Raw genomic sequence first — 136,570 nt, forward strand, 5'->3', positions numbered from 1 at the left:
AGACAGCTCATCATCCTTTCTCTGGCAAGCTAATTCGTTAGCTACTTCAAACCGTGCAAGCCAAGCTAGCCGGACACAGAACTATGTTGTCAGTAACTAGCTATCTAATTTAGTCAGTATCGTTACAAAATAACGCGTGAATAAAACGTAACGTGTTTGCAAATGCTGTTTGCAAATTTACGAGCTAGATATTGTAATGAAATAGGAATGTCATTGATTTGCTGCAAATAGCTAGCAAAACGACAATGCCACTGCATCTCTTCATTGTTTGTGTAGAAATTTTAGCTTGCAGGTTTTAAACCAAACGCTCCCTAATTAGATAACTAACTAGTGTGGGTTCCCTTTAACAATAATATTTCGTACAATTCCGATAAAATGACAATGAAAGCCAATTTATTTACGTATAAATTAGCACAGCTACCTAGCTAAACAATGACTACAGTAGGGTGTAACGCTAGCAGACTAGCTAGCTAGAAGTAATGTTAGCTATAAATTTAATAGGTGGTTACTTACATTATCAATTACCACAGGTTGATTAGCTATGATGTCATAGGACTCCATGATGACTTATAAATATTTTGTCTTTATCGCTATTATTTCTTTATTTTATCCAACCATGTAAATATCCCCGTGTCACTTCTAGATTCTAGCGGCCAGCAGTTCCTTTCCTTTCCTGTCAACCGAACTACTTGGTTCTGGGCGTAACCTATCCTCGACAGGCACTCAGATTGACCAATCGCCAATAGTTATAAGAACTGAATCTACAGAATGCGACTAGAACTAACCAATAAAATTAACAGTTTGCCGTATACAACCATGATTTTCATGGGTGTTCCCTGGTTACTGGGGTTTATGTTTTTGATCCGTGTACGCTGATTCACTGATTGTATTACATATGGATCGCCTATGCTGTAGTTCTGCGCAAAAAATCAGTCTTCACCAGAATTGTTATTGAATATCACTGGATTCGCTAGGACGTACCCAGCACTGATGGCAAAATTCACCAACATAATTAATCTAGGTGACTCATCATGTTCAATGAGCCAAAATATTAGCTTATCCATATGTAATTGAAGCAGTGGCTCTGAGATCTATTTTTTGAGAAGGCTCTTTCAGAATTTCAATTAACAGGGATTCCAGAAAAATGGTTCACAATGCAACTTGCGAAGTATGTCTGGTATAGTAATTTCTCTCGCGGTATTATGGCAGATAAGTGTTGTAATAATATGACTTGTATATGTATAGGCCTAGTTCCCACAGGCTTCCACTTAGCCATGTTGTAATAACAATTCAAAATACCAAAATGAATGTATTCGTTTCTACTAAACATCTAAACAAGGAACCTGCTGATGATGATTTTTTATGAAAAAATGAATAATGTGCAGGTATGACCATTGTCCAACTGTTAATTTGTGTGACATGAGGAATTTCCACTTGTTTAAAAGTCTGTACGTGTGTTTCTATGTGTAAATTGTCAAGTGTACCTGTTGTGTTGCAATATCTTTGTGTATCTGGACCATGTGACAGAATGGGGAAGCCCACACAAGGTAAAGATCAGACTGATCCTTCTAATTGTGCCCGTTGCACTCAGTGTATAAGATCTGAGAGCAGAGCAACTGTGCTGGTGATGTGAGGTGCCCCAAGTGTTTTGTATTCCCCACAGTATTTTAAAAAAAATGTAAAAACAACTCTGGATACTCTGTTCATTTATTTTATAAAAGGTTTAACCCTTTGATCATGGTAAAATGGGCAATACAATACAAAATGTATCTCATTTTCAACCTCATTCAGATCACACAATAGACATTTTCTATCCTCCTCTGGGACACCATAAAACCGGCCCGATTTCAGGGCCATGTGCAAGGTGCCACACCCTACATATATGTACTCTACTTATACCACTCCTGTTGAGGTTAGGAGGTATGTTTGAGGTGGAGGTGGGGAGATGACTCACAGAAATTATAATTTATTACAGTCAGAGAGATACAGTGGGGGTTACTCAGAAATAGCTTTGCACAGGCTTGTGCAAATGTTTATTATAGATATTTTAATACTAGAGAGATGAATATTGATTGCAAAAAATGCATTGTGAGCCAGCTTCATAGGGGAAGCTAATATCTACCTCTTCATTTCTCTCTGTGCCTGTGTTGTGGCAAGACCAGAGCATGTTGTAGAATGGCCAGAGAGGTGGTGGGCACTAATAAATGGTCTGCAGTCCCTAATGGGGAAGGTCTGGTTATTCAAGAACACAGTGGGTATACTGTGTGCATAATGATAATTCACAGAGGTCATAGATATGTGTTGGGAAGAGACACTGTGGCTTGGCGCTGGGCAAAAACAACAACATTGTAAGTGTGTAGAAACATGCAAGTAATCCAGTATGTCATTGGACATATCCAGTATCTAAGTCAGGGGTGGGCAGTTCCAGTCCTGGACAGCTGGTGTGTATACAGGCTTCCACCAATTACCCTGGCTAAGTGAACTAATTTGCTGTATACACTGGTTCACTCATAGGTTAGAGCACATTAACACGTTTCATATAGGGACACAATAACAATCTTGAGCTGTCATTCATGCACTTATCAGTAAATGTAGCTGAAATGTCAGATGGCATAAATGTTAGGGTTAATTAAATAATTAAGGCCAGACGTTGGCATGAAAACCAGAAAGCGATATGGCCCTCGTTGTCCATCCCTAGTCTAAGTGGATGTAGGAAGTATGAACAGGCAAGAAGAATGCACAAGGTCACCAGCTTTAAATCATGTCATTTGGGCTTGGAGGAAGAGAAGGTGGATGACAGCCGTATTATCAAATCAATGACTGAGGGGGAGAACATGAGATACCAGACATGCCATTACATCAATGTGACAAAGTGAAGCAGAGAGGATAACAGTGTTATATTATTTCATACAAACAGGTGCGAACAAAATGCATCATTTGAACAAGGGCACACATTTTCAAGAGTGAAATATGCTGACTTTTCTATTATACAAAAAAAGTTGAGCATCTGTTCGTGAGAGACTCAGCATTATTTAGTAGAGGGTCAAGGTATCATCAAGTGTGATTTCAGCTGGGCTTAGTGAAGAATTCCTATTCTCCCTTCTTTTCCAGGTGCTAGGGAATAAGAAGGGCCAAGATGTAGCAGAGCATGCAATCACTCTTTGTCATGTTATAGACTTGCCCATCATCCATGTCATACCAATGACTGAATGATAATCCACTGGAAATTTTTTTGTGATCCATCTGGCAACCAGCAGCTGCTTCAGTGTTATTAAAATAAAAAGGAAAATGAAACATAGCACTAATTGTGTTTGTTTTGTTTTATCCTTACAGTTAGGAAGGTATTTAAAAAGCAAAAAAAAATAAAATAAAAAAATGTTCAAATAAAATAGTTAATATAAAATGCACAGGGAACTAAAAATAACACTTCCGACATTTTGGGTTCCTCCGGTGTTGTGTAGTAAGTTCAATGACCACCAGAGGGCACTTTATGATGCCTTTAGATTTCATGAAACTTCAAGGTTTCACAACTGTACAGTGTCATTGGGGTCAGGATTATATTGCATATGCATGAGCAAGCCTACGTCATACTTCCTGATTGAATGGAGTTTACCTATGTGCTTCATTACAGCTGGGTAAAATTACAAACATGACTTGGTTGTCCTGTAAAAATGTTTTACTTTGTGGGAGGTTGTCAGCCTCACATGGGACAACTGATGAACTTGGTGAAATGAATAGTCAGTAAAGGCTGAGACATAAATTGGGGTTAGGGTTAGGAAATCCAGGGTCTCATGCATTTCTTATGTTGTGCACAACTGTCCTATTTCTCAGATAGACATGAATTAATCTTACAGATCTTTTCATTTTGTGACATGTAGGTACACAAGAACACATGGATTTACAACAAATTTTCAACGGATGAACAGGCTTGCACATAATATTCTATCATTAAATATTCTTTAGTACTAGCTCAAAATCATCAAGTAATATTCATTAACATGAAATATATAAGGCAAAAATAAATAAATAAAAAAAATAATAAAAAACCTATGCAACCAAATGCCTACATGTACAAATTTAGTCTATATAATATGCCAACTGTATCCCACAGCTAGAGTGTCAAAGGACAGCTGATACGGATATGATATGACATGGATTTGGACACATTTTTATTTGAACAGTCATTCAGCACCACAAGCTGCAGCTACTGTACCAGAACGATAGAAACGCACAAACACAGATAATCCGCATGAACAGATAAGTTACAAGAAATTATGTGTTTACCTCTACATGTGTTTGCTTTTACTTTAGCTTATTCAAACAAATTGAATGAAACTTAATCCAGCAGCTGCCATTCTGGAAAACTCAAAAGGAAATAATGCGACCTGATAACTTGCTGCAAGTTAAATTTGGCGAATGTTGTTGCTACGCTATTATCTCCTTTGAAAAGGGTATCTTTTCTGTGTATCTCTGCCCTGGTCAGACTACACAAACATCTAGAGCAGATAATTCATTTTTTAACATTATATTATTGGCAAAATGCAGCTGCCATACCCTGAACTTATCTCTGTCTCTGTGTACTGTGTTTTGGCATTGTGGACAAGGAAATAGCTGTTTGAAAATTTATCAGATAAGAGGCCAGCTACCACACTGTATCCATGTCTGTCGATCATCAGGTAAACAACAATACAATTGTGATTGTAACAGAATACACTGTTTTCTGATTACAACACAGACTCTGAAAGAAAGGGGTGAAATTAATGTTCTTCTGAAAGGTACACAGTCGCCTGTGCATCTCACATCTTTGTCATAAATGTATTCTCTGATCTCTCTTGCCTTTATATTGATTTGATTTAATGAATAATGGCAGCAAAAAACATTTTAGTGAGAGGGGGAGCAATTAATTTAACACAGCATCAGTAAATATTAAGTGGGATTGAAACATGCTGAGAGGAAACAGACCTGGCTGCTCTGTAGAGAGATACTCACTCTGTACACCACTGTTTTAAGCTCAGATGATGTCACCAGATTAGGAGCTTGTGGAAGGAGTCCAGAATTAGTCCAGTAGTACACTGTGGTTGAGGCAAAAAAAAAAAAGCCTACACTGTTTATGGGAATGTTGGTGATTTTGGAGAAGTGGCTTAAGGGAAAGTTCAGTAGTAAAACCCAGGGTGACATCAGAAATTCTGACAAAACCAAAATGGGTCCAGCTTTCATTACGCCATCCATAGCTCAAAAAACATGCTTAGTCCATGTGTTTTAGAGAGAAAACAATCATTTTATGCCCCTAAAATCAGTAGGCCCTTGTGGAATTACTTTAATTGGTCTCACTGAGACTGATTGCACAACTGGTGTACTAAAATAAATGAAGGCAGGAATTGGCTGGGAAAATAGAGAAGACAGCCCAGACATATCCCAATATTCAAACTGGCTGAGAAAGCCAGAGTTTTCAGGCTCCACACATTAATATTGCATTTTACAAGACAACAATGTTCAGACCCAAGCCGAAATATTATGCTAGGACTGCAGTACCAGGCTGGGTGTATTTTAAGAAAGCTGCAATTTCTTCACCGCATTTCACCTCTTCCCCTTGCCATTTCTCCGAATAACTATTTCAGTGGATGGGGTCTGGCAGCCTGAGGAAGCGTGCTGTGTCTTTGTCAAACGCTGATGTAAACTGTCAGAGGGGAATGAAGCATGCTATAGGCTGTGTGTCGACATCATTGAAGGTGTGGGTCCACGGAGCACGCTTTGTATCTCAAGAAGAGAGCTGGCTGCATTTTTCGAGCGAGTGCACAAACAATCCACCATCGCATCAAGCATTGCAGCTTTCTTCAACACCTCTCTACATACCTGCTTGGTTCAGGTTAGCACATTAGCTCAGGGTGCTGGCAGTTTCAATGCGGCACCTCTTGTTCTGTGTTGTCTGTCACCATGAGTGTGACTCAGGGTTTAACAACAACTTGATGAAGTGGTCAAAAGAGGGCAATGGAGGTCATATCCTACCTACTGCCAGCCACTGTCTCTTGGACTTGAATTTCAATGTATTGAAAATGCAAGATCACACAACGAATGGATGGTGTTGAATTTATATAATGGATGAACTTATATAACCCATTGGATGTACAGAAATAACAACTCCCACTTTGTATGGCCTGCACCAACAAAACCATTCATCTGTGCTGGGGGGGAAAAAAATCAGTAATAGTTACATATTTTCAGAATGAGTTTCTGCTATCTAGGAAATGAGAAAGGAATGTGATTAATGGCTTTGTTTTCACAGATAGTGTTGGCATTGTTGAGACCCAACAGCTGGTAAGCTCCCAATGGTACTCAAATCTAGCTACTGTATATTACCTGCACCGATGCAGTAAACATCTACATTACAATACGTTAAGTTTTTTATAGTATGAACGCACACTGGATCTGGTTATTCAGTTGATTAAATAAAAGTTAAAAGCCTTAATGCTTCGAACAGGTGCTGTGTCTCCAAGTGCAGATGCACACTTCTGGGCTTGATGATGAAATACGATTCCCTGAATTTTCACGGAGTGCAGTCCCCACTGTTTATTATATTTCTTGCACATACTCCTGTAGCAAAGTGCATGCAAAAACACAATATTTGCTGCCCAGCAGTGCCTTTCAATGAAAATAATGACTTACCATGTAGGTTGCCACCTTTGCACTCCAAGTGAAAAGCACACAAGGTTGAGAGGTTCATTGACAAGACTGTATTCAGCCTGCCAACCTATGTGGCCTACTTGCCTGTTTGTATGTAAGTCCATCAATATTGTGAGCTGGTAGAGTGATCCATTCCCTCTCATTCAACCTGACTGACCTTGGCCGTTTGTCTGGGTTGGTTGTCAATGCTTCTCTAAATCACTGTCGAAGCTCACCTGGACTTACGTCTTCAGTCCCACTTCACTGTGCTATTGGGACCTGACCGTGGCCGCATCACTTTCAAAAACCTGTCTTCACGCTACAAATCTTCACATTTCTCTCTCTCTCTCTCTCTCTCTCTCTCTCTCACTCTCTCTCCCTCTCCCTCTCTCTCTCTCTCTCTCTCTCACACTCTCACTCTCTCTCTCTCTCTCTCTCTCTCTCTCTCACTCTCTCTCTCTCTCTCTCTCTCTCTCTCTCTCTCTCTCTCTTTGTCTTTATACATAAAGGGCTTTGATGGGCTTTGATGACTACTCCATACAGAAGTATCCTTCAGGTCCTTTGGTGTCCACATGTGGTCCACCCTCTTCAATTCGGTTCAGTTCAGTGAATGTCATGAACTTTGCACAGTAGCATTTTTGTGGTCAGTCAATCATTCTTAGCTGATTTTTTGGTACATTTGGAATGCTTTTATGCTGAAAGATTTGTTTGCTGGCAAGTTTGTGCTTCCTCAGGTGCTAAAAGTTGCTCATCATGTTTCTTAGGACAGCACTGGTCATGGTTTAATTGGTGCAAAATGTTTAATGGCAGTTCCCAGAAACTATTTCTTGTTATCTTGTATGAATGTATCAGACAGATGAATTCATCAAGGAGAGGAAATGGGACAGCTCTGGTCAAATTACAGAACATAATGATGTTGACTGATAGACTTTGTGAGTCAGTTTTTTGATATTGCAAAATTATGTTGATCAACTGAAATTTTTTTGCCCAGGGGAAATCTATGGTTACTCAGAAACACACATCATGATCTAGATTATCTTCTGAAGCGAATGTAAATACATTCAGTTCAAGGGGACATTTTGGTTTGTATTAACTGAGCGATCAATTCAACTGGTGGGTTTTTTGTTGACCATAATTCCCCATTTAATATAAAAGTCTGAGGTTGCAGCCTCCCTGTTGCTGTCATGTAAACACAGCTCTTGTACAAAAGCACACTGCCACACAAAAAGGCTTGGAAGTTCAGACAGGTGAATAATACCTTTAAGAATTTTTGGGCCTTTGAGTAACAAGAAAACAAATAGAGAAACTAGTAATTTTTCACAACACTGTGCCTGGCAAGAAACACTTTTCTCTGAAGTCTTGCTGCCCATAATCATTGATTTTCTTTCTCTTTTACACATGCCAATGCAAACCAAATGAGAGGGGCACCTACTTGTGTTAGTGTTCACACAGTCCAGAAACTTGGAATTGAGAGATTACCAGGCAACAAGGTTGATACCCCTCTGTTATCCCTCTCAGTCGTAGATAGTATAATATTAGTTCTTTTTGGATATGTCAGCCAAACAGAAGTTTAGTTTTAGAAAGCACAGCCGGACTTCACCAGCATGAACTACTGTAAATGGTGATTGGGTTTCATCCAATGTTTCCTCACAAAGAAAAGAACACGAGGTAATTAGCATGATTAATTTGTTGGAGATAAGATAAAATCATAAAGTGCAGTTTTGGGGAGGGAAAATGGGTAGGAAGCAGACATTTTAAAGGTTCATCCATCATCTTTCACGCCTCTTATTTTTTTGAGCAACAAGTTAATGAATGTCAGCTCTGAGCCAAAACAATGCAGAATCTTCCAACTTTTGAAGAGAGAGCTACACCAATCCAGAGGTGGAAAATCCAGTTTCAGAAAATAAAAGTTCTCTCCAGTATTTTGGTCCAATCATCTGGATTTAGTTTTTGGCACAATTCTTCAGCTGAAAGGTAGAATTAGTGAAATCAGCTGACTAAGTAGTGTTATACATTCATTTTAAGTAAAAAGTTAGATTGCATCAACCACATTAATTTAAGTCACTTTAAATAATCAATTATTTATAATCGCCAATTAATTCATATACATATTCTAAAAGTGCCACTCCAAAGACACAAAATAGATTTAAACTGAAGGCTAGCAAATTGGACTACAAAACACATTGGGCCTTATTCATGCACACCACAATTCTTTTTTCTGACCAGCATAATCTGAAGGGAGAAATTCAAGTTTCCCCATAAATTGTTTGTGAAACATTGTTTTTAAGGCAGCTTGCACAGCCACACATATCCAGGGCTGATTCCAATGATTCCGACTTGCAGCATCACTTGAAGGACGCACCCCATAAATAAATTAAATGGATGAAGGTTCTGATATATATATATATATTTTTGGAACACTTTGAAAAAAGGTGGATAGATAATAAATGTCACTCCCATGAACTGTACATTGAGAACCGAATCAGAGCCAAAACAAGGGAAGAACACAGTGCTGATCCATCTCTATGAGACCATATCAATCTGCGTATCAATTCGTCTATCCGCTCAGACATCTAATTGTCCTGCATCTGTCCATCATCAAAGTCTGACTTTTGAAAGATCAGTTACTTTTCAGTGTAGTTTAATGAACTGAATGATACAGTGTCATGTGGACCACATCCTTTTTGGATGAAGCAATGTTTATATGCAATATCTGGTTTAATTCACTCCTATTCTGGACAATAACAGACCTGTTGCTTATCTGCACTCCTGTATCCTGCCTCTGGTCTGGGGAGGGTTTGATTTTTCCCCTCCTTTTGATAATGGCAGCTGAGACAGCTCCCCCCCCTCATACATTGGCTTGTCCTTCTGCCAAGTTGTCCTCCGTGTTTTTAACAGAACTCTTGAGTAGAATTTCTGAGAATGACCAACCCTAGTGTCCTTGTGCAATGCTACTGCTTGCTTGAGCAGACAGTTGACTTAAGGTTACCACAATGAGTACCTCTTACCAAAAGCATTGACAAAAGCAAAACAAACCCAACATTGCATTAGTAAACATGTTACCTGTAAAAATCCATGAGACCAAAATGATTTCAGCTGCCAGATTTCAAACAATGCATATTGAAGAGTCAACAGGGGCACATTCAAACATACTCAGCAATGACACTATCAGAACAAAATAAAATGATAAAATGTCCAGACACTCACTTTAATTACTGGTGCGCTGAGGCCTCATTAGTCCAGTCTTGCCTACTAGCAGACCATTGTTTTCTCACTCTCTCTCTCAGGTACCTCAGTCTCTACCTGGTATAGACACAACCTGACAGAAGGAAAGAGATGCGTCAGGGCTGGGGAGCAAGGAAACAGCAGGGCAGGAGGCTGACTGAAATGCAGGCTTCAGAACTCACAAACGTTCTGATCTCCGCATGGCTGTCTGGGGTCCCCCTGAACTGTGGCCTTCTCCAAGGCCCAAACGCCCTTGCTGCTGATATACGCCGATGACAGCTGATGTATATTAAGTGACCGATTCAAGTAGCTCATTACTTACCATGCCAGGCAGAGCTGAGGTCTCTCTCCGCCAAGAAGAGAGTGCCACGGTCGCCCGCTCGCCCCCTCGCCCTCTTCAGATGTCTCGCGTCTTCGCAAGGTACACAGGCGCCCTCTTTGAAGCTCTGAAAGTAAGTGAAATGCTTTCACCACGCAATGCTACAAGGTGCCAGTCATAGACTTCTTTGCCTCAAACTTTAATTGAATTCCCAAACCCGAGAAGTCAGTACCGAACTTCCATAGTGTTTACTTCCGTCTTCCACCGAAGCCCAAAGTGACCACCAAATGCAATGCTGAATCTGAACTCACACAGTCATAGTCAGTTAGGTATGGATACAGTTTTATATGGTAATCATATTTAGTTTAATAGAGATGGTATCCTTTATTCAAAAATAAGCGAGGGCTGCAAGGTGGCTCATCCTGTTATTGACCCGTTCAAGTGCAGGGATGGGCCTCCCGGTCTGGTTTAGAATCCAGACTGTGCCAGTGCCAACTGCAACGAGCAGACCAGCAGGACATTTCACAATGGGCCCTAGTGCCATCCAAGAACATGGCCACGATGACAGCATCTCATCATGTACCAGGAAGCTCTACTGGCCAACTGGGCACCTGTAAGTCCACCTGTTGAGTTGGACGTGAAGCTTCTTCCGCCAACTCATGCCCGTTCAAGCCTGACTTACAAACTGTGGTGTGACAAGAAGTGGCAGCTGACATCATATGAGTCAGAGGAGGGCACATGCCCATCAGCAATCTCCCAAACCGATAGCAGAGGCTGTGGCGAGGAAAGCGGATAAATATGATTGGTATACCAAACTGGGAAGAAAAAGAGTAGGAAAGCAAGAAAAAAATATAATAAATCATGTTGATAAAATACTTTATAAAACAGGCATGTAATGGGGAAAATTATATTATTTCAGTTATTTAATCTCTCTTACAAATCCTCCCCAGCATGCAACCTGTTCAGGTTTCTTTCTTCCCTTCCACGATTGAGTTAGCATATTGCCTTGCAGACGATAAATGCTTTGCGGTACCAGCTGTTTGGTTAGTATTTACTGTAGAACTGATGGAATGTGACATATTCTGGAATTAGTCCATTGCTGGCATTTAGTGCCCCATAAATCCTCAGGTGCGCTAACCTTACATGGGGACTGGTTTAACAGGGATATAATGTGCAGCCTGTTCTTAACAGATTGTCTTTTTATTCCCATCTACATGATTAACTATACCATTTAAATGCAATTGTATTACAGTGCATGATAGCCTGTGGTTTCCATGGACTGAAACCAAGCAGTAGATCTGCAGACTTCCCTTCCTTCAAGTGTTTTGGCTTTATTTATGCTCTTTAGATGTAAATGTATTTTTTAAAATGATTTAAAGGAATGTGAATGTTTTAAAGAAAGTGTGGAAAATGTTTTTTTTTCAGTTCTAGAAATGTTTTCCTGTGACAGGCTCATATCTTAACTCAGTCAGCATGAAATAGTACAGACAAAAAATGTTTGATGAAACATTTAAATATTTATTGTATATTTTCCAGGAAAACATCTTTAGCAATCTTTGTCCTGTTCCTTTTGCTCACTTAAAACAATTCTTTGGACAGATAACTCAAGTTTGATGTGATGTAATTAATTCTGAGATGTTTTTCAGTGGTGGAATTTTGACTTGAGCTTATCTTAACAAAGGGAACATTAAATATGACAGAAAAAATGATAGATCAAGTACATTAGTGTTTATTGCGTGCCGCCAAGAAATAATGTTTGGAGACATTTTCCCAAAAAAATTTGGAGGGATTTTCTGGCCATAATCACATAGGTCATAATTTGTTTTGGGTGGGTTAATAGGTGCAACAGAATACAATGCAATACAATATGATTTTTCAAATCTCTGGGAAACCTTTGATGATGAACACATGAAGAGTTTTATATTGTAACAAAAGTCTTGAATGCACAGACACATGCTTCATGCTAATGGCTACAGATACAAAAAAATCTCATTGACACTACTACTTGTAGAAAATCTTACTTGTGGTATCTCTTGGCACAGTGTTTTTTGTAACCTAGTATTTGACAGGAACAAGGTAACTGGGTGCATTAAGGTGAATTCAGAAATAGGACCCAATCATAAATGCAACAGAAATGAAAGAAGACATTACTTAGAATGAAAAGATAGCATATTTAATAATAATATTTTTTTAAATATTTTTGAATTGTGCCACCCATGGGACAGAAATCTACATTAAATTATTTGTACACACAACATGAACCTTGTGGCACTGAAAAAGAGAATGTCTGCAATGACATCACAGCTTATAAGATTGGAATGAAGCCACTGGGATGTTTAAAAGACAGGTTCTGGGAAATGAAGAAGGGCAAACACTTACCAGACAGAGGTGTCAGTATAATGCAGACCCACTCCCTGTAAACGCAAGGTCTGAATCCCACAGCACCTCCCTACATGCGTAATGCGCGGTTCAAAATTCACGAGAGAGGCCCTCGCAGCTGATCCGACACGGAGGATAAATTTCAGGAGCCTCGAGAATGAGATGAAGCTTATCTAGCCAACAGGACTGCATTAATGCAGCACACGGGCGACAGTTACCTAATACAGAAACCGCTGGCTGCCTCAGAAAGAGGCCATTACTTATAATGGAACATAGGAGGAAGGGACTAGGCCAAGCAATGCATCAATATCGATTCATTTTTAATCGTTATTTATTTCTTAATTAAACAGCTAAGATTTCAATCACGGGTAGACTCTATGACACCTTGTACACAGGCTGTATTGGCCACATACGCCCTACATCAATTTAAATGACTTACGTTTCCATGAGCATAGGTGCCCCGCTTGTTTTTTTCAGACAGTTCTACTATTATAGGCCATTAAGCCACTTTAACACACATTGAACTCAACGGTTCCCATTCATTTTCATTTGCGCATCTTGACTGATTTGTTGGACTGCCATAATGATTTTTGCTTCACTTGAAATCTTTATCAGAGAATCTCCTCACATCCCTTTCATGCCTGAATTATAGGCACGAGATGCATGAGCTCAGTTATTTGGTCCATTTTCACAATGTAAATTTATAAGAAATTCATATAGATGTATCATTTATTTTGTTATTACTAATAAACCTAGGGTCCTACATGTCAGAACAATGTCATTTTTTAACCAATGTTCAAAAATATTTTTTATGCCTTGTTAAGCCCTTTCCACAAGAAGAATTTTAGTATATCCCAGGAGCACAATCAAGTTTTCATGAGGTATTTTAGTTTTCCAGATCCTCATAAAAAACTGGCAATGAGGTTGAAGTTCTTTATAAAAATCTAAAAAATGACCACCCATTTTTCTATCCAGTTATAATCCCCATATCACTGATATCATGCTGATTTCTTTTTTTCAGTCTTGCTGTTTGTGTCCAACGAGGCATGCTCAGACATTAAGCTAAACCAGTGTGATATTAAGATGTTTTTGTGTTCTTAGTGTAGAAAAATAAAACTGGATAAAACTGGATTTTTCCCCTGAGAGAGTGATTCTATATCAGAATTTTAGTCAAGTTGATATGGTGCAGGATAACGTTCAATATGTTTATGTTCAACCGCTTAACCCTATTGGTAAAACAGTCAGTAACTGACATTTTCAGAGCAAGATTATCTCGGAAAATTGGGATAATACTATCATACATTTTGTGATATATGAGTAAGGAATTATCACTGTATAAAACAAAACCCCTGGTTAGCAGAGCTGTTCTTATTCTTCTGTCAGGTGAGGGATTAAAGAGTTCATGCATGAGGGGGAAAGTAGCAGGAACTGAGAAAGCGAGAGAGATTTTTAAGAATACAGTGTTTTTTCGTATACCAACAAATGTTAGCAGTAGTTCGCAATGTAGTATTTTTAAGGAACATACCAGACTTGTTTCAGAATTTGACCTGCTTTTTGCCTCTTGAAAAGAGCTTGTTCAGAAGTGTGATTATTAGTGTTATTCACACATAATTTGGCTGCTTTTAAAATGTTATTTTCTTTCTGTACATCGACAAAAGTGGTAAGATTATTGAGTGTTAAGCAATTCACCATTTGCACATGCTTTTCCCTGTGGAAGACCCCCCCCCCCCCTTAAAAAAATAACTGCACCCCACCCCACATTCAGTAGAAGCCTCTACCCCAAAAAGGAATCTGACTAGAGTCTGGTTTCTGATTGGATAATATAGACTGAAAGATGGCAGTTGGCTGAAGAGCGTAAAAGTCTGCTAAATAATTTGATATCAGTGAAAATATGATTATAGATAGTAACCTGTGTGTTTTGTCTAGAAACCCAGAATTGAATGGGTTCTTTTAGGGATAACTGGTGAAAAAAAGCCTAAATAGAAATGCAAGCATATTTTTCATATCCATTCTATTTTAGCTATTTTAGTTTTATGTCAGGTTCATATTATCAGTTGTATTTTAGACCTAACAGTAGAATCATGTGTCAATTCAGACAGATTCAAGGAACGTTATTAAAATGTTGAAGTTTTGTTATGTGAAGTGTTGTTACATGAATATTTGAACATTTGTGAGGTTATAGGCTAATAGGCTAAACTAAGTAATTAACTTTTTAAATTAAGTTTTTATTGAAAGATTAGGCCAAAATGTCTGTGAATTTAAATGTATCCTATTGTTACATGATATTGATATTGATATCATTTGGGCTATTGATTTGTGCTGTTACGCTGGTCTGCGTGGTTATTTTCACCTGGAAATAGTGTGTGTTTTTAGATGGATCATCCTTTAGCCTTTGTTTGACAAAATTTAGGAAAGGATGTCTTCGCTCTCTGTTTATGAAAACAACGTTATTACTTTAACGTTACCAGTGTATTGCTCAGTTTAAACTAAATGAACGGCCCACTCACTATTACTTTGGCCCACACACAAATTTAATCCTGCCACCGCTACTGTATGTGATCCTGCTTATATTTTAATTTACTTATTTACTTCTTTGAGAAAAAAATCACTCTCTAGGGGGCTATTGAATCTGAAGTTCATAATAATTCATAACCTGCAGTCATGCAAGCCATAGTTGATCTCAATATTTAATGCACAAATGGGAAATTAAAAGTTCTCCAGTGTGAGACTTAACATCCCATAGAGAACGTGAAGGGTGCAGTGAATGGTAGCCTATGCCACAGCTCGAAAAGTAATATGTTGAAAAGTTATAAATAATAAATAATAATGGTGTAATAAACTTTTAACTGTGGTCACGGTGTCTCCCTTCTTATTCCAACACCCTAGGAGTTTGTTCTTGTATAATTACTTCAGGATTGTCGCCAAGCTTTATTGCTTTCTATGGATATAGCTGTATGAATATTTGATTTGCTTCAGGTTTCTAGGTCGGAATAATTAACTTAAGTTTAAGGATATTTGCCTGACAATGTTGATAGCCAGGTTGCTCACATAATTGAATTTGGATACACTTAGGTTTTGTTACATTGCAAGTCACTCTGGATACCAGCACCTGCTAAATGAATGCAATCTAATGTGATGTAATTAATTCAGTTATCATTATTTCTCTCCACACAGCCAAAATGAAAAAGGACAAAACAAACCCTGCAAAATGGTTTATGAAGAAATATACATTTCTGAAAAGAGAATGTGATTGTGGATTGCTACCTAAATGTGTAGTTATCACAGTAACCTCACTTCATAGGCAGCCCAGCCTAAACAATTCACAAAAAGAAGAATCAGAAATGTGCCAGGGTTTATATCTCATCTTGAAGGCTCACAGATATATTTTAGGTATATTCAGTTCAATGGTCATTCCGAAACCCTGAGGTGTTCTTTTTACTCAGTACAGTATTTACTGAGGTAATACTGTATTAAAATATTATGTAGTATAACTGGACTTTACTGGATGACCAAATATTCTAAAATCCAACATAAACAAAAATGTAGGCAAAAGTATTAATGAAGTAAGACTACAGAGTCATAGAGTCACGCATCATGGAAAAGATACACCACGTCAGTTTCATGACACATTTACAGTATATATTTAAGCACATTTACAGAAATGAACAAATCAGATGTTCAAGCTAAATGCAAACAAACAGGTTTTAAATGTGAGTTATGTCTATATTTTTACAATTATGAAACAAATTACAAAGTAAAAAAAAAAAAAACACAGCCAATAAAACAAAGACACATTCTTGATAAGCACTTCATAGGAGATGCTGGAGTATCTCTTAACATATCTTTGAGAGTGATGACTAGATATCAGAGTTCACCCGAAGAGAAAACTGGGTCTGTATTTTGAATTCTGATGTAATTTTGTAGGGTTTCAGTTTTACAGCATGCTAACCAAGAAATTAAAATAGAGCACAGCGCAGCATACATATTTTACACTTATGGATTCATACGACTACAAGGACAAACTATATATCTCCATAGGGAAAGCTGTGTGTTTAACACCAATCAGAAAAAAACGACCTGGTCATTTATGGCCAGTATGCTGGAATAACCAAGGGCAGGTGTAAACTTTAAGCATGAATTGAATGCATACATTTGTGTTTAACTTTGCCTGGCAAATAAATGAATGTGTTCTTTTATAATGAAAACATTTTTCATTATTGATTTTTTTTTTTCATGAACTGTGCTTGCGGAGAAAAAAGAAAACAAAAACCTTCATCTAATCGTTAAAGGGAAAATTATAGCCGAAATCTCACTTCAGTCAGTACACCTTGAAAGTTTTAAACCGGTACAGGCAGCCCCAGAGATAATTACCATCTGGACTTTTCTTTCGACACTGCTCTATCTGTTCCATCAATACCATCAATAACCTCCTGAATTCCCAGAGTCATCTGTCTCTCTTTAATCATTGATGGTTGTTAACTGATCCTTTAGGCCCTGTCACTCTTCTGGTGGTTTCTATGTACAAATTGCATCGATGTACTGCCCATTCTTTATTAATTTCTTCTTTTACTTCATTGAATTCATTGTAAATAGTGTTATATACAGCCCTGCTTATTAGTTTTTAATGCCTTGACACCATCAAGGGGCTTTAGACTTAATCCTCCAAACAGTTATTTGTGAAGCTGTAACACAGAAGAAAATCTGATTTGAAAGTATAATTAGTATTTGAATATATTTCCCAGAGTACTGGGAATGCCATTAATTTGATTAACCCTGCAGAGCAGCTGACCATCATGATGCCGTGGTTTGTGTAATAATCGGGCTATACTCATTAAATAAGCGATGGCAGTAAATAAGACAACATACAGGACACAAGCAACAGCACACATCTGCACAGAATTTGAAATGCATCACAACACAGTGACTCTCAACAAAGGACAAAACAAAAGCAAAAAAATTTCATGTTAATAGTAATAAAACACACACATACACGGTTTCTCTCTCTCTCCCTCTCTCTCTCTCTCTTGCTCACACACACACATAGACGCACACACAAACAATTGCATACATTTACTCTTAACCACTTGGTGACATTTGATTCATAATGGAAATTAAGGCAAGTTACTGGAGTGCAGACACTTGCTGACCAAGTGTCTTTAGCTTCAGAGTTAAAATAAATGACATTGACTCATAACTGTTTCAACAAGGAAGAAAAACACAAATAAGAACCATACAAAGAGTATGATATAGAAATTAAAGTGGATGATAACTAAACCAAAATTAAACTGAGTGACCGTGCGGCTATACTGTATGTGCACACTGAACATGTTCATATACGTAAAAATAAGGATGGTATTCATTCTCCTCCAGTCTATATGCCAGCGGGCCAAGAGGTAAAACCAAAAGGCATTTGACTTCCATGCATATTTCAATCAACCGGATGAACAGTCAATAAGGCCTCTGGGAGAAGACAGGGCCATAAGCTTCTCTGATGTATTTATACTGTGTAATCACCTCAGTTGGCTCCTTTGGATTTGGTTTCAACGTCTTTTTTTATCTGTGCCAGGTGAGATCCCTTCTGGTTTGTTAAATTCATCCGTACTTCTCTCGACCGTACAAAAGAAAAAAGTGACAAGCCTCCATGTAATGTGATTTCTGGGAAGCGCAGAACTAAAAACATGCCTTGAAGCAAATTCTAAGTGCAAAATATATAATAAACATCCAGCAGTGTTTGGAAAAAGCTGACATCTCTTTAAAAAAAACTCTCTTCAGAATTTTGGATATTTGTAAATGCTTTAAAAAAAATGGCTGGCAACCTTGACAATGGGTATAATTATAATAAATATTATCATAATTCAGGTGTGAAGTCAGATTTGCAGCTTGATGGCAGGAATGATTGAACAATTAACTACTGGTAATGATAATGGTTATTTTCAGACACGGTTGAAGATGAAAGAAATATATCATTTCAGAGTCTATATTTTCTCTCTGTGTTATGGAAAATTTTAAATGACCTTCAAGTATTAGAAATAATGGCTCTTTGGCTAAAGTGCCATTTTCTAAGGTGTACAAGAATTATACCATTATCTTTGGCTGTTTGAGAGAAAAGCAAGGCTCTCATTGGAATTACAATTCCATATTCTGTACCAGACGGCAAACCTAAAAGACATGCATATTAAAAATATTTTCAATACAAAGTGGCACATTGGAGATAACATATACATGTAACACTGCAAAATGGCACATTCTCTGGTGATTGTTAACATAATTTGATTGTTAATATCTAAGGGTCATTAGTACAATGTTGCTGATAAAAATAATAAGAAAGATGGTCTGTAATGGAATCATATCAAATAACAAAACTTTGAGATTAATAATACAGATGTAGTCTGTTCACCTTGAAAGTACCAGCGTGTTTTTTAAATTTCTTTTATTGAATGCATCACACATATTATACAAGCATTTCTCGTGTACAGCAGTGCTATACAAATCAACAGTGAGTGAAGATGTTTGTCAATAAATCAAGCATTTCACCAGGGCCAAACACAAGAAATGAAACAGCAATATCTCATGGATCATGATGTAATGTAACGGAGACAATTTCCAGAGGCAGTTAATCCATCAAAGGGGTGGCGCAACAAATCTGCAATTGTCCAACCTTCTTCCTTGCACACAGTAGTTACAAAGTCAGTTAGTTTCGACTGAACTGAGAGGCTCATCAACGTGATCAAGAATTCCCCAAAGAAACATTGCATCACAACAGTCCTCAGCTACCAGCCTAGATTTTCTTCAAATGAGCTACGGAAGATGGCCACTGATTGGGGAAATAGCAAAGACTAAGAGCGCACAGCCAAGTAGAATTCAGCACCCAGAAAGCCCTGCAAGGTGGGTGTGGTCTAATCTGCGGATGAGCACGTGACAGCTGTGGTTGTGCTGTGCCTTTTGGCGATGCTGCTTTTATTTTATGAAGGCCAGTCTCTTCATTGGTTGGTCTCTGAATCAACATTGGTGAGCGGTGGATGCATCAAGATGACACCATATCAGTGCCTAATAAGTGTCACAGCACAAAGCTGTTCAGTGCATGATGGTGCCGCATTGCCATAACGTTACCACTTTTCTCTCTCGCTCTTTCTCTTTCTCTCTCTCTATTTTTCTCTCTCTTAACTAGGTGTTGACACTGAAAGACCCATTGCTCAGTGATGACACCTTGGTGACCTCGGTGCTGACAACGGAGAGAGGGAAGCTTTCATAGCTCTCTGGCGCCCCCCAGCAGCGGCAGCGCTGCAGGGTGGCCTTCAGCTCCTTCTGGAAGTTGCTGTTGAGGAAGCCGTAGATAATGGGGTTGACGCAGGTGGAGGCCATGGCCGTGAGGTGGCAGGAGGAGAAGATGACGTCGTGCTGGCAGGTGGAGATGGCCTCGTGGTTCCAGTCGAACACCGTGTTGAAGACGTACAGCGGTAGCCAGCAGAGGGTAAAGACCACCACGATGGAGACTAGCATGGTGTTGACCCTCTGGGAGCCCTTGGCTCTCTTTCTGGCCTCTCGTGCCCGGTCCACCATGTCCCTCCGCCGGCGCAGTCGCAGGAAGATGCGCAGGTAGCAGAGGACGATGAGGATGACGGGCAGGCAGTACTGGAAGACCAGGAGGGAGGTGGTGTAGGCTAGTCGGTTTTCATTGGAGGGCCACCCCTCCATGCAGATTAAATGGTCGGTGAAGGGGTTGAAAGGAATGCTGAGGTTTTGGTAGGGGGCATTGGTGAGCACTTGGAAGGAGAGGAAGGGCAGGGAGATGAAGCAGGCCACCACCCAAATGACAGCCACCGCCAGGTAGGAGTGTCCCACCATGGGCTTCCAGCCTGTTGGGTGGAGAATGAGCTGGTGGCGCTCCAGGGCGATGAGCACCAGGGAGAAGATGGACACGGTAACGGACATGCACTGGACGAAGGGCGTGACCTTGCACAGAGCCTCGCCCAGGATCCATCGGTCCATAAGGGTGTAGATGATGGTGACGGGCAGGCACACGATGCCCATGAGGATGTCGGAACAGGAGAGGTTGGCGATGAAGATGTTGGTGACGTTCCTCATCTCCTTCTGTCGCGAGATGACGAAGACCAGGCAGGTGTTGCCGATGAGGCCCACGGCAATCACAGCGCTGTAGGCGATGATCAGGAAGGTGGTGCCACTCACGGAGGTTGGACACACGTCTAGACCCGCCCACGGCATCTCGCCCGACAAAGCACTGCTGCTGTTGTTCACGTAGGATGCATCCATGATGCCAGACTGATGTCAGAAGGTCGCTGACTTGTCTCTGAATGTAGTGAACACAGTTGTCTTGGAAAGTGTTTTTTTCTTCTTTGTTAGACGTACTAAGCAGAAAGTCTCATTGTTCCTTCGGTGCACAGACTGAAGATTTCAGGTTTTTCTTCCTATAAAAAATGAAAAACAAGAAAAGATTAGGCTACAATGAGGAAAAATGCAAACCATCCATGGATTATAGAAAATTATAGAAAAGTGAGACATTTGACGGACTTAATTTACATGTGACAGAGGAAATGTGAATCTGTCAATCAATTAATGTGACAAGACATGACAAGAATGACAATTTACTCCTCATTGGAATACAGTTCCAAATGATCCTGAGCCCATGACTGCTTTCCCTCTTTACCTACCTTTCAAAATGCACTACCAATCTCTTGAAGATCGCTCCTATCTGCTCAATTTCCATCTATTCTTAGGCCCTATTTTTAAATAATTCCCCAAAGGGAAAATCTATAAAGTAATCTTTCAACCCTCAAGGACTGTGTGTCTTAAATATCTCAAATGATTCTTCCATCAGAAAGTTAAGAAATAGCCGAGAAACTAACAGTATGTGATTTTTGCTGAAATTACTGAACAAATGCCTCTTTCTGCAGATGTAGTGATGAATTGTTCGTTAAATAATTAATTTTATATTATTAGAACTTGATAGCATAACCTTGAGTGAATTCACCTTTTAAATGCTATAGGGATAAAAAGAAGTGATATAAAACAATCCTAGTAATAACAAAGACATCATATTACATAAAATTTCTTTAATGATCCCAAATAATTTTCAGATTTTTTAGTACTTTTATCATTTGTATGGTATATACATCTGGACAGTGATTGGACACATTGTCATAGAAAAGTATGCCAAGTCAATTTAGACACAGTCATTCACAGAAACCGATAAAAGCAGAAATTAATAAAACTGATACTATATTACTGATATTATGTCAACAAAGCAGCATTGATGGGAAGATATAAAATGTTAAAGCCATTGGGATTATAAATCATGATTAAATCCAATGAAATGGTAGACAGAGCGAGATTGAGAACACACTGCAAAGCTAAAAAACTTAATACAAATATATTATCACAAGCAATCCATCACATTTTCAAAGAAAGCACACTTGAATAATATTAAATAATAATGGCTTGCATTCGTGTAATGCCTTTCATGACCTCAAAGTGCTTATTGATGACTCCCCTCAGCCACCACTAATGTGCAGTATCATTTTGCCAAAAGATACTGAACACACAGCTGACTCAGAGAAGGATGTATCTGTTAACTCATTTATATGCAATGGGATCAATTAATAATGACAGTGAGTCAGGAACTCACTTTAATTATTAACAGATTTAACAGAATTAAGGAATAATTATGCATACTTTCGGGTCTTAAATCAAATTAGTTACATGTATTACAGAATCAACAAAAATGGACCATATGACCCAATAGAAAAAGGTGGTGGTGGCTCTAAAAATGCCATATAAAAGACAGCACTGCTATCTTCTTTGCCACTGTAGTAGGAAATCCCTCCGACACACCAAACAGCGGAAGTATCTGAGTGGCGAAGGAAATACGTGTAGTCTTACCCGATGCTACTGCAACGAGATTCATTTAATATTTTCTGACTCCAAAATAGCATTTTAACCTTTCATCTGTGCTAACTGCTGTGCATAGAAGGAGACTGCAAGTGATCCACCAGTAGTGTGGCTACATATTGCTATCTATCGTATTAGATGCGGATGTGAAAAAAAAAAAAAAAAAAAAAAAAAAAAAAAAAAATTTGGCTCTGGCGTGTGTAGGCTGCGTAGATACAAGTGTATTTTGCTACTGCACTAGTGCATTGGCGAGTGACTACAGGGTGCAGATATCCTGAGTATGTACTCAAAGATCAAAACAAAACACCAAGTCATCAATTGAAGACACAAACATAAAAAACAGTTCATTAATGATTCAGCCTTTGCCATCTCTGTAAGCATATCACACTGGGTTAACCTTTGTATCTGGCTGGGCGTTGACCCATAGGTATCAAGATCTTTAGTCAGCACCCCACCACCAAAGACACCAACTTGTTTCCCATGACATCGGCTTGACCTGATCACACCGTATTTTGGAGAACCCAAGTTTTACATAATGCTGATCCAGTAGGATGTTCTGCAACTAAGCACACCCTGCTGACTCCCAGTCAGCACAGTACACAGTCTGTTCTCCTTTGGGGGTCTGATAAGGAGCACACTTCTGTAAACCGCCCTACACTGTAATAAGACAGAGCGATATGTCCTGTAAATATATACTGTTCAATTACAAATCGCAGTCCTGCGTTTTATAAGCATGTCTGCTTACTAGGGGACAGAGAAGGCTTATGTCGCAGGACTCTGTATCATCTCGAGATTAATCATTTATCTTGCTACATTGCATGCTTTGCGTTGCAAAACTGAATAAAACAGCAATGAATGTGAGGGTAGGCATGAAAACAGCCTTCCTTCAAGCATAACTAAGCCATCATCAGCCATATTTCTCAAAGGAGAAATGAAAATTGAGCACAGATAGTGGAGAACAAAATGAGCCTGTTGGGCAATTTATAATTTAAAGACCTGAAATATTTGGTGGAATGCTGCTCTACTTTTGAACAACAAATCATGGCCAAAATATGAAAGAATTTATGAACAGTGCAGCATTTCATGATTTATAGAGCTATTGGCTATGCCTCTTTCAGGTGAGTCAAGCCTCTTTGTCACTCTTAAGCCATCATTCACTCTACTATAGATTATCTGAAATGTCACAGGAAAAGCAGTCGATATTCTCCCTCAAGCTTTGCTTGTTTTCTGTCCTCCCTGAGTATTAAAAATAATTTCCTCTGTGGTGTGAATGAGCTTCTTCATTTAAACTATGGTTAATCTACATTGCTTCTTCCTCTGCTTTTAGCGCCTGACTTTTAAAAGGCATTATCAGTCACACTTGTCAAAGTCTAATGCATGTCATCTTGTCTTTGAAAACTAATGCATTTTGCTGAAATGAGATCTTGGCTGTTGAGTGATTTGGGCAGATTTGTTTCCAAGAACAGATGCAACACTTATGCAATACCTGTGGTACAACACGCTGTGTACCTGTGGGCTGACCACAATAAGTAAAGACAATACATATTTTTTATGATATCATATGACCACAGTATAGTGCAGCTGTATAACAGCAGTACTGTGCCACTTTATTATTTTATGATTAATCATAGGGAAAGACTGAAAATGATTCGCTGAGGGGTCAATCTATGAAGTATATGCATGAATATATTGCATGAAGTTGGAACTAAAATGGGGTCAGCCTCTAAATATCCATGCTAGAAACATAAGGCAATTTAAGACAAGATGTAAAAATGTGACATACAAGATTTTTCTATTCCATTTCCCCCATAAAATTGCTGTTATTAGCCCCACAATGCAATTCTCAGATATCAAATGTCAGATAGACAGAAAGGCCAACAGGTATAACATTTGCAATCTGTATTCTGTGAGAAAATGTCTGTAGCTGCACTAATAAAAAACCAACTACTGTAATAGAGAAAGAGGCCCACATTTTTCATGGGCCCACATGTAGTAATGATTCCCCTTACAGACTCACACATGTGCACAGACACATTCTCTATCTGTCTCATATATGTGTGTATATATATATATACACACATTCTCTCTCTCTGCATGTGTGTGTGTGCACATGTAGCTGTCTGTATTTCTACACTGTATTAGTGCTACCTATCACTAAAAACCCTTCCTCATTTCGACATTCCTGGCAGTTGGAAAATAACCAACCTTCCCTCAAAATATACTGAAGTAATTGGAAATGCAAATGCAAAGTATTGACCAAGGGTAGTCTTGTTTAACAGGATGCATTATAAAACGACGAAGTATTTTTTTGTTTCTTTTTTGTGTGCATACAGCATGCCTATTTTACTGATGGACACATCTCTCAAGCTGTAGAATCACCAAAAGATGACATATTATTCTACTTTCGACAGCAGCATTTCCTTTTTGAAATTCAGCTAATAAAAAACTTTTTTTTAAATGTCATATTTCTCACTGCATTTGTTTTGGTTAGAAAATATATTGACGTCTGTCCTTTTATTTCTCTCCATGTAGAGCTGATAAAGCCAAACCATTCTCCAAACCATTTCTCTTAAAAGGACTTTTTCCCCTTTTAAAATGTATGTGGAATGACCTACAGCTGCAATTAATCCTTGCTGAAACTGTACCAACTATTCATCCTAGTCTTGAGCAACCAGAGATTTATTCAAATTGAGAGCAACAGATTCAACAATAGTGAAAATAGCCTTTTCATTGATTTGCAGGTAAAAATGTTTTTTCCCCCCGTTTTGATGGAGCTACAGCTGTCTACCATAATTATGGAAGAAAAACAAACATAAAACACAATGCACTAAGCACCTCTAAAAGAGCAACATATGTGTATTAGCTGACTGATTCAAGGTCTGTAGGAGACAGATATTGATTAAACCATTTGAAATTTTCATTTAATGGACGAAAACGACCATAGAAAAAAAATTAAGACAATATACGGTATGAGGCCGTCTTAAAATCTTTCACCTGGAAAACATTTCTTCTCTTTCACTAGTGTTGCTTCATTAGTTTTATGATTTATTGTTGGAGTCTATGTCAGACCATTATGAAACCTGATAACATAAAGATCTTGTATTTTCTCATTAGCGTTGAGTCCACACATTCTTTTAAGAATCGGTCTCCCAGCAGGAGGCTGGCTGGTTGCTGTAGCTGATTAAAATAGACGGCTTTGTCTTTTTTAGATTTCAATTTTGAAAGCAGCAAGCTGAATTTGTACACCTTAAATGTGAAGAGATAATATCCGGAACATAGACCTCTAATGGGAAATACGACAACAGTTTTACATTGCTTGTGATGCAGAATAGCAGGATGTTAAAGAAGGTGACAATGTTAAAGAACAGAACACTAGATGACATTGAAATACACCATTTTGATAAATAGAGCAAATTAAAATTGTTTATTAAATTATCATTTGCATAGCTTTGAGAAATGATCAACACCAGGAACTTCTGGGCAATATTATGTATAACATTCTATAAAAAAGCTAATATTTATCTGAATTCTACACATTAATTCATGAATGTTGATTCTCAGACATCCACCCATGCTTTTTCAAGTGGAGAGGTATTAGGTAGAGGGACTGAATGATCACAATGTTTCCCTGTTTGGAAGGCTAGACATAACCCATTACCATCTTTGATTTCCAATGCTTGTGTATCTGCAATACACAAGCATGTCTGTAAATTATACATCTCAAGATGCAATTGCACTAAATGCTTTAACTGCATAATGAGAGTTTTAGATAAAGGACATATTACATCAATACCCATCGGCTTACATTCTGATTATTGGTACACATTATTCCTTATTGCCCCTGCAAAGCATTGTGGGACAAATTAAATGAAAACCAAGTTAAATTAAAATCAAGGTGTGGGGCAAGGCCATTCAAGAATGGTTTTGCATCTGAGATGCAATAAATGAACCTCCACAAGGTATTCTTTAAAGGTTTAGTGCATAGATTGCAAACCTATTACATCACAGACCCTGTCGATTTATCCTTTATTTTGAGAATTTAGCATACTCTCTTTTTCTGTGAGCTATGAAAATAAAAGCAAACAACTTTCCAATGGAAATGTAAACCCTGGCCTTCGCAAAGTCTGGAAGAGACTGCCAAGTGTCTTCAGAGCTCATTCCCAGGGTCATAAGCACCAGATCAATTGGAATCTACTTTGTGGGACTGCTGTGGTTTGTGGTGTCAAAGACACTTCAATCTTCGGACCAAAAGTGGTTAACACAACTCACTGCATGTAGTTTGTATTCTGATGGAAAAGGACCTTGACCCTTCGAGAGAAGGATGTAACCACCGCATACATTTGATGATAAAAGCTGGATGCCTTCAGAAGCTGTTGGTAGCATTGTGGGAATGCAAAAACAGATGCCTTGTCCACTTCCACATGAACGTGTGACAATTCCTTTGAGCCCTTTTCGTGTACTGTAAAACATCTACAAAATATGCGTACCCTGATGGAACAGGGAGTAGTCAGTCTAAGACAATGAAACCACCAGGGAGCCGACTGGTATGTCGTCTTCATCGCACCACAAAGAATGGTACTACTGTGGGCTTAGTGAACAGGACCCGAGGGCAGGAAGCTTCTCTGATTAACCCTAATGTTTTTCCGAACCCTCGAAACCTCTGTTTTTATTGCTGTCCCATTCTGGAATGCCAGATGCCTATTTTGTAGACCCATTCCATTGCTGCAATGTCCGCCATCAATTTCTGAAAGTGCTGGCTTGCATGTTTCTCCCCTCGCAGTGCTAGTGCCATCAGGCATTGGTGTTAGGAGCTCTATGCTTTTGGGGCCAGGGAGATTATAAACACCTGATGAGCGAGGGGAGGCAGGGATAACCATAGAAACTGAAAACCTTCCCTGGAAGGAGCTGAGACCAATTGCACATCAGCCCACAGGACTTCTGGCCACAGCCAACACTAGTAGGGTCAGGATTCGAGTCCAGCTTGAGAGACACTGCCCCAAGGACTGGTTGATTTTTTTGTTTTCGCCAGTCAATAAAAATGTAAAACAAAACTCTTCAGAATTAGAATATTAAATATGTGTGCAGAATTATGTAAAAAATAGTACGGACACACTTAAAAATTGCATACTATATTACATTAATTTTGCAGATGTTAAGTACATACAACAGTTATGTGAGAAACGGTGTCAAACCGGGTTAAAAATACTCCCAGACTAACAAGCACAAGTGCATCATCAATCAATACAGCACTACACTAAATGTAAGCTACCCTGTATACAAAAACAAAACCATAATACATGGTGGAGTGCAAAACAATCACATAACATATAAAATACACTGTTCAAATGGTGGTACTTTAGTCCTCCTTTGAGGGACTCCATGAAATAAACTTCCTTGTCTTAGTCTGACTCAGTTTCCAGAGTCTAGTCTGAGTCTTACACTATTGAATTCAAACACCCAAAGATTTCTTCAACTTGTGTAACCTACTGCTACCGATGACTCTACAATCATATAAAACTGTGACACTTTCACTCTCATGCACTCTGCTTCTACCTGCCAGCGTTCGGTATGCATATGAATTTTTGAGCGAAAAGCCTCAGGCATTCATATTTTAGTGAAGCAACACTTTGACATCTACCATATCCAGCACTGAACAGTCTGAAATGTAGACAGCTGTTACATACTATCCACATAAGTCCAGAGTCAGCAGCCAGGTGGCTCATTTGGAGCATGGATGAGCCCCACTGCCTCAGATCGCATCCAGACCGTTCCCTGCCAGTGCCAACTGTGGCCAGAAGCTCCATAGGACGACATGCGAACGGCCACTGCATCGCCCAGGGTATGGGAAGGTTCAGCTGGTTCCGTGTTTCATCGCTCTCTAGCTACCCCTGCTGGTCCATCAAGCGCCAGTGGGCTACATTTCATAGCCAAATCTGATAGGTCCGACTCCACTCTATGCGAGCTTGGCTGTAGTCAGTGATGTGACGGGAAAGCAGCTGGTGACACCACATGCTTCGGAGGGGACCCGCGGAGGTCTACACTCTCCTGAATTGGCAGAGGGGTTTGCACATGAACACAGGTGCCCCAAATTACTTTTTTTTTTAGTTATACAGAAAAATGTCCAGGGTCAGTTTGATTTATACTTAATCATCAAGGTCCAGTAGCAGACTGGAAAAAGGCCTGTAGTCCTTTTTGGTACATACAGTCTTACAAATATTGTAGAGTTTTCCCCGTTCATTCTCAGATCTTCCAAGCTAAATTTCAGACACATTCCATCCACGTATAAGCAACTGAGCAAGCATGACATTTGACTCTCTTATTACCAGCATAATGTACCTGATGATTAGTTTAAAAAAATGTAACATTTCGGAAGTGTGAATGAGAAAATACGTACTGGTACACTTCAGGCAGTAAAAAGAGATAGATAGTCTTTCCTGGTTATCTAATACTGAAAACCTGTTTTTTAATCAAATCCTTCACACGCTCTGTAATCATCTCCAGCTAAATTTCAAGGACAGTGTGTCGAGTTCAAGTGGAAACTGAAACGCAATAAAACTTTGTTCTTCGCTCCCACAATGCAGTATTATCTAGAGTTTTCTGGTCAACAGGCACCTATTATTTTCATTTAGTGTGAAAAATTAAAGTGACAATTCTTCATATCCTTGAATTTGGTGTGAAAGTGCCGGAAAACCACAATGTGTTTTCTTTTTTTTATCGATTTCCCCTGATGTGCTAAGTATATAGATTCTTTTAGGGCATATAAGGCTGGTAGCAATTATAACAAATGGTCAATAGCACAATGTGAACAACCTATACATCTCTCTACAGGCCCACTGCATGGCTCCCAGGGAAAACTGCTTAAATGGAGTGTCCTGTCTTCGGTGGATTAATGGTCTTCCTGTGAAAAATAACTTTTCCCCTTGCTATCTTATACTGCACACTGTATGGCCTGCTATTGATCAGGATCTCTGTTTCTTTCTGCCTGTCAGAGGTCTACTCTTTTATAGAAACAGCTAAAGCCCTGTAATAAGAAATCCATCACAACCCTGACCTGTTGACAGAATCAAGAATTCTCATTTTTATGAGAATTGTGGAGTTATTATGAGGTAGAATGAGCAGCAGTGCCAACCACACTTAAAAAAAAAAGGATGGACAGAAAATCAATGAGAAATGTATTTATTACTATAGTTGCTTGCTATACAGTATCTTAATAATGTGCCTCTGTATTTTTCTCCTTGGCGCTCTTGTGCAGTGCTTATTGCCAATTTTAGTTAATGGCATTCTGCCTACCATGGACAAACATGTCCCTGGGAACACATCTGCTTTACCATGGGTCCATCCTTTAAAATTTCCCACAGTACAATAACCATAGCAACAGTACCTCTGTATCCTGCTAAAATGTTGTGACAATTTTTTTGATGGACATGTCGTCTGTGATTCATAAACAGTGTTCCTTCAAAATGTTAAACAATATCTCTCACTTTTTTCATTTTGAATGATCATTTTCGACGGTTTAACCTCATCAAGGAAAGGCATTGACCATGCGCTGTGGGGGTAAGGGGTGATATAGCTTTGCAAAAGCTTGGAACCTTTTCATTAAATCAGTAGTGTATACCTTACCGTGCGTTAATAATGGATATATATGATTTATGCTGTAAAAATCACAACCACCATTCTTTCTGAGTATTTTAATAAATAATTATTAATTGTTGCTTAATTTTTAACAGCAAAACATTTGCTCTAATTTATTGTCAAATAAAGTGCCACCACAGCAGATTAAAACAACCGTCAAGTCAAACGCGAATACAAACATCAGGTACAATTAGAAGTGCCATTATCCCATCACTAGCTGATGTACCGCTGGATTAATATTTCATACTGACTTTAATCTTTTTCATTGTGCAATCGAGATCGATTAACATTATTAGCCTACAGTGCCGTATTTCCAATTAAACAGAGCCACAGGTTGTATATGTAACTGTATTACTTTTCAGACAGATTGTTAAAAAAAAAAAGTTATTATACTGTACAGCTTGAAAACAAGGTGTTCGATAAGTTTATCAAACAAACCATGCTAAATGTATAAACCCTACAAGAATCAGAGAAGCCAGGGGATCCGATGGAAAACTGTCAATCGCATTATTTTCTGATCATATGCCTGTAATCTGTTCAGAAATATTATTTTTTTTATAGATTTTAAGTTAATATAATCTCATAAGCACCTGTTATCTTTGCGACAGACTCGAAACATCAGAACTGTATCTGAAACAGCTTTGAAGTATAAGATTGAGGAGAAACAATTTTTCTTGTTTCTACGTTGCACCCTTCATATCAAACATCAAGCTTTTTGTTTAGTTAATATAGCAACGTACTGTAATTGCAGACGTTTAGCCTGTGGGCTGCCTATGACATAAAACGAATTATTACTGGTTGCAAGCAAATAATAATAAAAACAAACATTGCCACGCATCCCGCCGAAAAAACTGGGGATTTGATATAGAGTGTCAGCTGTAACTTACCTTTCACAAGATGTTTCCCCCAAAAAATGTGTCCGGGTACTGTTGAGTGCGTGTTCACACAGTCGTATCGGCAGACAGGGGCTCGTGTAACACGGCTGACAGGGGATCGTAGAATGAATGTTTTGAGCTTCGTGAATGTAAACGCGTCTTTTCAAGCAAGCCTTGCTTGAAACGCAGGTAGGTAGGGGGTGGCTTAGCGGCATGAAAAGCAGCGGTTGATTTCTCTTAAAGAGACACAGAGCCGTAACAATTCGATCATTTGTTCATTTCAGAAAGCAACAGATCCGTGCCTACCTAAAGTAACAGACGTGTTTCTTTCATTATACTTCCTCTTAAAACCCCTTATGATTTCTCATACAGTTGTTCCTTGCAAGCCATCAAAAACTGTAAACACTAAAAAAAAAAAAATTCAAAGAACTTGTTTCAAAAGTGTTAATATTCCCTTGATCAACATACAAATATTTTATTGGTTTACTGTCTATTCTATGTAATCTGTTCTTAAGTGGCGTCTTTATTGTCTTTATGTAATGTTGTGTGCACTATAATTCAAGCTCATCTTGTCATGCCAAATTGGAGAAAAACGATGAAGCGGCAACCCTTCCAAAACAGTTCTTTGATACAGAGGTGGCGTTTTATGGTTGCTTTTGAGACTTGGTGACCTCACAAGGCACCCAAACGCCTTGGTTCTTATGCTGTGATCCTTGGGTCCTTCTTTGCCTCCCTCACTACCTTCTTCCCTGTGTGTGGGGACAACATGTGCTTTCCAGTTCTTCCTGGCAAATTTGCAATTGTTCCAGATGTTTGAAACATTATGTATATTATTATTGATTATTGCCTTAATACTGCTTAGTGGTATTTTTAACCATTTATGTTTTTTTTGTTACACATTACCGGATGTGTGTAGGACAACCATCTTGTCTGATTCTCATTTGATTAGACTGTTATTTGGCTTTACCTATGGTGATAGGTGACCAAGGCATTTTACATGTTACCTGGAAGGCCACAATACTTGAGAAAGAGATTGTCTTAAATAAGAAAAATTATTACAGATTTAAATTGAACAGATTTTATTTTAAAGAATCTTTTGGGGGTGGTAGTAATTTTGACTCATGTTTTTGAGATAAAATAGTATTACTCAAGAAAATTAGTTTTTAATGTAAGAATTGTATTAGAATAAAAGTATATGGTTTTTCCATATGTTTGTACCTAAAGTATAACTCATTATCTGCATTTTTTATTTTTCCTAATTTTCATCACGTGTGCCAAAAATATGGACTTGACTGTATACTCGTATGTCTAAAGTGCTAGTCAGTTATCACATAATTATATTAGCTTTCCCCACAATAAAAACAACTTCTCTTAATGATTGAAAATAATTATTTAATGCATTTGCATGTTTTTATGAACAACTCCCTCTGTTGAGCAGAACAGTTTAAACAAATATGAATACTACTACAGCAAATACTTTCACTTATTTGAAGGCATTGACATTAATGCAAGATGGTTAAGATGGTAGACCTAACTTGTGATTCAACCAAGGTCTCCAAGGTTACTGGCATTTATATAGAGATTAAAAAGACACGTAATAAGTGTAATAATTTATTGGTGTTCATTAAACATCAGGCACTAATTTTCTGATGTAGTGGCTTGACCTTTAAAAAACATCAAAGGATAAAGATTATTAATTACACAATGAAAGAGCAGACATTCTTTGAATTTGTAGTCAAGTGTCTAATTATGTCTGCGTAAGTGCTATTTTTGAGGAAATGTGAAATGTCCTTTTGCAATTTATCTATTATCATCAGGCCCACACGTTTTACATTCCTTGGGCATTTTACAGTCATCCAGAATGAACATATTGGGCCCTAATGTTTACGGTGCAATAATGATGGTGCTTTTGTTTGTAGTCTTGATGTTTGTGAGGGCTGGTAATTTTAGAATTTCCAATTGTGCCTTTTAGGTTTTTAGTTATGCTACTTACACCTCAAGTGAATACGTTCTACAGTGTACAACAGGAGAGAGAATGCTGATTTGAGAAAAGGCACACCAATCACAGACGACAGTGAGTAATCTGTGGCCTCCTGGTCCTCAGGATGCCTATGACTAATACAGTTTTGAACCATAAGAACAGAATTCTATGAAAAATAAGGTGCAATATATGGGGCATGGAGTTTGTTCATTGGCTATGTAGAACTGCAATGTAGCCTCTCCACATTTCTGCAGTACACTATCCATGTGCCATCATGCCAGCACAAATGGAATCCAGTTTGGTCATTGACTAACATTGTGTTATTCTGCATTTGGTCAGTCTCTGTCATCATGCCATTTTGCTCTGGCATGTAGTTTTGGTCAGTGCTGATTACTTTGCAAATGTAGTTAATGTGCAAATTAGGTGGGACCCTTCATCTTTTAGCCAAGGTCTTACTGTATGTACTGTTTACATGCAGATATCTATGGCAGTTTGGAATAGAGACTGAAGAGGGACAACCCTCATATGGACATGCCTGGTACAGCTGCCATTTGTGGCATAAGTTGAACCCATCTGAATGGATCATGACCTTCGGTGTGAATCAGTGCAGGGTGTAATGTTTATATCGATGTCCTGTCCTCAGAACTCCAACAGCTTCTTCCATTCTAAGATTTGAGGTTTACCTATAAAAAGTTATGGCTTCCAGGACAGTCATATTTCTGACTGACAGTCACCAGTTCTGAAATGAGTAAAAATCAGGAAGATTACATCCACACTTATGCATCTGCATATCAGTTAACAGTACCATCCAGGGGAATAGTGGATCCACAATCATTTCAGTATGTAATAAATATTGACTTTGCTTTTTGATTTAGATTTTTCAAAATCAAATTTTAAAAAGTGAAGGCCGTGCAGAGAATACATCTGACATCACTGTGCCTCTAAGAAGCTCTAACTGTCAACATCGTGATGGGTTATTGTACTCTTTGATGTACAAGTCTCAGCTTTGTGGTTAGGATTTAATTCTGACTGATCTGTACTCAAGTGTTCTGTGGTACAGTGTGTTGATTATAGTGTGAAAAATAGTTATTAGCATGATGGCTAGTTTATCAGAGAAAAGGTAGCTCACTGAGTTTGATGAATGTCTGGTTTTGATATTAAAAAAACTTCAAAGCCAATAGCCAATGAACTACAATGACTATAATGGTCTTTCTTTCATTAAATTTCCTTTCAGCTAATCTCTTGGGTATAGTTGTGTAAAGATATATTACAAATTGTTTATACATTACACTTATTGAATATAAATGGACCTCTGTACCTTCTTGCCAATACCGTATTTTTGAGAGTAACCCTGATGTTCTGCACTACTGTTTGACGCTCTGGATAAGAGTGTCTGCCTGGTGACTGCAATGCAATATCATGCTGGTAAGCCACAGAAGAATTATCTGAAAGGACGAAACCTGACAGTGTTTAACAAAGACAACAATTGCTCGCCGTTAGGCGGAGAGAATCAATTTCGGAATGCTAACTCGGTGCACCTCCATTACAGCAGGTATGATGGCAGAACACACATGATGAATGAGTTTTTAATGGAGACCAGAAAAAGCAGCCCAGCTATGCTCCCTGGCTACCCTTTCTCTGTATCCTGTAATGTGATGGGAGTCATCGCTTTCCTGCCAACGCGGAGAGCAGCGTCAGCGGAGGAAGAAAAGCATCTATTACGACGGCCACTTCTCATTCTCTGTCTGTGCCGCATCTGTGGCACTATTCAGAGTCTTGTGCGGCATTCCTAAAGAACTCTGTTCAATCTCACTCTCCAGAAATGTCATATCCCATCACTGGGCAATGTTCCTCCTCCCCCACCACCTCCCCCCCCCCACCCCCCCCGCCCCCGCCCCCATCTGGACTTTTGATGTCGGTCTTGATGGGCTCAAAAAGTATAAAAAAATCCCCTGGTGTTCTGCCATTTGAATCTTCATCCGTCTGTGATTCTACTGTAAAAGCAGCACAGCCTATTATCTTCAGCTCCCTGTTGTTTTTTTTTTTTTTTTGTGTGTGTTTTTTTGTCATTTTGTCTGAGCCTATGGGGCCTGGGGTCATGCTGACATTTATGCTTCTGAGGAATAATAATTTCTTCCTGGCCATAATATCAGACAGCAGATATCATTCTTGGTACTCATTTATAATTTGTGAGAAACTGGTGGAGATGCAGAGATGAATCTTGCGCAGAGAGCAAACGGAAGCTCACCAGGGGTGACGATCTAAGGCGATTTGATTTCAGGGCATGCCCACTGAGCAGCATATTCTGAGCAGTGCTACAGTATGCTCTCTGCGCAGGGCAAGAAGCTACCTGGCCTGGCCCACCGAACTGTCCGTTTAATCCGGGTACTTGCGAACCACATTGCTAACAACCCCTGGTGAGAAAATCTTGCCTCCACCCATTAATTTGGCCAGACTGAGATGATCTATTGAAGCAGGATCTGCTTAAACTAAATGTCACAGCAGAATGCGGCTCCCATCTCATCCCACTTCTGCCCTTCTGGTGACTTCACACCATCGATGGTGAGTCCCACGTCACAGCTGATGCGGAGTCACAGGGACTGGTTTCCAAGGCAAAATAAATAAATAAATAAATAAAGAACTCATGATGCGAGACTGATCCCACAGCATGCGGAGGCTTTTGCCGGCTGCGTTATGAAACGCGACGAACGCGCCGCTCCGCCAGATTTGCACAAAAGCCCCGCGAGGAAACGACTTTCCGAGTGCACCCTCCGCGGGAGTCTTCCTCAGAAACGGTGAGACAGAGGCGAAGAGTGCGAAGAGGTGGAGTACAGACAAGTGGGCGCCGACCTTTGGGAAACTCCCGCGCCTCATTTAAACGCCGTGTGGCGTCTGGAGGAGCAGGAAAGTCTGCCATCTCAAGCGAGGGACTTGCATATTTTGCAATAACATTACAATGTCTTCATAACTTCTCATGAAAACTTTATGGAAGAATATTGTCTGTTAAATGGGCCTGAATTTCAAATAGGAAATAAGAAGTCCTTCACTCTGCTGTAAAATATTGAGATGAAAATTGCAAGAATACCGATTTTACTTTCAAAAATGCAATTTTGCCAACATATTTTATTTAATACTTCCCAAAAATATCACCGTTGGCAAAGAAGCCTTTTAGAATACTTTTTTAAAAGACTGCTTTCAACACTGAATTGCATGTGGAAATGCACCCACAAATACATGTGCATGTGTATGTGCATGCACAAAGGGAGGATGATTGATTTTCAATGTCGATGACTTTGTTCAGCCATTAGGATGGAACTGTAGTACTAAAGGTGAAGAAAAAATAAAGAAAAGGTAAAAAACTCTCAATATAGAAAAATACTTCCGGCTATCTGATGAACATTGACCATCAAAATTAACTTCAACATTGCAATAATGTTCTTAGCAAATAATGGAACTTCCAATGAAAACATGGTCAAAAATGTTTAAAGGGGTCAATAGTTAATAAATTGCTCTAAAGAACATAGAGCATGACAAAAGACTAATGGGAAAAACATTTGAGGCCTGCATGCAACACTGCCTTTGCTAAACAATCTCAAAGTATAAAGAATGTCAACTAAAGCGAGCGAGGTCGAATTAGGCAATGACTGATCACTACTTATTATCTGATCATGGGAAATTACATTCTGCATTCCACCGGGAAAAGCACTGCACCCATCAATCTCATTAGACCATAAAATGGAAATGACTGGGCTAAGAATGAATGGTTCTAGGATCCCCACCACTCCACCCCTCAGGACAAGTACCGCAGAATATTTAGACTTTTTACTTGATGCAAATGAAATTACACCACCAACTGTGTCAGTGCCTCGAATGCACAGAAGAAATATGAAAGCTTTCGGGCCTGTGAAACACACTGTGATTCTCTGTTCATGGTGAAAGACGTTAGATGAAGAAATCGTCATAAGAGAGAAAGCAAGGGTACTCTGACACACAAGGGCAGGACAAACGTCAGAAGACATGCACTGCTTATCATAAGAAAACGAGTGTGTGTGTGTGTGTGTATGATAAATATATTTTATTCTTCTTCTGATTTGTGTACTCACAGAACCCACAGAAACAAAGGTGGACCAATCATAGTGAAGCCAGAGCGTATTTATCTTAAGATGGGACATTATCACAGACAAGCTGTTTTTGGTGTCTTTCCCCAGGCTAAATAATGTCCACCAAAAAGGAGAAAGTGGGATTTACGCCTCCCAGTAGATCTAACTGCAGAAGTCTGGAATTAGATGGAAACATTTGTCCAGTTGCCAAGTACAAAATTGGCTCTGTTCGCTTTCATATAAATGTATCCTTGTCCCCAGATGAGGGACACTGATGAAACTAAAGGTCACAGATTTAAACTGACCACAGTGCTTTCATGATGCTTGTTCGCTTTCTGATCAAAAGGCAGTAACATTTTATTTATTTATGTATTTATTTATTTATATATTTATGTATTTATTTATTTGGCATTAGTATTAAATGCAGTACGATAAAACATGCATGCTAGACTAGGATAAGAACAGCGGGAGGGATGGCAGAGACAGAAATGAATGCCAACCACTTCAGTCAAGATCTTCCAAAATGGACCCAGTGGGGGGTGTTTGGAATGAAGGATTTGATTCAGCGGTATAAGTGATGGGCACTTTACAGTTCAAAATCAACTACAAAAAAGAAAACATCACAAAAAAATATACTCTATATTAGGATAGAATAAAATGAAAATATTTTCCATGTTGACATACTGTGCTCCCGTTTCAATAGTTTTTTTTCCGATAACCCTTATTGTTAGGCATCGATGAGATCATACAGATCTGCCCCAAATGTAACATGCATGGTACCTACAACACCGTCAACACCAAAACACACATGCATGCAAACACACACAAATGTGTACACACACTAGAATACACACATACAACCATGGAAAACCACCCAATTTTATTTTTATTTTTTTTAAGAAGAAGGGGTTACTCCACTAAATATTGTTTGCTGAGCCCTTCCTAAGCATCCACACGCACTCACGCACGCACACACATTCAAACATATGCTCAAACATGCGCAGAAGTATGTAGCAGCTGCAGTTCTCACAAGGGAGATATTTGCCTTCTGATTGCTGTGTAGCATGTGAGCATTTATAGTCAGCCTGCGTCTCGTCATGTTTCTCACAGACCACTAATCGCAGGGCAGGAGGGAGACCCTAAGCTTTTTCCCTGATGACTTATGGGGGCTGAGGATTTTCTGATAGGCATGAGCTGGTGCAAGTTAATTTTACACTGGCTGATTTTACTTCAGTGGGAGACCACCCTCAGGGACTTTAAAATGTTTCTACTGCTATTAGATCTGTTTAAACTGCTTGTCTTCATCACACGTGTACTTGTCTGCTTTTCAATTTTCAATTTCCAATTTTAATGATATGGTAACGTCAACAAAATTAACCTATTGCATGTACTGTATGAGCTAAATACTTCAACAACTTTATATTTGTTGATTGCATCAACAGTTGTGATCTCTGGACCATGATAGGAATGAACTGAACCAGGCCCCATAATCAAGGTCTATAAAAAAGATAATATATTAACAAATACATCACCAGGTTATGCTTTTCTTTTGGTTTGCTGCCCTTTACTCCCTGCTATGCAAAGCATAAAGGCCAAAGTTCTGGTTCCCAGTGACATATCTTCATCACTTATCATTTACATATTTTCTAGTAAATTAATTGATGGGCAGATCCATCCCACAGGGATGCCGTTTTATTCTTGGGTTGACAGTGTGCCCTCATCAAGTGAGCAGGCCATTGCATGGTTCTTCCCACCCAAAGATCACCCGAGAGCAAACAGGCAAGTTTGAGAACCCAAAAAGGCAGTGAAAGAACAAAAAAAATATTTAAAAAAAGATTCAGATGCAAGATGGATTTTGTGTCTCTGCTGGAGACAGCAAGACTGCTGGAAATGCTTTTCACTTGGTTCTCACAAAGCAGTTGAAACCGGCTGCAATGGCTGGATCTCAGAGGGAACTCAGAAAACACCTGCTGCAGACGCGTGAAGAGCCAGAGAGATGGAGGACTCCTCAGCATGCGCTCCATCTAAGCCTCTGTAAATAAACGCAGTCAATATTTTGCTGTGAAACCCAATTGTTCCGGTGCCACAGGGCAAGGCAGGACAGCTTCTGTGTGTGTGTGTGTGAGAGAGAGAGAGAGAGATAGAGTGAGTGTGTGCGTGTGTGTGTCCTTTGAGGTGATGGGACCAGTGTGCACAGACAGTAGGAACTGTCCTTTTGGTCTCTGTGAGCAGGCAATCAATACTTCTCTAATGATGAAGTGCAGAGGCCTGGCAGTGCTCTGGCACCTCACCCCCACACTCTCTCCTCACACATCTCTCAGCCCACCCACTCTCTCACTGAACTATTTATAACCGGCCTTGCCAGGCAGGGAGAGGATGAATGAGAGTCACCTTTTCTTCTCGGAGTGAAAGATGGAATAAAGAACGAGGAAATATCCAAGCCTTTCAATTTTATGAAGGCCATTTTCTGATAGGGAGAGGGCTGTAGCCTATAATGTTTCATTCTTTCCAGGAGACAGACGCTTTGAGAAAAAAGACAAAAGACTGGCAGTGTAGCTTGCTGGTACCGTCATTGCAACACAAAGTGAAAGCAGACTGAAAAGGGGTGTGCCGTGTCTTGGTGAGGAACCGTCTTTTCAGGATGTTGGCCTTGTTCACAGATTCAGTCCTGTGATGATGTCAGGAACAGAGTGCAGCTGCAGAGTGTGCGCTCCTCGACTACCTGGACTATATTATGCTGATCAAAGTAATGAGGTCAATGGATTAAGTGATAATCCATCTTCATCAGGATCTCAATTTTGACTTGAGTTACATGACACTGACACAGTATTACACTTAAAACCAGGTGGTTTCAAGACTGAACACTCAGCTAGATCTTGACAATTGAAACATAGGGTGCATCCCAATCACTTATCTTGTTGCTTACTTTCCGTGCATCCTTTCCTTGTATGGAAGAACAAAGGGATCAAAAATACATGACTGACATCTGGGACTCATTCCAAATACTTATTTTATATGTCCTTGTCTCCTAGGTCCTTGAAGAGTGCCCTCTGAATTACACCAGCTGAGGTTTCACAGTTAATGCCCCACAGTACTGCACCAAATGTGAAGGCAGATCATAGTCTTCCGACTGACCAGAGGAGGCACTGTTGAGTAACAAGGTGGGAACACCCTGTGGATTTGAACCCTTCCTCCCTGTGTGACGTACTGCGCCTCAGGATTCAGCATGGCTGTGTGGGTCGCAGTGGGATCACATTTCTGAGAAGAGCAGTAGAAACCTTGAGAATCTCATTTCAGGACCCGGCCTATTCTTTAAGAGCTCTCTAGCCTTGATGGGCTCAGCAGGCTACTGTAAAATTCATTTTCTCATTTTCTCACCAAAGCCTCTGATGCCATAGAGATAACTCTCTCACGATGCTTTACTCACAAGGAGCCATTACAGGCCATCACTCAGCCGAGAAGGGAGAAATGAGCTGAAGCAATTGGCAGAATTATTCCTTCACATAGCCTATCCCGAAAGAGATATGTCATACTATACGCGTGCAAAAACTGCTCTTATTCCAATCAGTCAAAGTCACTTAGTCCATTTATCCACTGCTTTGAAATGCTTATTCTACGATCTATTCTCAATAACTGGCTCAGCATCTAACACAGAAGCTGTATGAAGGATTATCTTGACATGAGGGAGGCTGTTACTGTGGTAGACCTGCGATAACAGAAGTTACATTCGGTCATCTTTTCTCAGCCGTGCATTCACAGGAAATGGCAGAACGTTTGCCAATTAAAAATGCGTCATTTATTAATGGATAAAGTTCTTATGATGAAGATCAACCATCAGTTCAAGCTGTGTATAGGTCTTCTAATTCCTGTTCTTTTTGTGTCACACAAATCGCTGCGACCAGAGATTACTTTTAATGTAACATGGCAAAGGGCTGGCCTCAAAATGGGGATTAAGCAAATTGAGTATTACCCAGAAGAGGGATAGATCTTCCCAGCTTGCATCCCCAGTGATATTCCTTTTGGTATGTGGTGAAATTTGAGGGAGTTTCCCATTACATAAGCTGGTCCCTGGTCATTGCTATTCGGTGGGAAAATTGTTGGGGCTCATGAAGTGTCAGTAGCTTTGTAAATCAATACATATCATGACCCTCCGGACTGCGAATTGCTTTCTTCTTGTAGTGCAGGATGCCATGATTTACACTTCTTGGTGAGGGACCCTGTGCACGGCAGTAATTTGTGCAGCCTGCCACTTTTTATCCCCGTCAGGTCTGTAAGACCATTTTGATCACCTCCTTGTGGTTTCACTGCGTTCAGTGTGCTGGCCCATGGGGTCTGTAATAATAAATAATAAAAAAACTCCCATTCCCTCAGCCACGTGGTCTGGCTCTGTAAAAAAATACTGCCCTTATAGGTCATTGGCCTGGACAAAGTCAGCATTTTAACTCAGAATTAAATGCAAATGTTGTGTTTTTCTTCATAAGTGCTAGCCATTTGGCAACTGGATTCGAGGAGAAAAATACTAACACCTTTTCTGTGTTAAAATTGGGGGCAAATGTTGATTGAACCCAGACCATTCTTTCCTTGCCTCCCCCCATGCAGTTTTGATTTGTGAGAAACTAAGAGAAGAAGCCATTTTGGCTGGCAGGCCCAATTACACAGTCTAAATTCAGAGACATGGCCAAATTCACTCTGTGGAATTGTGTGTTGTCTGCTAAACAAACACTTGAATATGTCTGATTCCTTGACGATGACGGTGAAACGAGGGAGTTTTAAACAACAAAGTAAACACTTAGGACAAAGCTTCAGGGCAAATTAAATGAAAAGTCAGGTTCCTTGAAAGAATTACTGCGCTGATTATTTTCTTCGGCTCTCCGGGACTCTTATAAAGATAAGTAGGCCAGCAGTATGGAAAAAAACCCATGGGATGAAAAAAGGTGAGTTGTATATAACAGACATGTATACAATGATATTCAGGGCACAAACACCTTCCAATTCCCAGACGGAAGACCAGGAGGGGGGTGTAAACCACTTGACACTCACCATAATACCACCTACGCAGACTGCGTGAGAGGTTGATCCCACTCATCTATACAACAAGACATCAGAGCCACTCACACACCCCTGGAAACAATTTCCCACATAGTATGGGAAAACCACCGCCCCCCCCCCCCCCCGCCCCCACTTCCGACAATGTCAGCTTCACACAGAAGAGGAGTGGTTCTTGGTATTATCAGCCTTTCCGGATCCTTCCCATGAATCCCACAAGGATCTTGGTCACTCCTCAATCTCAGAAACAGGGCTGGAATGCATTTGGAATTAGGGGTGGCAGATGTCCCCCCCTCTCATAACCTCAAAGCTCAGCGATAATCTTCTGTCTTTCTACTCTGATGTACAGCAGCTGTACAATCAGACCTTCGAGCACTTCACATGGCTAAAAAGTTTGTCATGCGAAGAAATAGCAAGACCTCCAACCTAGGACCTAGCGTCTAAGCGCTTGGTTAAAATGCTGCAGTGGTACAGGCAAATGACACCATACATAGCTCTCACTGGATATTGCTAGCATTTTTGTACACATTTTAAAATATTTTAGGACAGCGGTGTCCAAACTTGTCCATCAAGGGCAGATGTGAGTGCAGGTTTTTGTTCTAACCCAACAGTAATACACCTGAACTAATTAACTAAACATGGTCTTCAAACCAGACCTTGATAAGTAGAATCAGGTGAGTTAGTGCTGGCCAAAATCTACACCCACACCGGCCCTTTTCAGATAAGATTTTACACCCCTGACTCTGAATACTGCTTTATCCCGGGCCCCACATTCCGCAATTTTGATGTAACTAGCTAACATAGCGTAGCACAAAAATTCAGTAATAAAAGACAAAACAAACCCGTGGACATCCTGAGGCAACCAAAATGGCATTCTGTTGATGTTCTCTATCCTATGAGCGTGAATTTATGGCGTTGTTTTTCCATTCGTAGCCGTAATGAAGGGAGCTGTGCTGAGCCACTTAGGACATAGCCGCACTGCAGAGAGCACTTTGCACTAGGGCATTATTAGCCTTTAATTATATTAGGGGAACAAACCAAAGAATCCATCGACAATGCATTAGAGCAGCTATTTTTTCCGTCAGTAATTTGGATTAATTTTGCGCATCTCCTTCCTCCTTGTCTCGCTCTCGTTAAGTTGTCCCTGTATAATACCAGTGCACACACGGAAGTGCCACCCGTTCCAGATGGATTCATTCAATATGCAAGCAATCACATTATTTCAAGGAACTGACTGCGCAGTAGACTTGGAGAAAATGGCAATACATTTGCATTTTAATATAAACAGATGCAAAGCATATGAAGCATGTGGTATTTGTTCTGAAATAAATGCATAACTGCAGTGGCAGCCTGTATTCATATGTCATTTTGAAAAATGTGCGCATTTGAATAATTTCATCATTTGACACAATTCTATTAACATTTAATTTGCTTGTTCTGTATCAGTGGTCCTATAGGCATGTTTGTGTGTGTGTGCGCGCGCGTGTGGGTCTCTCTCTCGGTCTGTCTGTCTTATGTGCATATAGATATTTGTAATCTCAACCACCGCAAGGGTCATTGTGTTTTAAAAACATTTTTCTGTCCTTCCATCATAGGTGTTTCTCTGGCCAGTGTCAGGAGGCTCGGGTTTTTCTGCTTTCCTTTCTTCAGGTTGCAAAGTCAAAGATCAAGGATCACAAAAGTCACATTCGTCAGAGACAAATAAATATTTATCAGGTCATGAGATCAAAGGACAAGGGTACACGCCCATGCCAGTCAATAAAAAAATCATGAAGTTCATTTGCAACAGGTAACCATATTATGCTATGCACTCTCTCAGTGCCCATATTAATGTAGGCATTGTATTTACACTGCCCATTTCTAAGTTCTACATCAAAATAATATTAATTTGACTAGTGAAATTATGTGAGCCACTTCTTTGAGGATTTTGTTGATATTAATAGTCATAGACCTTTAACTATACATCTACAGGATTATATGTGATCACACATTCGGCAAAAGTTAAAGGAGTCTTTCACAGCTAAAGCAAAAGTAACATTAGGAGCAGTTACTGAAGTGATCGAATCTGTGGGCCAGATGGCAGTCGATTATAGACGGGGTGAGGAGAGGGAGTTAACATGGGTCTCCTGCCGCCCCGGACCAATTAGAGCGCAGTCTCACTGAGACTTAGCACGTCTCAGCAGCTGTGTTGGGATGCGATGCCCCTCTCTGTAACTGTGTTGTAAAGGCTAAATTGAATGCTTATTGAATTTTCACAGTCACAGCCCTACAATGCAACTCATCAAAATAGTCTCCCAATTTCCCTTTCTACAACAGGTGCCAGCATGAATTACACAATTGAAAGAACTTGATTGTAACTGAGCAATCATTATAATTATGCCTTAATGCCAGAAACATTTAAATAAATTGCTGGTGTCAATTAGTCTTTCACAATTCGTTATGCCCATTTTCTTGCCTCATTAATTCAAAACTAGATGCCCATCATATCAGACAATGTAATGTCTATCTCCAGAACCGTCTTTGTGGAATTATTAGCCCAAACACAAGCCGAGGTCCAACCACAGGCCCATCCGTTTCTCTTTTAAATATGGCTCATTTCCATTTGTGCCTCCTCCTGGAGCGAGATGCACCCCTTTCTCCACCATCCGCCCCCTGTGCCTGCTGCGTATCCGCAGTGACGCAGCCGCCTTGTAATTCACAACTCCAGCCTCCGCAGGGAACCTTCTGCTCCCTGTGGATGACTCAACATCTCTGGACCAGCTCTGTGCTGCACCGCCATATTCCACCAGTACAGCATAGAACCGAACCTGGGCAGGTCTGATGAAAACTTTGGGGGTTGAGGAGTAATTAAGACACACATTCAGTCCACTGCTGAAATAAAATTATGAACTGTGCCATGCCTATTCCTTCATAAGGGTGTTTCAGAACATTGTTCTGATGTCAGTGGGTTTCAATATGCAGACCACAGTGTCAGCTTCCCACAACTCAGAGTTGGGCAAAAAAATGAGTGTTTCTTTCGTTATTAAAAAAAAAAAAAAAAAAAAAAAAAAACACACTTAAAAACAAGCTAACAATGAAAGCACCTCAAACATAGTCCGGAAAATATAATACTTAACCGGTGTGTCAGTGAGAGAGTGGTGGTAAAAAAAAAAAAATTATTCAGCTCCTGGCTGAAGAATTATACCAATTAGCAAATCCAGATCAGTGTAACAAAATACTGGGGAGGAATTTTATTTTCCTGGAACCTGGATTTTCCACCATTGGAATGTAATGAATGATATAAAGAATAATATAATGAATTGTTAACCAGCATTGCTTGCTTGGTATGCAAGCGGTATGTTTATGCTTGCTGGAAGGCAGTAACTTATACACTTCAAATGCTTCATCTCAAAGAACCCGCTGTGCATTTTATTTCTAATACAGAATCTGACCAATCCTGGGGCCCCCTTCCCTTCTGCTTTTCCTGAGGCAGACACAGCCTCATTGCTCTTTCCACAAACTTTAAACTCACTAAAAAATGAAACATGTGCTTGAAGTCGTTAAATGTCAAATGTGTGGTTTTTACCATAAAGGTGTTCATTTGTTTTTTGATTAAAACCCACGATTGAAAACTGTAATTATTTTGTGTGAATCACATGCCACTGTACTTCATTTAGCAAAGAGCACCGGCATGCTCAGCTGCAGAAATTGATTATGGTGGATACTTGAACGAGCGCAACTGGTGATTTTTAAATGATTGATGATTATGATGCAGGTGCACCAGCATCTGTCCAGAACATGACTCATGCAGCACCGCAAAAAATATAAAATCTGGAAGCTTCCATTTGTCACAGTGTGGGAGAGAGTTATGAAGTGCTATGAAAATGCCGTACAAGACTGAAGGCTGGGCTTTATCAAACCGCAACCCTCCAAGTCGTTACTTTGGAGACTTTTTGGTCTAGAGTAGAATTGATCGTGCCATTGCAATCAGCTAGCCGGCCAGGCACAAATTGTGCTTGCCAGGGTCATACTTCAATCACAGCCAAACATTACCCATGATTTATTTACTGTGGTGCAGGCGGTATACCCACAGAGAAGAGCGGGGAGCGCATTAATGACATTCATGGCCTCATAATAATTCTCAAATGAACAAGCAAGTCAAATGCAAAGGCTACCTTCTGTATGTTACTCATGCTTACATCTCAGCTGTCAATGCAAGGAGACATCAGTGACAGTGCATTTGAATTATGCAGATCTGGATTCCAGTGCAATGTTAGCCAGACTTGTGCTTGCAGATGGAAATGAACAGATTAACCCCTATGAATCAAAAATGATATTTAGAGGAAGTAACCAAGTAACCTGAAATTACTAAATATGCCATAGAAGTGATTGCTACATTAAAACGCAATGATTTACATCATGTTTTTTGGATTTACCATGGACTTTCTTCATTCACCAGGTAGGATTTGAAAGCAAGACCATGAAAACTACAAACACCACATTGACATAAGCTAATTTATTTGTAGATCCAAATGAAATACTTAATAAACCACAGACAAGCAAAAGCAATCCTGGGCAAGCGTTGCTTTTTAGTATTTAATAGACAGGGTATTGGGATCGTGTGGAGTAAGATCTGTAAAAAAAGTTGACTGTACTGAGAGGTAGGTGTATTTCAGAGGGGCCAAAAATGGCTTTAGCACAGCACACTAGGCACACTAGTTGGCATGGAAACCATCTTCCCCCAGCAGGCAGTGATTAGCCTGGCGGCAGGAGCACACCTGCTCTGTTTTAATTACCCAGTATTGTCCACAAATTTACAGTGGCATATTCCACCTAATATTGTGGAAGACTGTTAGTTCACCTGCTAGGATCAATCTGCTCTCCACCAAAGCCCTCTATTTCCATTCACTATCTATTTTCTATTGTTATGCCAGCTGAGGAGAAGGAGCAATATCCAAATGAAACATATTGTTTAAGTGTTCCTGTATGGGCATATTTTAGACATTTTGAATGGCACATGCAGAAACAATTCGGTATCAAAGGTGCTATATGGCCTGTTTTTTTTGTTTTATTGTTGCTGTTGCTTAATTTATAATACAAAGACCGAAATAACTGATGCATGAACTGCACTTTAATTTTTTTTTATTTCAACTTTATTTACTTCCAAAAGCAAATTTGTTTATCAAAAGCAGCAGCTACAAAGCTGAAGTTAGCTAGGACAGCTGACCGTGTTACAGTATATTCTAAGCTATGAATTGTCACACATGTAAACTATATTCCAAAGAGGAGAATTCATTTGGACTTCTGAACATCTCACCTTTTGTATTGAAGAGGCACATTTTGACTATTACTGCAACCACAGCTGGGAATACATACTTCCAATACAATTTAATTCCATTCAGGCATTGTGGGCAGTAGTGGGCAATAGTCTACAAGTATCTGGTGAGTCATGGTAAGAAACGCATTAAGAACAATATGGGTGACCAACTGTCCGTGTATCGGCTATTTAAATTCTTTTTTTTTTTGCATCTTCAGTTCAATACATAGCCGAGCCTGCAACTCATGAATTCAGATAAAACTGAACTGAAACTGATTTTTTTTTTAAAAATCAAAAGCTTGGATATCATGCTTGTGAATGATTACTCTGAGGGAAAGATGAATGAATATTCTCCCATCTCCTAATACATGGAGATTTTCATAACTTCAGAAAACACTTCAAAAACCCTAACAAGACTGTTAAATATTTTGAAAATGGTATTTGTAATTAGTTTCCAAAGAATAATTTAATTCCAGTGGAACTCCAGATGGAACCCCAGAAAGATTTCAGTCAACATAACGCATAAATCGTACAAAACAAAGAAAGTACACACTATTTCTGTCACGTTGCCATTTTAGCCCTTTGCCACTAGAGCACAACTATATTGCATTTTGTAGACTACAATCCCTGCAGTACCCCCAAAAACCTTCGCAAAGTGCCATTATGTAACATGTGAGCCATTTGATGTTCTGTTATCACAGACTACGTACCTCTGATCTACCTCCAATAAGGAATCAAGCACAAAAAGGAAACAGCCTAACAGAAAGACTTGCTCACCGAGGCATTAATGGTTGAGGAGCTTTCTGACAAATCCACTGTTCAGCAATTCTCCAGACGGTTCCGGTCTGGCAGCCAAAATGAGAAAGATGAACACCAATGAGGCCAATTTCATTGGAACACGTATAGCGCCCCTCATAAGTCGTGTAGCCGTGTTTGGCCATGCCGCTAGACCAGGCGCACTGACCTCAGCTTGGCATACGAGAATGACCCCTGTGACCATGCCACGGGGCCTTTTGGATGCGATCTGGACTGATGGGAGAGGCTGAGCTTTTTCGTCACCTCTGACTCCTCGTCCTGCAACACCAGACAGAGTGACGCACAGTCCCTTGCTGAACGCCAGGAGACGACAGAAGACTGGAGGAGGCAGGGAGAGGGGAAGGGGGAGACAGACGGCGCTCCTCGCTGATCTTAACTGATGCAAATGAGACGGAGCAGTCTCGTGCGGTTTATGAACATGAAAGCTAATGCAGCTTTAAAAATGTGTGCGATAAAAGCATCATTTGGGGAAATGGCCAGTGACCATAAATGGTGGTCTCGTCTGAAATTATATCCTTGGCATGTTGTAGTATGAGATTTTGATGTGGGTACAGTATGCTAATATGGGCAATGGAAAACTACATCTCAGATGGCAAAAACAAAGCATTTGGATGTTAAAATTTAATACAATTCTGCTCAAATCAGGCGATATAAAAATAGTTTTTTTTCCCCCCCAGTCTCACAGGAATGAATATTTGTGGGAAGCATTCTTGGTAGATAAACTGAATGGAAAATTCCTGCTCACCACAATACGTTTAAGGCATGGTTCCCCATGAAGCCATCATGAATGCGTGCAAATATGGTCAACCTCCATGGAAAAGTGCCCTATAAACATAGCATGAATGTATATCACACTACGTTGTAGCAAGGCCATCACACTAGCAAATCAAAGAAAGAACAGAAGTAGTAAGAAGAACAGAGCTGGTGATGATTATTTTCAGCCTGGTTCTGAAACATCTGAGAGCCTGTGCATATATTCCCCTGAAGTACACTCATTGACATTAAGCTTCATTGTGTGCAGTACACAAATGAATTTGGTCCATAATCATAATGTTCTCACTGGGACTGTATAAGATTGCAATAATCATTTTCCCATGGTGCACTTAATTGGAGCTCCTACGTTCAGCTTACGATCATTCCCAGCTGTAGAATTACCCATTAAGAGATGACGGTGCTGATTAAAGACACCGAAAACCTAAATGAAAAACAAAAATTTCCATCATAGGGCTATGAGTTCTCACTGTTCATTAACTAATGCAAATGTCTGTACTTTAATTGTTCCCAACATTAACCAGAGGACTTGTATTTCATACACATTAGAGGCATATTTTGATACATGTACAAGCAAGCATACACTTTTTCCCCTAATTTTAATCAACAGATCTGAAAAATGCATTACTATTCTACAGATACAGCACTGTGGACCAACTGCGTGTTTCTCTATCATTTCTGTTCTGCAGTTAAGTTCTCCCCTTGGTGATGGTTCAGTGTGCAAGGTTTTTCTTATGCCAAATAAGGAAGCACCGCCACTCCCCCCCCCCCCCTTTAAGGAGAGACACAAGAAACCATTGGGAAAACAGGTATAATTTCTGATCGTCACAACTTTAGCTATTTTCAGGCTTTTAGGGCCCCAGATGGCTTATTAGAAAGGTTTTGATTAGCCATTTTGATGAGTGCACCTGGCAGCTGAGGACTTGGGGGTGGGGGTGTTATGGGGTTATCAACCAACCATAAAAGCAGCTCAGCACCAGCAGATACCACCAATGTTCCCTTCCTGACAAAACCTCCTTGTCTGCGGCATCACTGACCCATATCACTACACAGGTGGCAGGACACCGAAATGGAGATAATGTGCAAATTAAAATATAAAAGCGCTGCAGCTGCAGCTGCGGTCCAAATTGTGACAAGGTTAGTGTGCTTTTGATGGATTTATCTGATCTTGCGTATCGGTGTTCCTCTCCTATTTGCAATGGCTCACATCAATCTGTTTATTTAGGGCCTGTTCTCAGGACGCAACACATGTCTGGTAAAAATCAATGCCATGGGTCTAAAGAAGCGGTTAAGGACACGGCGTCCTGATAAATATGGGGTGCATAAATTACAGAGAGGGAGAAAAAGGAGATAAAACCGGATAATCGCTTATCGAAGATGTACACTGGGCTGTAATGGAGCCAAGGACGGGACCAAGTGCAGCCACTTGGACACCTAAAGATCCTTTGTCTACTCCTCTCACTGGCTCTGCGTGGAATGATAACAAAACAGTTAAGAAAAAAGAAAACAAGTGACCCTTCCGAAAGATGATGGAATCAGATTATTATTTTTTTACCTGACAATTTATAATGTGACAAATATTCTACATTGCCTTTCCTATAATGTGCTTGAGGCATCCGATTTGCTCTTCGCATTTGCGATCACAGCTAGTATAACTTTCCCCAGGTTCTTTGAACAGATTTCACAACATATTTTCAATGTCTCAGAAGTTTCCAAAGCTGCCATATAACTGCCAAAATAAAACCATATATAGCCCATTTTATTGTACATCGGTCGGTGTAAATTTACATGTCAGTACGTCCTAGACTGATACAAAGACTGGTACGAAGAAGTTATTTTACTATTCATATTCTGAGATAAAAGGGCACACATTTGTAAGTGTCTAGCAGAGCAAAGTTGAGGCTAGAAATTTGAATGTCTATTGCCATTAATAAAGTACAAAACTTTTGAAATTCTAAAGCTCCCCTCCTAGACTGAATTTGTTTCCAAGTCAGTCACACACTGTAACAGTGCCCTCTTTTGGTAATAATGAATATAGCCACTTTCTGGAAATCATTCCACAAGAAATGAACTGCAGGGGCCTGCTATGGCCTAATTTGACAAGATTGTGGTATGAATTGTGGGGGTAGTATAAATATAGCCAAAACTTTCAGGCTATCCCCTGTAATGTCATTTTCACACGAGGTGGCTTCAACAGGGAAGTGTACATCAAAGTGCCAATTCATTCTGAGCAGGACAGTGTCTATCAATACCTAACTCAGTGAATTGTCATCAAGCTTTTTCACAAAGTAGGTTTAAACCTCTATTGGACTTTTCACAACGTTGACATGTATAATATTGCAGACAACTTATTTTAGAAGTAGGCAAATACTAACTAAATTATGCATTTTGTATGGCAAACCTAGCACCATTACTACTGATTGTCATTTTTTTCTTAATTTTTAAAACTGTCTTCAAGATCCTATATGCAGACACCCGTTACAAAGACTTTCTTTCACCCTGTATTAACTTAGGACATGTAGATGCGAAGTGAGTGGCAGCTGACCTTTGATTTAACTGGAAGGAATTCAAGCTGAGGGACAACGCAATAAATGCTAGAAGATCTCTTACAGGCAAATTACACTTGAATGCAGCTGGCCAGAACATAAAACTGAAACAGAAAATGCACTTAATCTCTATGACACGCGTCTCAAACGTCTTTCCAGTAAGTCCACACATTCGAAAACTTGCTTCTTTTCTTGAATGTCCCCGGGGTGGAACCAGACAGCTTCATTAGAGGACGGAGTGTAGCACAGTGGGTAAGGAACTAGACTTGTAACCGAAAGGTCGCAGGTTCGATTCCCGGGTAAGGACACTGCCGTTGTACCCTTGAGCAAGGTACTTAACCGAAATTGCTTCAGTATATATCCAGCTGTATAAATGGATACAATGTAAAATGCTATGTAAAAAAGTTGTGTAAGTCGCTCTGGATAAGAGCGTCTGCTAAATGCCTGTAATGTAATGTAATTAGAGCTGCAGGAACGAACACCATCTTCCAGCACTGACTCAACTCAGCAATACGTACGTCAGCACCCGGATTGTCAAGTAGCATAATGAATCAGGTGTATGTTCAATGCACATGGTAAAAGCGTTTGGCATTGCTATACTTGTGGGCATAAACGTTTGATTTCCAATGCAATGTTTTAGTTTGGTGCTTTATCCATTTCTATGTTAAACATTTTATCACTTTTCAATGCCTTCGTATGACCCACCGTTCTCATAATATACGGCAAGAAATTAAATAAACTGAGAACATCTTTCACACTGATCGTTCTGTCCTACACATCCAAGTAATCAGATTGCGTTAAAAAAATATGGTTTATACCAGAGACTGTATAAAAAGGTTTATACTCATTTTAATAATTTAAAAACCCGTGTTGGTTGCAGCCTTAAACGAGCTCTATGATCACGTGAATGATACTCGTTACGTCACATACGTGCGACTCCTTCGTCGAACAACCTCAGTCGACTCCACTGAACTCTGCTCACCGGTTTCCCATTTTGTGATCGAAATTAAGAAGAATGGCCGCAAGGTTACTCATCAGATCGTCCATTCGTGCTGTTCTGACTCGCCGGGCAGCGCCGGTGGCAGCTATGTCTCGCGGAATGGCGGCTGGAGGTCAGTTAGTTTCAATGTTAGCTAATTTTCTGTAATATGGATAGCGGCGTCTCAGTAAATCTACATTTGTTTCCTTGTCAAGGACAGGATGCAAACGCATGGCTAGCTAGCTTGTAGTCTCAGTATTTTGTATCACAGCATATAGCTAACGTTTCCGGTATCGCCTTCAGCTTGTTACTTAGCGTATTAAACGGGCGAGCTACGCACATTCGGATTTAAATTTACATGAGCCTGGTAATTAACTACACTGGGCAGATTACTGTTAGCTATTAGCGGACGCTTGTTTTCACAACTTCGAGTGAATGTATGTACGTTCGACATCAAATACGTGGCTTGCTTATTGCTAACTGTACCCAGGACAGGCTAGCAAACCAGTCGGGTGTTCCTTCCGGACAGAAGAAATTAGGATGTGGTTGTGGGCAATTGCCGATATTTTGCATACAAATTGTAATTTGCTTTCTGTTTTGTTTGGATTCGTAAACGGTCGGTTACATAGTATTATGAAAAACAAGTCAATTTCAGCACCCTTACATAGCCTATAACTTATATTATAAGGTGTAGCTACGTTTACTTATTTTGGTAGAACGTCTTACCAATACGTAGTTATTGTCAAGTGCCCCAACTTCAACTTTGTTCTTTTTCTTCATCTTCTCAAATGATTACACCAAGTGGTTCTTATCCTCGCACGCTGGGGCTCCTCTGTGTATGCTGGTTTTCGTTCCAAGCACAGTTGAAATCCCAGAATTATTTCAAGGTGGTCATTGTCTTAATTATGTGCTCTTCATGTTTAGAGGGATTATTTACCCTCTTAAACGACATTGTCCAAAGTGGCTATACATGTCATGAAGAAAAACGTTTACACTGCTTGTTGTGCTATATTGAAAACAGTTGTATAAAAGAGGTAACGAGGTTATTTAACTGATTCAATTAAAGACTGAGGTGAATCAAATTGGTTAAGTGTGGGCCACTTAAACTAACCATTTGGTTAATGATGAAGAAAGCAAAGCAAATGATAGCAAGCCAAACATGCATCATATTAATAAGTTTAAGGATCCTTACCTAATTGTTGAAGAACTAGTTGGTGCACAGGTGTTTTTCCCCCATTTTTCTTCAACACATTGCAGGTTTGGCTCGTTATGTGCTTTGTCTTGAATTATTCATTATCTACCACATGGTTAGTTTTAGTGGCCATGTGTCCGCGCTTAACCAATTAGGAGCCGATTGATTAGTCTCAGTCTTTAATTCGATCGGCTAAATAATGCTGTTACCTCTTTATTCAGTTGTATGCAATATAATGGCACAATGTTTTTGGAATAGCAAAATGTTTTTTTTTTTTTTTAAGTATTGATACTCCATTTATGAGCCTATCGACCAAGGGCTCACATTCTGTAGCTAATATTTTGATTTACTTTTATACTGTTAAATTATTTAATTGGAATTTTGGGTTGTAAAAACCTATTCACCCAATGTAACTTTTGCTGTTGTTTTGCAGGCATTCCAACTGATGAGGAACAAGCCACTGGGATGGAAAAGACCGTTATGCATGCGTTGAGAAAGGGCGATGTGTGTATTTTTATGGCATATTGTATTATTACACTGTTATTGTTTATTTCCAGTGTGAGCTGTTTTTTTGGCAAGCTCTATTTAGCTACCTATGTCTGGACATTGATATTTTGGTTAACTGTAGCGCAATGCTGTAACTGTCTAGCTAGGAGCATTGGACAAGTTTGAATTGGCAAATGTAATATTGATATTTTCGGGCAGTTATAACTGCCCACCAAATTAGGTATTTAACTTCATGAATCAACTGACAACCTGATTTTGACATGCACCTACTATATAGAGGTAGCAGTTTGTGCTAAACACTAATCAATGAAAATGAAGACCATTTATGATCGACAATTGCTTGGTTGGGATGATTGTTTTGTAGTGTGCTAAAATGCATTTTTGTCACGCAGGACCCTTATAGCATGCTCAAACCCAAAGATTACGCTGGGTCCAAGGAAGATCCACACATTGTACCCTCCATCACCAACAAGAGGATTGTGGGTTGTGTCTGTAAGTTATTTATTTTATTTTTTTAAATTGCTTTAAAAGTTAAGACGGCAAAAGGGTTTCTTGGCTCCTTTTTGATTTTGCCAGCGTTGTCGCACAGATTGTGAAAGCATTCATTACTTTTAACGGTCTACATGATGCTCAGCACATCTTGACCGCAGATCTTCAGAACTGCATGGTCAGTAGCTCCATTTGTGGAAGCATGCTTGTTGACCGTTTACTGACCTTAACGGTGTTGGTGATGTTCTGCCTGTCTGACCTCACTCTGCCTCTCTAGGCGAGGAAGACAACACCGTGGTGGTGTGGTTCTGGCTGCATTCCGGGGAGCCCCAGAGATGCCCCTCCTGCGGGGCCCATTACAAACTGGTCCCCCACGAGCTGCCCCACTGAGCTGTTTACAGAGAAAGTTATTTATTTCAAACCATTTAACCTCCTGTCTGTTGTTACATGCACGTCAAATGCAAGCGTTACACTCCTTGTGGTTCGGGACACAAGACTTCAAAAATTCCAGTTCTCTGTTCATCTGTACTGTTATAATTTGGGCCAAACCTCTTAATAAAATGTATGGTACTCCTTTTTGAAGTGTCTTTTTGACTTTGTCTGCCAGGCTGTTTTCTTTTTAATAAGTAGATGCTCTGCCCACAGATCCAGGTTAAATCCCTTGAATTGATTCAATGCTGTTAAAGAGTAGCAAGAGCAAACCCAGGTGTACTGATGACTTAAAATGGGTGCAACTGTAGATACAGACCTGGGGCCTTCTTTCTGTGTGGTGACAGTGCTACCCACTGAGCCCTCCATCAGTTCCATTCCTTCCACTAACTAAACTTAGCATGGGTTTTAGCAGGAAACTCTTAAGAAATGGTACCTGTAATCTGACCTTCAAATTTTGTACTTAGTTCCCAAAGCTTGTCCTGCTATTGGGCTGCATATCTCTATCTGGTGAATAAAGCTGTTTGAGGGAGAGTGCATTTTTGCTTTTTTGTATGATGGATTTTATGCGCAGCACATCGAACTGCAATTGATTCAACTGGCTCAAATAATACACTTTACATTTTGATTATTACAAGAAAAAAAATATGTCTACAAAACGGCCAATAATAATATACAGTAAGATTCTTGGCATGGTACTTACCTTGATTGTAGGTACAATAATTAAACTATGGTCCATTGTGAGGAGTGAGCTTAGCAAATAAATGAATGGCAGTGGAATCTCAATGATTGGCATTATTAAATATGTGGTCATATCATGACTGGCCACAGAGAGGAGCCCTAACATAAATAATTCTTGTGCTTCCGCACAGAAAAGTAGATACAAAAGTAGAAGAATTTCCATGGTAAACAAACAATTAAATGAGTCACTTTTGATTTGAGTGATAACGGTGGCATTTTGAAGGCTCTGCCAAAATACTATTTCATTTTAGATCAACAATGGAATGTTCTTGCACGCCTTTGGGACTACTGAAATAAGACAATGTGTATGTTTTGCATGACTGACAAAGGGAACCAAGTATTAAACATTTTGGGTTTACTTTTCCAGAGAAGATACATTTTAAATCCCACACCAATCGCATAGGAACACTTACACTTTGTATGAGTGTTCATACAGGTATCTGTGCAGCTCCAGTAGAACATTAAAAACCATAACACGCAGGTGTAGAATTTTACAGACATTTGTGACTAATGGTTGATGCAACTGGAACGACTGATTCAATATTTATAATTAGCAAATGAGTAAAAAGCAAAGCCTTTTTTAATGCATAACTTTGAAAGAGGTTGTTTCATTCATTGAGGCCAGAGTAGTTCAGATTGCCAATCTCGCGACCTTTTTGTTCTGTTAATAAATATCTAAAAAACAATTGACAAATATAGCATATAACAATATGTAAAAAAATTACTGACAATATACATTACTGACGGAAATTATGGAAATGCGATGCTTGAAGTAGTTTAGTTCGCTTAAAACTTTTACCTGTGCCTTTTCTTCCGTTGTTTTTTCTGAGCCATTTTCGTATGTGAAAATGTATTTAAAATAGTTATCTTCTTGGCCACGAGTGGTAAGGACATCAGTAATTTGAAATAAAATTATAAAAGCCAAAAAGTGTTTTCATTTCATAATTATTATAATTTTATATAGAAAAATGTTCAACAAAGAAATACTATTGGAAATTGTATGATCAGCTGGAATATGTAAGATACATTAGACTGCTCAGTGTAATACGTATTACTTGTTTAACACAAATGCTAATTATTTATTCATTTTTGTTTAATGTTGATATTAGATTTATTACATATTACATTTATTATGCCAAAAAGAGAAACAGTTGCAAAATATTGCATGAATCATCAAGATCTGTTTATAAATGCGGTGTTTCCATAATTTGTGCCAGTACCGTATACATATTGCAAAGGAGAGGTGTGTGTTGGAAAAAAACCATGCTGTTTGTGTTTAGAGATGAGTGGATGGTGGATATGATTGTGCATATGACAGAAATAAAGGGTTATGTTAATTAAATTCAGCCATGTTTGTGTGGCCTAAATGCAACAACAAAAATAGTGTATTTGGGCAAGGTTCAAGGAAATATCAGTAGTTTTATTGCTTTTCTGAAACTACAGTTGTCAATTTTACTTGAGCACTTTTTGGTCTAACATTATATGGTCCACGATAGACAGCCCTTTCATTTCAAGTTTATACTGGCCATTTCAATCCATTCAAGTCTCAAAGTCTCACAACAAAGACTTCACCAATCAGAGAACAATACTGCCCTTTTCTGTGTAGAGAAAAAACTCAATGCTCTACGGAACACTCGCATGGAAGGCATTTCCACCACAAAATGGTTGAAAAATGTATTGGGCCCGATTCCAGTCACATAAATTATCCTCACATCAATGTATTTCACATTTGAGCTTCAACTTGTAATATGGGGGTCACAGTTTAGTGTTGGGATAATGTGGGTTGAGGCCCGCTATGGCGTATCCGGCTTGGGGGTGCCAGAACGGGATCTGATAAGGACGGGGACGGGGCAAAGTCTCGTAGGGGAAGGCGTAAGGAGTCCCCGTCATGACGTGGCGGTACATGGAGCCGGGCTGGGAAGGAACAGCCAGGTGGGCGGGGAGAAGCGGATGCAGGGACAGTCCTTTGAGCTGGTGGGCCGAGACCAATCTGGTCCTCTCATAAGCCGGGAGCAAGTAGGATATGGGAAGGCTGGCCTGAGGGTGGAGCAGAGAATGCTGGGTGGGCAGCGGCTTGGGCAAGCCCAGCTTGGATCTCTCCTTGGCTTCTCTGTGGTGCAGAGGGGGAACCATTTGCAGTTTCTTTGCGTACACCGACGCGTCCTCCGGCAGCAGCCTCTTATGGCTCTGGTGGTGTTTGTGGCCCGGCTGAAAGGAGCCATGTCCCAGATGCTCCCCGGATTTGGGCAGCACCTTGGTGAAGCTGGACTGAGGAGGTACCCAGCATGCTTTGGGGCCCATTTCGGCTGAGGTAGAGGAGGTGGGCGGGAGAGTTTTGAGCGCGGGGGGCACGTTCTCCCCTCTGCAGCCCGGGCTCCAGTCGGGGGTTTGTCCTTTACCCCCCACAAGTTCGGCGGAGGACGAGCCGAGCTGTCGGCTGTCTCTGTGGTGTTGGAGGTGGGCGGTAGAGTCCTTGACGCTGGTGGAACAGCTCTCTGGCTTGTAGACTTCACCATAGTAGGCGGTGGAGGTGAAATCATCCTGGTAAGGTGCCACTTTCTCCGGGCCTGGGGCGGGGGGGCAGTCTTCAGCGGAGGACAAGCCGAGCTGTCGGCTGTCTCTGTGGTGTTGGAGGTGGGCGGTAGAGTCCTTGACGCTGGTGGAACAGCTCTCTGGCTTGCAGACTTCACCATAGTAGGCGGCGGAGGTGAAATCATCCTGGTAAGGTGCCACTTTCTCCGGGCCTGGGGCGGGGGGGCAGTCTTCAGCGGAGGACAAGCCGAGCTGTTGGCTGTCTCTGTGGTGTTGGAGGTGGGCGGTAGAGTCCTTGACGCTGGTGGAACAGCTCTCTGGCTTGTAGACTTCACCATAGTAGGCGGCGGAGGTGAAATCATCCTGGTAAGGTGCCACTTTCTCCGGGCCTGGGGCGGGGGGGCAGTCTTCAGCGGAGGACAAGCCGAGCTGTTGGCTGTCTCTGTGGTGTTGGAGGTGGGCGGTAGAGTCCTTGACGCTGGTGGAACAGCTCTCTGGCTTGTAGACTTCACCATAGTAGGCGGCGGAGGTGAAATCATCCTGGTAAGGTGCCACTTTCTCCGGGCCTGGGGCGGGGGGGCAGTCTTCAGCGGAGGACAAGCCGAGCTGTTGGCTGTCTCTGTGGTGTTGGAGGTGGGCGGTAGAGTCCTTGACGCTGATGGAACAGTTGTTTGGCATGTAGATACCATAGTAGGCGGCGCAGCTGTAATCATCCTCGTAAGTTTCGTAAGGTGGCCTTTTCTCCGGGCAGTCTTCGGAGGAGACAGAGCAGGGGGAGGGGCTACGCGAGGAGGATGAGGAGTGAGGTATAGTGGAGCCTTCAGAAGACTCTCGGGACCTGCCAGAGCGGGGCAGCCCAGGGGACTGGGCACAGTGAATGACGGACGGCCTCCCTCTGCTGTCCTGGTCAGGGCTGGAGCCGGCCTGGGAGAGGGAGAGGCTGGCCTGGGCCACGCGCTTCTTCTTCTCCAGAGGGGAGATGACCTCCCCGCCCGAGGAATGGAGGCCGGCGAAGAGGCTCTTGGTCGGCTGGGAAACGGTGCAGGCCGAGGCGGGCTGGTCCTTCGCCTCGCAGGGGCTGGCCTCCCCCGGCTTCCCCTGGGCCTGCTGAAGAGACCAAACAGCAGCGCTTTACAAGCCAGGCATAGCTAGGCTTAGGTACCGAAACCCCATACCGCTATGGCACCAACTCCCATGTAACCAGTACCTACCAGGCTTTATTGCAACGCCAAAAAACATGGACAAATATAGCATTTAACAATATGTTAAGACTTCAGAGCCACACAACTTCACTGGCTAACATTACACTCGCTGTCAACTCAGTACTTTAATGTCGTCATTTGGTCTTTATTTTAAAGTTACGGGGTCAGGCACCATTTAGACATCGGTACCCTTTTAAGTATCGTTTTAGCATCTTTAGCTGAAAAATCAAAACGATACCCATCCCCAGTCACAGCTGTGGAGTTAGGGTTAGCTTTGGGCCAGGCTGTGTTCCTGCTGTGCCTTCCCCACAGAACAGGGGAGAACAGACTGTGCCGTACCTCAGAGCGCCCCTCGCCATCCCCCTCCAGCTGGCTCCTCTTCCTCTTGCCCTCGGTCTTCCCGCTCTTGCCCTCCATGCTCTTCTTATACTGCTTCCGGGGCTTGGCGGGAGGCAGGGGCTTGTCCTCCTCTCCTCTAATCTGCCTCTCAAAGGGCAGCACAAGCCTAGGGGAGCAGAGGAAAGAAATTAGCGGTCAGGAGAGAGAGAGAGAAAGACAGGACAGCTCAGGGAAGAACAGCAATGGGAGTGGTGCTCTCTCACCTCTCGTAATGCCTGCGGGTGCAGGTGGCAGCGCTGGTACTGCCCGGGCTGCCACCCAGCTCATCATACACGTTCTTCCACAGCCGCTGAGCTGTCACCTAGGAGCAGGAGAAGCCATTATTAATTCACAGGGGCACGCATATGGACACAAGCATGAAATCAGGGCATGCGCACACACACACACACACACGCACACAGACACACAAAAGTGTAGTCACAGAAATTACACAGTAAAGCAGTTGCGCCAAGAGACCCCATCGTCTCCCCACAGTCAACTGGCCAAGCTGGTCCCCACAGGCACAAACATTAACATACCCCCACCTCGTATATCTGCGGCGTCAGCCAATCCCCCGCTCACATGACTGCGCACCATTACTCTTACTGCACTGAGGCAACCTACATCTGCTACAAAGTACTGGGATTACTGCATGACTCCAGAGCTGGTCCTAAGTCCGCTGCATCAAACAGCAGCGTCCCCTGGGCCTTCTCTGGGCACACGCTGTACTCTACTGTCTCTACATCTGCATTTGAGGTATTTAAAGAACTATCTTTACTACGGTGAAATGAACTCGTTTCTCTTTCTGCCACCAACAATACACAGCATACGCTTAAGTGGAAATTGTGCAATAACTAGATATTCAACAAAATCAGCCCTAAAGAATGAAGTTTAAAAAGAGAAGTTGTAGAAGTGGAAAATTAAATTGTGGCCGTAGGTGGTTGTGTTTGAAACCCCTTACACAGGTTTGCAAGTGCGGTGGACCCCATTTTTAAGGTCACCTGAGCTATGCTGCAAACAGGCTGTCTACAAAGCAGAATGGAAACTTTACACGTGCTCAGAGAACAAAGCCGAAAGGCCTGGTTTCACGTAGGCAGCCAAAAGTGGACGTTGCTCTGACTGTTGTGGTGTGCGGCCAACGGTCACCGTCTTCCTGACTGCACCGTGCGGATGCCGTGCCAACGATAGTTTCCACTGACAAGGGATGGTGCAGCGAGCTCTCTGTCTGCAGAGACAACCCGCTAAAACACCTACCGCCCCCCAGCCCCCACCCCTCCACTCCCCGCCCAGTGTCTTTGTACATGTTAAGGCAGGTCACACCTTTCACATGTGGCCCTGGCCCATATAAAGAGTTTCTTCGCTCATATAGTCTCACCTACACAGGTCATACTGCCATGCACTCGATTTTCCATTCAAGTGCATCGGTATATTTAGAAACTGCCTTTCCTCTGTTGTAACAGCACAGTCCAGCAAGATATTTCTAACAAATCTCACTTTGAGCCTTCACATGCTCTAAAGAACTTAAAAATAGAAAGGTTTTTTGTTTGCTATAATTGCTGAATGTGTATTTGCTGCTAAAGTTATGACAAGTATCCATTTGACTAGCATATACTCCTATCTAGGCCAACCTGCAACTTTGCATTTTCCTTCACTATCTGCAACCAATTTATACAGCCAGATTTATTGCAGTTCAAGCCTTATGTGAAGTACATCGCTGAAGCAGATTTGCCTCTCTCGGGATTCAAACCGCATACTCTTATGTTCCAAGTTCAATGTTCTGACCATCCCACTGCATGCAGAATGTGTTTAAGCCATTTATGTAAGAATCTAGCCCAAAAAACTGCCCAAAAACCCAAAGGCATGAACATTGATTTAAAAATGATGTACGGGCCAACACTTGCATACATACAGCACGCACAATAGGGGACTAGTTTCAAATGTGCAATCATGTCATCCATTTGATGGGAAAACACACTGGAATACTGTACTTGCAGAGATATCTGAAGTGGTAGTGGGGCCACAGTGTTGATTTTTCCTTTATTCATTGATACAATAAATGTAGGAGTGTAACATGGATACTTACAGAGTCATATCCACCTAGTTTCTCCACGGCTTTGAAGATTCTCCAGAGGTTAACTGCAGAGGAGAACCATGTCCATGTGAGCTACATGGCATCATCACCAGAAATGGGTGTGGAATTTCATACAATTTGTTCAACCATACTATGACAAATCTATCTATAAACACCACATTTTTAAAAATGATTTAGTGGTGCATTTAATTACAGCAGATATTTACAAAGAAACTAAAAATTAATTTAGAAAATTTAAACTATTTGGCTAGCAGTCAGTGTGACCAATGTTGAGCAAGAAACGGGTAACTATTTTATCAGTCCTTGGACTCACTCTGCTTGAAGCCCAGGTGTGGTATCCTCTCAATGGGTGTACCCCTATCCTTCATGAAACTGTACAGGCTGGCCACAAAGCTCTTCTCCTCTTCCTCTGGTTGGCCAACCCTGCTTCCTTCTTCTCCAGCATTGGTGGAGTGGGAGAGCTCTATCTCATGGGTTTGCTGCAAGAAAAAAAAAAAAAAACGCAGGTGTCAAACTGCCGCTTTTACAAAGCTGTGTCAAATGCCTCAGGAGATGACACACAGAGCAAGTTAGAGCAAGACACTAGTTTTTAATATCAACAGCAACACATCGCTTGTCAGCATTTCATTTTTGAAAAATTCTGTGATGCTGCGCCATGTCACAAAAAATAATTTTCATTCAAATGGACAATGAATGGTTATCTTCTCAAATTCAACCTCAGAAATGTCTGGGTTTTTTCGTTAAACTTACAAATGCAAAACCCACATCAACAAGTGACCAGAAGTTACATGTACTGTTGTCTTAATTGTATTATTTTAACTTCCTATTGTTTCTGTGGGGAGCTCTGAGCACCAGCCAAGCTCTGCCAGCTTGTATAGCTCACAGGGTGAATTCCACCTCTGAGCAGAAATATCGACAGAAAATATAGGCTAGTGTAACTCATAGCAACCATGATGGCTGCTGAAATTTGTCATCGAAACCTCAATTTTAGTTTCACATCCAAATGAAATAGGAAAAAAATACACCCTCAGTTCACACCAAATCATTTTTCAACACGCACGCACACCCTACTCTCTTCCGGGCAATTCAGACTCATTCAAAGCACAACTGAACTGGCTTTCACCGCCACTTTCAATAAGTAACCATGCATCCTGTATAAAGGGAAACCAACAAACAAATGAGTTTTTTTTTTCGGAGTAGGATTGATCATCTTCTATTCTGCGCAAAGACGAACAACGCACACAAACACTATCACTTGGACTTTTTACATGAGAAAATGTCTATCAGGCTTAGGCACATAGATAACATGTAATTACTTAGCTTTTTATGACCTAAATAATAGGTCGTTTTATTTTAAAGGTCATTGTATGACCACTGTGGCCTTGGTACTAATAACACATTGATTCTGAATATTTAATGAATACCATATAACAGAAACACTTTTTTATTTATTTATGTTTCTTCCTAGTTTGGAATCAGCAATTTTGCCTCGTGTTAATCCTATGCTACCTGCAGCTGAACCTTTCCAATGGACTTGCATGCGAGCCAGTGAGTTTTTTTACACCAAACTTTCCACACATCAGGACAAGGCTAACGCCAATATCTGCCACTCATGACTAATAATGATAGTGCACTGTGACGCTGGCGTTATGGTTCACCGTTTATGTCCTGCCCCACTAAAGACAGAAAAACGGACCTTTGCACTGATTTAGTCACCCAATACATAATTCTTATACTAAATTATAAAGCACAAGCTAATTTCTTAGCACAAAATATTATGGCATGACATCATCACATAACCACTGAACTGATTTTCCTTTGTTTCCCATCAATAAAAAAAAAGAATACAAATTTTTTATTGTTGCTGGCACTTCATCATCAATATTATATTTTCATCTGACAGCAGACAAGTGCATCCTCCACTATAATATTTGAGTACTGAAATAGGAGTGCTAAATAAACTAATGGTTTAAATTCTGATGTCCTGTAATAGTGCACTATATTCTGTTTGATTTATATATCTGTATATTTCAAGAAAGTTTAGTTGATGTGTGTTTTCATGTTGGATATTTTAAAGCGTAATTTCCAGAAAGTTGCTGTCCATATTAATTTAATCTCATATTTACTCTAAAGTTCAAATTCGAGTTCAAGTTTTTGCCATTTGTCTGTATTTGGTAAAATACGTACACTGGAAATTAAGTACAGAGCTCCTAAAATGTAATTATGATCACATGATTAAAAAGGTGGATTAATCAGTATCGGTTGACTTGACTTAGTAAGTTTTGCTCCACCGTCCACAGAACAGCATGTAGGTTGTTTTAGGAATTAATTCTGCGGAACTGCATGTTTATTGTGAAAACAGCCGTGTAAGCAGAAACAATAGCGAGAGAGTGCTGCACGGGACGCAGGCACACAATAGGGCACAGTAAAAAAAAGACAGAAATGAAACAGAGAAGGAACGCAGAACAAAGCACCAGTCTTCTTAATACAGACCGCAAACCTATGGGAGAAATACTTCAGGGTGCACAACACAAACCATAATTAACACAACTGTCACTAAAAAACTAGCCCCACAGGCACCTGAGGGTTTCTACATGCGATGAATCAAGAATCAGCCCTCAATGTAGATGTGTGAACGACTAGCATGTCCAGACATAATCTATGAAACTGATTCCCACTGACAAACGCAGGAAACTGATAGTGTTAAAGTAGCTAACATAAAATGACAAGGCGTATAAACTACGCAGCTCCAAAACATAGACCACCCACTTATAACGGCTTGTGTACAGAGAGACATTCCCAACAACTATGGAGGAGCACAAATGATAAATGTGATGGCCTTCTGAAAGGCTTCAACTTCCCTCGAAAATTGTCAATGCATACAATTTTGTTTGATACCGTGACTTCACCGCAAATGAGAATATGAAAAATGACACGCAAGTCAAGTAGGGAAACCGATGTGAGAAAATGAGCAACGCCGAAGCAGAAGGAGCAGCGAGGCTCGTCTCACGAAGCCCTGCGCTCTGCATGTTTTTTTTGGTTTTTTTTGCGGCCGGGGCGCTATTCCGTTAGCACGTCTGGCTGCCGCGAGTGCGTCTGTCCGCATGCGCTCTCTCGCCGGCGCAGTTTCGCACTGAATGGCGTTCCTCTCCGCGGCTGCGGTTCCGAGAAACGGGCGCCTCCGCTGAATCATAACGAAGCCGGCGGCCTCTATCTGGGATAGCCCTGACTGAGTCACGGCCGAGCGCGCTGGCCCGGTGACCTTCCTCAGCGCCGCGCGGCTCCGCCCGAGTCTGCATCTCCACCGGCCAGCTGCCAAACTGCGCCCGCACCGTCCACGCTCGCTTCCTGCCCCCTTCCTCCTGCCTCTCCTCACGCTCTCTCTCCCCCTTCGTTTCCCCCCCCCCCCCCCCCCCCCCCCCCCCCCCTTTCTCTCAGCATAACTCAGAACACGGTGAACATCGCAGAAGTTCAGGCCGTAGGCCTCTACTGGGCCCAGGATTTCAAATTTTCTTGGGGTCCAGACCTTGGGGCTGGATTGAGCCACACAACTGTCCAATTTTTAGCCACAGACGTTGCAGATGTGGCAACTGCTGGCAGGCTAGGTCACTCTCGCTAAAAATAGGCTCAGAGGAAAATAAGGGCTGTCTGCAAATAGGCTTTCAGAATTATGTAGGCAGGGAAAAAATATATACTGTACATTGTGGACACAAAAGAGGTGATTAGGGACACGAATAGACAATAGAATGCTAGACAGCCTGAATTTATCTCTCCTCCCACAATGCATATATAGATGTTAATGACATATTTTATACATGCCTTGCCATTGCATATTTTCTCACAGGATTAAAAAGTTCACTTGCGGTCCATCATTTCCAAGAGTTTCTGCAACAACCGACTATGCCGTCGCAGACTCATTTCCAAACCTGATGTGACTTGCGTGGCGTCATTAGGTGACCTTCGGCCCTAGACAGTGAAATCCATCAGTAGCCTTGCCATCTATGAATCTGCATGCTCTATACGATTCCTGTAAGGAAGCAACAATCGCAGCTACCATAAATGCCAATGCTGCTCTTGTAATAATTTACAATTGTCAGTTGCTTTTCAAAATTTAAATAATGATGAGAGAATACATTGATTTTTCTACTCTCTTTTCATTGAATGAGCTATGATTTTTGATTTCTCTCTTTTGTATTTGCAACAAAAGCAAAACTTAGGGTCTTATTTTTATATTTGCCCTCCAGAAAAAGTATGTTCCTTTCTGATACCTTTGATACCTATCTTTCAACATAGAGTTCCTTTTTTATCATGGCCATCTTCGTGGGTGTAGAATTCAGCCTATTGAGGTGAGCAATGTCTAGAAACTGAGGACACAAGAGACGTGTTGAGTATGTGTGTTCAGCGGGTGCGTGGGTGGGGGGGGGGGGTCTGACTACAGATATGATTCTGAGAATGAGACGTGGCAACACCGCAGGCTGATTTCAACAGTGTGACCAAAAATAAAGTCCCAATTAACTAATACATCTCATCTGAGCAGTGGTCTCAGACTCTTTTGTGCAACGGAAACAGACAGAGCTAACCAACAGCACAGTGCAGACAGTGACCTCAGTGCAGTGTTTGCAGTCAATAAGACGCTTAGACAAAAACTGATCATGAAAAACGTGTTTTGTTTGTAAAAACAGAAAAAAATGGCTGCCACTAAAAACAGCGCTCAAGTGCTAAAGAATTTAAAACACACCATTTCATTGGAATCCTGGAAATGCTGGCTTCCGTATTTCATATCCTGCATTCTTTCCTTTAAAAAAATGTGATGACAGCACGGTCTCAGCAAATGTGAAAGTGTAATCAGAATTTTTGGCGATGATATAAATATGGATATCTTCGAAGAAAAAACTTGTTATAAAAAATAAACGAGTTACTTGTTACAATAAGTACAACAAAATCTAATTATTGTTTAATTTGTCTTTTGAGACAAAATTGGGCAAGAGTACTAATCACATAAAGATGCTGGCTTGCTGGCATGCTTTCCCAGCCAAGCTCTGAAAAAAAAGTGCACAAACTCTGTTGTGACACACTCGCAGTAAACACCCTGTGTAAATTTCCACCGCAGGCAAATTTCGGAAAAGTGCGTAGGAGCCGTTGATGTCAACATGTTGATAGAAGCGGGTGCAATATGATTGTCGGTGGCGGGCTGGGCTGATGCTATCGCCTGGCCAGCTCCCACCGCAGAAACCACCGGGCTTTCATCTCGCAACCTGGTCTTGGAAATTTGATGCGTCTTTTCTTCGCTATTCTTTCTTTTTCTCGACTTGAGTTACCAGAAGTACGCGAGGCCCTGGAACTCTGAGTTTCTATTTGTGTGAATGGTGCTAAGAGAGACTCTCTCTCACACACTAGCAGGACGGGCCACCTACAGCTCTCGCATCAAATCATTACACCTATTTCCTCTGCTAGTCATTTTAATAATAAAACTGAGACTGACAATTCTTGTTGGTAAACTTAGTAATATTGCAAAACACATGCAGGCATACGTTTGTTGACTGATCAGATAAATAGATAACCAAAAAAAACAGGAAAGCGGCTTACAGTAATACAAAAAGCAAAACTAAGTGTGTTTGCTTTTAACCTTTTCGTCTCACAACCGTTTTCCCTTCACAACGCAGGACGACAAATAAGTGTAAAATTTACAACTTTCTTACGTTAATGGCCTATTATTATAACTATACACATCATTAACCTTGTAGGTATAAATTTTACCAGATTCGATGTCTTACGTTATACAACAGAGGTGGTGTCCCACTAAAACGCACCATTTGGTTGCCTGAGACTAATATCAGAGTATGTAGTAAAAATATCTACGTAAAATGACTTTTGCAATTTTCTTTATTTTGTGATTTCACACCAAATTTGGTTTGTGCTGGAGGCTGAAGTAAGCACTCTTTGACGCATCTCTTAGTCTGGATTTGAATCGAGACTTAGTCATGCGGCGCACTGTCCATAGTGTTCACCTGAAAGAAATGGTGTCAGTTTGCAGGGTATTTCCTGCTTTTGCTTTGCGTGCACTACAGGTTTTTAGTCACAATTCTGCACTTCAGAAGATCTTAAGAAAATCCCCAGTCTTGGCGTGATCGCTGCACGTACCTGCCTCTGATGGCCGTTTAATTTGAGACGGTCAGAGACTCAATCACAGCTGTCACAACCCACTCTTAAGCTAGTCAGGGACTCTTCGGAGAATATTAAACTGATTTATCACAGGCCTTTAGGCATGGCTTGTGTAGTGTGTGACACCCTGTGACCGTGGCCTGTGACTATGCATGCGGTGTGAGTGTTCCTAGGATGGAAATACCATCATTTTTTTATAAAAGACGGTCATTAAATGTGAGACGCTCGCCACTGTTAGGATTTTGAAAGGCGTACATAAGGGGCAAGTCGCAGAAGCTTACGATGACTCCTTCAGTCAATCAGTGATTGCAACTCAGCTGAAGGAACTGAAGTCACAACTGGCTACATGCATTCCGGGGGGCACACAGACTACTGTACACTCTCCGAAACCCATGGTGTTTGCTACAGTATGAACGCTACACTGAACACTAACCAAATTCTACCTGCCTGCAACTACAACTTGGCATTCCACATTTGGAGAAAACGAAAACTAGTGGGATAAATAGATGATTAAATAGAACAGGCATCTGTTCAAAAAAGAGGTGTTCCTAGGCCGATTTACAGTACAACCATACCATTAATACTATAGCCATAAAACCTAAGGACCATACTGAATACCATTATCATTCAAGCATTTTTCTAATCTGTCAGAATAGACAAAAAAGATACTAAGATAATATTATTTGATTAATTCTTAAACCTTTCCTATATCATAGTTAAATCGTGTAAACTTCACGCGCACATCTAAACTTGTACATACGCGTAAACAAGAACACAGAATTCATAATACGGCAGCCTACATACATACAGTACATACATTCATACATACATACATACACACATTCACACATACAGGGTTCACAAGTTTCACCTGGACAGGAACAGAATCATTCTTTACAACAGTGGTTTCCGCTTCTGCGCAGGATTACCCGTTTAGCCTCTGCGCATTACTACTATTTAATAGCTGGAAACGGAACGGCAACAAACTGGACTATAGAAAAGGCGTCTGGGAAATCCCTTTAAACAGAATATGAGGAATGATGACCAACCGACAGCTACTGTAAAACTCGACCATAAATGCAGAACTGAAAGTGCTGGTACACAAAACAGTCACAAGAAACAATGTATCCATTCCACTGCTAACCTTTTTACTGGAAGTAGTTTTTTTTTTTTTTTTTTTGCATAAGCATTATATTAAACCGTTCTCCATTTTTGCCTCTCATTTAAGAAGAACATGTGACCTGCAGAAGCTGAAATGACTCAAGCCGCCCCGCAGTGGAAGCCTGCCAGGGGCTGGTGACGTGCAGGAGACACGGCTGGTCTAACCTGGTTCAGTAACGGTTCGCTGTCCGCCACCCTGCCCGCCTCGCCGGCTCCCCACTGCTCCATCGTCTTCTTCTGCCCGCTCTTGGGCTGTGACACTGGAAAGGGAAACGGCAACGCGCGCGTTATTACCACCAGGAGCGCGGCTGTGCTTCTTCTAGGATCCAGCTCCAAACCAAAAGAAACACTCAGTCCGCAGGTCTACCTGTAGCCTTTCCCATCCCACAGACCTTTACTTAATCAGTCAGTCAGTCAGTTAAATGCACACCCAAATCATTTTAGATTTAGGATGGTGGATGAAAACATTCACGGTAAAATCAAATGTTATGCCGTGATTCTCATCATCGCCTAATTTAACCTCCATGTCGCACGGAGTAGTGAGAATATATAGAAAAGGTACATCTGTATGACAAGATTTCCATGTAGCTCCTCTCACATAATTTGCATGGACACACCCACAGGGTAAAAATGCCTTTTTTGATGACGATAATAAAGAATTTACTGCAGTCATTTACCGTAGATAAACGCTGATGGATGCTTCCTATCTGAACATGAGATGAAGGGGGTATTTTCTTTTTGCCATTTCTGCTTGTTGCTTTTTATGTACACTGATAGCCAGAAACAACCCCTCCATTTAATTAAGCCAAATCTTCCTTGGAAACACAAGAACAAGAATGAGATTACGTGAAATATCGTGTCACAACCCCATGTGAAAGATATAATTCTAATATAAAACCACACGGTTGCAACACAACATCCTGTCTGCCATCCAAACCGCAGTTACGTGGTGACCTTCTCAGAAATGAGCAATAACAGGATTACAGTAAATTTGAGATGTGACTGCAAAGCACTGAAAAAGAAAAATTGCAATCTGCTCAATGTCTAGGTAGAGCGTTCAGCACAGAGTAGCCTGCTCCTTGATGTCATCATGTTGCTGAATTACACTTCCCCTTATAAATAGGTTTCCTGTCTAAGAGGATGTCATATGAATGGGTCACACAAGTCATGTACCTATGCACGCAGGGATCTCAGATCCAGTGCTTATTATGCCAAAGAAGTGCTCATTTCTAATCGGGTACACAACACACACACTATCTTTACAGCAAGTGAGGCATGTGTTATTACCACACTCTAACAGTCATCCTCTAACGACTGCAGATATCCACATGTTTTTCGCTGTTTATAAACATGTGACATCGGAAACCACATCTGCTTTGACACATAGCTCTGCCACTCCAACTGCGTAAAACAATGCTCTTCCCCTTATAGCCCTCTCACACCAAACTCATATCACAAGCAATGAGGTCACTTGACAATGAACCCAGGCTGCTCTGGTTTTGCAATGACCCATTTCCTGTAACGTGGTGGGCCTCTTTCCACACAAGTTCATTTTTAAACTCATTATTCCACGAGTGTAGTTTTCAATTAATTCTCTAACCTGGCCTTTTTTTAATTAACAATTAGTTCCCCAGGGTTGTATAATGTCTGACTTAACTAGTGGGAGGTGAGACAAAATGTGTTGCAGGTCATGATTTCATTCAGTTACATATGCAAATAAATGAAAATGATTTTGGGTGAACAGTTTTGGCCTACGTGTCTGAGAAAGACATGAGGCGTTTGATGCAAGTGTCATTGAACCATAGATCAACCATGCCATAGATCATTATGTTTACATTTTAATGTATGGGTAAGAATACTATTTTTACCCACTGTTGTATATTTTGTTTTAAAAATGTAATCTGGGTAACGTGTCAGCATAAATCAATTTGAATGTCAGCTACTGCATGCCTGCAGGCAATACAATTGCTAAATCGCATAACTGTCTGTTATCACCGAACAACAAACCTACCCTTCGAGTTCTACTACTCCGTATTTTACGTATTCATTTTTGACACATATTTTGAACATATTTTATTCTGATAATAGACCTTTATTTTCCACTAGCTAATGTTATTTTGAAATAGGTATGTTCTAATCCTCTGACGCACAAATAGTAAAAACTAGTACTACTACTGCTAATAGTAGTATAATAATAATAATAATAATAATAATAATAATAATAATAATAATAATAATAATAAATTATAATATACATTTATCCCAATAAATGTATGCACTGATGTATACTAAATGCAATCGTTTTATATTATTTGCAAACTTTTACCTTCACGGTTATTGCCTTATCTGTTTCGTTGCCCTGCGCAAGCTTTATCTGTGGCAGCTGCAATAATGTTACTCCTCAACTGCGACCGATGCGGTGACAATCCCTGCCGTTACAAATGTTCTTAACTCAAGGAATATCTAACCGAACACAATGTACAGCACCGCTCTCACCATCACCACTTCCTCTCAGCTTTGCACGAGAACAGAAGTCCCACCGCAATATCACTTCTGATGAAAAATACGTTGTTTCCCACATGCAATTTCGTTTTTTTCCCCTGGTAAAACACATTTGGTTCAGTAACAGAGCCACCTAGCACGTGGTAAATTCTCAAACAATTTCTAAGTTGCGAAAACAATTAAAGACGTAATTTGCGTTATATTACAGCGGTAAATTAACTATAATTAAATTCATCGACACAAAATAATAATTGAAAGCTCCTTGTCTTTTAGCTCTATCAGGATCATTGCAGATGTTAATAGGTTAGCTTATTGTGTATAGATTAAAGGATGCGTACAATCGTAAATACTGTACAAGAAAGCTATTATTCTGTGAACATGAACTCCTTATCCATTTGGGGGAATGTATAATGTATTTAAATTTGTATTCATACAGACAAATGCGCTAAAATAGTCGCAATTATGAACAAACAAACAAACGAAGGACATTGCATGGTGTACGGTAAATCCTATTAAGAAGATATTTGTCTACATTAGCATGACTCACATTCCAACAACAGACTCATTTTCATCATCAACATGCACTTAATAGTGAGTTATTGTACAAAGGAATTTGAACTCACCCATTACAAGTAAAGCTCTCAAAACCGTAGCTGTTATTATTTGTGTGTTATTATCTTGCTGCCTCCATAACTTCAGAACTCGCGTTTACTCCGTTCGAACGTCTGTTATCAAAGCTGTGAAGTGTCATTTTCGAAATCATAAGGCTTAGAAAAACTATAGTAGACAAAGTGCTTGTAATTGGCCCACAGACTTTATTATCCTGCCTCTTTGTGGCAGTGCATTCTGGGAGCTTGAGTTCTTTTTTTGAATAGCGTACTCCTGTCTGGCAAATAGTCCGTGCGTTTCCGCACCATTCATTTTTGAAAGTCGAAATTTAAGAATTAAATTTGACTTCCCTGACACCAACACGTGCGCACTACGAACCCAAAACAAAATGAGCCATGCAGTTATCCCGAGTAATCCCTACGGATAAATTTGGCTGTAGAGTTTAATTAGCCTACTCAAGGCTACTACTGCTTTGAAATGAATTACCTCTGAAGCTAGGCCAGTTACAAGGTTTATTTCAAAGTAAACAAGTTAAAATAGCATAACATGAGCAAATTAGGAAATAAGTCAGTGCCATATGAATTATTAGCCTTCGTATGGACAATATATTGGATCGAGGCCAGTAGTGATTCTTTTACATACATATAAGTTATGGTTCAAGTCGTTGTGATGAAAGAAAAGTAAAGGAGTTTTGGTTAAAATCCGATTGTCATTTGTAAATTAATTGAGAAGTACAGATTTATTTACAACTATTTTAATTTGTATTTGTGTCCTTATTTTAAATTACTTGTATATTTTAAATCAATCACTGACATTATCGTTAACGCTACTTCTCGCATCTGGAGGGAGAGGCCACCTGAATGTGACGTTGTTTTGTGCACATTATCACAAATATGTTTTGACCACTCAGGACATTGTCAGAAAAATTGATTTTTAAAACTCTAAATAAATATGCATATCATATCAAAATAAATAATGAAACAAAAATAAAATAAAGCGCATAGACATAAAGGTAACATGCATACAAACACATATATAATGCGCATATTGCATACTTTCGTTTGCTATTAATACCACACATACTATGTCCTGACATGCTGCAGTTGTGAAAAGTGCTATAAAAACTATATGTGCTATAAAAATAACTATAAAAACAGAGATACATATTCATCCTTATTGTTTTTTTGTACTCCCATTTTTGTACTTGTATAAACTTTGCTGAATTAACTTCAAGCATGTTAATGGCCACCCAGGGTTCCAAAAGAGAGGGAAATTAAAAATAACAAAGCAATGAATTTCAATGAATTTGGAAAAAAAAAACTGTGAATAACAACATGGTGATGAGAGATAAGAAGCCCCTGTAATGTTGGGGATGTGGGGAATTACCCCAAACCTATAAAACAGCGTTCATGTTTCGGCAATGACAGCCTGTTTTGCAATGGCTGGGAATTCCCAGGACCGTCAAGCCTATTAGAACATGTTTGTGATCTGAAGGTAATTCAAATATATGTGAGTCAACAAGCCCACACAATTGATGTAAATGGGTGAAATCATTACATTTTAAACATACATAGTTTCCTGTCCAACAGCTCTGGTGCGCTTAATTTTTCAAGATTAACATTGGCTGACTTAGTAATGACAACGAAATGGTAATGGCCTTTCTCACTCACCAAAAAAATAAAATAGAATAAAATTTAAAAGTAGTGACTGGACGCAGCAACCATTCACTGTATGCCAGCCAAAATATAGGTTGCTAAAATTATTTAAACAATGTTATACCATGTTCTGAGTTATGGTCTTTAAAACATGAAAAATGAATCGATGATTGTCGCAATTTTTTTTCAGTCCTGGGGCCTCATTTATAAAAACAGACTTACGATCAATTTTGATCTTAAGCATGATTTACGCAGAAAACCACATATAAGTAGTTATTTATAAAACCTTACTTTGACATAGAAATGATCTTATCTCTACGCAAAGACTAGACTTGACCCAAGTGATTTTCCTGCTGGTTATGTAGGGGTATTGCAGTTTGGGACGCATATGCGTCCAAGCCTGTGGTGAACTTTGCATTAGCTTTTTGCTGCCCCACCTCGTTCACTGCAGCGGCGACGCACTACCAAGCTACCTTTTTGGCTTTGTTTGTCAACCCACTATTTAGTCCACCGAATAATACGTGTTACCTGTCTTGTATCTCCTCTACCATCGCCTTGATCTCGTCTTCCAAAAAGTCTGCTTTTCTCTTTTGGTTCATGGTTATTCCTGACTAAACATTTGTGCTAGCATTATATAAGGGGAAATCGCTGATTGTAAGGCACGTTCATGTGCTGTCAATTTAAAGTGAATTTGAGATTTGTAGATCACAGGAGCGTAAGTTGCAAATGGGCTTCTTAGAACCTGCGTAAGCAAGGTTTTTTATGCTCAGTATCTTTTATGAATCGAACGTAAGCACACCGTCAGAAATGATCTTAAGACTAAGTTCAAGTATAAATCTAAGAACATTTTCATAAATGAGGCCCCTGAGAATAGGAACTCAGCATTTACTTAATTTATATTTTCCACTTATATTAGTTAGTTAGTTAGTTAGTTGCCATCAAGTGGTTTATGACTCATGGCGACCCTATGTGTAACACAGCGAAATGTTGCCCAGTCTTGCGCCATATGCCTGACCATTCCACTTATATTAACTGTAGTTAATTAACAGTTTCACATGTGCTGTTTCATCGTGTTTTGTTAAATTACATCATGATATTCCAGTCGCTGTCACTAGTGTTGTTTAATTACATTACATTACATTATAGGCATTTAGCAGACGCTCTTATCCAGAGCGACGTACAACAAGTGCATAGGTTCATGATGTAGAGGTGCAAAAGAAACACTAGTGAAGTAAGGATCGTAGTGCCAGAAGTGACCACATCGATCAGGACTCCAACCCTGTAGAGTAAGCTTGTTCAGCAAGCAAGAATCCTACCAAGTACGAACTAGCACTGGAATCACACCTAATCATACAAAAACAATCCTGCCAGATACACTAACAATCAAATTATCCTAGCTAGGTACAGTGAGCTGAACTATAGGCTAGGGAGGGGTGGGGAGAGGTGCAGCCTGAAGAGATGAGTCTTCAGTCTGTGTTTGAAAGTGGTGAGATTCTCTGCTGTTCTGACCATCACGGGGAGGTCATTCCACCAGCGAGGGGCCAGGACAGACAGCAGGCGGGAGCGGGAAGTGCAGACGCGAAGAGGGGGAGGTGCCAAGCGTCCAGAGGTGGCTGGTGTGTAGGGTCTGATGATCCTCTGAATGTACCCTGGTGCTGACCCCTTAGCTGCCTGGTATGCAAGCACCAAGGACTTAAATTTGATGCAAGCCATAACAGGCAGCCAGTGGAGGTCAGTGAGCAGGGGGGTGACATGGGAATGTCTGGGGAGGTTGTAGACCAGACGCGCTGCAGCATTCTGGATGAGCTGCAGGGGTCTGATGGCGGATGCTGGCAGACCAGCCAGTAGCGAGTTGCAGTAGTCCAGGTGGGACAGGACCATCGCTTGAACCAGGAGCTGGGTTGCGTAGGTGGTGAGGAAGGGGCGGATTCTCCGGATGTTGTACAGGAAGAACCTGCACGTTCGACTCACCGCCGTGATGTTCTGGGATAATTAGCATATCTCTGTGCTCAGATAGCCAATAAATCATGTCTTGAGACCAAAGAAAAAGATGTTTAAAAAATACGAACCTAAAAATCCAATCCTTTTTTTAAACTGCTTTGTTTAATAATCTCCCTGGAGTTTAGATTCATTCATTAGTTATGGTAAAATTTAAACGCGCTCTTGTTCACCTTGGGGGTGGCCGTGCATGGACTCTTCCCACTTCACCTTTCCCTGAGGGTCTCAGGAGTACTCTGGAAGGTGCAAAAACGGGGCAGCGGATTTACCAGAGGACATTCATGATTGGGGATGTTAGTGCCCTCGCAAATGAACTGATTGTGTCACTTCTTCAGTACCTCACACTCAATAACAGCAGTGTGTGGCACAGTCACAGGGGACTCCTTTTACAATTCAGCACATAGTTGTGGCTCTGCAGTGGAACACTTTCCAGAACAGAACAAAGATGTGTTTGCAGAGGGCACCACTTAGATGAAGGGAAGGGGGTGTTCATAAAATTAAGGTTACAGTTTGAGGAAGCTGACAGTCGGGAACCAGACCTCTTTGCATGTAGGAGGTAGGTGCGTATGTCATGGCAACGGGTAAAGGTGGAAAACTGGAAATGCTCTTCTGTCTCCTTTTGACACATGTTCTTATGACTAAGAATGAAAAGCGCAGTCGAGTACAAACTGGCACCCGCAGAAGTGGGTCGAAAATATTCAGCTCTCTGGTTTCAGACATTGCTTTGGTGGACATAACTCTTATCTAAAACTACAGAAATCCTGTTTTTCCCCCCATGCCATCATCATTCCACAAATTATATTTAAAAAATTTCATTTTGGACTTTTAGTTGCATCAGTGGTATGGTTTCACACAGATTTCTTGCTTTCACATGATATTTTCTCTCAGATTCAGCTTCTGTTAATACTTGGTCACTGCAATATTTATATTTAAGCAAAGTGGTGTGCCATGTAGATATTCTCTAATTGTCATGGCAAAAGTCCTTTTTGTGGCTTGTGGTAAAGTGATCGGCCTCTGAAACCTTGTGGGTCATGTTACTGGCAATAGGAGGGGCCTTGAGCCATCGTGCGTCACCAGAGCACACATACTTTCAGTATGCAAAAGTGACAAATTAGGATCCCAACACTGAAATACTGTGAACCGCACATGAATCACTCTGCCTAAGAGCTTTCAGGAAATGTTCGCTGAGGTTTTTTTTTTTTCATCTATCCTATTTCCTTTTATTCAATTGCATGGGACCATCAGGAGAAAGCTGTGTACATGCATACAATAATCAATCAATCAATAAATCAATCAATCAACCAACCAACCAACCAACTAACCAACCAACCTCTCTATCTATCTATCTACCCATCTATCTGTCTATCTGTCTGTTTGTCTGTTTATCTATCTATATATCTGAAAGAGTAAAGTGAATAAGTAAAGGTTCAACTGTGTTCCAGGCAGAGAAAACCTGACTGATATTCTCTTGATGTTGACGCGGGGATTCCCCTCACAGTCAGAGCGAACTCTTGGTTTGAGAGTGCAGTAGTGAAAGTTCTCTAGGCTTGCCAGCGGGCCAAAAGCCCACACATTACTGTCACAAACGAACACTTTCCAATCTTTTTGGAAACTCATGGGCTGGTAGCTCTGCTAGAGGAAGCCAATACCTATGATTTAAAAAAAAAAAAACATCTCAAGAATGGTTAGATCCAAAGATATTTCTCTTTTTTAAAAAAAGGTCATACCTGTGATATTGTGTCTTTAATTTTTTTTACATGAAGCAGCATGTTGACAGGATTGGAAAATTTACTATCCATTTAATTTCATTTCAATATTTGGCATTTATGGACTTGTAAAATTGGCATTCATTCCATTTGAGCCAAGATCATTTTAATCTAGTGCACTTAAAAAGTAGTCATGTGATGATATACATGGGAACTAATGTGACTGCACTATGGTATATTTTTACGGTAAATCATTTAATTGAACATGTCTATTGTTTGCAGCAACTACATAAAGGTTCTAAAAAATTAACTTGTGGTTTTTAAAACATATTTGGATGGCAGCAGCGCAAATGGACATGTGGATAAACACATATAGATCCCTTCTAAAACTTCGAATGTATGTCTGTTTCACATCATTGAAAGTTAGTTTTTGCTGTAGTGGTCTGATGTTAACACCATTGCCATACTCATATCCCATGTAGAAACCTATCCGAGTTTCAGAATTAATAAGCTGAAGGTATGTGGCGCAGTGGATGTAGTTCAATATAAAATATGCTTGTGTGTGATGAAGTTTAAAGCATTGTGACCTGTGAAGAACTAAAAACATACTTTTAAACATACTTTGAATATCCAGTCATATTTTAATGAGAAGTTAAGAATCAATATTTAGAGACTAGGCGTGAGAAAAATAAACTATGTACTTCATTAAGACTTTTTTTGTCACAAAACATTCATCATACTAATGGCAAAATCATTAACAAATGGATTTAACAAAAAAGGAATGTTTTGTTAAAGTTTGGAATTTTCCAAAAAAGATTTAAAACATTTGACAAGATAATGTACGTGCATGTGTGCATGATTGAAATCAGTGACCCATGTCTATCTTGGTCTGGTCATCATTCCAAAGCAGTAAACATGGAAAATATTATGATATAAATTATTTAGTATAAAAATGGGTGTTACAGTTACTAATATTATAAAATTCCTTAATCAAACCACATTTAGAGTTCTGTATCTGATTCTGGCAACCGTACAATTTTAAAATTAAAAGTACAAAATCTTTAAAAAAAAGGACAGAACGGCAACAGAACTAGACCCAGGAAAAAATTACAAAGAATTATATACAATGAATGAGTTTCCAGAGAACAAACATAATGCCAATATCTTAACTACATGCTATGGCAACTGGTTTAATATATTAAAATGTCAAACAATTTAATTAGAAACAAAGAAAATAAGGAACAAAAAGTATTCTAAATACATTAAGAATTAATTTCAGCATTTGAGATTAACTCTGTTTCAATCAAAGCCATTCATTTCTGTGTTCATGCGTGTGTGAGTGTGTGTGTGTGTGTCAAAAAGAGAGAGAGAGAGAGAGAGAGAGAGAGAGAGAGAGAGAGAGAGAGAGAGAGAAAGAGTGGTACAAAGATTAGGAGGGTGCAACTGGGTAATAGCTTGTTCTGAAACTATACATGCTTAATTCCTGGAACATGCCCTGTCTCAGAATTTGGTACAGATGAGTTGCGAACTCTTCAAAGCACCATTTAAGAACTTAAAAAACTGGCATATAAGTAAGTGGTGTAGAAACTCTGATTGCATTTGAGTAAATCAATTTAAAATGCAACATAGTTAAAAACCAAAAAAGGACCTCTTTTTTCAGTGCCTCCTCTCCTAAGATACTGCTCCATTATAGTGAATTCTACCTCAAATCATTGTTCTAGCAAAGTTGATGGCAGCTAATATGCTCTTTGTATCCTGCCTTTCAAAATTTTCTCGGAAACTGTTTGCAATTCTGACAACAAAGCTACTCTTGCAGTGCTATAATGCTGCAGTTTTTTTGTACAAGCAGCCACATGGTACAGTAACTGAACTGGAAACCCAGCACAGCACAGCACTTGAGAAACATAATAACTGTGGGTTGGTGATGTAAAAACGTAGTATCTTCTTACAAAAGAACAATCATACACATAGCTTTTTATTAAGATGTTTTGGTTTTCAATTTTTTTTTACTTTATAAAACAATTGAGATAAGCATTATGGATTCTAAAATCAGGATAAAATCATGTATCCAGACAGTATTGACACATTGATAATAATTCAATAAAAAATAACAGTGCAAATAAATATTGGTATTAATGAATGTCCCTCTCCCAGGTTGAGACAGCCCTATTCAATCACACTGTAGCTTGCATTTATCATATTTGTGCACTCTCAGAAAAATTCGCATGAAAAAAGCCATTTTTCCACCGCATGGTACTGGCTCAACTCGACTCAACGCTACTCGCTGTTGGTACCAGGTACTTCGTTTTCCACTGCAGATAGTACCCCTGTCAATGTAGCTGGTCGTCATAGCGACGCCGCATGAAACTGCAGTGACATCATCTTCAACGCGACACACACAGGAACAATGGAGGATATCGAAGGGATGGTGTTCTTGATTCTCTGTATGTGGCTGATTGTCACAGCAAGGAAACAAATTTTGTTTCAGAAGAGGCTGAAGGCAGCAAGACAAAAGACTGCTGAAAAAAACAGGTGAGTTTGGGAAATCCTACATCAGAGCTCAGACGACGAGACGACTCTGGTGGCTCAAAGGCCACAATTCTAGTGACGATTCTCTCTGACCAATCAGTGGTCTGCAGTGTTTTCACGTCACCTTTTGGTATCGCCTCAGCTCGCTTAGAACCTCGATGGAGGTGATACCAAAAAAAGTACCAGGTACCAGGTACTATCCTCAACTTTTGCCTGATGGAAAACCAAAAAAGTCGAGTAGAGACGAGTTGTCTATATAGGATACCACGGGGTGGTGTCCTATATAAATACATAAAATTGTACCACTAGCCATGGGTTTAATAATTCATTTGTTCCATTTTTCTGCTTGTAAAGTTACTTATTAATATCCACTTAGAACATTATTGTACCTGTCTGGGTACATTTGGTAAATTTGTTCCTCTAAGAACAAAAATGTACCTCCAATGTACCTTTGTTTCTGAGAGTCTATAATCATGCAGAAATCCCCAATAGTCAAATCAGGCAAATACTCGACACTCAAATGTGTTTACAGGTAGAGAAATGTCTGGACTGGATGTGCTATAACTACTTTGCCATTTTTAAAAGTATTTTGTACGGCTTTGCTGTAGAAGTTTCGGATCACTGTGATATGGAGGAGCTGGATGTTGTTGCTTGAAGCGGATAGTGACTGACATTTAAGTACAGTTAACCTTTAAATGTCAAAATAACGAACTGTCTGCTGGCCGCCCATCTTTCAGAGGTACTTTTTAAAGGTAAATTTCGACAAAACATTCACTTCCTCTCATTGGGGTTAATATTGTCCTGCCGCAAAAGAAGGTGGTTCTTGGAGGAGTTATCTTTAAAGCAGGTTAGATTGCAAATAGTGTGAAATCGTATATGTGTATGTAAAAATAGGGTAAGGGTTATGAAGTGGACAAAATTCCAGGTCATGGTGTGATCCCAATTATACCGATATTCATTTTGTGATTGAAGTGTTTTCAATTAAAGCATCATTCAATTGAAATGATGTATGCTACATTAAAAACCCACTATTTTTAAAATGGTCATTTATCATTCCACTATCCGCCTGTAAGGAAATTATTCCTTGCATGTCAGCAATTTTAAGACCATTATTCCAGTGCTGTAGATTTGTGATGATGGGTAACTCTTTAAAATGAAACTTGATGTCAACTGTAATTAACCCAGGCAGCAAACAAAATTAGCACAACTGTGGAAATGCTTAGGCTTCAACAGAAGTTCTTACTTCGACTTGTTCAAGGCAGGACATAGCTTCCAGACCTGAGACATCTCACCCTGAACCTGTGTACCAACTGAATGAGTCAATGTGTGTCTTTGCGGTTTGTCAAAAGATTCCACATACCACAGAACAAGAGTACAATATAGCAGCAGAGACCAGAGCCTCTTGTACTTGTAAAATGATCTGTTCATTTACTGAGAAAAAAAGGCAAGACAATATATAACAATAACTATAAAAACCACTTTTATACAATATAATATATGATCAGTGAAATTGGTTTCTTTTGTCTTAGTAATCATTTACATTTATCAAATTATATTTAATTTGTGTTTCTGTATGAGTACTTTCGCAAAGTCAATAAATATTTTCTCTGCAAAAGACCACAGGTTCGCTACAGAGGTGTCGATATACACATCCCTGTTTTCTCATTTTTGTCAACGGTACTGGATAAATTATTAGGTGAAACGGTCATGATTCTCCTGTATTATGTAACTAAGTTCTCACCATACTGTACCTTACTTGGGGGAGGGTCATTGTAAAACACTACTCTGACAAACAGAACAATGGGATTATTTCCAGATGTGTCACCGTAGTGACGTGACTGAGATACCGTCATTGGAATGTGTGAACAGACCAGGAGCTCGCTTTGCCTACGTTCTGGCTCTTCTGCTTCAAGCAGCCATTAGCCAGGGCAGCACCTCAGCCTCCAGTAATATCCCTCCATGCATCTGTGTGGGCAGAACGGCAGAGTGTCAGTATTAGTTTCTATAAAAATATTGATACTGTACATTCATTTCCACTGCTCTGTCCACACTCGGGGTGTCAAATGAAATACAGACATCGGTTTTGTGATATTATTGATAAATGCGTGTGTGGTGACATTAGAGAGGAGAGAAAAAAATCTATTTCCCAGCTATTCTTTACATGACCAGTAATTGTTATGTATTGCCATCTTAACAGTGAGTCACTTCCATTATTCATGAAGTCGTTACTCATCATGGTTTTATATATTTATTTAGGAAATCCCTTCGCTACAGTAACTGACAGAACATTAGAATAAATAGGTGAATTCGACTACTGTGAATTTCAGAGGACACCAAAGAAAAATTCATAAATGTTAAGTAACATTATCAATTTGTTAAGGGGAATGAAAGTAATTAATTAAGAAATTAATTAACATTTATTTTAACATTGAGTAACAAATGCATTTTCTTCTGTTTTTTCGGCTATTTCTAATAGCATTGCCAAACTATTGTTCTTCTTAAACGAGAACAGGCAGTCCACCCTAATACATTTTCTACACGTTTTATCAAGATATAATGGAGTACAAAATTATAATCAAACATTGAATACAGACAAAAATAAATGCAAAAGCATCCTGACTAATTGCATGCTTTAAAAAAATTATTTTCTAATAACTTTTCAAGCAATAGATTTATGTTTATAAAGATATGTATTCTACCAGTGGGACACCTGGGTGAAAAGGAAAATGTAATCTGAGAATAATCTCTAATATTAGTCACATGGCTGAACATGAAGAAATTGAATAATTTACTACTTTCACATCTGTAAAGGAAATACAACGTTTGTGGTGTCGTGCAAGAGACTGGCGGTGAGTCACTGCACTTGGGAAACCATAAGACAGGTGAAAGTCAGACGAGAAGCCTTTGAAATGGTGAGCAAGAAGGAGAGAGGAGTTGAAAGCAGAGATAGAGAGAAAAAATTCCCAGCTATTCATTTCACGCTCGCACTGAAGGGGGGCTGGTGAGTGTGCTTACAGACGTGAAAGAGTTAACCAGAAATGATGATCGCGTGTCATTCCGGCCAAACGGTTGCCTCTAGATTTGAGTCAGAGGCCTGGGAGCTGATCTGCTGCCGATTGGCACCTGTGTGGCATCCAGTAGTGTTCCTCACTGGTCACTGTGGGTGTGGTTTTTATTGCGCTTTATTACGTTTGTTGAGACTTACGTTAGAAAGTCTATTTCTGCCCCACCGTCCTCACTGCTCTAGTGTTCAATACAGATGGCAGGCCTGAAAAGTAGACCGAAGACAGCCAGCCAGCCACCGAACTGCTTCTTTTCCACTCCGCAGGCATACCAGCTAAACTGCTGTAGGCACTGAGCCAGAGAGCTATACAGCAAATGGAGGTGTACTGCTACTGTCCAATTCACCAGGGTAGTCAGTATTCCGCAAAAAAAAGGGGGGGGGGGGGGGTTCGGAAGGGGAACCCCTACTAAAACTCTCTATGGTCCATCTTACAGTCAATGCGGCCTTGCCCAGTCAGCCTATGCCAGTGTGGTTCAGATTTGATAAAGATCCACACTGCTTTGTGCCAGCCTGTTCCCACAGTGACTTTAAGTAACTTTTGGCTGTAACGTCATAAAATGACTGGAAACAAAACATAATATGTGCACATGTTTGCTTGAGTCATTTCAGACTCTGCTTGGGCATTGGTACATTCAGCCAGCTCACCACTTCATCTAACCCTTTGGATTTATGCATTTTCATTCTTTGTACAATGATGACGATGAATCATTGTTTTTGACCCATTATATAGAACTCCTTTGCACTTTAGCTGTCCAGTGCTTTATTCTGATATTATAACTTTTTAATCGCATACAATTAAAAAAAACTAGTTTTGTTATCCAGTATTACTTCATATTTTGAGATAAAAATTACAAATGTCACTCTCTGCTTCCAACTTGAAAGTTTGTTTCTACATTCATGTGATAATCAGATTACTTTAGCATGCATTTTCAGTACAAGTAATATAAAAATTAGACATGGGGGGGGGGGGGGGGGAATAGATTAAAAAAAAAAAAAAGCTAGTTTTGTCATGACTCAGTCCAAGGTCTTGCTTACCAGGAAAGAAGAACCTTTTCCTGTGGCATTCATCATCATTGTACAAAATTTCCATGACGTGGGAAATCTGCCATTGGTTAACAGAAGACCCTACCCCCTTTCTCAGCACTCATAAACAAACTCTTCTTATAATCAATTAATCACCTTCAATCTGTAATTTCCACGTATGTGAGTAAGTGGTCTAAGTAAGCAGTTGGGCTTGTATTTGAAAGCGCTCATTAATTATCGTGCCAAGGCAAATCCAGTGACCATATCAGACAATGGACAGCTTTAAAAAATGTTTCCACATTTTAGTTCCCTCTTCTGATTTTAATTCTGTGCAAATTGAAAAATTTGCTTTCATTTAGACTTTTTTAAAGTTCTGTAGCGAAGCGTTTGCCATAGAAGTTGCTTGGCTAATGATATCACAAACACGTGGTCTTACGATACAACTTAGCAAGCAGAGCTGCAGTTCACTGTAGCATCAATAAAATGCAGTCACTGCAATATGTACGATAAACAAGAAGTCTCACTGTTCCACCACCCACTTTTGCAGAACTGAAATAGCAATATATTCCGTCATCAATATAAACTTGGTTCTTCTTTCAAAATAACCCCCAATCTTGGTTACCAAATTGAAATTTCAGTGTCAACAATAGTGCGCCTCTTGCAACACTTTCAAGAAGTTCCCTTCATAGTTCCAGAGAATAACCAGAGGAAATTGTCTCATATCTTCACACATTCTAAAATAGCATACAAGCAGCCAAGCACAGCCAAGCGTAGAAAGGCACAATTGCATGCTGCTTTAAACTACAAGCCACAAAGGCACCTAACTCCATGCATGGAAAATATCTATTTATTGTCTGTTGTAAGTATGGCTGTTTGGAATGAAACCTCTTCACTTTCTCTGCAAAACTCCCAAATGTGCCATTTTCAACCAACTCTCTCCTCTTCTCACACAGAATGACCTTCACCGGTCTGGTTTGAAAGGTTGGAAACTCAACACAGAAGGCCCTGACTTTGGGGATCTGTGGCATAGTTCATGACTTATTTGCCTCCTACCTCACCACTTCCTAGCAATGCCTCCCCTCCCTTGACCTTTCAACTCACTCACCACCTACTTAACCCAGCTGTTGGTCCAGTTGCTGGTCATTTCCTGAAAGTCGGTCCTTCTTTGAAGACCGAGCTCTTGAGACTGCATCACAAGTCCCTACTGTGTAAAGATTAGCCGTGCTACAGGTTAGCCACGTAGTTGTATTTTTGTTTAGAATACCAATATTGTGTGGCAAACTTGTTGATCCTAAATGGGAGTTGTGTGACTGCATGTGGAGACCACACTTCTGTATTCCTGAGACTAAATCGGATATTCTCCACTTTATTAAGTTGCTTGGGATAAGCGCGTTAAGCGATGGCAATGTGGTGTGAAAACACGTAATAAGACGACACAGACTAAAAACATCCAAGCAAAGAAGAAAGGGTCACAAACCATTCTAATATGAAATGTGTAAGGACTTGCTAATTACATTGCAATATTTAATTGTTTGACTATGGAATTTAGAATTTTACAATTTACATTAAAATACAAGTGTGAAAAATGAAATTGGAGAGAATTATACAGAATGAAGAGGGAGGGGTACAAGGGAGAAACACAAATAATCTCACTTTTCTTTTGAAACTGAAACCTAGGTGAACACAACAAAAATCCCCAGCCGTTATCTCACTGACGTTCTTATTCCAGGAAACAGCCTGCTTATTGAGCGTGTACAAAACGGTCGAGGTTTGGGCAGAATTGAGACGAAAACTGATACTCATAACTGTAAAAATGTTCAAAACCGCCATCTTTCCCAGCTGTGTTCTCAGTAGTTTTAACCGATTTGGCATGTTTATATTTAGGGGGGGCCATTTTCAGACCGAACAGACGGCGGCAGAGGCAAAAACGTTTAGTCTTAAATATACAGTGTTGTCCGCGTTTCATTTAAAACCTACGTAAACCTAATGAAGCCTATGCAGTTTAATTAATTATTTCTCCAAGTACAAATTAAACAGTTTAGTACTTTGACTACCTGGATGGCTTGCATCACTTGACCAAATACGGTTTTGAATAGCAGACTAGCATGGCAAAAGTCCACAGTTCCACTCCTGGAGGGCTGCGCATTCTAGTTCTCGTTCAAAGCAATTATACAAACACCTGTAAACACAAATGCAAGTTCAGTTAACAGTACATCAGACCACAATAAAACATTTTCACCAACGATACATGCACAGCCTATAGCTGTAGCTCATGACTTTATCATTTTTTACAGGTTGAGTAATTAATTTAGCAAATAACAATAAAAGCAGAATCTGTCAAGTCATCTTGAAACATACTGGCCCTCGCTGTGTACTCTGTGGTCTGCTTAGTAATAATATTCAGTTATTTCAATTCAGTTGTCAAAAACCAGAAGGCATACTGCCCCCCTGTGTCTCATGTAATTAATTGCAGCCATGACCTCAAAATAATTAGAAGCACAATTTAAAACGAGCAAAATTAAGTCATTAATTTCTTCGATGGTGGGAAAATGAGGTTGGAAAAAAAAAGTATGAAATACTTTCCACGATTTTAAATTCCTTTATTATTAATTAAAGTGACAAATGTCCCACAGAATGATTATTCTTTCACAATGATTTTTTCATACAAGTTTAAAAAATAAAAAAAAAAACAAACAAAAAAACTAAACAAGACAAGGTCAGGTGAATGCAATTGGCAGAAAGACTGATTACAGGACTGTGGTTAGAACAAGTAAGTGAAAGCAAAGACATAATTTCACTCTGTGGCCCTTGCTTTGCCACCATCGAATGACACTTCCGCGTCCGTAGGCTCACAGCCGCAAAACCAGACAACCTGGAAATAAGGTTGCTAACAATAATTTGCAGTGAACCAAAAAGGGGAAGTTGAAGTTTCCAAATTATGTGGGCATGCAAGCAGGCCTGGAGGGCCGGGCATGGTGAACTTCGGTCACGAGGCACAGCCACGGAAAAGAAACGGACGTATAACCAGTTAACTGTGTGCCATGCACCTTCCCCTTGGTTCTGCAGGTTTGTTTGAGTCTTATAACATTAAACGCTCATTCCCAACACTACAGTAAAGTTCTGTTCCAATATCTAATCCGACTGCAATGCAAACTGTGGTCTCCGATTCACACAAGCTATCTGTTTTAGCAATCTCAATTTATATAACAGCTTCAAAGAAAAACAAAACAAAAAACTGGAATTTAAAATCTCCTTAAAGAGTAAAAGGCAACACAAGGCTAGTAACTTCAATGCGTGACTGGTAAAGAAGGCCCACGCACCTTCCCTGCAATGTCAAATCATGGGTACCTTCTGTGAGCCTTAAAACATCCTTTTGCTAGGATGTCCGTGAGGATTTCAAACTGACCAAAACACGGGGAAAATAACGGAATTGGTAAAATAATGGAAATGGTTTTTTTTAGAGGAATGTGATTTGCAAGTGCACTCAATTTTTCACAGAGGACTCCTAAGCTAAAACATGCACATCGGCTCATAACCTTTGGGGAAACTTCTCAGTTTATAAAATATCTGGTGTCGTGGAAGAACTGGTCTAATGTAATCACAATAGTAATAATAATAACAATAATAATAAAATCATAAGACCCCTTTCAGTTCAGCTTCCTTTGATGTGGGTATGTTTAAATTTCCCATGGTCCCTAGACTAGTTCTCAATATAGCTGGCCCATATGGAGTTTTTCTAATGATACACCAATCGAATGTAGAAGCCGGTTTTTTTTTTTGGTCCAATTGGTCCCCTGTGTAGCTAGCCGGAGTCCTAGTCAGGGCTGGGGGTGCAGCCCGGCTCTGATTTGCTGATCCAGTGAGTGGGCGGAGCCCAGGCTTAGATAACCTCCACGTAATTGGCTGGGAACATTCCGTAGCCCCCGTCGGGGCTGTAACCCCGCCACCAGCCCTCGTCGATCATCTCGATGCCCGTGATGATGTCGTCGGGATCGAAGGAGATCTCCGTGTCGTCGGCTGTGGAGGAAAAGGAAAGAGCGTAAAGGTAAATCATCGAATCCCATAGCAAGGGAAAAAATAAAACACCGCCGTCTGCATGGGAAACCGCCTAAAACTATTTGCTGGAATTGATGCTGGTGGACCAGAAGGGGGCAGTATTCTAAGCAAGCCTTAAGCAGTGCAGGAAAAATAAGGGACTTCAAAGCTGCTTTGCTGAACTATCAAGGGGCAGGGAATGGAAACCAGCGGGGGGGGGGGGGGGGGGGGGAAGACTCAAGCTACACTTGAAATAGACCAGTGCATTACTGCAGTGACCTTAATCAGGGGTGAAACGCCTGGTTTGAAACACAGGAACTTTCTTCTCCTCTCTACTTCAAGCGTAATCATCGGCAATGTGACAGAGAAGGCAGAACAACGGCGATGGCCCAAGTAAAAACCAAGGCAGACTGAACGCGCAGACACAATGACTAAAAAAAGCGTCTTAATGACAGGTCACGGAGAACAGGCGCTTTGACCGGGTAACAGGGATGAACGATTGAAAAAGCCACGCTGTAAACCGTTTGCACGCATCGCGCGGCGTCAAACGCGGGAAAAGGGCGACTCAGGATAGGCGTGTGGGGGACTCCGGTCGGTGGAGGGAGCGGGCCTCCATTACGGCTCAGACCCGGCGCTTACGCGAGCGGACGCCCACTCACCAGCCTGGTAGTCGTACAGGGCCCTGGCGCAGATGCCCCGGTTGGCGGTGCCATCCGCGGCGTTCTGCTCCTCCGCCTGAGGGACAGAAGGAGCCGGGTCAGAGAGCGCTGCCTTTTTTTACTCACCAAAGTAACTCACCACACGCTGCTGTTCGGAATAGACCGTTTTAAGGGGGGAAAAGATCACAGGCATCACCGAAGCAGGGATATTTTTGCAATTTTGCGGACAGATGGTCATTTAGAGCACACTAAAGGGGGTAAGCCAAGTTTCCATCCGAAACACCAGCTTCTAGGAAGAGTGACATTTGTCAGGGCTGTTAAACAGATTTAGACTTTTCACCATTTACGCACATCTCAGGTTTGTCTAATCCTGGGCTCAGGATTCATTTACAAGGAAACAGGAGCACACATTACTACAATAATATTTCTCTACAATGATGATTGATAAGTAAGCAATCCACACTAGCTCGGTTCGGTTGATAATGGTCATCTTCCTTCTCCATAAGTGGCTATACTACTGGCCTAAAGTAAAAGGGCAATCATATCTGCCTCTCAGAGAACAGCACCATGCTGATCGCCATTCCTTCCCCCTCTCATACTAGGCAAGAGCAGATTACTATGCACATATTAATAAATATTTTAATTATGCCACATGAAAAGAATTACTGGTTGCGAAAAATATTACTTGCAAGATATCTGAAGACATATGTGAAGACCCCAAAACTGATGATAATGTACCAGTTACCTCACAGCAAATAAATGCCACAGTACACAGTATTAGTCTCTTTCTCTATCATCCTAACAGTGGGGAGAGTGCTTTTATGTATACAATTGAAATTCCACACCATCAAACTCCATTGTCTGAAACGGATCAATCGCAGGGACTATACAATGAGATCAACACACCAAATGGTCAATACACCACAGCAGAATAATGAAATTCAGTAAGGCAGGTCACGCACCAGCGCAAACCCCCCAGAGAGCCCTTCCCATTGCATCTGGCCAGTTTAATTAGCGCGCAAACATCTGGATACAAGTCATTACCCTGGGGTAAGCGCTGCGCGTACAGATATTTACATCACATTCCGGGACGTTCCATCATTACTTCAGCCCTCAAAGGACGAGCTGAAGACAGGCTCGTGAAAAAGCACTCGACGTGCCGCTAAGGGCAGGCGCTCGGCGCAGCGCTGGTTCAGAGGGGGGGGCTGAGCTCACCGTGGAGGCCGGGGGCTCCGGCCCTACCTCGGGGGGCTCCTCGTAAATGCTGTCGGGCTCAGGGACGGCTTCGTAGAGCTCTTCGGCGGGGGCGGCGACCTGGTGGGAGTTATACTGCTTGCCCGCGGCTGGCTGCTCCTCCGGGACTGCCTGCACATCTGTGAGGCGAGAAAGCGCACCGTCACGCTCACTTCCACATGCTCGCCACCAGGTGGCAGCGGTAACAGCGCTCGCTACGCCCAAGTCCTGGAGAGTCACGGAGTCTGCGTTACAGTCGCTAAACACTAAACTGCGCAGTTACAGCAGCTGATTTCCAAAGGTAACTTGCCTCACCGGGTCTCTTAAGTCTGGACTGACTGCTTCTTTTTGTGTGAAAAGCAAAACTAGCAAACCCAGTGGCTCTCCATACATGTGGCTGTGACATGGGGGATGGACGGGACCAGCAGACTTTCGAGGTGCGGACGCGAACTTGCGTTTGAGGAAGTGGACCCCACCTTCGTAATCCTCCTGAGGCGCTTCTTCCTGTTCCTCCCACTCAGACCTGGACTGCTCTTCGACAGTGGGCTCTGATCGTCACAAACACACACGTACACACACTGACACAATGTATGGCATGCAACAGACAACACAGACACACTGGCCCGGACTCAAACCGGACAGAGTCCATGGAGACCCAACTCCGGGGGGAAGACTTGCTCCTCACCTTGCCGAGATGACTCTCATACAAACCTATGGCGGGTTCTCAGAGGCCGGCCTGTTATTTGACATGGATCTCTTCCGTGTTTGGCTCTCATTGTTATCTCCATGTGGATGGTTAGCTGAATGGTGTCCTGTAGCATTGATGGAGTGACTCATGCCGGCATGGACACAGCCTGAGGCCCTGACACTCAACAGACTGCTGCACTGATAGAGTGGAGGATGAGGGTGATGAAGACTCAGCTGGTTAGAACTAGTCTCAGTTCCAGCTGTAAGTCATAGTTATGGCAGATAGGCAGAGAGGCAGCTGTATGAAGCAGGTATGTTCAGACCATATGAAACAGAAGAACTAAAAGCGTAGTCACAAAGGGTTCCAGAGAGCGGGGGGATGTCATAAAATGGCCTTCAGGCTAACGTAATGCGCGTGTGCAGTGCTTACATGAATGTGCTTATAATAATCTCCGGTTATGGACACCACATTTCTGTCCGTTTAAAGCAGGCTTCCCGGCCGCGTGGGAGCAGCGAGCGTGGAGCGGAGCCAAGCGGCCGACTCCACGTCACCCCTCCCTGCTCCGTTCCTGGCGGAGATTCACGATCGCCGCCACAGAGCAGCTGGACCGCGAAATTACCGCGGACGTCGTTTTCAAAGCACGCGCAGGAGTTCAAAGACACCGCGCAAACGTCTCTGGTGCGAATACAGAACGCTCCACAGGGAATACACTATGTGACGTGGTTGCTTATCCGTTTTTTACATTGTAAAGGAGATCAAGAATATAGACTTTAAAGCAAATCAACAAAATCTAAATTATATTTGTAGATGTATAATACTAGAATTCTGGTAGGGATAATACAACTATTAAAGCAGGGCAGGAGAAAAAAAGAAACAAACTTGTATAATTGGAAGCAAGAGCGACGATAATATCAATATCGTCACAATTGCTAGCGTACCACGAGATTCTGGCATCAAACGAGACTGTCTGCATACAGATGTCTCTTAGGAAAAGCATCCTTATATTTAATCCTGTCTTCTACATCTCAATGTCAGTAAGCCCGTTACATCACAGATCCAAACACTCTTCTTTAGCTATCCTGTTTAAAGGTGTACAGCCAACATAAACACACAGGGGCAATAACGTAACCTGTGCTCAACCTTATCTATACAACTGGTTCAGCAACTGGTTCCTTTCAGCATCACTAGAAACAAATTAATTCCCTTTGCTTAATGTGTTTGAGTCTTCCAATATTACAACAGAATCCGGCAGCAACAGAAGGTATTTATCCCTGCGTGGCAACAGCTTTCGACTCCAACAAAAAAATAATGCATAATCTACACTATACTCACGGTATCTTTCTAAACGCTGGGCATGTTTACATAAAGTGGGGATATTTCCAGTGGCTCACATTAAGAGTGTATATTCCTGACTCTCTGCTTATTGGCCAGGTCGTGCTCGTGACAGTTATTATAAATCCCCCTGCTACAGAAGCGGACTCCAGCCTCATCCTAGCCCAGGGCTGAAGGGGATAATCTTTCATATAATTATAAGCTGGCCCCGAGCCCAGACTATGTAATGGGGGGTTTCTTGCTGAGGACAGAGTATTTGCTGCATATGTGATGAGTTTTATTGAGGGGGGGGGGGGGGGTGTGTGTGTGACTCAGACCTGCGGCGGGGACGGGCGAGGCAGGGGCGGCGGGTACGGGCGAGGCGGGGGCTGCGGGGACGGGCGAGGCGGGGGCGGCGGGCACGGGCGAGGCGGGCACAGGCGAGGCTTGGCGCAGGGGCGAGCTGGACCGCTCCGGCTCGCAGGGCTGCTTGGACAGAAAGGGGCTGTGCAGCCGCCCTGAGACAGACAGACAGACAGACAGACCCACAGACAGACAGACAGAGACAGACACCCACGCAGACACACAGAATGGAAGAGACAAGAGCAGCCAGGGGGACAGAGGGGTTACTCACAGAGCAAGAGACGGCGTAGGCCCCAGCGAGGCGGCGTAGGCCCCAGCGAGGCGGCATGGCAACGAGGCGGCACGGCGACGCGGCGGCGAATGAGACGGAAAGGTGAGGCGGGCTCCCTTCTCCCCAGACCGGCTGAGCGCCACCGCAATTAGTGCAGCACAAGCAATGGGCTGGAAGAGCAGGAATGTCCGCGCGCGTGTTCCCACACGCCACAGCATGCGCATTCCCGCACGCCACAACATGCGTGTTCCCGCACGCCACAGCGCGTTCCCACACGCCACAGCACGCGTGTTCCCACACGCCACAGCATGCGTGTTCCCGCACGCCACAGCGCGTTTCCACACGCCACAGCACGCGCGTTTCCGCACACGCACCTCATGCGTGCGCGTTTCCCCACACGCACCTCAGTGCACATTTGCACACACGCCAGAGCGCGTGTTCTCACACACACCATAGCGCACGTTTTCAGCGCGCTGCAGGTACCCAGAAGAGGGTGAGCTCCACTCCAATAATAACGAGGGGGGAGCAGGCTGTGCAGGACAGCGGTTTCATTTGACTCTCTAGAAATATCTTCTCTTTTTAACCACAAAAGGAAAAACACTGGAACTTTCCTTCTGTCTAAAGGCTTGATTTCTGCTGTAGTCACCCAACCCAACCCCCCCCCCCCCCTTCCCACCCCCCACTGAGGCAGAATTCCTGTGACCGGGAACTCAGACTGAAATGTGCTTTCTCCGTGGAAACGTATGGATTTGGAACATGCACACCAAGTCGCTTTTTTATTCGCTTTCCTTTCCGGCTCTCACCTGGCTGGGGGCTGGGCGGGGCCTCTCTGTTGTCGGGGGCCACGCCCCTCTCCCTCTGCTTGAACATCTCCCTGGGGTTCATCGAGCGCTGGGAGATGACGGAGGCCGCCTCCTGGAAAGACAGAGGGTCAGTCCCTGTGTAGAGTGGGAAAACCTAGTATGGCCCAGAGCCAGGGGACATGCAGCCTGCACAGAGCTCAATGACACTCCTGGAAGAAAAGAGGACAGAGGCTGCCCTGCTCTAATGGCAGAGGTCCAGAGCACACAGTCTCTCTCAGGAGAAAAAACCGCAAGCCTAGTTTTCACAGAGAAGCCACGACGGGTCGAGCCAAAGGGGTTTGGCTGCAGACAGACGGCAGAGGTATGAAGAAGGAGAAGGACAGAGAGAGAGAAGGAGAGAGGGAGAGAGACAGAGTGAGAGAGAGAGAGAAGGAGAGACGAAGAGAGAGAGAGAGAGAGCAGCCAGAGTGAACAGAGACCCAGCCTACGCGCTACAGAGAGAGGAGCGAGAGCAGTGTTCAGACTCTGAAGAGCGGAGCACAGGTCACTGCAAGGAAGAGCAGTGCGGCACCCCAGCCACTGAAGAGGAAGCAGGAGAGAGCCGTTCGCCGTTCTGAGGAGGAAAGGAAGAGAGGACGGCCGCCGGGTGGATGGACTCACTTGGGCTTTCTCCACCGATTCGCCGCGCTTGAACCCCTTCTTCTGCACGGCCTGGAAATCTTTCTCCTGCTCCGCCTGAGGAGAGCGCCACACACACACACGTACACACGTTCACCAGACACCCCGCACACCACACACAAAACACAAGGGGGCGCCAACACACACTTGCCCTGCTCTCTCAAAATGACGGGTCTTCTGTGAAACTAGCGTGGAAATTCTGTGTGTCAGTGCATAATTTCACATTAAAAACACACAGGAAACGATTTGTCTGTTAGCACTAAAAGGAGAAAAGCTCTTCCTCCACTTGTACTGGATTAGCCCCTGAATGTGACACTGTACCAGCGTCATTCTCTGTGGTCCTTGGAGGATATTCGGTAAGAGACGGCTTGAAAGAGGCTTAAGCTCTAATCTCAGAGTAACTGAGTCCCAAAGCCGACCCCAACAGGGAGATGGGACCGAAGCCCTTTAAAAGCTCTACAGGTAGGACAGGCTCACTCACCCACTGGTGCCTCTCCTGGTCTCTGTTTTCAGAGTCCTGCTGCTGCTGGAACTTCCTGTGAAAGACAACCAGCAAAACAAATGAGTCAAGCCACTTATGCCAGCGATACGACTAAACTTTTTTTTTTTTTTTTGCATTTACACTACGGATGCAGGAGTGTAAAAGAAACCTTAGGAACGGTTTTATCAGACCAAGGGACTGTTTGTAGAGCACCCCTCTAACCACACAACTCCTGTCGCTATAGTAGCTCCGAGCGGCTCACTTCTGCTGGTCGATCTGATTGGCTCTCTCCTTGTCCCTCTTGTCCCTCAGCGCCGCCTCCTTGGCCTCCCGGTCCTTGCGCTCGCGCTCCAGGTGCTGGCGCTCGTCCTCGGCCCTCCGCCTATCCTCCTGCCTCCGCTTCTCCTCGTCTTTCTGAGGGAGAGAGGGAAGGTGAGGAAGAGAGCGGGACAGAGAGAGAGAGGGAGAGAGGGAGAGGAAGAGGATGGGGGGGGGGGGGGGGGGTTCAGTCACAGGAGCACGTGCCCCCGCCCCCCCCCACCTCCCCAAAAGCCGGCGCTGGCTCACCTCAGCCTGTGCCCAGAACGTGTCCTTGTTGATCTTTTTGATTTCAGATATGGCGTTGGTCTTCTGATAGACAGAGCCCTGTGAAAGAAATGTCAAGTGAAATTAATTTGTGAAGCATATTTTCATTTATCTTAAACGCAATACTACAGCACTGTATGTACAATGCAAGGGCCTGTTGAACTAATGCACATTCCATATAGGTATGATAACAGCCTTCCATATTTACAATAGAGGAGGACAGAGCACCAAGTTCTCCGCACAAATGGTTTAGGACGACTTGAAAAATACCTGCTTAACAGGCATGTTAACTTCGTAAACAAATGCAGTCCGGGGGAATGCACGCACATACGAAATATTCCAACAGGTGCAGGATAAAAAAATATAGCGAGTAAGAAGACAGAGTATATCCACACACTGTTTTTTCTGCTCCCAAAGTGATTTAATAGTACAACGTTTTGACCTCAAAGGTCTTCATGAGGTACAACCAATGTACCTGACGAAGACTTCTGAGGTTGCAATGTTGTACTATTAAATCACTTTGGGAGCAGAAATAACAGTGTGCGGATATACTCTGTCTTCTTACTAACTTCATAAACGAAAGCATGTTTGCTAGAGGAAGTGGACAGTACAGCCCTTTCGCCAGGCACAGGCGCGCCCAGAAACGCACAGAAACCCCCTGGGACTGCCCCGCTCCAAACAACACCCCCACGCCTGCGCCCCTCACTGCTCCGTAAACAGCCCTTAGAGCGCCGCTGGCAGCGACCGCGCTAGCATGTGCCCACAGCGCCCCTGCCAGCCATCACGGGACGTTCCGGAAAAGCCTCTGGATTACTGCGGTAAAGCCCCAGTGAAGCGCTGGCTCCGCCCCCCCGCACCGAAACAACAGGAAAACACAACTGCAACGCAGGGAAGGAGTCCACAGTTTTCGCTTCCTCGTGCGGCCCGTCTTTCCAGCAGACGTCCCTCGCACACTTTCTTTCTGTACACAGCGCGAGGGCCGACTAATTTTCCTTTGACCCACTGGATTAAAAAACATTTAAAGGGTAGATTAAGACACACATTTTTCCAGTTGAAAACTACCTGCCCGCCTCCAATAACTGCTCTCGAACTATGCGGTCCTCCAGAGCACAAGAGCAGTTTACTGTAACCGTGTCTCGTTTATGTCCACCGTTTAAAAAAAAAAAATTAAAAAAAATCCCTGAAGGGATACTAAAGCGCTGTTCCTGCAAAGACGCGCACAAGAGAAAACAGATCAAATCACAGTAAACATGAAAGAACGGAAGACAGGAACAACATTGCAGGGATTTAAATATTTTAACGCGCCTGCAGGACTCTGGCTTTTTCAGCGCAGCCTCGGCGCGCGAGGAGAGACGGGGGGGCGGAGCCGCGGAACTCACCACGGGCCCCTGGGGGCCGGAGTCTCGGAAGCGGTTGGACTCTTTGTGGAAGCTGTAGTTGGCCCCGGAGGCCTTGGCCACCTTCTGCATGATGACCTCGGGCTCCGCGTCCTCCTCGGCGCGGGCGTTGATGGTCACGTGGGCCCCCTGGAAGGACACGCGGGCCGGCCGAAAATAAGTCAGGCGCTCCTAAAAGGGGGGGGGGGCGGCATCTGGTGCCCCCGTGCCGCGGGAACGACAGGATATACAGCAGCAAACCAGCAGGCTTGCGCTGCGTAGCCTTAGCAGCTGTCTTGGTACGCATGTATTATTCAAGGAAAGAGACCCTGCGGAGCAGCCTCTGAACTGGACATACGGCATTACAGCTGAGAAAATATATATATTTTTTTATTTTAAAAAAAGACCCCGGAAATTTGGTCAACCCTTCAGGTCATGAAATGGGACAGTATATTTTACCCGGGTTTACCATGAGGAACTGCAACATCAGCATGGCATTTAGTGATATTGGCTGTTCCACACGGTGCTGAAGCACCTTCAGTGAAAGGGAGTTTTATATGACCTGCTGCCTGTGGAGTGGTCTCTGGTTTCACATCCTGTGGTGGGTTTTACGCACACACAGACAGACACAGACGCAGACACACAAAACCAGAAGTGCAAGAACCGACTGATCATGAAGAAGCAAACACCTGAGTGGGTCAGGGACAAATTGGAGTGCGACACAGTTACAGTGCTGGGACTAACAGCTCAGCACGAGGACTGTACGAGCTCCACCCACCTTTAGAAAATTGGCCATGGAGCTGACGTGATTGGCACACAGGCCTTTCCTGGCATCTTTCACCCCTTCACCAGTCTGAAACAAAATTTCAGTCAGTTCCAACTCAACTGAACAAGGCGGATCATGGCTGCACACGTATCTGAGAATGATTAAGTCTTACCATTAAGTTTAAAAATGACAGACTATAGACGATATGATACTGTAGCGCTCACCCAGTTTATGAGGACATATTTGGGCAGGCCGGAGTTGGGGTCCTCGACCCGGCAGAAGGCGTACATAACCTTCCCACTGTTCAGCTCCTCCACCAGCTCCTCCAGGCCCCCATCTGATAGACATTTGACACAGATGTCAACAGAATGCATGAGCGTAGAGAAACAGCCACAGAGCTTGTGCAAGCACAAATAGAGCAACAGAGAGTGCGCACGCACAGATAGAGCCAAATGCATATGCATGCACGTATACAGCTACAGAGCGTGTGCATGCACAGATACAGACACAGAGCGTGTGCATGCACAGATAGAGCCACGTGCATGCACAGATAGAGCATGTGCATGCACAAATACAGTGACAGAGCAAGCATGAGCATGCAGATACAGCCACAGAGCATGTGCATGCACAGATACAGCAACATAGCATCTTCATGCACAGATACAGCGCAGATGAGTACACACATACAGCACAGATCCTACAAACACATCAATACATATCAGATATATCAAGACACTTTTATACTCAATACAGATTTAGCACCAAGATTACTATAAATAGACAGAAAGGACAGCCGGCAACATAAATGCAATACAAACAGTGCAAACATCAAAATACCAGGAATAACATAAGAAATAAAATGATCATGAACCCACAACCTAAAACAGTTAAAGCTGTGGTGGTATGGAGATGCACTCAGGCAGCGTCACTCCAATCACGGGAGCCCAGAACGACTCACCTCCCTTCTCAGCCAATCGAATGTCATTGGTGTTTCCTTCATAGGTGAACAAGGCCCTAGAGAGAAATTACGCAGGTTAATCAAGCCCGATAAGACATGCACACAAGACACATTCCAAGGCGACAAGAAAACTTGATTGCAGCAAAACCCTCCCCCATTTAAAAACCTAGAGAATAGCTTGATCCTGGTACTATTCCTATTATTTGAGAATGACATCACAGCAAGTTTTGCTAAAAGGAATTACTTGAGGAATGACTCATTTTTTGTCACTAAAGGAATGTCTGGGGAAAATAAATAGCTCTGAATACATGGAGCTACACATTCAGTGAAAACAGATGAGTGAACCCTTGGTGATCAATACTTCGCAAACACCACAGAACACTAAAGAACCGAGGCACTTGTGGGGCCCAGTACGGTGCCCAAGTGTAACATTAACCCGTTTGGGTTTTTTTATTATTTATTTTTTAAAGAAGTGTCAGTTTCACAAAACGTTTGAGTTTCTTGCAGTACTCCTGCTTCTCAGTGCACTCTGATACGTGCACCGATCAAGCCACATCCACTTCCTCTAGCTCAAACTGAGCATGCGCAGACAAAACAGGTCACGGTCGCGGTGGAGACAGGCAGTGGAGAAAACCACACCGCTTCTATACATTGGTAAAACTACCAACAATAACCACGCTCCATCTATATTCAGAAACGGTTAATCAAAGCAGTACAATCCAGCATGCAAAAGTACAGGGGTATTAATATCTTAATGTGTTTACATGTTCAGGCTGTGGGAGACACGTTGAACCACAAAGGCTAGCGATGACAAATACCCATCATCTCCACATAAAGCAGTTCATGTAGAACCATCAACCTTAAGCACCAGGTAAGAATACAAAATAAACGTTGTATCTTCATATTAAGAACGTTGTTCGTGTTAAAAAAACAGCGTTATCTAAAGATCCTACCAAACAGACTAGCCTGCGTTAAATCTCTTGATGCTGAAGGCTTACTTTTTAACTTGCTGTCCATTTGTTCTACCAGCTTCAAATACAATCAAGCTTCACGGCCAGCCGAACACAGGGGTGCTACAGTTCGGTTTCCACGGACACGCCTCAACGGCAGGTCAGAAACGTGATGAGCCGCGAGCGTGTCTGCAGGAAATTAACTGACACTGAAGACAGTGCCAGGAAACACAGCTGCCTTGTGCCACCCCGAGGCCAGCGGGCCGGTGGAAGGCACGTTACGCAACGCAGCCACTGACACAGTAGCTCCTGCGAGAAAATAAACATTTCAACTCGTGTGCCGTACACCAGCTCAACCTAGGATAAACAACTCCTTGTGGCCTTTCCGAAAACAGGAAGTGTACATGGACGATTTTTTTCATCATAAAATAGTTAATCTTATACACTTTTCCAAATACATTGCTAGTTTTTTGCTAATTAAATACTATCCATGTGAACACAGTTAATAACAGTAAAACTATGGTTCAGTCAGCACTTGAGGAGCCCGTGAGACCTCAGGTGAAATACAAACTGCCGTATTGGGTTGCGATAGAGCCACACCCATTCAGCCAATGCAGGATAGGGAAACTACAATAATATCTCCAGCAGCCTGCTTTAACAGGTGTGCCGGGAATAATGACTGTTCTACTACTGAAGCTAGAGCTAGCAGGCAACAGACAGGCTACTTTCTCCATTATAGCTTGTGAATGCCTGGAGGTAAGGTACTGTAAACAACATTCAATTCTTGCACATTGCTAGTATTGGCATTTCAAATAAAGTGGTGGACCCATTTTGTTTGTAGCGGAGACAATTTTATTAATTTTAACCAGGCTATACCACTTCTGGTGCATAGCTACATGCAATCATCTTCTTTACATAGCTACCAGGCATTACCCTAGTGTCAATATTTTACATTCAATCAATGTAATAACCAATAGAAAATGGTTATAATTGCTGTGTAATACACATGTGGATTTATTTCTATCCTTTTGGCTGTGATTTGGGTATTCAGACCAGCAAGTTCTCTCAGAGTAATAGGTAAACTTGTTCTGGTTGGGCCAGGCATTTGTAGTCTAGTAACCTCCGGTACAATGCCAGCCAGTATCATAACTCTGCTGGAACCTACGGCAGGTAGGCCAGGACAGAGCGCTATGCATACAGCTCTGTTCTTTAACCTTTAAACAAAGGCCGTCTGCGTCGAAGTGGAAGCTTTGTGGACTTCCTCTTTGCAGAGCAGGTCCATATACGAAAGAACATTCTCCCTTTCGGTTAGAGGAATTAGCCTATGGTCTCTAAGAAAAGAAACCGAAGAACTCTCCGCAGGAGAGTTCCGCAAATAAGAGTACATCTTAATTTAGCAAGCTCAACACTAGATTAGAACACAAATTTAGCTTCCTTTCAGTTTGTAATCAGGCGTCAAACATCAAGCGCAGTCCTTTCCTGCTTGCCAACAAACGTCGCATCCGTCCAGCTGACATGGTTACGATCCGTGTGTGTGCGCTAGATACGCTCAGCTGAACTCGAGCGGGGAAGTGCGATGGCAAACCTCTCGATGCAGAACTGAGGTTAATTAATATAGGGCACCGTTAAGCACCGCCATCAACAGGTTTCACTGTGGAACTCGTCTACTGCTGCTGTGAAGTGGGGACTGTATCTATCTGAATAATGCCTCTGCTCATTTGGTCTTCTGTTCTACATATGTCAGCAGAAATGTTGCCTGTAACGTGCAGCTAGTTACTGTGTTGCGTACTTCGACGCGTAGGCTAAACAACCCAGTTTATAATTAAGGACTTAAACTGGCGGTGGAGAATTTGAAACACCAACAGTCATCTGCACGGTAGGGTGGACGTCCACTTCATTATCTGCTTGCTTTCGGCCTGACTCATACTCCTCCCTCTATCACTTCCCATAATGAGTCGGCATTGACAACAATTAAGCAAACGCTGAATATGCAGTCACCGTGTTATTTCAAGTTAAGCAAGGCATTATGGCTTCATTTTGCACCCAGTGTAGCAAACACTGAGCAATTAAGAAGCTCCATGCAGCATAATCTACAACTCGATGACTTGGGAGCGCTGTCACCCAACTGATAAACATCTACCCCGTCAAAAATAGACAAGTACAGACTCACACAGCAGCTGAAGGCTGTGTGCAGTGTACAATATGTACAGTCTGACAGAGAAATAATGAACAATGCTCAAACAAAGTAGCTATTGCTAGTAAGGAATCTATTGGCCAAATTGCTGTTCTTTGACAATTTCTTCAAAGGCTTCTCTACAGGAAGCCCATGAGTGTGCCCACTATAAATCATGTTTTTTATTATTATTTATATTAATGTTTTATTAAGGTCTGTTTTGCACTTCCCTGAAGCCTTGCATACATGTTTAGCGTAATAGTGCTTACAAAACTGGCCCGTGAGTATATACAGACCAGTTCCTCAGTGATACCTACTCCTCTAAAAGGATATCTTTGAATAACTTGATTTTAAGCACTACTCTATTAACTGACTATACTTCTTTATTGACACAATGAGGCAATCACTTTGGTAGTTGCATACACAGTAAACGACAGTACATGGTGCATTAGAAGACATTCCCGTTAATACGAGAATGTCAGAATTTTAGTAGGCTAATGTATCGGGCCAAATCGTTTTTGTTACAGCACGCCAGAGTTACGTGTTGTCCGTAGTGAGCTCTGACTAGGAAATGTTACAGTCCAGCAATGTCATTGTTCTACCCCCACCTGTAAGAAAAGCTATTTTAACATGATGTCCTTCTTTTGGGAGTGGCCAGAAGGCAACAAGCGTGGTAAACCAGATAAAGAAGCACGATTTCCCGAATCATTAACAATAAAGTAAGGTTAATAAGGGTTTATCTCCATGCGCCAGAAAACGAATAAGTAGTAAAGGGGTGCATTTAAATGAAATAAGTAGCTACTGTGAATTCAACAACACGGGGTTGCGAACAAACTAATCTTAACCAAGGAGGAAGTCATTTTAGACGCAGGGCCAAGGAGAAAAGTCTAACATTCCAGCGTAACCTCAAAGAGAAACCAGTGTGTGCAGCAACGACATTAGCTTGTTGGGCAACTCGCTAGCTAATAATGGCTGTCCAGCTAGCAAACCATTATAACTGAGATGAGATAATTCGCAGTCTACTAGCAACCTAACTATTTACCCTTTTAAACTGACATGCAAAACCAGATGTGGCTAACAAACAAACTGCGCCAAGACAAATCAGAAGCTAAAATAGTCTCCTCGTCAGCGTAGATTATTTGCCAACCAGGAAATCAGTGTAACGCGTTCGCCAGCTGTAGATGTACATATGCTAATGTAAGCCTAGCAAGCACCAACCTACCGATATGTTAGATTTCAGCAACGAATGCCTGCAAGTTACTGATGACAAAGACAAAATAACAGGCTGACGTGAATCGGATAACGCAGCAAATCATTTCACCCCTTACCAGTTGGTATTGGATTTTTCGTCCACCACCTCCTTGTAAGCAGCAGTTAGTGCTGGGCCGTTTTTGCTTAGGTTCACAGCCATGGTTCCACCACCCTAACCACCGTGTTTCGCCTGAGAGCTCCCGCACCGTAGCTAACGTACAATTCAGAAAAACGGGAGGCGGCTGAATGAACACTGCCGCTGACAGGGACCAGAGTTATGCACACACAGGAAGCGAGCCTCACCACACGTACTTCTCGCTCTCCCCGCTGCGAGCGCTACAAAGAGCCCAAATTTCGTAGAATAGACGCCCTCTGCCGGATGGAGGGGAAAATCGTCTTGTGCCCATTAAACTGCAACACGTTAACTGGAGTCTTGCCTGTATTAGTGTAGTTTAATCATATACATAAACTCCATACATATGAGAAAAAAACAACTCCGACCTACTTAGTGTTACCTCTAATTACACTTTTATAAAAATTTGTCTTAACCTGAATAAACGTAGTTTGCTTATCAGAAACGTTTTTAATTACCTCGGCACAATAATGATAAATAAAACAAAGACAATGTATTTATCTTAATTAGTTAAATGACTTTGTTTTTTTATTTAGTTTGCAGATAATAAACCATAGAATCATAGGAAGTTGACCAGAAATGTACACCACGATTCATTGAGCATAAATAGGTCCCTTCAAGTGGTGCCAGCAAAAGCCACATTTCATTGTGTTGGCTCAGAAGTACTCCTGACTGAAGTTTAACAAACCTGAAAGCAAAAATATCTCCGCCAAATATTTAATTTGAATTCTGCCAAGAAAGTCTGTTGGTAATGTACAAAAGACATCCAGACAACTTATAAAACAAAAGGAGCTTTATTAATTTAGTGTTGACACCTTGGGGCTTCCTTTCAGTCAAACCAAACCTGAATGCAATAGGAGGGAAACAGTGTTAGTGATTGGGCGGGGGTTGGGGGCAGAGAGCTTCAGCACATTCAGACACATTCATGATCAGAGTGGAGAGGCATCTGAACAGTTCAATCTGGGCTAGTCCAGGATGTCAACTTAGCAAGGCCGCTGATTTGTTCCGGGGGAATTCTCCCTCCTCCTCCTCCTCCTCCTCCTCCTCCTCCTCCCGTACTTCTGCTAAAATGAAATGGTGGCTTCCCCCTCAGTTTATTTCAAAAAGAAAAAAAAAAAAAAGAAACACAAAGCCCTGATAGAGATTTTACAGTATCTATGTACAGGATAACATAACAGTTAAGGCTAAGATTTCATCAGAGGTGTCAGAGAAGAGGCAAACAAACCGTTATGAAATCCCTGAAATCTTGCAGATGGCTGTATAAAGGTTGCTTTTTTTAGTGTGCAGAGAATACCAGTAAGTTGCCAGCCTCCTCTGAGAGATCACAGCACCAATCAATGGGACAATCCAACAACAAAGTATGACTCTGAAAATAACAGGCTACGAACTCGGGCTGATTACCCGCAAGCTGACGACCGGAAGACAAATAAATAGCAAATAAATAAAATAAATACAAAAAGCACAAGTGAGCTACAGTTAGTGACTTTTTCCAGTGATTTATACACTAAAATAACTGTCCATTGTTCTACCCAGTGACAAAAGTACTCGGCCCACGTAGAAAGGTACATTCACACAAGCATTCTGGGATACCGTAGGTATGCTGAGAAGCCTGTTCGGTGACATTTCTGTACTTTTATTCCCTTCTCAAATCTGCAAAGGATTTGTTGTACCAGAAACAAACTGGATGCCAAAATCACAGCCTTAATTATGCAAATGACAGTGCCATGCTCTTGAGGGAAAAACAGAAGTTAGTCAAAACTGGGGGAGAGAAAAAAAAAAGAAAAAGAAAAAAAAAAAACCTCAGCCCTTTTAACAGAATGAAGCAAACCTGTGGCATCCAGTCATAGGTAATAACCTGGAATCTGAGTGTGGGGTGGGCTAGAACATGCTGTGAATGCACTGTTCCACCCCCTGTAGCTGCCTGAACTACCAAACCGGTCAATTAACAACCACTGCTGCAGTTATGACATTGCCCATTGAAGGATTGTACCGTTTGTGAAATTGGCTGTTGTGTTTGAAAACGGTTGCCCATTTCCCCCAAAATGGCTATATCAGTCTCCCTATCGATGTCCCGTTATTGCAGATATGCACACTGAAGAGGACCTCAACAGCAAATAATGTACGTTCCACACATTTACCTTAAGCACCTGAATTGTGCAACACGGGTAAAAATGGGCTCCATTTGAATTGGTCAAGGGCAGGCAAATCACATTGATTGGCATTTCAGTTTAATTGTACCCCCAAAAACTAGTGCCTGGATACATTCATTACAGTAAAACACAAAGTAATGGAGAGAAAACAAATGCACTGCTTAAATACAGTTTTTGATTGTGTATACTCACTGTACCTAACAAGGGGATGCTCTAAAATGAGTCTCTTGCACTTGATCTAAACAACTGATAACAGCTAATGGTGGAGGTAAAATGATCAATAGAGGAGTTTCCATTTAGATTCTTGGCCTTTCTATAATATCTTCAAGAGCATTGCGAAGCTCTCAACTTCCACAAGCGAATTGCATTGGAGTTAATAATTCTACATTATGCCAGCAATCCTTATAGTTTTTTGTTTTAAACTGGAGTGAATGAGGTAGCATTCCTTGCTTTCAGATATAAAACCTGTGTTGCCACCTTGAAGCCATAAGACCCATAATCGTCTTGTCCTAATTTTAATGCTCTATCACCACATGCAGATATTTGTAAAGCATTTATGAATGGCCTTGCCAAAAAGTATGTTAAAATTATCAGAATGGCATGGAAACTTGAATCAACTTGAAAAAAACTGGGTCTCCATGCCAACGGGGCAATATATGAATGTTTGCTGGAAAGGAACAAATATCCCACAATACTGACAAACATATACAGTAGCCTCAGCCAAAAAACCTGGTATGGAAACACCTCTATTGAGAAACATTGTTGAAAAGTTCTGTTTGCATCTTCACAGTATATCAGGGTGAGAACCTTGACTATAGTTAGCATTCAAAAATTGTTAGGTTAGCGCAACAGGTTAACAATCTGACATCTCACATAAAAAAGCATGCTTTTTAAGTTTCATGAGCTTGGAACAAGTCTTTGCCTTAAACATCAGACCAAAAGGGAGAATAAATATGTCAAACCAACAGCCTCTTCAAAGAAAGCTGACGAAAATGTTAATTGCACCTAGATGAGTGTTTATAGTTAGTCCATCCTTTTTCTCCCAGGCTCATCCAATATCAATCTGAAAACTGAATTTAACAACATGTGAAGATGCTGTTTACTGAATGGACTACAGGTGTTAAGCGAGAAAGCACCATTCATTCAACAGTGATGTTAATCAATGCCAATGTGTGCAACAGACTTGTCTCTAAACTGGAGGGGACACTGAAATGGGACCCTTCTATGATCCTCTGTAATGCAAGACTCCTGGAGGAAGCTAGTACCGTCTGAATTGAACCAGCAACTCTGTTTCCAGTGCACACCGTGCGGTTCTTTATCTCACACCATAAAAGCGAATGACAGCTAGTTTAAAAGCAGTTGCGTAACAGCAGCGCATTGCAGTCAAGATGGTGGAGAGTTTAGGGGTGGGGGGGCCCGGCGAACAGAAGCTGACGCTCCGCCCTGCTCTATGGCTACGAGTCCGGCTACGCTCTGAGGAGCAAACACTTCCCAGGTCAAAAGGTCACGGTGTCGCGTCACAGTCGGACGCCAGCCCCTGGCGGCTCTTTGCGGTGGTTCGGAGACTGCAGAAAGGGGAACAGGTGGCTTCCATTCCAGAGGAGTCAGCTCTACAGTGTCACCGTGACCGAAGGAGTCATCCCAGCTCGGGGAGGAAAGCTCCAGTTGCTGTTTGTGGGGGTTTGGGCCATAATGGATGCTCGCCTGTCACTGCACAAACACAACTACCCCCACATACTAGTGCACCTATGTATAAATGTGCATACAGAGTTCTGCCTTATTAAAATGAGCATCTTTGAATAGAAAAACTATTGCCGGATCCTTTCCCACAGCGCTCGGAAGGCCACAGCGCGTCCTTCGGTAAGACCCGTTTCCCATCAGGCCCGGCGTCACTCGCCGAGTCGGGCTGCCAGACGCAGGCGTGCTCGTCCCTCCTCCGCTTTCGGGGGCTTGGCGGGTTTTTTTTTTTTTCCGTCTCGGTCCGGTGGCGTCAGAGAAACGGCTGCTCACATTAATACGGCAGAAGGCCACGGCATACGTACACATACAGCAACGCACAACATCCACAGGGTCTCAGAAAGTACAATACGAAAGGAAGAGGGGGGCCAAGCAAAGACCCTCCCTACCTCTCAACCCAATATGTATCATTCATTGTAACAATAACGTATAATAATAACAATGTATAATAATAATAATAATCATAATAATCATAATAATAATAATAAAGACAGTTCGCACTTCCAGGGTGGTGGCCTAGGGCACTCAGAGCTGAAGAGGTGACCTCCTTCTCTAAGGTGGTGGCGTGCAGTAATGCCCAGGCCGTATATGGCGGACCCACACAGGTCATGGTAAATGGCACATGGCAGACGCTCAGCAGTCAGCAGCCAGGTACAGTAGCACTGGTGTCTCTCTCTCTCTCTCTCTTTCACTCTATCTCTCGCTCGCTCTCTCTCTCTCCCTCGCTCTCTCCTTTCTCCAGAGTGTGTGGTTTATTTCGTTTCCCCTCTTTCGTCCTCTCTGCTAGTGTAAATGTAAAACATTTTGTTTCTGTGTTCCTTTGCTTCTTTCTTTGAAATTTTCAGGTCCTCTCACATTGCGTACTTTTGCGTCCATTCCCTTGCTAGTCTGTTATACCTGAAATGAGAAAAAGAGGGAGGTTGAGCCAGCTGCATTCACTTCAATTCATTTCACATTTGACGGCGACCACGAGCACAACATGGCTACACTAAAGTCAATCAACCAGTTGCAAAATATAAACTTATTCCAGACACAGTGATATCCCACAAAGTGACCTCAATCTGCGGAACACAGAAACACACAATCTTTTCTAATGAAAGTTTTGTAAGTGAGAGTCTGTGGCCAGAGCAGGGGACACTCACTTTTCCCTGTCTGCTTTGTAGGTGTGTGCGATCTCTGGTACCAGCGGGTCGTCTGGGTTCGGATCACACAGGAGGGAACAGATTGACAACAGTACTGCGGGAACACAAATCAGACAAGACTCTTTTAGTACCTGTCCAAAAAACGTACTGCAATGTTGCTGTGAGGTTTCCAATCTTCCTTAAAAAAGACCATTTTAAAGACCACTATATAAAAGGTCACTACAGCGAAACAGAATTCTTACAACGAATGCAGAAAAATATAAATTTCGCAAAACATCAATAATTGGATGAGGAGTTTCGGGTCAGGTTCTTCATTTTTGAATGTTAAAAGCAGGTTTCAACATTCAGAAGATTACTTAATGAAGAAAACAACATCAAATATCAGCAAGCAAAAGTACAATGAAACCTACCCTATTCATTTTTCATTTATTTTCAGTAATTCGATAACAATTCTTCAAGGAGATAGATGTTCACATCGACACAAAATCCTTTCTATTTAATCCATTTTGTAATTGAATAAAATCAAATGTATAATACCTACTGGATCAGACTTTCAATCATTCTCTTGTCTGTATTCTCAAAGGAAAACAAAGAGAACACATGAAGGGTATTTATTCACTTCATTTGATGCTTGACCATTTAAAAAGACACCATGGCGTGGAATAGGCCCACACCAATTCAGTTTTATAACGGTGCCGACACAACCTTTACCATTTATTTCACTGTCTTCTATTCACTACAGGCACTAATTCATTCTGCACTGCTTCAGTTAACTCACTGAAGAGTAAAAACAGTTAAAGCTACATTCTCAGTAACGTGAGCAGACCAATACGTATGCTTTTCCCAGGAGCATACAGATGCCCAATACAAGCCAATGAACACTGAGGTGATTCACTGGAACAAAAGACATACAGCTAGCTAAGCAGTCAGCCTGGTCTTAATGCGCAAGAACAGAGGACCGAATTCCATCCCACTGAAAAGGGCCCGACTCAAAGGAAATGGCACAATAAAACTGCCGCTGCACCGCACCATAAAGGCCCAGGTGTAAAAATATAACCCTGCTAATCTGGATAAAAGCATCTGATTGCCCAGAATATTTCCCTGTCTTTGGAGGCATGAAAAGCTCTCGAGACACCTACACACAGAGCCCGGGGCTTTCATCTCCATCACTATGACAACAGTTGCTGTTGACCACCTTTCTTCTCCTCACAATGCCACAATAGCGGAGGGACGCACATGCCTGGGAACTCCATTTGGCCCTTGCTAATCCAAAAATAATGCCGCTGTCGCTAAAACGCCACTTTTACAAGATTTTAGCAACTCAATGACTAATTTTACTTGCTTTTATATATTCCACCCCCCCATGTTCTCGGTGGTAACACAAAACAAATACCACAAAACGGAACGGTCTGTCTGCCAAAGCACTTTCTGAACCTATTTGTGGATTTAGTAGAAAAGCAGCTAGTCTCTAGCAGGGAAACCTGATTATTGCTGGCACTGTGTCCATCAATCACAGCTATTATGCCCTGTGTTTGCTTTCAAGTGTTTCCATTTTTAAGGACCAATTACAACGTGTCACTCAAAATAACGAGCTCTAAATTGCATTCTGGTAACTGTAGTGGTTTTCTGAAATGAGCCAGGTGGGGAGCTAGATCTGTACATGCCAGGACTGGATATATCCGTTTAACCTGTGCAAAGTATTAACGATTTGCCTATCAGGACTTTGGCCTTAAACATTAGGGATCTTTCCTCGTTATATTTCCTTGTGTCACAAGTGAAGCTCTGCAAAAATACTGCATGGGTGTACAGTCTCCTGCAGTAACTTTCCCACCCATCACCCTGCTGGAATATTCTGATCAGTCACTCTTGGAATGAGAAAGGGAACTTACCTTTAGATACCGTGAGAGCAGGTGACCACTGTGACCTCAGGATATCCAAACAAATGCTACCGTTGCTGTTAATGTTGGGGTGGTAGATCTTTGTCGTGAATGCAACCTGCAGTACATAAGAGAGATGAGAACCGCATGAGAACAGTTCTGAGTAAAACGGAATTGCTGAAATGCCTCGGTCTGCAGCGTTATACTTAAGCAATACGGCACGAGGGGCCGGGCTGTATCGTGAATACAGTCCTGGCTACAGGGGTGTTTTAGGCACGACGCGAAACGCAAAGGCACGTCACGAAGCTAGCTTTCCTAAAACCGAGAATGTAGCTCTACAGTAAATGAACTCACTTTAGTATGCACCGTAACACTTTATAACATCAATGCTTTGTTTTGTCCAGCTTCTACAGTTACTCGCTCATTTTATATAATCTGCACTATCGCTGTAAATTCATCACTTGAGACTTGCCAGTGCAACAGTACGTAACGTATGCTAACGCAGGCCTGTCTATTCCCGTGCTCTTAGGATGCAAGCGGTGAAAGGATGTGAAATGTGTCTCACCTTTGGCGGTTTGAAGGGGTAATCTGTGGGGAAGTGAATAGTCAGAAAGAACACCCCGCCTTGGTAAGGACTGTCATTCTGAATGCACACGGGAGAAAGAGAAAATCAGGAAACTAGCTGGGAGACACGCGGAGGCACACAGCTGAGGAATAAATCAATATAGAACAGGGAAGAGTCAACCTACCGGTCCCATGATAGTTGCCTGCCAGTGAAATACTGAAATGCAAGAGATCAGTAAGGTTTAGATTTACTCCAGTCAATTCTGGTGAACAAATATAAGCTTGTACACAATATGACCAAAAGTATCTAGGGCTACGTTTCATGGTTTGGGGTAGGCCCCTTCATCCAGTGAAGGCAAACCTTAATGCTACAGCATACAATGAACGTTCTTACACGATTCTGTGCTTCGCCAACAGTTTGGGGAAGGCCCTTTCCTGTTTGAGCATGACAATGCCCCCGGACACACAGCGAGGTCCATACAGAACCCCATCCAACATCTTTTGGATCAACTGGAAAGCCAACTGCAAGCCAGGCCTAACTGCCAATGAGTAAAAATCACTCAGTTGTAGTCTGGTTAACTTCCAAGAGGGTAAGTTACTTTTAAGAAGTGGATAATTCCTCAATATCAGGAGCCTGGCTTCAGATACAGGGACAAAAAAACCAACAGACCTAAGATATACCTTTGTGGAACACCGTGCTGTATTTTAAATAATGAGATTTGAGCTCACACTTACAGTCATCCCCTACTGGTCCCGCTGAGCACTGCGCTGGTGGATCTCTTTGTAAATCTGTCAGTTCCTGGAAAGAGAGATACCAGAAAAAAAACATACGCTGGTCATGTTCTTTATCTTGACCCAGAGTTAACTATAGAAACCTTGCTTATTAAATAGCCGAGGAAAAACTACAGGTATGCATACAAACTGATAGCCTATATACTGGAGAATGGCTTCCATCACATCTGGTCAACTTGGCTGAAGTTTAACAAGCTATGCTTACTTGTATCTGTTATATGGCAGGTCTCAATTACACGCAAAAACATTTACTGCTTTCATCTCTACAACGTATGTTCATGCCAATACCATCAAACATAATCCACAATACAATTAACTGGATTCTGAAGTGGCGCCAGATATGGAAGTTTTGACATTTTGATGGTTCAGTTCATCAATGGACAGTTTATTGATCCGATGACAGCATGCGGAATTGCTTAATGTACAAAGTAACATTTTCATTAGGTAATGGTTATGTGCTGCCAGTTTCTTTCGCATTCAGGAAGTCAGTCTTTGCACACTACAGCACTATGAGCCCAAGGCATTTCTGGAAGGAAGTGCGACACATTACCATATTTTATCAAAACTGTACTGTTCATTCAGTCCAGAACACACAGCAGATTTGGCACACACAAAGCGTGAACACCTGGTATGTTATTTCACATAAAACAGAAAGAGAAATATATGGCTTCTGTTTTGCATTTCAGCAGTTGTCGCTCAGTGATAGCATTTTATTAATTTGATACGTTTTAAGTTTCGGGATTTGTCTCCGGAGAAGGATAATATTCAAGGAACCTGGAAACTCATCATTTTTTGGGAATTATAAATAACCTGAAAGAATTGAGTCGTCTTTGTCTTGTGTAGAAAACAGAGACCAGTGCCAGTTTTTCCCACTTTTTTCTCTGCAGTGACTGATCAGACAGGTAATTTTCTTAGACAAAAAAAGAAAAATTAAGGTGAAATAAGACGTCAAATACCTCTACTCACAAAGTGTTTGTATCTCAAAAGGTTTTACTATATTTATTTACTCATATTGCCCAACCACCCTCAGGGTCATGACGAAAATCAGAAGGCATATTTCAGTTACAATACTTCCAGTCAGCTTTAAAGTTTGCTTTTCAATTAAAAATACTATCATTGCACTGAAACTAAACACTCCGACTGTTTCACCTAAAAACCTTAAAATCTGTACCACAACTCACCACCAGACATGCCCATAACAAAAACAATTTTGAAGATCTCTCCGCCAAGTAATATGAGGACCAGTTATTCATGTTCAGCTTCTGGAACTTTCTCATCGGCTCTGACACTGCCTTCCCAGCAACCTGCAAACTTCACTGACGTGTGTCATTTTGGACAAACACATTGCATTAGCATCTGACTCATGACACCAGAAAGGGTTTTTCTAAAGTTAGCCCTGACAACTCTGGTGCAATCAAGCTCCGACATGCCTAGATTCAGCACTGGCAGACACCAATCCTAAATAATGGATACTTTATACCTCAAAAAGCAGACACCTGCTTATACATTGGCACACTGTCAGTGGACTCACACTGTTCCAAATAAAGCAGCAAAGGAAATTATTATTATTATTATTATTATTTCAGATTGCATTGCTTCATACAATTACAATTAAAGTTATGCTATTTCCCAAAACCATAAAGCATAAAGCGATTCTTTCTGCTTCCAACAGAAACGGCTGTATTGCTGTACTAAGAACTGAAAAAAAAAAGTGTGGCATTAATACTGGGTCTCTTCTCTCCTACGGCTATATATAGCGCCCAGCATGCCTTGAAATATCCAAACAGAGAGAGAGCCAGCATTACCATTGATTAGCATATGCTGAGGGCCGAGATCCGATGGCTTACGAGAGAGCGAGAGGCGTCTCGTTTATTTAGATGCATTTCCCAGAGAAGCACACCCGGGGAACTACACGCGCTGGCATGACCTCTTATACACGGGGCCTGAGATCACAGATTAAAATTAGGCCTGATTGTTTGGTAGATGTGATGTAATTAATAGGGCTCGGTGGCTACTGTGTCTGCCTCGGCTCAACTTCGGCATTTGGGACGCACGCTGGCGCCCGCCTTTTAAAAAGACAGGCCCCTGCTTTAAAAGGCCTGGACCGTCGAGGCACTGGGGCAACAGTAAATCTGCCAATGCAGCCGAAAGGACGGGAGCCCTGCCCCGTCTCTCTCTGCAGCCCACTGCCCTCCAGCCCGCTTCATTAAGGGCTCTCTGACACAACCTACGTCCGAAAGTTGACCGCGCTCGGGATGCAGACGGTGGGGCGGATGTGAAACCCGAGTGAATCGGAAGCCGTCTCTCACAGAGAGCCAGATCTGCAGGCAAAACCGCGCTGCCCTCTAGGCAGGCGAGACTCCTCACTTTTTCTACTCGTTGACCCAAAGTCAGCGCATTCAAATAAACAGCCGTTTACACAAATTTCACCTCTGATGAAAGGCACAAGTAAATTTTACTGAACAGGCATCAAGTCCCCAAAATTTATCATTGACAGAATGTGGCGGTAAACGTGTGGTGGGTGAAACGCACAGACCAGAAATACGTGTGATATTTGCATCTTTTGAATTTTCCAGTCTCACTTAAAATAAAAAACAAAGTAGTCTCATTAGCCTTGACACGGTTGAATGCTTGCAGGTTCCCGAGTCATCTTGTGTGATGGAAAATACAGTTTTTTTTTTTTTGTTTGGTTATTTTATTTTAATTTTTTACAAGTAGAGGCTACTTCAAGATCACACATTTGACACATTTGATAGAAAACGATGCACAAGGATTCAGTTGTCAGATATGAACTCCATAGACTCCTTGTTTTGGTATATAACCTAATACCCTTTCATCTCCATGCCAATCAAGCCTGTGTCCCATGGTTTCATGCTGAACATATGACATTCCTTCTTTGCGCTACTGTGTCTTTAAAAGACAAAATGGCAATACATTCACATTTTACATTTTTAATAGAGAAGAAGGATTTTTTTATGTTGCATGGATCAAATTAGATTTCTGCCAGGTCAGTTTCCACTATACAGTCCATGCAAGAATGAGCAGGAGCTTTTAATGAAACCGCAGCTGGTTGAAGGAATCGACATACAAGACACAGCTGACCCTACTGACACTACCATGCTACAGCTACACCATAACTTTTCACGCCCCCACCATACTAAGCGCATTCTATAAATACCTCTGGCAAGTCAGTGGAAAAAAAAAAAAAAAAAACTTGCAAACCATGCTTCATATTCACTCTGCATATAGTGCCAAAGATCATGCATATTAGCTTATAGTGTGTACCAAATAGTAAAACATTGTCCCTCCAAAATGCAAACTTGTTGGAAAACCTGTCGAGCAGCTTGGTGCCTCTAAATGCAAAGCAAAAAGTTGCTTTTAGCAGGCTGGTGAAACTCCAGACAATTTCTGACAATTGAACGCTCAGCTGTGACAATTTAAACACTCAATAAAATGACATCTCAATGCGCTGGTAAAGGGATCACGCCACTCCCCTTTAATACCATGTTAACGACGGACAGGCAAGACTAACCACATTCAAAATACAATGGATTTGGCTGTTAACAATTTCTCCTTTGTACAACACTGAAGGGTGGCATTATGGTTAAGACGGAATAAGCTAGGTGTCATCTGAAAATAAAGAATGCTTATTAGACTTGCTTTTGCTTTTGACTTGTTTTTGTATAAAAGATTAGTTTATCAACATAACAGTCCAATGAAACTGATATAATTCCATGTAAATGGTATCATTTCATATATCTACATCTGTGTAAACACCCATGACAGTAGGGGTGGGTGATATGGCCAAAATATCTTATCACAATATCACATTTTCAGCCATTTTCCAGATACACAAAATGTATTGAGATATTTTACATTTAGCTGTTCCATTGCAAATTTACAAGTTACCGAACCGGCATAATGCAATTGCTAACTATACAGTACTCAAATGGCAGCCTTTAAATCCAAAAAAATACAAGAAAGCCCAAATGAAAGATTTTAATAAAATAACATGCTGATCATCTTACTTTCTAATGTTTTACATAACATTACACAACAAGAGAACACTGAACAAACACCAAAAACATTTTTAATGTCCAAGTATACAATTAGGCTTCTTTATGGTAACATGGTACAGTAAGTGCATACCGAAGGTCACTGGAACAACTACAAAACACAAGTCCGATAAGGTACAATACTAATTTTGTAATAGTTATTCACAGCCAATCACCATGCCGGGAAAAAAGAAAATTGTAGTGAACAGTGACTCATTTTGTAATATCACCCAGCCCACAATGGCAGTATCGGGCATGACGAGCAAAACACGATGCACCAAAAGTGCCATCACTGATGACGCGGTTTGTGTCATTTCCTTATAAACAACAAGCAATCCTCAATAATCTCTGCACTCAATATCAGTACTTACAATCCCGGCATGCAATTCAGGCCATTGCCCCATGTTGGGGAGTATAAGATTTGGAGTAAAACAGCAAACCTGTGCCAACAAAACAAGGCAATGGGTCAAATCTTGATGATCTCTATCTTTGGGAAAAGAGAAAAACTCATGCGCCCCTTTCTGATCGCGGTTGCAGGCAGGGGTGCAACGCTGGCTCCGTTTACAATGCGACGCCCACCCACAGTCTGCCGTCGGCCCACAGAGGTGAGGTTTGTGCTGCTGTGAAATCACGATTTACCAGCGCAACTGCAGTCACTGGTCCATTCTTTTGAAACGGGTTTATTTTCCTTTGAATGCAGGAAGTTCAAACCAATTAATTACCAAAGAACACCGATGAAGGCTTACTACATTCCTATAAAAGGCATTTTGTCCATTCACAATGTCCATCTTCAGTGTCAGAAACAAACTAAGGCCTGCTAAATGCATTTCAATGCTTCCGCCATAAACATTCATATCTTTGCTAAAAAAATTTATGTCTACGTAACCTAAACCCAAAAAAGAGGAATCATTCTGTTTCCGGATATAAATAATGCTTTGCAGATGGGCTATGTTATTCACGGTTAGGCCACCATATTGTTACACTTCCCCTTTAAAAGGGGTGAACGAAATATAAAAAGACGAAATATGCATTAGGACAAACAAGAAAACGGCTCTTCCTCAAAAAAAGAAAATTTAAACGATAAATAGACAGAGAACTGAATAACATTTAGGCCCAGTCTCCTATGACCTCATGTTTTCTTCCTTTTGCTACTGTCCTCTCCGTACAGGAACCTTACAGGTCAATCCATTTTCAGTTGCAATTTCCGCTAGATAAACTGGATAAACGCGAGGCTCATAACTGTCACTCAACACAAGGGGGGAAAAAAACTAAAAGCAAAAACACTCACCTTTAACAAAAGCACACAGTGGGCCACATAAACATTAGTCCTACTACAACTTACATCACGAAAGCACAGGTCTAAATGAATGAGGGATGTCGCTCTTATCTATGGTCTTTTATCAGAGTAACCTGAACCCAGGATGGCATTTCAGAAATGCCTCTGGACTATACCAGTGACAGGTAAGCACTCAAAATAATATACTCTAAAATATCTTCACAGATAATAAATAAATGTTTGTCATTGTATTGTATCCAATTTTGTAGCCTCCAGCTCAGGCAACATAAAAATGAGACGTTCATTAAGCAATAACATAATTTAGTAGTCTCTGTCAAATGCAAGAGTAAGAGGCAATTATTTTAGAGGGAATGTGCACTCTCTCATAGGAACACAGAAGGGTTCCATAACATAGGAACTGCAGGCACCTTCTCTATAGGTCTCACACAAAAAGGCAAAAACAAAAGCCATGAACATTAGTTAGACAATGCAGGAGAAGTGAAGCCCTATAGAAACCATGACCGATAAAATCATTTCCTCTTGCACCGGCTATTGAATAGTACAGAATACTTCAAAGTGTGTTCAACTAACGTCACACTAATGGCCTTAACTAGAATCTGTACATGTTGTTCCTTTATTCGTTTTTTTTTTTTTTTTTCCTTCTTCTGATATTTTTTGGGTCAAGACTGGGTTTTAAAAGGCAACACTGCAACTGGAAAACACTGTCCATAGTATCTCTTACATAACATCTCTTCTCCCCCCCCCCCCCCCCCCCCACCCCCCACCAGCTACTACATAAATCACTGGTCCTGTCCTCCCCCTCATCTTAGCAGAAAGCATAAGATACACACGTGCAATGGTTCACAAAACTCACAGTTCGGTTCACGGTTTTGGTGTCACCATTTAAGTTTGGTTCTGTACATTTTTGGCAAATCAGAGAAAGAAGTACAGTTCCCATGCCACTCTAATTTTAATTTATTTGACAAAAAAAATTATATCAACAAATGGTTATCAAAATGTAATTAAATCAAAATCATAAAAGAAAAGTTCCACTCCATTATTCTCAAATAGAAAATAATACCAACATTATAGACTATGGCCATGAAAATAAAAAGCAGCATAAGCTCAACCTGCATTAAACTATGTAAACAAGACGAAATAGAGTACATTAATTAATTTGAATCTCAGATTAAAGATGGTCAATTCTTAAATAAATAATAGTTTTTCGAATTGAAATTGAAATGCAGTATTTACTCCATCAAAATGAACAGAACATCGTTCTAACTTAAGTTTAGTCTCAATAGGCAAAGAACCACTTTTTAAATTTGTGCTTCATGAGGTTGTAAGGGGGGACACCGGGGAGACGTAAAAGGGCTATCACGTTCTACGTGTTTTTAAACATTAGTATTGGGCAGAGTTGCCAACCAATGCTTGTATATTCATTACTACCCCATTACTACTGTTGTTACTTTAAATAGCTACATAATGCTCCCAAACAGCAGATTTAAACGATATTGGAGTATCTTCCAACTGGTTTTTCTTGCCCACATCCCATTTGGCAAAATGACCGACTGACTGGTGCTTTAGCTATAAGCTGTACTCACGGAAACTTCATCTGTGCAAATAGTTCCGCTGGATTTTTTTTTATTTAAATAAAAGGAACACGAGTTAAGTGATCCTTGTATTCCTAGTTTTCAGTGTTTGTATGACATCAAATAGAAACAAGAAATTTCGCTGCTAAATGGCAAATTTAAAAAAACACTAATTTATGAGTGCCATTTTTAAAACATAGCTAGACATAAAAGCAAATCGTTGAAACAAGCGAACAGAACACGTGAGAACCGAACGGTTCGATTTTTACATGAACCGTGGCGTGCCTAACACACACACACACACACACACACACACTGCATCAGCTAACGTGTCATTTTGTCACTCAGTGTTAACACTTTGGGGTGAAGAAACTCACAAAAACACTGTGTACGATTTCTGACATTTCACATGCACACGGTGGGCTGTCAGTAAAAGAAGCACCTGACACTTTCTGGAAAGCACTTTGGCTTGCTGTCAAGTTATTGCGAGGCACGACTTGTATCAAGGGCTTTCGTTTTATCCCATGCCTGGCTACAGCCACAGAGCACACCGTGTGCCATGGTGGTAGAATGATATTTCCATTTCATAAGGCACAAGCTTCCTAAATCAAGGAAATATATTCTACACTACATTGGGTCCAATAATGTAGCTAAAAGCCTGTGTATGCTGTGCACTTCGTTAATTCTGTTAAAAATACCCTTGCCTGCCCCAGTGCCCCATTTGCCACGCCATATATGGCAACATTGACATTGGGCTTCAGTATTTGGCAACCTGCATCCAGCTGTCATTCATCACGCCTGCGCATCAGCTTTTCACTCATTCATAACCGACGGAGGGGGGGACGCGATTTAGCAATCCCCTCTTTTCCTCCCCCACCAAGCTAGCCAGGAACCAGCCATAATAATAAAATCGTAGCTAGCTATTTAGCCATATAAGCAACTATCAGGTTGTAAAAATGGAACGCTCAATTCACCCACGTGATATTTCTAGCCATCATGGTAACAGTCGTTACATAAAGTGATCCTCTAGCTAGCTATCTAATAATTTAGCTTGCCGGCGAAAAAAAAACAGCTGTCGGTGCTAGTTAGCAAGCAAGCTAGCATTGTTAGCCTATGCTACGGTGCGTCAATATAAAAAAAAAACCATTGGCTGCTGATCTTTTGTTTTATTTTCTGGCCTTTTCAAGAAAATGGCAACAAAAATGTTAATGGATTGGGTAAACCAGATAGCGTGAAAAATATCAGCTTGCTTGCAAAGAGTCTTAGTCAAGCGATCAAGTAAGCCATCTAGCTTGCTAGCTAGCGTTAGCCAGCAAAGCAAAAATAACCAAACAATACAAACACTCACCTTTTGAATTCTTTTCAACGCCATTGCTCGTTAATACACCAGGTCTTGCTCTGTAATAAATACACTTGGTCTAAATATTATAAATGAAACGAAGTGCGTCTGTTTTTGACTCCCGTGTCAATACCCCTTGACAAAATTGTATGTTTTATCGGATTTAACTGCAGTTTCTACGGCACTTCTTGGTCTCGTTCAATCGTACTCCTCTCTCCTCTCGCCGCTGACAGCATCCAGCGTTTACCACTGATACCGCGAGAAATGCCGTGAATACGCGTAGGACACGTGGATGGTTAAATGGACTGGAGGGTGTTGTAGTTTTCCCAAAAACGGCGGATTTAATGGGACGGATGCATTACGCAGGTTAATGTGTGTAACCTCAGGAGGTTATAAGAGTGAGCGGATATATTATTATTTTTACTTTGCAGGAAAAATGCAGAATAAAATACTGAATGATGCAGACCAAATTGCATTTAACTACGGATTGTTGTCACTTATGATCAATCAAACTATGCTAATTCTCTAATATATGTAATTAGCCCCATCATTTATAATTGTGAGTTGCTACTGCTTTAGACAGCACAGCCTAAATGAAAATGTCTTACAATGCTCAAATATAGGAGTGTGAATCACATCACATATACCTATGTTTAGAAAAGTAAACCAAAATAACTGTCTACAAAAATACAACACACAATTAACCCCTTATTCTTTTGCAGGCAAATAATTTGCTTACAAATACTAACAGTGATTTATGCACCAAAACATATACAACTTTAAAAATACAAAATCCAGTGAACCGATATAATGTCACTAGCAAAACATAAAATAAATCCTAATTTAGATCTCGGTTTCCTGAAGTTCCAAGACAAGGTATTAGTTTAAAATGAGATCCTTCATTCAATGGCCTATTTAGGGATGGTCTAGCTGAGAATGACCCTTATAGTATCCAAGAAAAACCATGTTAATGTAATGTTAATATTTTATTTCTCCACAAGATGTCCCTATATGGCTTGCTTTAAAAAGACCTGCCAGTTATCACCACAGTATACTTACCAAGATTCAACTGCAGCTATTTTTTAACAGCCATGGGCCACTTTAAGAACTAAAGTAAAACACTGAAAAGTTTATCTTTGAGTTGGTCCTTGAGAATTATAAGACAGACTGAAAAAGACAACTGCAAGAGGGAGCAACAGCCATACAACTGAGACTGTTGCGTTTTCCAAATACATTTCAAAAAATCTTTTAAGTTATGAGTTTTAGGCCATACATGTTGCATACATTTTATTCTTTTTTTTTTTAATGTTTTGTTTGACTAAAGTTAATTAACATTGTAATTAACATTATTAATTAACATTAACAGCAAAGGGATTTGCTAAAGCCTTTTGTGCAAAACCTTTATCACATGCAAAACCAATAACATCACCAATGATTGGTCATGGTAATTATTTTGCACAAATCAACAATTGTGTTATTAGTTTTGCATGTGCTAAAAGGATTTGCATATGCTAAACCTCTTAGTAAATCAGGCACAAAATGTGTTTTGTTGGTGACGGGTGGCATTATCATTGAATTGCCAAAAGGTGGCACTCTTTCCTGTAGACCTGTGGGGTCTTTTAAATTAGAAACAATCTTGACTTACTGTGGCCATTAAAGTGTTCATTGTGCGGAAGTACACATGCTCTCCAGTGAGCAGGCGAAATTGATAATCTGATTCTATCGAACAGGCCATTTCATCAAGTCCAGTTTATGTGGTTAAATAGATCTTTGCTTCTGTACCACAAGTGATCTCTGATGAATGCTCTGGTGCAAAACTGCTGCCATGCATAATGGGTGTTGCACAGATACATTATTATTATTATTATTATTATTATTATTATTACTATTATTATTATTATTAGTAGTAGTAGTAGTAGTAGTAGTAAATAGCTTTAAATTACAAATTTATACACATTTTTGTTGACATGTCTGAAATCTAAACATCTTGTAGGTACATTTAAATGGCCATAATTTGGTTGTTATGGTTGTCTTTATAAAATGAATCATCAGACAATAGGCAGTTATCACAAAGAAAGGACAGTGCGTGACAATAAAGGAGAAAGAAAAAACACCACAATCTTATACAGACAGAAAAAAGCATACATTTACAAGCTTTTGTTTTCCTCACGGTGCTTTCCTAAATAACATGGCTGAACTATATGGGTGTGGTGTGGGTTACATTTTGAATTCACACAGCATATAAAATTGCACCTAAAGGCAACCTACAATGAATCACGGTTAACCTGAACCTTTTACTTAATGTGGGCAAGGGTGCAGGTGTTTTTGAGTGGTGAATTTGAGATGAATGGATGCCAGCGAAGACCAATATACGATAAAGAGGAAAATGAGCTCTTTTAAGCTAAAGAAAGGGGGGTGTGATGAATCTGTCCCTTGACCTGCTTTGCATCTGAAAGTTGGGTTTGCACACAATCTCTGCCCCAGCTTGAGCAAGCATTCACGTGGAGAACACATTGAGTTACCCGTGCGATATTTGAATGTTTGAAGAAATGTGTCAAAATGTTACAATGAAAGCGTCCGTGAAAAAAGGTCTATGCACGCATGGGTGAGCGGGTGCATTTGTGAGTGCAAGGATGCAGAATCAACAACTGACCAGATTTTCTAGTAAATCTGATTTCTCCTCGAAATCAGCTTAACACATTTGCTGAATATACAACTGCATAACCAGACTCACAAATATACACAGTTATTTATTTATTTTTTTTAAACTTACTGAATTGGAATTTTTTTTATGTACCAATGGAATTAAAAACGTAGTTGTGTGTTTATTTGTTTTAAACCCAGGAACAAAACTTTCATATAACTGAGCTGACTGAATTAAAAACGAACCTCTGACTATATCTGTGCCTGTTACTGCAGATCCTGCCTTTTGTTGAGACATCTTTGCATCAACAAGAAATCACAATAGGCATTCAGCGGTTTCAGCAGAATGTGACCTCCCCGTCAGAGGTAGAAAAATTCACCCAAAGGGGAGAAAAGGGGTGGCAGCAGTGTCTGCCTTATATTGCATTTTCCATTTAGCCTTGTTGTGCACCACGTCCACAGACCCGGGGATTGTGCAGACGATATCTAGTCATTGTAAAGACGCATTCATTTGTTAGTCAGCTGCGTGCTCCGATTTCTGCGCGGCCTTGTCTTGCAAACCCGCATGAGTTTCCCTTTATATGTCTTCAATAAGGGTGAAAAAAGAGCTCCCATTATTTTTCGCCGGGATTCCTGAATGGGTGGCACTGTTTGCTCTTCTTAAATGGCTGATTCAATGTCAGGTTGAGGATCCTCTCGTCAATGTGACACTGAGAAGGACCATTTTCTTTGGAAAACCTAGAGATTCCTTCAGATAATATCTTATTGTCTGCTCATCCCCGTGCTGTCAATGACCCCACTGTCCTCGGGGCCTGCCTGTAATCAGATTCAAGCGGCAGCACTGAGAGCAGGTCGGGCCTGTGCAGCAGGGGACTCGGGTGCTCAGCTTGGCTGCTCCGCCAGTCCCTTTATCAGCAGAGCTTTTCAGCCAAGTCCCCTTCCCCCACCTCCTTCTCCACATGCCTTACACCTCAGCAGTCCTCAGTGAAGGCTATTTATTGTTACAGTGAACAGTGGATTAAAGACTGCTTTGTACTTAATGTGACGGTTATGGTGATATATACAATAAAAGCATTTGTAAATCATTCACACTAGTTGTTCTGGCAATACAGTTTTGCTTGTTTCCCCAGTGTTCACAAAGAGCTCCAGTCTGAGTTGAACCAGTGGGGGAGTTGCGGGGTATTCACCACCAGGGGTCACTTCAGGCCGTCTGCTCGCTACGCGGCTGGGAACCGTCGCAGCAAAATGGCCTCAGACCTCACCCACGGGGCGTAAGAGCGACACAGGCTGGAGAAGTGGAGTGTTTTACGAGCACCTCTGAATGCTTCCCTTCCTTTCTTGTGTTACCCTTACAAGCTGAAGCTATTTTTTTTTGTTTTTTGGCCCCCACCCCCTGCGCAGATGGAGGTGTTCACTTTCACCGTCCCTGGGTCTCCGCGCACCCCAAGGCTCCGTGGTGATATATGGGTGCCGGTGTCCACGCCTGTCGACAGATATGATGGAGAGGCGGGGTCTGACCTCTCTCACACTGCAGACAATTGATTGCTGGGCTGTAACAGGAGTACGGGGCCTGTGGGCGATCTCGGCCCGGGGCAGGGTGGGGCCTGTCTCCGATGTCACGTCTCTATTAGAGTCAAGGCTAAGCACCCCCACCCCCACCCTCGCTCCCCTTGTTGCTGTTGCATGTTGGTCCTTCCACCCTCCCACCTCCCCCAAACACAGATATGCAGCACTTGGGTTTGTTCGGCTATAGTGCCCTCTGCACTCCATTTAGCTGGTTTGAGTTATCTTTTGACCCTGATTGTGGCTTTGGCGCTAACAACGGCCCAGAACTTGCACTTTAAAATGTTTTGTTTCGCAGAGCCCTGGGCAAGCTCGCGATTGTTCTGACTGAAAACAGAGCTGAACGCCAGAGCCTGGCTGTCGGGTGGATTCGGCAGGTTTTTTCTCGTCGGAGCGCTCGATGAACACTGCGGTTTTTGGTCCTGCGCCCCCGTATAGCCAGGCGCTGCCCTGCGAAACGTGTGCCCTTCATTCCGAGCCCGGGCCGTAGCCACAGCAAACGCAGAGGGCTCTTTACACCTCTTTGTCCACATCTGCTGATGATTTTAGAATTATCCAATTAAAGCACTTACAAGGCCGAGCACAGACCCTGCTCAGAGCTTAATACCCTCACAGGGCCAGTACCCCCTTACCCTGTCTGCGGGCCTTCGCAGAGTTTTGTGTCAGTTTCAAAGGCCCATTGTTGCTGCTAACAGCAACATATCTGTACAATTCCTATACGAATGTGCTTGATTTAATTAAACGCTCACAACTGTGTGCAGCCAATTCTCGTGTTTACTGTGTGGTCAGCCCCTCCGCGCACAATCCTAAGCTTTCTCTAGCCATGCTAATGAAAAGGTCACATTATCCTGAGTGCAAAACTGTTTCATGGCCCATTTCCTTCGGTCTGATTTAATCCTGTTTGTCAATGTCACCAGCAAACCAATGCCCCTTATGCATTGTTATGAAAGGGTCTGGTTCATTTCCCCAATTCATCATTACAATCTAAGTGCAGGGCTCTGCTCAGTTAGATTATAACACCTCTCCTTTGTTAAAGCATATCTATATGCTTTGCATTGCTTGGGTTTATGTCATTTTTGTTTGTCCTTGTTGAAAGCTAAACATTAACACTAACACAGTGTTGTTATGGGTTTTGTGAATACAAACTTGCCAATGTGAATTGATGTTAAATGAATTAATGAATTGTTGGAACACCTGTCCTGACAAAATATGCATACACACATTAACACCCCCCCCCCCCAGACACACACAAACACACACACACACATAGACAGTTTTGTCTATGTTGAGTGAGTCCCAAAATCTTCAGAATGTATGTAAAGCAGAGAATTCACCGCCTCCCCCCCTCCACACACACACATACACAACATCCCCATTAACATTAGCCCACACACCCCTTGGACCCCCTACCCTTCTATACATCAGCCATAATGGGGGGGCTTTCAAATTATGCCCCACTGCCATCTTGCTGGGACCGTGACGCTCTGTGGGGGCCACAGCTCTGCCTGCTGGGCCACAATGGGCCCATAATTCCATGCGCACACCCCCCCCCACTCTGCCGACCTGCCTGTTCGTAAGCACATGCAAACATGCGTTTGAGCGGTCAGGTAGGCACCAGCGGTGGAGGCCAGGTGCAGCCGGCCAGTCGCAACAACACCACCTTCACCACCGATATAATTAGCGCCTCGCCGTTTGTCTCTGTCCCATTCTGTTTGTCTTGAGTACGGATTTAGTTGGTTAGGTTTGCCCAAGTTTCCTAAAATTACTTTCTGTTTGGCAATTCAGTTTAACTCAGTTATGTTGTGTGGATTTAGTCTCTAACTCATACATAACACCTTTGGTGGACTTAAGCTATAGTTTGATTAGTCTGTTGATTTATCTAGAACTCCTGCATTTTTGAAACCACAAACACATATATTGCAAGCATAAAGATCTCTTTAGTCTTACTGTTTTTTTATGGTCAATTTCATTGCATTGTCGATCAAATTCAAATGTAGTCTAATATAAACCAAAAATATCAACCAAAAGAAACCATTAAATGTAATATTTGATGATTTAAAAAATTACGCCCATCACCAGCATATGTGGATGTTTCACCGCAGAACAATAAGAGATGCAGCACTGAGCAGAACTAAAACGGGCTTATTCTGAAGATCTTTAAAAGTATACTTAGATGAACTTCCTGTATAAAAATAAAACACTGGAAAGTGGACAAGCACGCCCGTTCAGTGAGCCTTCCCTCTCTCTCAAGCCTTATCTTTATTTAGCCTTGTGCTAGCTGGAATGACAAACACATTGTGAAAACACTGGGAATTTAAAGTGAGAGAGCCAGAGGCATGGCCCGGAGACAGCCGCTCGGTTCTGACCGGTACTGTAGGTCCGAGGAGCTTTGGGCGAACTTCTGTCTGCTTCCCGGCTAAAGGAAGCGCGAACCGTGTTCCGGTGCGTATTCTGAAAATAGCGAGAAGATGGTATGTCAGTGTACTCTGTGACAGACAACATAAGTAAACCTCTGCATTTTGAATGAAGTTTCTTGCTGAGTGCGCTGGTATTTAATCCTCCAAATATGTGGACTTTTGCAGTCGAGCGATTTTGCGTGCAGGTAACGGCATTTAAAGAAACTGGATACTTTCCATTCACAATAAAGAGGCCTTGTGCAGAACAGAATTACTTCATTGCTAGCTGGTCATATGGGTGGGGAAAACACACAAAAAAATGTATTTAAAAAAAACAAAACAATAATGAACACATGTACAGACAATTTTTAAACCGAAGCTTTTCAAATAATTTCAAATCCAACAGCTTTAATGATTATGTGGTGGGGTAAATAACTACTTTAATTACTCGCAGGCTTAGAAACTGTCCATACAGTCAAGCAGGATGTTAGTTTGCCAACATTAGTCCAAATACTCCTGGTGTGATAGCTGTTTGAACAGAAGCACAGACCAGCCAATGCTACTGCTTTGCGTTGCTCTGCGACGATGCGGTGGTGTAGAAGCTTTGGGCCTGGGGGTGCTCATTTAAATTGCATTGTTTGCTTTAACAGTTACCAGAGCATGCTCTGCAGCGTTTATAATTGCCTTAATTGGTGCCCTGGGTAGGGGGGAGGCTGCTTTAGTGGTGGGAATCCTTATTTTAATAACTCCCCATTTCCTTCATCGACGTGAATGGCTGTGGTAAATATCAGAGTGAGCCAACATGGATACAGGTTTTTTTTTTTTTTGTAGACATGCTAAAACCACAGCCACTTGGCCTGACATCTTCTCTCTACTCATTGAGCTTTAAAGAAATCCTGCTGTTTGTTACCACAGAAATTCCATCAGTAATGCGTCATGGTTTTTAAGGCCTACTTTGTTTGCTGTTTTTCAGCATTGCCTAAAATTGGCCTGAAGAGTAATGTTAAGAACAATATAAAAATGTTTGGTTACAAAAAAGCCAAGTACTGTTGTAGAAGTAGGAGGGAGATGATTCTAGACGCAGATTTTAAATAGTTTCTGGCTAATTGAATTTACTGTAAATAATTTATTTGTTTGAAAATCAGCAACATTCCTTAAGAAGTCAGTACCTTTTCACTCTGGGTGTCTGATCTTGCACATCAAAATATTTGAAAAGGATTTTTATTCCCTGAAAGAAATCACATTTTAAGTATTAGTCAAGGAGAACTAGTAATCTTTTTTGGCTGCAGTTGCCTTCAGAAATATATAAACTGTAGCAACATTTTTTGAATCAGTATATCACTGAAGACAATCTCAATTGAATTAACAGGCTATTTTAACCTCATTAACTGCTTTTCATGAAGTCGCAATCTGTTGTTTTCATATGCTCTGATTTGATTTCATTACACAGAACACAGACGACTACAACATAACGTTGAATGGGGAGGCGCATATAAATTACAAATGTAAATATTTCCTTTAGATAATCTGCCTTCCGTTACTTGGCCTTCAATTAGTCAAGGTCTTGTCTGTGTGAGAGATGCTGAGGTGGAGCATCAATAAATACCAGTGTGTTAGATAGTTAAGAGAGAGCGATATGTTCAAGGGGAAGCCAAATCAAACAAGGCCACTGGGAACACTTTTAGCACCTTATTGGCCAAACAAAGAGGCCCATTGTCCACGACAGGATTACATCAGCAGTTCATCAGGGGAGACCATTGTGACAGCAATTAGACCAGCCGGCCCCCTGTCCTCCCTCAGATCAATCTGTTTGCCCCATGTTGGCTCAGACAGGCCTGGGCCCATGCCCCGGACTCCAACCTGAAGAGCCACATGCCCGCATGCACCGCCCCTCGTGGAAAAGAAGGAACAGGAGGAGACACAACCAAAGGGCAGCTTTCCCAACGTCTCTTTTATATCTGCTTTAACCACAAAGCCGGGTTAGGTGGCAGTCGCCATTCCTCTGTGCTTGCTTGTGGATTTGTCCACCTAACCCCTCCTTATGGTGAGTCAGTTACAGAGCTGAGAGAGGGGTTTCATGTGGGGGAGGGGGGAGGGGCTGTTGCATGACTGTTAACTAATAAGACTCTTGCTGTTTCTGCAGGGTTTTTTTTTTTTTTTTTTTACAGTGGAGGCATTGGTAAACGTTTTCCAGCTGTTTGAATTTGAATGACACATTCTTCAGCCTTCCTCCTTCATTCTGCTTCCTTGAGGAACAAAAGAGGGATTTCCTTTTGGGGACGCACACCATGGCTCTACTAGCTAATGTACATCACATTAACCTAACCTGAAGACCACGGGTATGACGTTTTCAGCAGTGCAATTCCTGCCTGTCCCCAAAGATTTATTGACAAGATATCTAAATAGGCCAGAACTGAAACACAGAAAAAATCTTGACATAAAAACCAGAGCTCTGTCAGAAAGCACTGGATGGATTACAGAGACAGCCTCCCAAAAATATGCATGTATTCCATAGTGACCCCCCGCCCCCCGCCTCCCAATCCCCCACCCCTTTTCCCAAACTCCCCCAAGCGTCCCTCTGAGTCTGGCAGGCTGGAGGCTAAATCTGTGCACCTGGCTGTGCAATCGACTCTAATGCCCCCCGCCTACACTACCACCCCTCCCGTCACATCCACAAACCCCCCCCCCCCCCCCTCAGTTGTGTGGGCTAGCTCCAGCGCTCCTCCCCCACTCCTCATTCCACTTTCAGCATGGAGCCCCACAGTCACTGTGCACCTTGTGGATCCAGCTGCCTTGTTAATCCCCTTTCCATTCTCTCTTCCTGTACACCCTGTTCTGGGCGGGGGGGGGGGGGGGGGGTGAGGGGAACTGGGGGGTGGGGGGTGCACACTATACCTCCTGCATCAACAGTGCCACAGAACCCCCTGAGGGAATAGACCACAGTACCTCTGTGTACCATCCGGCTCTTCAAAGGTGCCATCCTGCTTATGGGCGGTGGGTTTGCAAGACCAAGGCCAAACCATCCAATGCGCAAATTACTGGGTGCTAGTGTCGGTCTACTGTTAGAGTCAACTATTTATGTCAAACTTTGTTTCATTTGAAAAGCCTCTTTAGTTTTGACTGTCCCAAATCCAGTCTTCTGGTAAAAGAAATCAGGTGTGCCTGTATGTGCTAAAAAAAATAAATAAATAAGCTCGAAAGAGGAAGCTTGCGTTTGCTTGCTTGCATTATATTGCAATTTCATGGCTGGGACCTTCAACATTGCTAAAGTATATTTTCCATTTGCCCATAAAAATCAAACCCAAATAAAAGGGGTTTTGTTCATTACATGAATGTTGTTTTCTGCTGAAGGCTAACAAATAGATATTGGTCTTCCTTGTCATCCGAAATGGTATTTATGAACTGCTTATGATTTGTATAAACCATGAGGCAGAAAAGGAAAATGCACTTTATTTATTTTTTAAATTATTTTTTCATACAAAAGATGTTGCTTCTCTATTGTGTGTGTCCTTGAGACTCAGAGTAGTTGAAGGAGGGCTTTTGTGCCTTATTTAATAAAAAATCACAAAAGAATGAAAATGCCCCCTTTACGAGTCAACCACGACTGGAATGGATGGCTGTGGCTTCCAGATGCGGAAGAGAAAAAGTTACCATTGGAACTTATGTGCTGTGTCTTGACAAACGCCTTAGGAGTGTGGTTTGTCCTTGGAAGAAGAGCTGGCCTATGCTGTAGTGTGATTTGTGTCACTGAGCAAGAGGTCCTAATATCGGTCATTCTAAATCTGTGTACAGGCTACACATTACTCAGGCTTTGGGCCCTAAACTGTTACTGTTTTTAGTGAGTGCATATTGTTTAATGGTAAGCATTCTCTATTAGTGTTGCTGACTTGGCTGGTGTTGGATGTCCATCCCCTTGCACACTCAGAGGAAGGTGTGGTGGCATTGTGAGTCTGCTTGGTGCACAGTGTTTCCAAATGAAAGCTCCCCTCTCGTGCACATACAACACATGCACACACACACACACACACACACACACAAACAAGCAGGCGTTGGGGCCTCATCACAGATTCCTTGACCTCCAACCAGACTCACACTCATCCTCCACATACAGGAGAAGCAGGCACAGGCATGCAAAGGTTCACACTCTCCTCTGAACACAGGACTGTCAACATTAATCTACAGAATACTGCATATTTTCCCTTTCTGTTTGGCCTCTTTTAGTGGCACATACATGAGCAGGCAGAGCGCAGGTCAGTATTTTGGAATCAGTGTCACCGTAAGGCTGGGACTGTGTGTGTGTGTAGCATTTTAATGTGTATGCATGAGTGTGTGTATATGTATGAGTGTGTGTTGAGCATGTAAGTGTTTATGCTATGTGCATGACTGCATGCATGTGGATGTTTCTGTGTAGAGCGTATGAATGCATTAATGTATGAGCTCGTGAGTATATGGTTATGTGCGTGTTGTGGGAGTGTGTGGGAAGGGGGAGGGGGAGTGCCCAGGGTGCACAGCGGCAAAGTGGGAGATGGAGGGGCCTGTCCATCCTGCCACACAATAAACAGTTTGTTTCCCAGGAGCGGCCCTCATGTTCCTGTTGTTCGCTACGTCGCTGCACACTGGGAAACGGCCCGGTCTCCATTGTCTGGGGGTCAAAGGTCACAGGATGCTCCTGGGGGACTAAAGAAGGAGGTGAGGGGTCGGATGCGAGTCACGATAAAGAGGCTTGGCTCAAAAAAAAAAACATTAAAATGTATTCTTTTTCTGCCTTGTCTTTCTCTCTTTCACTCTCCCACTGCTCTTCATTCAAGGGCTTGAGGAGACTAAAGGGAGGTTTGCAGTCACAATAGAACGACTGACCATTTCATAATAAACTTCCTGATTGCCTGTAGTCAATTCTCCATTTGTATAGAATGCTTTTTTCCCTCTCTGGATCCCCTTTGTATGTCTTTATTATGTGGCTCAAAATGGCGATTTCCCCTAGAATAGTCCAGTGAATGCGTTCCCACAGATGTGTGGGTATTGCTGTTTGGTCAGTGAATATAGAGAACATAGCTTTCAGTGCACAACAAAAACCACTATGGTTAACTTTGACTTGTTTCCTAAAGGCAGGTAGGGGAGACCTTTGGTGGTCTAATGGTCCAAGATATGCAAGGTTGGTTAGTTGCGTTGAATGCATGTAATTTATTATGCAACACGCTCCCTCCCCCACTCCACCAATGTTGCATTTAATATTCATTTGACATCAATGTCATCTTTCCTGTGACATGAAAACTGTGACTTGGAAACCACCAATGAGCAATCCTCAGATCCAATCGCTGCTCAGCGACAGCCAGGTGCGATGATCTCATTGGTGGCATCCTTTGTGTCCAGTGCACACACCGAGCTCCCGTTGGCCCCGCTTTGCAGCAAATCGGGGGAACGTGCAATCGATCGGGGCACACGGCGTTCCCATGCTGGTCCAACGCACAGCCTTGACATTCGGATAATGCGCGCAACTCAACACCAGGCAATAGCGTAAGAATTTCTTTTACGATCCACCGCTTCCATGTTAAGCAGGTTTTATTCGCGCGCACAAAAAACAGGCCTCACCTTGGCTGACCCGATGAGGATTTTTTCTGGAGATACGATGGAGCCAGTCGGGCCTTTGTGCTCCTCGGCAGAGCTCCCGACTGAGTCTCAGCGCTCGGGCTGAGAGCGGAGGGACGCGGCCGCCGTAGGTGACCCGCCGACTCCTGTGTTTCCCGGGGAACAATGCAGCGCTGGAATGAATGGGTCCTCATCGGAAGAGACAAGCGGAGCGATTGTGTAGTGACCAGGTGCGCCGTGCCAGCGAGGCGGAAGTGAAGTGGTCGACGCTCACGCCCTAATTGCGTCTCGTCCGGGCCATGTGGCCTTCGCTGCGACACAGGAGCTGCCGGATTTGTCTTGTGATCGGCAGGGATGTTTGTGTATTTGTGTGTGTTCACTGTTCACACATGCAAAAGTGCATGTGTGCGGGTGTGTGCGTGTTCACACATGCACGAGTGCATGTGCATGGTTGTGAGTCCATGCAAGTGTGTGTACATGTGTGTGTATGTGTGTGTTTGTGTGTGTGTGTGTGTGTGTGTGTATGTGCAGAGGAGGGAATCTTTAATTTGGAAAACTATTTTTGTCATTATGCTACACTTAAATTTGTTTTTCTCCACCAGTCTAAAACACGCCCAATTATGAAACCGCTCTTTAATGATGCATTTTAAAAGCCTATTTTTCTCAGAGGTTGCCAGTCATGTCTTACTTTAGTGCCAATTTATTCTTTTTAGATTCAGCAGTGTTTAATGAATGCTTGTACATACCATTTTTAATGCAATTCACATTGAAGAATCATAATAATTAACAATAAAAATCAGCAGATGTAGCATAACATAAAGAGATAAATTGGAAATCATTTAGAAAACATTTGCAAGAAACTTTATGTAAAAATAAGTGTTCATAATTTTGTTGATAAAATTTATTCACCAACTCTATTTCAGTTCATTGGTGGCATGACCTTTTCCTTTTGTCATCATTTTGTTTTTATTACACATTGAAAGCTTTCATTCAGCTCTATTTATTGTACATGTCCTATAATTCAAGAGCTAATAAAGTTGTTTTTCAAAACAGCTTGCGACCAGACCGTAATTATGTGTTAAACTGAAAGAAGTTTCACTCTTTCTGAGATGTTGTGCAAAAATAGCTTTTGCTTGACGCAAAAGGTATGAACCCTTTCAATGTTTTATAACTAATAAAAATATTCCATAAAGACTTATTATAGTCTGAATTAACGACAGCACAGTCTGGTACAGTTCAACATCAACTGTGCTGCGGCTGGGATTTTGATAATTGTTTCATATGTTTCTGTGAATTGGATATGGTTTCTTGCCTCTTTAGGTTTATTTGAACATTAACCTCACTAAGTATGTTTGAAAATGCTATCATGTTTGAACAGATGTTCAGCTAACTAGCATTTTAACATTTTTAACATGCTTGTGAATCAGTCATGTCTCGTTTCCTAATTGTTATTGTAATTTAACTGCTATCTTTATTGAATCTTTAAGGGTGATATCAATTAACTTGTTCTCGAAATCCAGACTTGTTTTATATAACAATTTTTTTGCAGACTTTGGAACCAGGGTTTAAACATAAAAATTGGGTTTTTGTGGAAATATATTTTTAGAATATACTTTGTTTCTTGATGTGGTATGCACCTGTAATTATCCATTCAGCATTAATATAATGTGTGCACAAACACAAATGCAGTACTGTGCTTAAAAATGCACATGTGCATACGTGGACACCACTTGGGCTCAAAAGTTATGCTTTAATTGTTTTAGCCAAACGAGGCACCCTTTTGACTAATTAAAATTTCACACTGGCTCCACTGCCCTCGAGCTTTGCGCGCTTAAAACTAAAGAGATTTAGTACATCTAATCTGCCCTCATAATGTGTGCCTCCGGGGGTCTGGGATGAGTCTGTGTGCTGTCCTTTGGACATTCTCGGAGGTGCATATATCTTCTTTATGACACCGGGTCCGGGGCAGTGTGCAGTATTCCAGATGTGGTCTGACTCGGCCATTGTCTCCTCCACACTGGCCCCTTTTTTAAAGCTTTTGCCACCTGAACATTGCACAAGTGCAGCTGCTTGTTTTCTTCCGTTAGCTGGTTAGAGCATGTTTTGCCACCCAAACCTTTCCCAAGTACAGCATTTGTGTTTGATGGACAGGAGTACTTTCATGATTAAGCACATAAAGTGAAATTGACCAATGAAACCACATGATCTATGATCTCATGATCTATGATTCTGAAAGAGCTGCAGCTTGCAAGTCTTTGAGTATATCTGCAAAGAACTAAAAGGCAGGTAAGTATTCTACGCATAAGTATTCTTGAAATGGGTCGATTCAACATGACATTTTTGAATCCCATGTGGCTGGGTTCCTGTTTTTTGGATGGCCGACTAGAGGTTGCTATGTGTGGTAGAATTCCAGCACATGATTCATTCGTCTTGAATTTTCCTGGATGCTTAACCTTCACCCTGTCTTGCCCTAATGGTACCAGATTGTAATCCAGCGAAGGGCCAGGGTAACAGCTGGAAGTGGTTCTGAGGGCTGTCAAACGTTTGTTTTCTTATCGAGCTGGAGGAAATGGAGCTGGGAATAGCGTAAGTATTAGCTTTAGTAATTCGGGGCAGCAACGCATTCCTTTCACAATGGCCGCCACCAGTCTGCCTGTCCGCACATCATCTGAACATACGTGTTGTCATTTTTGTCCAAACTGGTGGCCACCCTGCACACACACAGCAGTAGTGCATGCATCTGTCATTACTGAGAGTGCCAATGCATTTGGTCTGTTCCGTAAGAATGTGAGTAATGTGTTACGATCAGAGCTGATTGGGGCATTTATGGCATCTATATTCTTCGCTCAGTTTGACTCCTCCGGATTAATTTCCTGCAGCGTCGCGTTTCTCTATCTGCGTCAGGATCTGGCCGCGTCTGTTCCCTCACTTCCGTCTCTCTTTCGGATGGCGTTGTGTTTTTCTCCCCTCTGTGACCAAATGAATCTGGTCGGTGCCAAAGAGCAGAAAAACACAGGATTAAAATTCCCCTTTCGCTGTGTCTTCAGGAGCCCAGCTGCACGGCGCTGTTTGTTTTTGGAGCCCGGTGCAGCTGCGGAGAGCCCGGCATCATTGGGAGAAGTAGGCCAGCACTCCACAGAAATAAATTATTTTCATTGGCAGGCCGAGGGCCCTTTCTCAAACTGATAATTGTACAGCAGAAAAAGAAAAAAAGAAAAGAAAAAACAGTCTGGCTAAGATAATTCTGTAGCCAGGTATTAAAAAAAAGAAAAGAAAATGAAATGAGGTATTAAAAAAAAGAAAAGAAAATGAAATGGCATTCGGTATTTTTAGGAGAGGTTCTTGGCAATAAATAATCACTTTTGTGTGAGTTCTTAACTCTTTACGCGTGCAGTGCGCTTCTGCGTAAGAACTTTCCGGTAGCGTGGCTGTACTGGAAGAAGGAAGAAGGTGGGGTGCTGGGCCTAAATGCCTCTTAATGACAGGATTGACAGGGCGTATGAAAATGCAGCAGGAGCATCCTGTTGAACGGGACAGGGTGCGAGGGGGATAGGAGTGGATGGGAAAAACAGGCTCGCTGTCCAGCATATGGAGCAGGCAAGAGCCTGGCGAGGCCCGGGGGGGGAATTTTGAGGAACCAACTCCGAGCCTCCGTGCCATGGCGTGGCTTCAGGGAGATGTGTATCTGCTCGCCGATACGTCCCCGTGCCCTGAGACGTTTGGTACGGTTTGCCAAGGCAGGTGATCTGTGAATCAACAAGATCTTTAAACAGGTTTAGTCGGTTCGCTCGCACGTAAATAGACAAAGCACTCTTCTTCGCTGCTTTCCTGGAAAGTACGCGGGCATGACTGTATAATTTGGAGGAAAGTGCGGCGAGATGATCAAAATACTGTTTTGGCTTTTCTGCATACCATGTCAGCCTCTCTTCTAAAACCCAGATTTGCTGTGTTAAGCCAGCACTGTTATGCCAACACGTTGCTGCTGAGACGGAAATATACCGACTCTGCCTTTCAAACGTGTTGACACTTGGAACTCAGGGGGAAAAAAAACCTTCGGTACTATTCCACACCGCGAGAAAACACGGTAGACGTAAAATGCATACCGTTTCTCAACACAAAGCTCTTATTCTCCAAGCTCAAAAAAGTAATAGGGGTGATATAATCTCAAACCAAACTGGAGCCCAATGTTTCTTTCCTGTTCCTATTAGTGTGTTTTGACCAGTGGCTGAAGCGGAGCCCAGAGTTGTTTTATTCGCTGCATTCATAGGCCTTCCACACCCTGTGCTAATGCGCTGCGGTGGACGCAGTTTAAGCACTCAGCAGCTTAAGCTGAGCAGCTAAAGTGGCCCATGTTGTAATTTTATGGTCCTGACTTTTACACACAACACATAAAAATGATGGCTTCCAGGCACCGCTTCTTTATGGAGAGGGGCCGTGAGCTGGCAGTAATCTGTCGTAAAAAGAGGTAATCCTTTACAGAAAAGAAGCTTCCAAAATACAGAGAGTTTCTGCTTCTTCATCTACGTTCATACTGAGAAAACCGGTGCGCGGACCGCAGAGAACACACAAGCGACTTGCGGCGCAGTTTCCCAAGGCCAGAGAAAGGAAATAGACAGAGTGCATCTCTCTGACCCTTTTACTA

The 136,570-nt window shown here is 41.6% G+C and overlaps 6 protein-coding genes and 1 long non-coding RNA gene across 12 annotated transcripts in view; 2 read left to right on the forward strand and 5 right to left on the reverse strand.

The window, feature by feature from the left end:
- LOC118237244 (beta-centractin) overlaps positions 1-700 on the reverse strand; it is a 7,074-nt gene extending 6,374 nt beyond the window's left edge. The window contains exon 1 of the mRNA XM_035435749.1: positions 514-700. Coding sequence (XP_035291640.1) covers positions 514-561 — 48 coding nt within the window. The 5' untranslated portion in view covers positions 562-700. The remainder of the gene's footprint in view (positions 1-513) is intronic.
- Positions 701-18,975: 18,275 nt separating this feature from the next.
- On the reverse strand, positions 18,976-53,325 carry npy8br (neuropeptide Y receptor Y8b). 2 transcript variants are annotated; one of them, XM_035435751.1, is made up of 2 exons: positions 53,258-53,325; positions 18,976-21,009 (listed from the first exon to the last, which is right to left on the reverse strand). In XM_035435751.1, exon 2 carries the CDS (start codon positions 20,852-20,854, stop codon positions 19,748-19,750), a length of 1,107 nt encoding a protein of 368 aa, XP_035291642.1. In that variant the 5' UTR covers positions 20,855-21,009; positions 53,258-53,325; the 3' UTR covers positions 18,976-19,747. The 2 variants fall into 2 exon arrangements, with proteins under 2 accessions (XP_035291642.1, XP_035291641.1); XM_035435750.1 differs by lacking the exon at positions 53,258-53,325 and adding an exon at positions 31,009-31,186.
- LOC118237247 (cytochrome c oxidase subunit 5B, mitochondrial-like) lies at positions 52,454-55,296 on the forward strand. The gene is made up of 4 exons (XM_035435752.1): positions 52,454-52,664; positions 54,157-54,227; positions 54,623-54,722; positions 54,997-55,296. Exons 1-4 carry the CDS (start codon positions 52,568-52,570, stop codon positions 55,107-55,109), a joined length of 381 nt encoding a protein of 126 aa, XP_035291643.1. The 5' UTR covers positions 52,454-52,567; the 3' UTR covers positions 55,110-55,296.
- A 1,992-nt stretch (positions 55,297-57,288) lies between these two features.
- arid5a (AT rich interactive domain 5A (MRF1-like)) lies at positions 57,289-72,668 on the reverse strand. 2 transcript variants are annotated; one of them, XM_035435747.1, is made up of 7 exons: positions 72,542-72,668; positions 69,582-69,676; positions 62,407-62,572; positions 62,085-62,137; positions 60,226-60,323; positions 59,963-60,128; positions 57,289-59,528 (listed from the first exon to the last, which is right to left on the reverse strand). In XM_035435747.1, the coding sequence occupies exons 1-7, from the start codon at positions 72,543-72,545 to the stop codon at positions 57,645-57,647; spliced, it is 2,466 nt and encodes an 821-aa protein (XP_035291638.1). In that variant the 5' UTR covers positions 72,546-72,668; the 3' UTR covers positions 57,289-57,644. The 2 variants fall into 2 exon arrangements, with proteins under 2 accessions (XP_035291638.1, XP_035291639.1); XM_035435748.1 differs by lacking the exon at positions 72,542-72,668 and adding an exon at positions 71,743-71,896.
- A 14,417-nt stretch (positions 72,669-87,085) lies between these two features.
- dbnlb (drebrin-like b) lies at positions 87,086-103,407 on the reverse strand. 4 transcript variants are annotated; one of them, XM_035379781.1, is made up of 15 exons: positions 103,161-103,407; positions 98,710-98,765; positions 97,976-98,088; positions 97,764-97,838; positions 96,989-97,135; positions 95,592-95,669; positions 95,287-95,438; positions 95,025-95,079; positions 94,526-94,600; positions 93,866-93,977; positions 92,767-92,946; positions 90,906-90,977; positions 90,439-90,569; positions 89,197-89,272; positions 87,086-88,519 (listed from the first exon to the last, which is right to left on the reverse strand). In XM_035379781.1, the coding sequence occupies exons 1-15, from the start codon at positions 103,241-103,243 to the stop codon at positions 88,383-88,385; spliced, it is 1,542 nt and encodes a 513-aa protein (XP_035235672.1). In that variant the 5' UTR covers positions 103,244-103,407; the 3' UTR covers positions 87,086-88,382. The 4 variants fall into 4 exon arrangements, with proteins under 4 accessions (XP_035235672.1, XP_035235671.1, XP_035235673.1 ...); XM_035379780.1 differs by having other exon boundaries at positions 90,412-90,569; positions 103,161-103,406; XM_035379782.1 differs by lacking the exon at positions 92,767-92,946 and having other exon boundaries at positions 90,412-90,569; positions 103,161-103,404.
- Positions 99,253-100,540, forward strand: LOC118206744. The gene is made up of 3 exons (XR_004761240.1): positions 99,253-99,363; positions 99,482-99,580; positions 99,739-100,540. It is a non-coding gene; the product is annotated as an uncharacterized LOC118206744 (long non-coding RNA).
- A 584-nt stretch (positions 103,408-103,991) lies between the features above and the next one.
- On the reverse strand, positions 103,992-119,989 carry ube2d4 (ubiquitin-conjugating enzyme E2D 4 (putative)). The gene is made up of 7 exons (XM_035379785.1): positions 119,750-119,989; positions 111,422-111,485; positions 110,872-110,903; positions 110,688-110,765; positions 110,135-110,240; positions 108,246-108,339; positions 103,992-108,000 (listed from the first exon to the last, which is right to left on the reverse strand). The coding sequence occupies exons 1-7, from the start codon at positions 119,771-119,773 to the stop codon at positions 107,955-107,957; spliced, it is 444 nt and encodes a 147-aa protein (XP_035235676.1). The 5' UTR covers positions 119,774-119,989; the 3' UTR covers positions 103,992-107,954.
- Between the last annotated feature and the right edge of the window lie 16,581 nt (positions 119,990-136,570).

Source organism: Anguilla anguilla, chromosome 10, assembly GCF_013347855.1.
Source record: "Anguilla anguilla isolate fAngAng1 chromosome 10, fAngAng1.pri, whole genome shotgun sequence".
Taxonomy (NCBI): Eukaryota; Metazoa; Chordata; class Actinopteri; order Anguilliformes; family Anguillidae; genus Anguilla; species Anguilla anguilla.

Excerpts from the sequence above, each read along its gene's own strand:
- arid5a (XM_035435747.1), bottom strand. Across the intron at positions 62,138-62,406 it reads ACACCTGGGCTTCAAGCAGA|TTAACCTCTGGAGAATCTTC; the intron begins GTGAGTCCAAGG and ends TCTCCTCTGCAG. Across the intron at positions 60,129-60,225 it reads ACCCGCAGGCATTACGAGAG|GCTTGTGCTGCCCTTTGAGA; the intron begins GTGAGAGAGCAC and ends CTGCTCCCCTAG.
- ube2d4 (XM_035379785.1), bottom strand. The coding sequence starts at position 119,773 with ATGGCGTTGAAAAGAATTCAAAAG. Across the intron at positions 111,486-119,749 it reads CGTTGAAAAGAATTCAAAAG|GAACTGACAGATTTACAAAG; the intron begins GTGAGTGTTTGT and ends CTCTCTTTCCAG. Across the intron at positions 108,340-110,134 it reads TGCTCTCACGGTATCTAAAG|TACTGTTGTCAATCTGTTCC; the intron begins GTAAGTTCCCTT and ends GTGTTCCCGCAG.
- LOC118237247 (XM_035435752.1), top strand. The coding sequence starts at position 52,568 with ATGGCCGCAAGGTTACTCATCAGATCGTCCATTCGTGCTGTTCTGACT. Across the intron at positions 52,665-54,156 it reads TCGCGGAATGGCGGCTGGAG|GCATTCCAACTGATGAGGAA; the intron begins GTCAGTTAGTTT and ends GTTGTTTTGCAG. Across the intron at positions 54,723-54,996 it reads GAGGATTGTGGGTTGTGTCT|GCGAGGAAGACAACACCGTG; the intron begins GTAAGTTATTTA and ends CTGCCTCTCTAG.
- dbnlb (XM_035379780.1), bottom strand. The coding sequence starts at position 103,243 with ATGGCTGTGAACCTAAGCAAAAACGGCCCAGCACTAACTGCTGCTTAC. Across the intron at positions 98,766-103,160 it reads GAAAAATCCAATACCAACTG|GGCCTTGTTCACCTATGAAG; the intron begins GTAAGGGGTGAA and ends ATTTCTCTCTAG. Across the intron at positions 89,273-90,411 it reads CGGAGCCCCCGGCCTCCACG|GCGGAGGAGCAGAACGCCGC; the intron begins GTGAGCTCAGCC and ends TCTGTCCCTCAG.
- npy8br (XM_035435751.1), bottom strand. The coding sequence starts at position 20,854 with ATGGATGCATCCTACGTGAACAACAGCAGCAGTGCTTTGTCGGGCGAG.